Genomic DNA, 139,711 nt, shown 5'->3' with positions numbered 1-139,711 from the left:
AGAGATGTATTAGTCAGTCTTCTGTTGCTTTTAACAGATACCTAAAACTGGGTAATTTCTAAAGAAACAAAATTAATTTCTTACAGCTTTAGAAGCTGGGAAGTCCAAAGTCCAGGAGGTATACCTTTGGTAAGGGCCTTCTTCTTGGTGGGAACTCTGTTGTTGTTGTTTTTAATTGAAACATAATTGATTATACATATTTGTGGGGTGCAGTTGTTGAATATCAAATACCTGTATACAATATGTGGTGTTCAAATCATGATAATTAGTATATTCATCATTATGCAATGTAATAATTCTTTGTGACCCTGATGGAATTTGGATGTATTGTCCTCCCAGAACTTGTGGAAATCTGATCCCCAATGAGAAAGTGTTGGAATCTGTTTGAGTCATGGGGTCAGATCCCTCATGAACAGCTTAATGCTCTACCTAGGGATGGGGGTAATGAGTGAGTTCTCACTCTATTAGTTCCCATGAGAGCTGGTTGTTTAAAAGACCCTGGCATCTGCCCTCTCTCACTTGCTTCTTCTTGCCATGTGATCTGCTTGTACCCAGTGGCTGCCTGTCACTTCCTACCATGAGTAGAAGCAGCCTGAGGCTCTCACCAGGTGCAGCTGTCCCAGAGTCATAAGCCAAATAAACCTCATTCTTTATAAATTACCCAGTCTCGGATATTCTGTTATAGCAACACAAAATTGACTAATATAGAAAATTGTTACCGAGGAGTGGCATCTTGCTATACAGATACCTGAAAATGTGGAAGCAGCTTTGGAACTGGGTAATGGGCAAAGGTTGGAGGAGTTTGGAGGACTTAGAAGAAGACAAAAAGACAAAGGAAAGTTTGGAACATTTTAGAGATTGATTAAATAGTTGTGACCAGAATGTTGATAGTAATGTGGACAGTAAAGGCCATGCTGATGATAAGGTCTCAGATAGAAATGAGGAACTTATTGGGAATTGGACAAAAGATCACTGTTGCTACATCATAGCAAGGAACTTTGCTGCATTGTGTCCATGCCCTTGGACTTTGTGGAAGGTGGGACTTGAGTTGTGAAACAGAATGTTTGGCAGAAGGAATTTCCAAGCAGCAAAGCATTAAGGAAGCTGCATGGCTACTTGCAACAGCCTGTACTGAGTGATGGCAGAAAAGACATGATGTAAAGCCAGAATTTAAAAGGAAAGCAGAGAATAAAGATTTGGAATATCTGCAGCCTGGTTACATGGTAGAGAAGCAAAGAGCAGGAGAAAAATGAAAGGGTGAAGCAGAGAGACCGGGTGCTAAAGACTTTAGCTTGGTGATGAGGCAGCCAGATGCTAATAGCCAAGACAATGGGAGAAAGACCCTGAAGGCCTAGGAGGCCCCAGTTGTTCCAGAGGACAGACCTGGGTTGCCAGTTCCCTCGAGAACCTCCTCCCTGCATCCGAGCTGCTCTGGCTGGAGCAGCCCTGCCTCAAGTGGCCCCTAGTGTGGTTCATGCAGCAGCTCTGGAGAGCACAAGCTGGAAACCTTGGTGGCATCCACGTTGTGTTTAGTCTGCAAGGCGGCAGAATATGAGAGCAGTGGAGGCATGGCAGCCTCCACCCAGATTCCAGAGGATGTATGGGAAAGCCTAGGGACCTAGGCAGAGACCTGCTGCAGGGGTGGAGCCACCACAGAGACCATCAACTAGAGCAATGCAGAGCAGAAAAGTGGGGTCAGACCACCACAGAGAGCCCCCACTCAGGAAATGTCTAGTAGAGCCAAGGCAGTGGAGCCATGTGATCTGCTTGTACCCAGTGGCTGTCTGCCACTTCCCGCCATGAGTAGAAGCAGCCTGAGGCCCATGCCAGATGCAGGTGTCCGAGAATCATAAGCCAAATAAACCTCTTTCTTTATAAATTACCCAGTCTCAGATATTCTGTTATAACAACACAAAAATGGACTAATACAGACCCTTTACCAATTTCTCATTAACCTGCATGGTGGGGCAAGAGCATGCCAACATGCTCACTTGCTTTCCTTATAAAGCCCCCAGTCTACTCCCTTTTTAAAATTTTTATTTATTTACTTATTTATTTTTATTTTAATCATTTTTTCTTTTTTTGTGGTGTCAGCCGGCTGGCGAAGGGGTCTGATCCCTTGACCTTGGTATTATAAGCACCATGCTCTAACCAGCTAACTAATGGGCCAGCCCCAGTCTACTCCCTGGTAACCCATTAAATCATTAATTAAATAATCTATGAATGGATTACTCCATTTATGACGGTCTAATCCTAACAAGTCAATCACCTCTAAAAGGCACTACCTTTCAAATACCATATTGGGGATTAAGTACTAACGTGAGCTTGGGGGAGACACTCAAATCACAGCAAGTGTATTCTGTTTTATTCCTTATAGCAGAAATGACTTATCTTTAATTAAAGGTGCAACAAATATGTATGGTGAATACTGTAGTTGCCGTGAAAATGCATGTCTCAGATCCACTAATAGTGAGCGTAATTATCTGTGGCCCCAAATGCTGGGCCCTGAAATGCATCACCACATTTGTGCTGTGGCAATTCTTCTCACATTCCACTCCCAACCAATGACAAAACATGGCAGGATACTTAGTCGGGCTTATTTCTGGGAGATGTGGGACTCCTCTGGTAGGCAGTTTTGGCTTGAGGACTGTGGCGCTACAGCTAATGTTGGAATCCTGCCGATGTCACCAATTGTCAAGCTCTTTTACCTGCCCATAATCCTGCTGACGTTGCCAATTGTCGAGCTAGGGTGGGGTCTGGAGCTCACAGACCCCTTAAGCCTGTTTACAGACTGGGTCACAAACCCGTCACATGCCAGGCTGGGTCACCAGACCCCTCACATGCAGGTCTGTGAGGTAGGTAACTAGCAAATAGGTCCTTGGAAGCAGTAGGTTTGAAAGCATGGCTGTGCTGAGCGGGTCCGCCTGAGGCAGTCGTCAGCCAAATCACGGTGCCATGCAGGAGCACTAACTACCCACACACAACCTATTCACAGCAAATGCTCAGCAAGAATCTGAACATCTGAGGGGCCCTGACCATTTTCCTACATTTTTCCAACAATCCACCCCTTCAGGGTCCCTCACCATACAATCTACATGTTCAGAATCTTCGTAATGTTCCCTTAGCAAGGATAAATGACCCTTACATTTACACATTACACATTCCATCCCAGTCCCAAAAGTCGTAGCTTGTTGCAGCACCAATTCAAAAGTCCTAAGTCCAAAGTCTCTTCTGAGACCAAAAGCAAAAGTCCTTCCAGCCGTGAACCTCTAAAGAGTTAAAAACAAGTTTATCTACTTCCAAGATACAGTGGGACAGACATTGGGTACACATTCCCATTTCAGAAGGGAGGAATAGGAAGGAAAAACAGTCCCCAAACAAATCTGAAACCAAAACAGGGCAAACATTAAGCACACTGGGGCACCTGAACCCCTAAAGTGTTGGGCAACCTTGCTCCTACAGCTCCACCAGTTGCAGACCATTGAGCTGCCCCAGTGCCTGCAGCCTTTCCAGGCTGGCACTGCACACTGCCAGCAGCCCCGTGGTTCTGGGCTCCTGGTGGCAGTCCCACAATCCTGGCTCCACTAGACATTTCCTCAGTGGGGGTTCCCTGTGAGGGCTGCAACCCCACTTTTCTGCTCCACATTTCTCCGTAGATGACCTCCGCAGTGGCTCCACCTCTGCAGCAGGTTCCCCCTTGAATCCCCTGGCTTTTTCATACATCTTCCAAAATTTAGGTGGAGGTTGCCATGCTTCCACTGCTCTCACATATTGCTGGCCTGCAAACTTAACACAACATGAATGTCACCAAGGTTTTCAGCTTTTGCTCTTTGGAGGTGCTGAGGCAGGATTGCTCCAGCCAGAGTGGCTGGAATGCAGGGAGCAATTTGCCAAGGGCAGCTGTGCCCCAGGTCTGTCCTCCAGGACAACTCAGTCCTTCTAGGATGCAAGGGGCATTCTCCCAAACTTCTCAAATGCCCTCAGGGGCTGTGATGGGTGGGGCACCCATCGAGACTTCTCAAATGCCTTTAGGGCATTTACCCCATTGTCCTGGTTTTTAGCATCTGGCTGCCTCACCGCCTAGATAATTAATGTCTTTAGCGAACAGTTTATCTGCTTCACTCTTGGGTTTTTCTCCTGCTCTCTGCTTTTCTACCTCATGGCCAGGCTGCAAATTCTCCAAATCTTTATGCCCTGCTTCCCTTTTACATTCTGGCTTTTGAATTACTTCAGTCAGCTTAGCTTACACTGGCTATTCACTCAGTTTTGCAGCATTCGCCCACAGTTCAAACAGTTGCATTTTCCCAGTCCATCAAGGAGTGGCTGCCCTGCCCCTGTGCATATCTGCAGCTCTCCTGTAACCACTGCCACCAAGACAGGCGTGTAGTAATGGAGACTAACTTTTCCACCTTTTCATCAGGTGAAAACATAGTTGAAATTCTGTAGGGGCACCTGTCCTCAGGTCATCTGCCCATCTGCATGTGGCACTCTTTTCTTGGGTTTATATGGCACCCAGCCAGCCATCGGGTTTAAGTGGCACCCTCCAAGCCTTTTTAGCCTTCCTTCAGATAAATGCAACATGAGTTTACTATATCATCTCTAGAGCATGTTACACCATCCACCCCTAGATCTCATAGCTGCAGCAGCCAGGGGCTCTCCCTGTTTCTGCTTTTTTACTGTCTCAATTTCTCATGCACAACAGGTCATGCCTGGAGATGCATGGTTTCCCCAACTCACCACTGGGTTGGTCGTCTTCCCTGGTGTGAGAAGCAGGAGTGGCCATTCACTGCACATTTTCCTCCAGGACATTTATCTGTGCTTCCCGCAACTCTGCTTTCTGCCGTAAATCTTGATCAGTTTGCAGCATAGTGATCAGCAGCCAGGCTCTGGTCAGCAGAAGAGTGGCCACTGGGCACCACAAGCTCAAGGACAGCCACATTTCCTCCCCTTCCCAAGAGGTTTTGCATTGCAGTACCTGGTCCATGCTGCCTTGCAATACAGTGAGCAGCAACCAGATCCCGGTCAACAGGAAGGTGGCCATAGGGCATAGCATATTCACCAGTTGCCACATTTCCTCTTTCTTCCAAGGGCTTTTGGCTCCTATACCTGCTCAGAATCCTGTCACAGACTATGCCAATTATAGCGCTATGGCTAATGTCGGAATCCTGCCAATGTCGCCAATTCTTGAGCTCTTTTACCTGCCCATAATTCTGCCAGTGTCACCAATTGTTGAGCTAGGACTGGGTCTGGAGCTCACAGACCCCTCACGCCTGTTCACAGACTGGGTCACAAACCCCTCACATGCCAGGCTGGGTCACCAGACCCCTCACATGCAGGTCTATGAGCTGGGTAACTGGCAAAAAGGTCGTTAGAAGCCGTAGGTTTGAAAGCATGGCTGTGCGGAGTGATGTCCACCTGAGGCAGTTGCTGGCCAAATCATGGTGCGGTGCAGGAGCACTAACCCTACCCACACACAACCTATTCACAGCAAATGCTTGGCAAGAATCTGAACATCTGAGGGACCCTGACCATTTTCCTACATTTTCCCAACAAGGATTCCTAGTTAGTCTTGCATGAAACTTCTTTCCCTCTCTCCACTCCTACAGCAGGGTCAGACCTATATCATTGTCTGAAGGCTCTCTCCGCTTTTTCTGACTCCCTCTCTATTTTCCCTCACAGGCATTTTCCTCTGTAAATCTTGTTATGCACAGAATCTCATTATGGCATCTGCTTTTTGGAGGACACAGACTAGCGTAAAACCTAATCAACATAAATGTGACATTTAATGCAGCTTGTTTTCTCCTAATTGATTTCATTACCTTATACATGTTAGTGACTTTCTGCAGTGAACATTTTATTTTATTTTATTTTTTATTTTTTATTTTTTATTTTGGCAGCTGGCTGGTACTTTGGTATTATCAACACCATGCTCTGACCAACTGAGCTAACCAGCCAGCCTTGCAGTGAACATTTTTTTATTTGGTTTAGTCACTCAGCATTTGAAAGCCCTTCCTCTGCCTGGGGCATCTCCTTTCCCCTTCTGAAGTAGAGCCTACATCCCAGTGTATAAGCTGAAATTATCAGATACCATTTTCCTAGCCCCCCCTCCCCTAGCCCTCATACACATATACATCTACAACTATAAAGATGGGCATATGACTTTGGGTTCCTTCAGCCAAGTCTACCTATCCCATATTAGAATCAGAAACTCATTCATGAAGGTATGGGTGACACTTAGACTCTTCTGGTAACGGTGTGTGCAGAGGGAGCAAATACATCTATTCTCAAGAGGCATTACTGTAAGGTCACCAAGGAAGGAGATGCTAGCTGGGCAAAGGAAGAAAAGAAGATTTTATAAGCAATCGGCAAGCAGATCTGCTGGGCTGAGCTGAAAAATGGCATCAGCAGCCAAGAGGCAGTTGGGTATGTTCATTCATAGGGTTAAGATTGGCATCTGGCCTAGCCTAGGAAGATGGTTACAATGTTTCATTCTGGGTACTGCTTGCTCTTGGGAACAGAGACTTAGGGAGACAGAAACTTCCAGGAACGAAACTTAGAGAAACAAAATGGAAGGGTGGGGGCTTTCTAAAAGTCAGGTTCTCCGTTCCAGGAACCTAAAAATTATAGGTGGCAGTTGAGGCCAGCATCCAATGTGGGGGCATGTGGTATCAGTTGTGGAAGCTGTGGTGGCTTTGCTCTGTAGTGATGGCTGGGGTGTCTTCCCCAGACCAGCTCTGCAGCAGTTTAGGCATTCTTACTGTGTATCTAGCCTTCCATCCTCACAAAAAACGTAATGCCAAACTCTTTTTATAAACTATGCTGTTAAATTAAATATATATGTTTTATACATATATATGTACCATATATATATATATATATATGTATGTTTTGCTAGTAACTAAGAATCATGAATGGTATAGAAATGAGTACAAGAACAGTTGCAGATAATAGACCCTCAGAGAAATAGAAGGAATTTGTTGGATTGGGCCCTACCAGGGCTGAGGGGAGAAAAATTCCAGCTGTTATCAAGGGACATTCTTCTGGTGCTCATGGCACACAGTGTATACAGTATACACACCAATATAAAATGATTGATTGTAGCCATCTAGGATGACGTCCCACTGAAGGCAAAGCTTTGGGCAGAAGTGTTGGGTGGAGTAGTTATTTGTACTAACACCAGATAGCTTAAAGAGAATGACAAGCTCAGGTTTCTAAGTTCTTATCTTAAAGCAGGGATCAAAGACCAGGGACTTTCACTGATAGTTCTGAAAGAATTTCTTATTTGCAGCCATGAGCCAAACATACTCAAAGTTTGAGCCCACAGGTAGCCAAATTACTATGTCAATTGAATTCATGGTCTTGGCAGGACTCTTCTGTCAAGATTAAAACATTACTCAAGAGCAGGACCAAAGAAGTGGAATAGGTGTGTGATAGAACAAATAATTTTGAGTACCCTGAACTAATAACCTCACACTGGGCCTCATTCACCAAACATAGGCAGCCTCTCCTCTCCAGTCTGAAGGGATCGTTTCTGCCTCATTGGGAAATATATGCAGACTTCACCTAAAAGAGTTACCTTGCAAAAGGAGGCCAATTTTCTTCATTCCCCATTTTGAACACCCATTATTTTTTCTATATTTGTACTAGAATCGGATTACAGTGTATCCTGTGGGCCAATTACAATGTCAAACTTCTATAGCAAGGCAATTAAGACTTCCCAAATTTATGGTGACAAAAATATGGAGAATACATGAGTAATTTCTGAGTGCTAGACTGAAGAGGAAATGACCTTATTTATTTATTTATTTTGGTGGTTGGCAAATATAGAGATGGAGCCCTGGACCTTGGTGTTATCAGCCAGGAATGGTTCTACTTGTCTGTTTAATAGGAATGTTGGAGTGAACTCTTCATGGCTTATCTTCAGCTCATCTGAAGTTATATGTCCTGAGTGTCAGGGACATTATTTTCACCAAGAAATTAAGAAATACAGGTGAAAAGAAAGGCAGCATCTTTGAAAAATTACCATAGTGGTTTTCCCTCTGGCTGAGGATGCTGTGGTAGACTCTTCTGTTGATATAGATGCCATGATTTCAGTGGTCATACAAAGATTCTTGGATGGCATGGAACTCAATTATCAGAGGCAAAGAGGGCATGGTTAGAATAGTAAGGAGCAGAGCCTTACAGTCACTGAATGGACTGACCAGCAGGAATATTCAGCAGTATCTAATTGATCATGGGAGCAAATAGGTCGGTAAAATACTAAAGTCTTGGTTGTTTTGTATTTTTCAAAACCCTCTATACTAGTGAAGAGCATTGCAATCTTTCACCTAGTTCCCAGGACCCCTTGAAATAAAAGGAGGCCTAGTTATCTTAAACAAGGACCCTACATAATATAACTGTGAACATTCCTTGTATTATTATGTGAAAGAGCCTTAAGGCTACTTCACATTGGGAAAAAGAAAACATGTTGACTTTTCAAAATTTATTAAACACTGGTACTGAATTAATATCAACTCCTGGGGATGCTTAAAATGCTACTGTGGTTCATCAGATAGAGTGGAATGTGGAATGTCAGATGGAATGTGACAGGTATTGTAGGTTGGCTCAGTCATATCCATTCCCACTACCTGCTCTATTATCTTCCCATATTATTGAGACTGGCAAATCAAATACCCCATTTCCTAGTCTCCTTTGAGCCTAAGGGTGGCCAATGAGATGAAGGTAGAAATACACAGGGAGGGCCTTCTTTCTTAAATAAAAGAACAAAGCCTCACTAGAGAAAACCCTGTGCTCTGTATTCCTTTTATGTTTTTTTGTCTGAAGCATGACCATGATGCTTGAAAAGGAAGCTGCCATCTTATAACCAGCTCTGATGTCATCAAGCCTTTAATGCGATGCTTATCAACGGTATACTTCTGGAATTCTTATAGTATAAGACTGTAGGGAAAGTGAAGGAAAATAGTCAGAGCCCCTCAGGGGTCCAGGATCTTGCTGAGTATTTGATGTAAATTATGCATGTGTGCCTAGGTGTTCCTTGGTTATTGTCTAATGTAGCTGCGCATGTGCACTCTGGTGTCCTGGGTTATGGACTTAAGTATAAAGGACAAATGGCTCTGATCCACAGGACCCCCTGCCCCTGGGATGCCCCCGGGGGTGCCACGGGGAGGCTGCTACTGCTACTGCAGGCTGTTGCTGCAAGCCGTTGCTGCCAGGGCCTCTAGGACCCTATGGGAGGCCACCACCACTGCTGCTTCCACTGCTGCGGCTGCTACTGAGGACTGAGCTCGTGTCATCTGTGAATGGCTCCCAGGGCCTTTCCCAATTACCTTGATTGTGGACCCTCGTATGAGGGGCCTGGTGACCCAGTCTGTACAATGGGTTTGAAGGCTTTGAGCATTAGGCCTGACAATACAAATGGAAACTTAGTATAACTAAAATAATGAAACGTTTTGGCTTTAGCATAGCTATTGCTGTAACCTGACAATTGGCGTGTAGCTTTACAAAGACAAATGCATACCAATTTGTTTAAGCTACTGTTAGTTGGGTTTTCTATAAACTTCAGTCAAAAGCATTCCAACTAATACAGTGGATTTAGTAGCTATAGTGAAACTTATAGGACCTTTCTTATCAAATATTTCCTATCAAAATATGAAGCAAAGGGCAACACAATTCCCTGAACGAATTATAGAGATGAGTGCCTCAAAGCCTTGAAGATGCCGGAGTTCCCTACGCTATCCATTTCTCACTTAAGCCACTTATCTTCTGCTGAAGAAAGGTGGACTCGGAGAATGATAATGGATTAAAACCTTAATAAGTTGGTGATTATAATTTGCAGCTGATATTCCAAATGAGGAATCTTTGTGGGAGAAACCAGATCTCCTGTAGCAACTGATCTAGCAAAGACTATTTATTCCTATCTCAAAATGCAGAAAACAATAGAAAGTTTTTTTTCTTTTCTGTGAAAGTTTAATATAATATTTCGATTAAACTAAAAACTGTTTATAGGCTCTAAGTATACTCAGCTTTAAGTGTATACATTTTAAACAAAACAGGCAAGGCACAGTACATTTTTTTTATTCTGCGTGGTTAATGTACAAAATATCCCCACTTCCCTTGAGAAACAGTATCATATCTAAAATACACTTTTAGGAAAACTGAATATTAAAACATTATATGACACTATATAAACGAATTGAAGTGAACAAAAATACATATTCTCCAAATTTTCAATAGTCTAATAATATAACACAGCATTGGTAATATGAAGAAAAATGTTTGGATTTATTAAATTCAAAATTATTCTTGTTCTCCACTGAGAGACTTTAGAGGTGAAAAGGTAATCAGGTTATCTCACCAAAGGAAATGTGTCTGGCGTGCTCTTGATATCTCCCCTCCACCTGAGTGAATGGATTACTGCAGTTTAGTCCTGGTGAATCAAGAAGGTGGTATTCAGTAGCGAGACTTTTATTATCAAATAGTACCAACTGAGAAGTTTTAGTTTTCTCTTCTTGTGACATGTTATTTTGTGGTGATATATTTTTTTCAGGGCTGCTCATCAAAACATCCAGTGATGTAATTGAAGAATTTAGTTCCATTTCTTTCACAACATCTAAAATTTCTTTTTTGTTAGTAGTAATATCATCTGCTATTTCACTAGCAAGAAGAGACACACTCATTCTTTCACTGGGTAAACAATCCATCTCAAAGTTTATCTTATTTACATCATGGTTTAGGTTCATCTAAATCTTGTAATCCAGGACACTGAGTATCTTTTACTATGCTCTTCCAGCTTTCAGGAATATTTGAAAATAAAGTCTTCTTGTCAACACGTTCACTTTTGGTACTCTGAGGACCAGGATTCTCTGGTGCTGTAGTTTGTCTTAGAAGGCCCATCTCAGTCCTTCTCTGAGACACAGAAAAGCAGTTTCTTTTTATATATTTCAGCGGTACACCAACATTATGGTTCTGGGCCATAGTTAATCTTCAGAGACCATTTTAATCTTACCATCTCATAGGGCGTAACATCTATCTACTTCATTGACTGTGAGGATCTTATGAGTAGGAAGAGCAGGATATTTTAAGTACTTGGAGTAGTTTAGAATTTTTGGTAAGATACATGCATGCCAGAGGGTGGGAGATAGAAACTATACCTCAAACTGCCCTTCAGAGAATTAGAACGTAGGTGGACACAGTTCTGGGACTAGAACATCCTCCCCAAACTGAATTAAAAATTGCTGCACCTTTTACCCCCTGCCACTAAGATAAAAGCACAATGGTTGGTGGGTCTCTTTGGACTTTACAGGCAACATTTACATCTTTTGGTTATGCTACTCCTACTGAATGACTAGGTACCCCCAAATTTGCCAGCTTTGAATGGGGCCTAGCGTAAAAGAACTAGTGAGAGCTTTTCTGCTGCTTGGCTTTTATTACCCAGCTCAAGATAGTAATGCAAGTCTTAATAAGAGAATTTCAGAGAAAACTTTTAAAGTTTGATGGCAAAGCCATGTTTTCTTCAGCAAGGAAGTAACAGCTTGCTACAGCCATGGGAGAAACTGAAGGCATAACCATGGTGACCAAAAGGCTTGAGTGGTCCATTATGAACTGGGTATTATCCAGTTTTAGCATTGTCCAGTTTAGCAAATAAAAATACAGTATGCCCAGTTAAATTTGAATTTCACATAAACTATGAAAAAAAATTTCATGTAAGTATGTCCCAAATATTGCATGGCATTTTAATTATTATCCCAGGACAAATATTACATGGGAGACACTTATATTAAAAATATTATTAGATGTTTATCTGACATTCAAATTTAATTGGATGTCCTATATTTTGTCTGGCAACCCTCTCCGATTCACCAAATCGCTGAACTGGTGCACAGTTGCTTCTATTGAATTAAATTTGCCAAAGTCAGTCATAAGACAAGATACGTGGAGAACTATACCTCCTAGTGGGAGGAGCTCCATCTCCCATTTTAGTGCAGCAACTGCTTCTGACAGCAACCATGATCTCTGGATGCTGTCACAGCCCCAATCCTTGCATCATATCAGGAGGACTCCCAGCCCCATCCTTGAACCTGGCCATCTTTACTTTCTGACAAAATGAACCATGCTCACCTTGACTTCTTTTCTATCTCTACCAGGGTTCTGTTTTCCTTGTCAGTTAATTGTTATCACCATCCACCTAGTTGCTCAAATCAGAAAACTGGGAGTCATTATAGTCTTTTCCTCATTTCCCCAGTCCAAACACCCAATCACTTACCAACTCTGTCAATTCTAATTTAAATATTTCTTGAACCTGTCAAATCTCCATCTCCACATTTACCACTTTAGGTGAGGACACAAGCATTTTTTCTCCTAGATTCTTGTAACAGCCTCAGGTAATTTCTCTATGTTAAATATTGCACCATTCCAATACATTCTCCAGGATGTAGCCAGATTAGTCTTACTTCACCACTTACAACTTGGCCATAACTTCCTATAGCAAGTCTTAGGGATAAAAATTTGAATCTTTAGGTTCTTCATCTTGTACTTGTTACTATCTCTATTCTCATCAGGAATCACTCTACTCCTGCTCACTATGACACATGGAAGCTGGGCTTCTTTCATGTTCTTAGTCCCTGATCTTTGCAGGTGCTTACAGTGTGCTTCCCCTTTCTTTTCTCATTGCTTAACTCGGTCTACAGCCTATTTCAAATGTCTCTGCCTTAAAGATAGCTTCTCTCACCCCACAAGCCTAGGTTACGATACTGTTATTTTGTTTTAAAATCATGATACTTAAACGTCTTCATTGTGGATTGCATCATTAGTAGACATGGAGAGTTAAGCATAGTGTGTTGCAAGATTGAATTAAAGCTGTGTGCTAATTAAGGTATAAGGAAAGATGAGGACTAGAAATGTCTACGTTCCTTTCACAGATGATGCTACAAAAAGAGAATAATGCGAATGCAACAAAGAATGAGGTAGTGTTGTTTTTTCAGGGTCACAGAGTTTTCAAGCTTTAGTGGACTTCAACAGCTAAACCAAGTGGGATACTATGAACACCTTGTGCAGGAGATTGCTGAATATATATTTGCATATATAATTGTATGAGTATATATGTTTAACTACTGTTTCTATACTGCAAATATATTCATACATACTGCTTTTTTAGGTATTTTTGTATTACAGTGTTAAGTATATTTTGGGGGGTGGGGGTCTTTTTTCTTCCTTTTTTTCCTTTACTTATTTTCATTATATTTTTCTGTTTAAAGTTTTTTTTTTTTTTTTCCCAAGTACCAGGTAGCTATGTGCCCAGTTCCAGTGCTGAATCATAATCATAATCATTCCAAACAAATCATGGTACTCCAATTCCTATTTACCAATGACTGATTTAGGGATAGACACACGAACCAGTTCTGACTAATGAGGCATAAAGAGAAATTGGCTGTTTCTGCAGGTAAAGGAGAGAGAAAGAAACTCGTTATAGATGACATTATTTGAACCCTAGATCAAGCCAGGATTGAAGCCAGAGATTTTGACTTCTCTGATATAGGCATCAATACAAAAATTTCCTTTTTTTCTGTTTTCTCTCTTTTAAAAAAAATAAATTTTATTTAAAAAGTAAATTTTATTGTGTATACTTAAGGTATACAACTTGATGTTATGGGAAACATATACATTGTAAAATGGTTACTATGGTGAAGCAAATTAACTTATCTTTCACCTCAGTTACCCATTTTGTTTTTGTGGTAAGAGCAGCTAAAATATACTCACTTAGCAGGATTCCCAAATACAATACAACTGTGTTAACTAAAGTCCTCACCTTGTAGTTTAGATCTCTAGCCTTGTTCATCCTACATATCTGCCACTTTTTGTCTTCTGGCCTACATTTCCCTGGTTCCTTGCTGCCCTGCCCCTGCACCTGTTTTTTTCTCTATCTCTGTATATTTTACTTTTCTTTTTAGATTCCACCTATAAGTGAGATCATGCACTATTTTCCTTTCTGAGTTGGGTTTATTTCACATAGCATGTCCTCCAGGTTCATCCATTTCCCTATGTTTTTGGAAAAATCTTGGCAAAGATTTTTTTGGATATGACCCCCAAAGCATAGGCAACAAAAGCAAAAATAGGTAGACGAGATTACATCAAACTAAAAAGCATTTGCACAAAAATGAAACAATCAACAGAGTCAACAAACAACCAATGAAATGGGAGAAAATATTTTCAAAATATAATTCTGATAAGTGGTTAATAATCCAAAATATATAAGGAACTCAAACAACTAAATAGCAAAAAAACCCAAACCCAATTAAAAAATGGCAAAGGAGGCTGACTGGTTAGCTCAGTTGGTTAGAGCACACACAGCCTTATAAAAAGGTCATGGGTTCAGATCCTCGTACCAGCCAGCTGTCAAAACAAGGAAAAACAAACCAAAAATTATCTTTGTCATAAATACAGTTAATAAATTAATTTGTTAAATAAATTAATAAATACAAAGCTGCGATATTAATCCTGGTACTCCATCTTCAGAGTCGGAGTTCTTGCACTCATCTTGAACTCATTATTTCATCTTTTCCCCATCACCTATTTCTACACTGTTCTCCATTTAAGTTAATGGTATCAACAGCCACCAGTCTTGTGTTAGAAACTTCACTAACCTTTGGCTGGTTTTCTCAGTTGGTTAGAGAGCTGTGTTTTAATACCCAAGCCTAAGGATTCGTATCTCCATACTGGTCAGCTGCCAAAGGAAAAAAAAAAAAAAGAAAGAAAGAAACTTCACTAACTTTTGACTCCTTTATCCTCCACACCTAAGTGTATCATCAAGAATAGCCGACCCTGCCATCAGAATACCTCTCACTTCCTTACTTTCAATTCTCACTGCGTCTATACAGTTTAGACTTTTTAGAGTCTGGCTCTGAGTCTTGGAAAGAAGATCACTACAGTTCTTTTTATGAAACTTGATGTAACCTCAATCTTTTCAACACATTGCACAGTCAGACACTATCAATCCATCAGGCTGGCACATTGGATGAAATCCATTTGTTGCAGGTGGGCTTTGAACCAGCGCTTCCAAATTAATTTCCTCACCTTCACTCTTTTTCTGCTCCATCAATTATCCTTATACTACTGGTTTTTAAAATACACCTCTCCACCCTTGAAAACATTGCTGCCTGTCTCCAGAATAAATTTCAAACTTACATACCATTCAACATTTAAAAAAATCATGACTTTGCTAAACCTGCAACTTAATACTAGCTTTTAAGTCTCTGCTTATCCCATTGTTCTGTCGAGAGAAGCATTCCAGTATGAATTAACTGTTCTTTTACAGTACATGTAGCTCATTAATGATAATACGGTACTTGTTTGATTTTTGCCTTAGCCTGACATATTCAGCCCCCTAACCAGCAAGGAAATAAGCAGCCTTAGCTTATCCCACTAGCACTAAAGATTTCTATAGGGTCATCTTTCTTCTTCATTCTCTGCTGGGAATTGGTTACCTGTGTATAGCATTCGAGGTTAACAAATGCTTTCTCATACACAATCCTATTTTAATTTTGGACGTCACGAAAACTCAGGATGTACATGAATTTTGGCAGGTAATAAAACTGGGTTCCAAATCCATGCTTTCTGAATCAAAGTCTTATGCTCTTTACCTTTATACTATCTTACCTCCCTCTCCTTTTCCTTCTAGTCACATCATTGCCTACCTCCCTTAGCACTTTCTGGTATTCACTCACTCTCTCACCATATTTTTTCTCTTCACATTAGCTTTATTTTCAGATTCTCTTCAGATTACCTTCACTTATTGTAATTTAAATTTTACTGATACATAAGCAATATATGTTCATTTCTGAAAAAATGGAAATGCAGAAAAGCATACTGAAAATTAACTTCCTTACCCACAGATTATTACCATTAACATGTTGATGAATATAATTCCAGTTCTATTTTCTGTGTGCATACATATTTATATAGGCAGCTGGCCAGTACAGGGATCCGAACCCTTAACCTTGGTGTTATTAGGCTGCACTCTAACCAACTGAGCTAACTGGCTAGCCCTGTGTGCATATATATTGACAAATAGAGATACTGTACTTATTTTGCAGTTAAGCTGTTTTCCTTTAACACATTTTGAACACCGCCCTGTGATTAATATTTAACATCATTTTTAATGACTATATGATATAGGTCCCATTGGGTAAATATGCCATTTAAAATGCTTTTTAAATTTTTTAGTTGCAGTGCTGGTGGGTTAGACTTTTATAATTATTACTGCTCCTAAAAAGCATTCCTTTATTCCAATTTATTCAGACCTTCAGCTTTTCTTAACTTTTTTCAATCAGTGATCAGTCTCCAATTCTTTACTGACTTCTGGGTTGGTAACGGTTCTTGATAAGACTGCTAGATTTCTGGGTGTTCAATCTCCAAAAATTACTAAAATATAAAAAAATCTTTACACTGGGGACTCTATTACATTGACAGCTATTTTATTTATAATAAAAAACAGCACACATTATGTGGAGTAAAGTTTCTACATTATTAGTAGTGATTATATTTGTTGTACTTTTTTTCAATGCAAAATTCAAATTGTATTCAAAGTAAGGGATAATTAAACATATATAAAGTAATGGTCTTTTGCTTTTAAAATTTACCTTCAGTATATCCATCAATCAATGCAAATTTAGTGAGCACAAGTACAATGACATAAGGGCAGTGGTCATAATAAAACTTGGAATCTGTACTAATTGTTTCAATAATGCATACCAAAGAGTGTTGAAGCAAAACTTAATGACTATTTCAGAGTAACAACTGAGATCAAGAGACTAAACCAGGCATTGGCAAATATTCCAAAGGCCTGTTTTTGTATTGCCTGAGTGAAGAATGTTTTTTACATGTTTAAAGGGCTGTAAAAAAAGAAAAGAAAAAAAAAAAAATGCCATAATCTCTCTGTAGCTTACAAAGCCAAAAATACCTACTTTTTGGCTCTCTACAGAAAAAGTTTGCCAATTCCAGGTCTAAACTATAGGACTATAAAAAAATACACTCACAGGTATTTTAAAAGTATGTATATAATTATAAAACAGTGCATATATACATAGAAAAAGTAGCCATGTCTTTATTCTCCTTTCAGCTTGGCTTCAAATAACAGTGAAACCTGTTTTTTGTTTTTTCTCAGAAGATGTGGATAAATACAAAGAATGACAATTTAAAAAGCAGCTAAATACGTAAGAGAACTGGTCAGTGACACAGAAATGAAAAAGAATGAATATAGGATCATAGAATTTTAGATCAGGGTGGGACCTTAAAAATCATCTAGTCCAGGCATCACATTTTAGAGATGAGAAAATTGAGTTCTAGGGCCGAGCCCGTGGCGCACTTGGGAGAGTGCGGCGCTGGGAGAGCAGCGATAGACCTGGCAACTGACTTGCCCAAGGTCGGACAACTAATTTCCTATAAAGCTAGAATGATAACCTAAGTCTATTATTAGGTCAACAGTGATAGGTCAATATTATGTCAGCAGATGAAGTGAAAATGATAAGTCAATATTACAATGTATATTTTTTCCATTTAAACATATGGAAGTTGGAAAAATAGGACATCTCTGACACATCTACAGAAATAAATCCTTTTATTTCATAACATTCCTTTTCTTTTTTAAGATGCATACAGTACTTGTAAGCCCAAGAATTCTGAAAAAAGCTAAAGAAGACCTGGTACTATTTTTGGGAATTACACAACTGGGCAGCAAAATAACACCTTTATAAATGTCAGGACATATAGAAATAAAATTTAGTGTTTGCACACAAAAATAGGAAAAGTTACATTCAACACGTTTTCTTAAACGTGCATTTAAAATGTTTAACATTTTCTAAAACTTTGGTCATCATGTTTTATTATAACTTGTAAATTTCACAATTATGTAGATAATTAAACCCAAAAGGTAAGTGAATACATCACATTAACACAGCAGCAAAAGCAAGCTAATACTGCACAATCATATTAGTGAACTGATTCAGAAATACATGTTTTCACAAATAGCACACAAAACCTAGTTTGTGATAACATAGTTCAATGACTTTTCTTCCACTTCATAAAATAAGGCTGAGTAATGAGACATAGCAGAACATGATTACATAATAAAAAGTATATTTTTAATTACAAATCTAATTGTACATATAGGGCAACAAACTGCAGTTTCTACAGATTAGTGCAAATGAGCAGGACTTATCTCAAAAATATTAAAATCAGATTCATTCCACGTGCCTCAGATTTCATAAATATTAGGTTATATTAATTATTTTAGGTTTTTGTGTAATGGGTACAAGTGGTAGGGTTTCTATAGGACAGATGTGCACTCATAGACTGCAAATAAAAATAGCCATTGCTTCAATTTACTGGATGTGAAGTGCAGGCACTGAAAATGTAACTTTAAAAAAGTTTGATTTGTCATCATGTAAACGGTTTTGTTCATCATATCATATTTTATCAAAGACTCATAATTCATTTAAAATTGTCATATCGAGCAATTCCTCTAAACTCTTTTTGATATGTGGTGGTTGAGATGCAGCCTGATTTAACAGATTCTGACCCATCTGTGCAAAAAGTGCTTTTGATAATTTAGCTGTGGCTGTTCGTATATTTCCTCCAGCTCCAGGCAGAGACCCACTATTTGTCATGTTCCCTAAGAGGTGCCATAAAACGACCAACACTTTCTGTTCTGTGGCATGGGGTTTCCTTTGATAAAGTTCCATAACAATATCTGAAACACAAAAATATGGTAAACGGTGAGGGTATTTTATAAAACAAATTGAAGTTCTCCTAATTAAAAAGCACCTAAAATATCCTAAGTTTCTTCCCTATGCCATTTATCCTAAAAAGTTAGGCTTCTTAAAATGACTAAGATCAAAAACCTTCCTCCCAAAGACTGGGATCTTCAAATATAAGAATTCAATTCCATACATGATTAGTTCAGGCAAAAGTGGTAAGGAGAAACACTGAACCCAAAAATTCATCTCAATGTTTTTCAAATGTAGTTAAATAAAAATTTACACATTTTAAACCCAAGGTCCTTCTATCAAACACAATTTTGTAATAGTTTTCTATGAGCACCAATATTTGATTTTAATATCTTTTTATTTTTTCTGTATTATTTCTACTAACAGGAAGACTAAACACTTACTGGAAAAAAAATTCTTTTGAAGAAAATTTTGGGGGTAAAAATCTGAAAAGGTCCTCTTGTGGATTAGTATACAATTTATTTCTACTTCGTGGGTAATATTAAATTAGTAGCTATCCTAAAATTAAATTGAAATACCTATCAGTTTATCTTTAGTTACTAAAATATGTTTTTAGAAATTACAATTAAGAAGTATTTACCAGCAAGCTTTTCCGTCATATCCTGTTTTGCTTTTCCATTTAAAAATTGAGCTTTTGTGCAAAATGGCTGTAGTAGTAAATAATTGTCTAAATGAAAAGAATAATACAGAGACTCGTGGTTAAAGAGTAATAAGGTCTTACATTTTCCATTACATAGCATTGAAAGGAAAAAGAAAATTCATTTCTAGGATGCAAATGTGTTAAGTTTCTTTAACCTACCTAGTAGTTAACCACTAGTTAAAATTCTGTATAAAACCTTAGCACAATAACATTCTTATAGCAAATGAGAAATAAAAATACCTCACAGAGTATTAAAGGAGCTATCATGTGGTATAAAAGAGAAAAGGAATTGCCTGTTTTCTAAGTATCTTATTCCAAATGATAGTACAAGTTTATCAAAAAACGAAAAAAGAATTGCTTTCTTTGGGGTTGTTTTTACCTTTACTGATTTTTTAAAAGTTTTCATTTTGAAATGACTGTAGATTCACGGGAAGTTGCAAAGATAGTACAGAAAGATCCTTTGTACCTTTCACCCAATAGTTATATCTTACAAAATTATAGTACAATATCAAAACTGTATGTATGTATAGTTCTTCTTCATTTTATCACATATGTAGATTTGTGCAACCATCACTGAAATTAAGATACAGAACTATTCCATCACCACAAAGATCTCCCTAGTGCTACCTCTTTACGGTCACACTCACTCTCTCCTCCCCACCATGCTTAAACCCCAGCAACCTTCTCTGTAATTTTGGTATTTTTGAGAATGTTATATAAATGAAATCCTACAGCATAAGATCTTTTCAGATTTTTTTCACTAGTATATGCCCTTGAGATCCTTCCAAATTGTTGCATGTATCCAGTTCATTACTTTTCATTGCTAAGTAGTATTCTATGGTACAGATGTATCATAATTTGTTTTAGCATTCATCCCCTGAATGACATGAGTTGTTTCCAGTATTTAGATATTACAAATAAAGCTGCTATGAACAATTGTGTCCAAGTTTTTGTATGGACTCGTTTTCATTTCTCTGATATAAATGCCTAGGAGTGCAATTGATGGGTTATATGGTAAGTGTATGTTTAGTATTTTAAGAAACTGGCAAACTATTTTCTAGAGTGGCTGTACCATTTTATTTACATTCTCACAAGCAGTGTATAAGAGATCCAGTTTCTTCAACCTTGTCAGCATTTGGTATTGTCACTATTTTTTATTTTAGCTGTTCTGATACTTGTGTAGTGATCAAGATCTTAATCTGCATTTACATTTCCTTAATAGCTAGTATGATGGTTAAATTTAGGTGTCAACTTCACTAGATTAAGGAATACCTAGAAACCTGGTAAAGCACTATTTTGGGGTGTGTCTATACGCGTGTTTCCAGAGAAGACTAGCATGTGAGCCTGAGTGGACTGGGTGGGAAAGATCTGCTCTCAGTATTGGCAGGCACCATCCAATCTGATGTGGGCCTGGAGAAGAACAAAAGTGGAGCACAAGGTGAATCTCTTACTCTATCCGCTTGAGCTGGGATATACTCATCTCTCCTGTATGTAGGCATCAGAACTCGAGACTCTTCAGCCTTCCAGGTTCAAGAAGTTACACCAGCAACATCTCTGGCTCTCAAGCCTTTGTCCTCAGACAGAATCACACCATCGGCTTCCCTGGTTCTGAGGTTTCCAGACTTAAACTGAGCTGCACTACTGGCATCCAGTTTGCAGAAGACCTATCATGGGATTTCTCAGCCTTCATGTGTGAGCCAATTCCCCTAATAAATCTCCTCTCATATATTTATATACATATCCCATTGGTTCTGTCTCTCTGGAGAATCTTGACTAATACAGCTGGTAGTGTTGAACATCTTTTCATGTGCTTATTTGCCGTCCACATGTTCTTGTAGGTGAAATGTTTCATGTCTTTTGCCTGTATCCTAATTGGATTGTTTGATTTTTTAATGGTGAATTTTGAGAGTTCTTTATATATTCTAGATACTGAGTTCTTTGTTAGATATGTGGTTTGCAAATATTTCCTCCCATTCTGTAGCTTCTGTCTTTATCCTCTTAACAGGATCTTTTGAAGAGCAAATTTTAAAAAATTTTAATGAAGTCCAATTTGTGGACTTTCATGGATCATGCTTTCAGTGTCATGTCTAAAACTCTTCACCAAGTCCTAAGGACCTGAAGATTCTTTCAAGTTAACTTCTAAAAGTTTTATAGTTCAAGCTTTACATTTAAATCTATGATTCATTTTAAGTTAATTTGGTATCAGAAATGAGGTTGAGGTAGAAAAAAAAATTTAAAAAATGAAAGAAAAGAAAAAGTAAGAGTTGAAGATAAGGGAAGAGAAAGTTCAACAGGATAGTTTTAATCACTAAAAATAATTAAAAATACTATTGAGAAAATGAAAAATTTTTATGACTGTTAAATTAAAAAATTGAGTAAGTAGGATTTTAGCATTATTAAAAACATGTGGAATCAGAAAGCATGGAAGTAAAGTCAAAATAATTTGAGTGCCAAAGTAAGATTTCTTACCTACATGCTGACTCAGTGCCTGAACAACATTTGTAGCAGCAGCATAGATGCCTGGATTCTTGGAATTCAGATTGTTATCCACTATTGCTGGAATTAGCATGTTGATTATAGGAGATAAGTTATCTCTCAGTAAAGGAATCATTTTGTGCATTGTTTCTAGAGCCACCAGATTTACCTTACTATTGGAATCATGAAGTCGAGATTTAAAAGCATCAAAGATCTGAAAGTAAATTGGTATATTATTTAAAGTGAAATAATGTTTATAACTATTATATTTAAATTCTCCTAGCATTTCCTAGTATTTCTCCTACTTTACTCTTTTTAAACACACACATCCTATTTAACCTGAACTTAGATAATAAGAACTTTATGAAAATTTGGATGATATATCTGTGTGTTGAATCTTACAGCAAAAAGAGAATGCTTAAAAATTCGCCTCAAAAGACATTATAATAAATTAAGGTTGAAAAATGTGGTTCAATAGGCAGATGACTGACTTACTGTAAATATGATAAACATGCTATTTTCTGTAAGGTGCAGGTTAGCTTAGCTAAAAGATCTGACCTAGTCTCAGTTTATGTTAGTTTTGATAATTTTATTTTATTTATTAATTTATTTTTTTGTAACTGGCCAGGAAGGGGATCTAAACCCTTGACCTTAGTGTTATCAGCACCATGCTCTAACCAAGTGAGCTTACCAGCCAGCCCTTGTTTTGAGAATTCTAGATGCACTTTCAGAGTTAAATTTTTATTATTACTTGTTAACCTGGTTAACAATTATTCCTTGCTTTTCAGAATCTGTAACTTTCATAAACTCAAGATATAATAAAGTGAATGCTAAATAAGTCTTTAATCACGTCAGGTAAATGAAAAGCTACCCTATGAGGCTGAGGATTTAACTAATAATTCCCGATATTTACTTATTTATTTATTTACTATTTTTCATGTTAAGAATAGTCTTCCCAAGAGATTTATTTTTATTCAACAGATATGAGAAATGTGACATGATATACTGTATTTTCTTCTGAAAATTAAGAGACAACACTAGAATTAAAGAGTAGCTTAGCTATGGTATGTTTCCCAAGTTAAGGAATATTATACAAATTTTAAATGGAATTTAATTAGTAAATTACTAACAGAATTAACTAAACTAAATTCTAATGAGGCACAAATAATCTATGCTTTGGTACTGTGAACACTTACTATTTCCAATTTGTTTGCTTGATGCCTAAAGAAAGTATATAAATTGGTATGTAGAGATTTCTAACCCACATATGGAAACTTTTAATATCGATTCTAAAGCAATATCAAGTCTCTTAAAATATTTATTGATTCACTTGTCATATATTTACTGAATGCCAGGTTCTGAAAACTCCAAGAATACAGAGCTTTCAAGGAGCTTACCATCTTCTAGGAGGATTCACACAAATAAGAGGTTATTTTCTTGCTTTTTTCCAACTACTTTGTGTTGTTCTAACATGTTTTATCACAGCAAAACACAAACAATCCATTCTTTTCAACAAACATTTTAATACTTTAAGATAATATATGTAAAGTACTAAGATTTAGGGCAATTTTTTATACTAATCAACTTAGTTGGTCCCAGGTTTCAAATGAAAATTAATTTTAACAGGTCCTTACCTTCACAATGTTTCCAACAACAAGCTCTTGATTATTTTCAGTATCTGATAAAAGCTGCTTAATCCCATTTATGCGATCACGAAAGTCTTTTGCATTTAATAAACCTGTTATGACTTTTACGTACTCGGCACTTTCTAAGGAATTACGAGGAATTGATTTTCTGTTGACTTCACGAATTTCAGTTACCTCTCTAAAGTGAAAGAAAGGTAAATTTATTTTTATTTTCCTATAAAAACAAACATAATAAAAAATTCTCATTATAAATTCACTATTCAAAAATTTATAAAATGATGTAACCCACAGTCATAATATCTGTATTGGAGGTCCCCAAAATCTCCTCTAGGTTTTGCTATGAGGACTTGTAGAAGTCAGCATACAGTTTTATTCATGGCTAAGATTTATTACAGCAGAAGGATACTAATCAAAATTAGCAGAGGAAAAATGCTCCTGGGTCAAAGTCCAGAGGAGATCAGATGCAAGCTTCTAAGGGTCTCTTCCTAGTGGAGTCACACAGGACACACTAATTCCTTCTTCAATAAGTTGTGACATAAAATGTTGCCTACAAAGGAAGCTTATTAGAGACTCTGTGCCCAGGGTTTCTGTTGGGAGCTGGTCATGTAGGCACTCTCTGCCCAGGCCATACCAAAATTCCAGACTCCCAAAAGGAAAGCAGGTGGGTTGGCTGGTTAGCTCAGTTGGTTAGAGCACAGCCTTATAACACCAGAAAGAAAGCAGGTCTTCAGCATAAACCATATTGTTTGCCCAAACAAATTAGGTGCAGTAAACTATCTTATGAGTTAGGGAATGGTGAAAATCCTCTTGAAATCTTAAGTTTCCAATGCCAGCCATGGGCTAACCTTTGGCCTTTTTAAGGATAGCAGGCTCAGGACTGCTATGTTAACTCTTTTCTGAACAGGTTCTTGGCCCCTTGAGATCTAGCTACATTTGATTTGAGCCTCTTTCCCCAATTGCATGCTCTCTGGAATATTAAATGAGCTGTTTTTATCAGGAAATAGTTGGAATCCTTCTAAAATCCAAGTTCCCAGATGCCAATGAATGGCCCATCTCTCTAGGCAGGTCTTTCTGAAGCAGTCTCAGGCCTGCTATGTTAACTCTTTTCTGCAAAGTACCCATGTGAACATGCACGGGAAAATGAGACCAGCAGGACTTATTACGGCAATGATTTAGTAGCATCATGTTTTTCATGACTACAAAGAGGTAACTCAAATTGGCAGATGATGATCCCTTTGAAACTAAAGAGTAATGCAAATTGTCAGATCTTGAGGACAATGGTAACAATTGCAAGTTACTGTCATGTCTATGACTAGCATTATTACGGGCAGGGATTAATGAATGACTCAGAATCATCCTGAAAGTGGACACAGGACAGTGACTTAAAATGTGGATCCTAGCTGTATTTATCATTAGTTTTGACTTTTTTAAGTAAATTAATCTGAAGTTAATTAATTCTATATGATGAGCAAAATAGAGAATTAAATTTATATTTAAACTGAGGGCTATATGATACATAAAAGGTGAATAAATGAAAAGAGTAAAACAGAAAAACATCGCAAGGTGCTATCTAATTACTGAAACTGGTCTTGAAAGATGGCTTTTTTGGTTCAAAGCAGGGTTGATTTGACAGCAAAATAACACTCAACACATCTTAGGGGCAAAGGGATAAAGTAACAGCCAAATGGAAGGATTCACTAGGTATATAAACATTAATAAAATTTAGAAAAATTTAAGATATTAAGAATGAACACAGTTCATGGCAGCATTATTTATATAATATAAGAGGTCTTAAAAAGTTCATGGAAAGACTGTATTATCTTTTAATTCTATTTTTTCACAAACTTTCTGAAGTACCCTTTTACATTGACTATTCAAAGCAAATTTAATGATAATGTATTAAAGAGATTATAATATAGAGAGAAGAAAAATGCATGACAAAAAACAGCATAAAAGATGAAAGTGGAGAAATGAAAGTATACTGTTGTAAGGTTTTTACATTATACTTAAAGTGGTCTAATATTTGAAAGTAGACTGTGAAACAGTAAAGATGCATATTATAAAGTATGCATATTCTAAAGCTGAGATCACCTCCTTAAAAAAAAAAAAAAAAAAAAAAAAGAGGGGCTGGCCCGTGGCTCACTCGGGAGAGTGCGGTGCTAATAACACCAAGGCCCCGGGTTCGGATCCCATATACGGATGGCCGGTTCGCTCACTGGGTGAGCGTGGTGCTGACCACACCAAGTCAAGGGTTAAGATCCCCTTACCGGTCATCTTTAAAAAATTATAAAAAAAAAAAAAAAAAAAAAAAAAAAAAAAAAAAAAAGAGGCATAGCTAGTGAAGGAAATAAATGGAAGGCCAAAATAACCCCCCCCCCCCCAACAATCCAAAAGAAGTCAGGAAAAGAAGAAAAAGAAACAAAATATATAGGGAAAATAGAAAAGTAATTCAAGGTGACAGTCTTAAACCCAACCATATAAATAAATTAAATATAAATGGTCAAATACCCCAATTAAAAGGCAGAGATTGTTAGACTGGTAAAAAGGCAAGACTGAAACACATAATGCATACAAAAAACACACTTGAAAGAAAAAATTATTCTTACACTTGTTAAAATGGTAAGCAATACTTTATTCAAGATTACTGCAATAGAGGTCATGACTATTGCAATAAGGAAAAGAAACTGCTCAACTCTGAATACAGGAAAGACAAATTAGGGATTTATAGACAACAAACAGAGTGAGGGGATCAGTAGATAAAAAATTACTAAGCAGGGATATCAAGGTTAGGGAGTTTCTTGCTAAACTGGCCTAATAAGATTCTTGCTAAAGGCAGGACTTATACATCAAATGTGGCGGATAAGGAACATGACCAGATATCAAGATTGATCACATATTGTGGGGTAAGGGGAACGACTTAGGAGGGTACTTTGCTAAGACATGGTTAAGAAGGCCAGGGATAGGGCCCAAAGACAAGGCCTCGTTAAAAAAAAGGCTCGGGTCAAGGACCGTCTTTGTCGAATAAGATAGCTGTTTACCTACTGTAATAATAAGTGTTGGTGAGGATATGGAGAAATTGGAACCCTCTTACACTGCTGGTGGGATGTAAAATAGTGCCAGTTTGGCAGAAAGTGAGGCAGTTCTTCAAAAAGTGAAACAGACTTATCACTTGACCTAGAAATTCCACTCCTATATATTCAAGAGAATTAAAAACATGTCCACATCAAAACCCAAATGTCCATCAACTGATGAATGGATAAACAACATGCAGCATATCCACAGAATAGAATATTACTCAGCCATAAAAAGGAATGAAATATTAATACAGTCTACATGATGAGCCTTGAAAACATAATGCTAAGTCTAAAAAGCCAGTCACATATCATATGATTCCATCCATTTGAAATGTCCAATTAAGCAAATCCACAGAAACAGAAAAAAGATTGCCTAGATTGCCTAAGGTTGGGAATGATGGGAGGGGTAGTGGGGAAATGGGAAGTGAGTGCTAATGAATACGAAATTGCTTTTTGGTGCAATGAAAACGTTCTAAAATTGATTGTGATTATGGTTACACAAGTCATTGAATATAAAAAAAAACATTAAATTACATGCCTTAAATAGGTCGGTTATATGGTACATAAATTACATTACTATAACACTTGATTAAAAACAAAAGACATACCATGCAAATGCTATCAGAAGAAAATGGTTAATAGCAGACAAAACAGACTTCAGGACAAGGAATATTAATTACCAGGGTTAGAAATACTTCACAATGACAAAAGGGTCAATTCATCAAAAAATTGCAACCATCTAAATGTACTTGAACCTAATCACATTGCATCAAAATACATGAAGCAAAAAGTATTTATTTATTTATACCTGGAAGTATAAATAAATAAATCCACAAATGTAGTTGGGGATGTCAATGCCCCCATCTCAGCAAATGATAGAATAAGTAGACAGAAAATCAGTAAGGATATAGGAGACTTTAATAACAATTAATCAACTTAACCTAACTAACATTTTATAGAATACTACACCCAACAAGAGAAGAATATACATTCTTCAAAGTAGTATAAAATAGTCACTAAGATAGAACACATGCTGGACCATAAAACAAGTCTCGATAAATTTAAAAGAAGTGAAATCATATGGAGCACGTTCAATGACACAGCAGAATAAATTAAAAATATTAACAAAAAGATATTTGGAAATCAATCACACTACTAAATAGCTGCTGTATTAAAGAAGAAAACCCAAAGGCATTACCAAGCATTATGTCAATACCAAAACGAAAGATATTCAAAGACAAGAAACTACAGACCTCTTGAATACAGACACAAAAATACCCAAATAATCTTAGCAAATCAAATCCAGTGTCATATTAAAAACATAATACATCATCATGATCAAGTGGGGCTAATCCAGGAAATACAAGTTATCTTTTTTATTGTTATTGTTGTTTTTTGTTTTTGTTTTTTTCACGGCTGGACAGTACAGGGAACAAGTCACCTTTTTTAACATTTGGAAATCAATGACCACAATTCACATATTAACTGAATAAAGGAAAAATATATAATTATCTTAATAGATGCTGAGAAAGCATTTGACAAAATTCAATACCCGTTCATGATAAAAACTCACAAACTACAAATAGAAAGGAGTTTCATCAACCTGATAAAGGGCTTCTATGAAACCTACAGCAAACACAATGTATACTGATGAACTACTGAACGTTTTGCACCTAAGATTGTAAAGATGTCTGTTCTTATCACTTCTATTCAACATTGTATTCAACATTCTAGCTAGTGTAGTAATAGAGTAAGAAAAATAAATTAGAAGCACATAGATTTGAAAGGAGAAAATAAAATACAAGATGATCCTGGAGAATCTTGTGGTGGCAGAAAGAAAGAAAATGCTTGTAAAAAGATGGAACATGTTGAAAAAGCACAGCAGTGAAACTAATGAAACTCCTAAAGTTGGAACAATTTGAAGAAGTGAATAATGATAGTATTGGATTACAGCCCACAGAATAAAATAGAAACGCATTCGTTTGCACTAATATAAATAAATATTTGAATAAATAAATACATAAAAAAGGGGTAATTTTTCTTTACTGAAAAAATTGAACTAATAAATGTAGAAGGAATAAGGGAAATTGAATTATTAGGCCAAGGAAACGTAATAATTGCTGCAGGCAAGATTTATCAATGGTTGCTGAAATTAGAAGGTATATGTACAGTGGGAAATAGGATATTTGTATAGTTTCAAGGTATCCCAAGATATCTACTAATTACAAAGAGAAAAACAGTAATTTTACAATGATGAAACCCAGCAGAAACCACCTTAACCTACTGACCATGGTTAAGATTATGAGTAGAAATAAGACAACATCATGTACCTCTTGCTATAATGCAGTAAAAAGGGTATAACATCATTTCTGTGGTATTCTTGCCAAAATGCATTACCTCAATCTAATAATGAGAGGGAAAAAAAAAACCAGGAAAGAAAAATAATCTAATTGTGAGAAAACATCAGATAAACCCAAATTGAGAGACATCTACGAAATGAGTAACTGACCGGCAAATTATTTAGCAAAGGCCTGGTCAACAGTATGGTGTCAATAAATATTAAAAAAGCATTTTTTAATGGGTGCCAAAAAAGGTTTTTGACCCAACTATCTGATCCAGGGTCTTATGTGATTATATCTTTATGTGGAAAGTGGCAGATTCTGATTCAGTAGGCCTGGAGGGAGTATAAGATTATGCATTTCTAATAATCTTCTAGGTGATGTCAATATGGCTGTTTCATGGACTATACTTTGAATAGCAAGGTCCCAAAGCATTTTCTTCATATAGATTTTTATTTTTTATAAAATTTATTATTTTAGTTTATAAAATGTTTCAAAGACATATATACAGAAAATATGAAAGACACTGATGTATTTTTTTAGTTTTAAAATAATGTTTATAATATATTTAAAAATACACCAGAAAGATATTTTTGAAAGATTTTAAAAGATTATATAATCAATATTAGAAGTTATTAAATAGTTTAAACATGTTACAAAATTACCTATACATTATATTTATGAACATTTTAAGAGTAGTTGTTTTGTTTTGTTTTTGGTGGCTGGCTGGTACAGGGGATCCGAACAGTTGACTGGTGTTGCAACACTGTGCTGTAACAAACTGAGTAACTGGCCAGCCCAAAAACAGTTTTTTTCTGGTTGTTAAACAGTATGGATGATTGGTTGAATTCTTTTAATGTTTGTATTTTTAAAGGTTTTTTTTTTTTTTTTTTTATTACACATAATTATGTATTACTTTTCTAATCAGGGGAAAAAAGTAAAGGCTATAAATTAAAAAAAAATTAATCAGAGTTATCTAACATAGGCATAATACTGACAAGATCAACAACACTAAAGCTTTACTAATGTTTAGTGTGTGTAAAAGCAAGTTGCTATGAATATATAATTGCCTTATTAAATCTAATTACCTCACACTTTCTAGGTCTTTACCTAACTTCTAAAACTTCATTAAATTTTGACAAATACCCCTGGGATAGTCATGAAAACATCCAAATGAGATGACTGTCGCCAGGGAGTAGTTTCTCTAATGATATGGACTATCAAATGACCTTACCTTTCAGCTGAATTGAAAGCATCTCTAGAAACAGAGGATGATCTTGTATTTCCAACACTGCCAGTATGAGATCGTCTTCCTTTTGCTGAAGGAGTCTCTAGTGGTATTTCTCCCAAGCCCTATAAATAAATATTAAAAAACCCAGTATAATAAAAGACTTAAAATTAGTAGTAAAATAACTTACACAATGTAATTTTCAAAACAGCCATTACTGATTTTTTTTAAGATTGAAAAAGTTTTAATAATCTGCTATACTTGTGCTTTAAAGGGTATCAGATACATGAAACACCTTGTAATTAGTGGCCAATTAACAAAATATGTGACTAATAGGAAATTATATATTGGCTTATTAAACAAATTGTTTAAAATTTCAAAAATTAATTGTGCTGTATTTCATAACTACTCTTCTGAAAGCTTAAAATCTATATAGAAAATATAAACACATTCCATAAACAATGAATTCCTATACCACATTAGGAGTGTGAAAGTAAACATTTCAATAAGAACTATTTAAAACAATTTTTTTTTCCTGATACTTGTACTGGAATTGATTCACAAATACAATCTGCCTAATTTTAGTCATACTTATTTGCGTGGTTATTTTATTAAGTTCTATATGAATTAAGCCTAAATCTGAAGGCAGAAAAAAATGTTCTAAAATATTTGTTACCACACATCTTTGTAATAGTATCCCTTTATATTATCAGAGAGAAATGACAAAAATTACAATAAAATTCTACATTAAGTTAAACATTTTTCAAAAAATAATATGTAAATGGATTACTTTTCATATTTTATTTTCCTCACATTTATTTCATTTTATTCCTTTTCACATTTTATTTCCCCCAATCATTCATTACACCGACATTACTGAATCCCTATTATCTACCAAGACAAATAAAACGTGGTGCTCAACCTCAAGGAGCTCCCTATAAAAACTCTGCATTGTGGTAGCAGCTCTAATGATGAAACATGTAAGCTAAATAAAGCAGGAACCAAGCATGTTAAACATTTCTATCCTCATTTTATAAAAATAAAAATTATAGTTAAAGAAGTGAAATAGCAAACCTAAAATTACCTAGTTGCTAATTGTCAGAGTTGTGATTCAAATCCAATTCCTGTAACTCCAATAAGCCAAACTACATTCTACCAAGCATCTAGCTTCTGTTCAAGACATATTTACTTTCAATGCTTGACACTAAGAATGTCTAGTTAATACTGCAGTTGTTCAAATGCTATCGTAGATATATTCCAAATGATTAACAGAGAAATAATTGGAGAAGTAATTATTTCTATCCTTTATCTTCACAGAAAAATAAATTTTGCTTTTAAAGTTGTTTATAAAACAAACTTTTCCCACATACCTTTTGGCGTAAATTTTTAACAGATTCCTTAATATATGGCAAATCTTTAGATGGGACATACTTTTCAAGCATTTTTTCAAAGTTAGGATGACACATCATGAGGAAAAGCATCTTTCGACCATAATACCTATGGATATTAGATAAACATATAAATCATTTTACATATAATGAACAAGCTCGCTTTGCAGCCTTAGATGCAATTTTTTTCAATAGAAAAAACTTATCAACATCAAGATTATCATCCCTATTTTAAGTAAGCCACTGAAATGTAGATACACTAACTGTACTAGAGAGTATAGAATTATCCTACATGCCCCACCAAACTCCAACCCCTTTTTAAATCACTATTGCTTTAAATCTTTCAGTCATATGTCAGATGGAGAGCCAAGAGATTTAATTCTATTTTTTAGATATCCAAGGGTCTATATCAAGGCTGGCATTTAACACAATTGTGCGTTAGGACAAGTTTTTCTTTGTCCTGGGCTCCTTGCCCACTGACCTTTTGCTGCCCACCTGATGGCCAGATGTTCTGGCCTGAGTCAACCTTCTCTTGGTCCTGTATTTCTGACCCTCTCTCTCTTCCTCACTAACTAAAACTTACCTGGATTCCAATTCTTCAAAATCCTATTCTCTGCTACCTAAAATACACCCCAAGTTAGTTCATTAATCATGGTTGATATGTTAATAAATGTAATAATCTCCAATCTAGGTTTTTTATGTTATATAAATTCGAAAATAATCACCTTAGGATAATACCTTAAGCCAAAATATCAATCTGATAGTGGAAATAAGATATCATGGAAGTGCATATTGGAGATATTTTAGGACAGAGGTATCTTACAGAACCTTACAATAATACCACATTATTATTCTTCAAGGAGGCCTGGGCCTAAAAGAAATTACAGTTATACTTTTTCCAAGTTATAACTTGGAATATATGGGACTAGAAGAGCCAGAGGACAGACTTTTGTGTGGGAGGGGTATAGGATGATCTTAGGACCATCTCTATCAACCAGACCCCTTCAAATATAATGAAATTGCAGAAGGAGAGGTGATGTCAGAGAATAGATATTAGCTTTCTTTCCCCATAACCACAATAAAGTCTACATTCAGGTAAGTATCTCCTAATCAGTATAGTTTCAAGAACAATTCTAATTTTTAGCCTGAGATACTAAGAACTGTAAGTTTACTATAGAGTCCAATAATAAGGGAAAGGCTAAAACTACCAAGTAAGCAAATAATAGGAACACAAAATGTAAAAAATATTAAAGCTTTAAAATTAATTATGACTTTCATAATTTTAAAACTTTAAATAAGAATCTAAGAAATGATGAAATGAGTTAGAAGAATTACTATGTCATTAAGGAAAGATTAAGTAAGATGCACACAAAACAACCATTAAGAATCTTTCTTTGCTCCTAGCTAGTATGTCCTGATCTCTCTTAAATTTTTTGAACATTAATGTGGTATGCTGAACTCCTTTAAAATGGTTCCCCAAAGATATCCTGCTTGAATCCCCAGAATTTGTGAATATGATGAGATATCACTACTGGGATTATGTTATATGATACAGTGGGGTTACTAAGGTTAACAGTAATGTATTGAAACATCATACTGTACCCCATACATATGTACAATTAGTACATGTCAATTAAAAATAATTAATTTTAAAAAGATAGAGAGATGACCTGGGTGAACCTAATCTAATCAAACTGGCCCTTAAAAGCAGAGAGATTTCTGTGGCTGGTAGCAGAGGAGGAAGTCAAAGAGATTCTGCGCATGAGGAAGACTTGACAGCTGTTGCTGACCTGAGGGTGAAGGAGGGCTACATGAGAAGGAGTGCAGGTAGCCTTAAGGAACGAAGAGAGAATCCTCATTGACAGCCAGCAAGGTAATGAGAACCTCAGTCCTATAACCACAAGGAACTGAATTTGGCCAGCAACCTGAATGAGTTTAGAAGCAGATTCTTCCATAGAGCCTCTGGATAAGAGCCTAGTACTGCTATAAACTTGATATTGGCTTTATGAGACACTAAGCAGAGAAACCAGTTGAGACATGCCGGATAGCTGACCTAAAGAATTGTAGGCTAAAAAATTTGTGTTGCCTTAAGCTGCTATGTTTGTGGTAATCTGTTCTCCAACAATAGAGAATTAATACATTTACTATTTTTATTAGCTTTTGGTGTAATGAGTTCCACAAGATTAATTCCAGTTACCTAAAGGAATGGACATCTTTGACTTAAAATGTTAAATATTTTATATCCTTCTTTACTTTAGTCTTTATGAACTCAGTATTCTCTTTTTAGTTATCTTCATATATTACTGCCATAAAATTTTAGAAGAGATATATAGGGCTTCCATGTGATAATTTCTTTTTTTTACTTTTCATTTGTCTATTACAAATTAAACATTTTAACAGAGAAAAAAAAATTAGACGTTGTATGGAACATTATTGGTCACCTAGTCCAACTATCCTAATATTATAAACAAGGACACAGAAGAACAGAGGTTAAGTAACTTGCTTAAAGGCAAACAGTGATGGGGACTAGGAATTTAATCTAGGCTTCTGACTATATCCAAAATTTCTGTCACCACCACAGCTATTGTACCATCCATACCTTAATTATTTTGTCATTTTTCTCTGATTGTTCCTAACCTTCATAAAAAGGTTTAAGTATAACCATCATAAATTCATGGAGTTTTTCTAAGTGCGGACATCTCATGTATCAAGGGATAATATATTGTTATACATTATTCCTGTATTTTTCATGTGTACGTATTTCCTTGATTTTGCCTGATTGCTTGGAAGATATATCATTTTCCCCTAAATGCATTACCTTACATTTGCCCACAATGAAGTTCTTCTGCCACATTTCTGCCCACTCATACAGTCTTGTGTCGTTTTCATGAAGTTCATCCCTTTGACTTGGCATCACACTACCCAGAAGTATGTAGTATCTGTAAATTTGGAGAATTCGCTGTGCACTCCCTCAAGATTATTTACAAAATTGGTTAAATAAGATCATCCCCGAGCACCAATCCCTGGGGACCCCACTTTCCACTCAGAAAACTGTTCATTTTCCTTTAACCTTTGTTTCCTACTTTTAAGCCCTTATAATAACAGATTTATCACATATTACTAGAGCTATTTACCTGGTTTCTTGTGAGCTGTCTTGAGCAAACTTAGCAGCAGCTGGTAATATACGTTCGGCCATATCCTTTGTTCCAGATAAAATACGTTCTGGTTCCATAAATTCTACTACATCAGATAAGTGCTGGGCTGTACATCTTCTTACTGCAATGTGTAAATGGCTACAAGGAAACATGATCGATTAAAACAAAGTTGGTGTACGAACTATATTCCAAAGATCTATCTTAAAGTTAAATGATGAAATGGTACCTCAAAACTATTATCCTGGGAAGTTAAAATGACAAATCATTTGCATCAGTTATCCCTCCCCAAGAAGTTAAAAACAAAACAAAACTCATAATCACTGACATTTCTTTAGTTCCACATCTATGAATGGAAGTAATATTATTGGAATAACAATATTATTTTTCTTTTTATACTCAGCACAAAATATGACATTTATCACATAGGAATTATTTAATAAAGTTTTTTTGACCAAAAGAATTCCAAAATTTGTTTTTTGGTTTTTTTTTTTTACACCACTGATTGCAAACAATTCCATTTTTAGTTTAAGAACATTTCAATATTATTCAGAATACTACCTTTGTCCTCCATTGATAAGAGAAATGACTGCACGTGCAGGAGTTACATTATTAACCATAGCTCTCAATGCTTTGTCAACATCTTCTCTTATAAATGTATTGGATTCTCCAGCCTTGTGCAACAAAACTTTTACCGTAGTATCTAATTCTTGATCCATGCTCTTTTTCAAATAAGTGAAAAGATCACTTAAACAGACCACAGCAGCACGAGAAACTCCAGAGCGTAAATTTTTCACCTAAAAATCAGTAATAGTGACTTTAAAATTAATTTTATTATTAAAGTAACATATTTTAATATGTATTATCTTACATCCTAAAAATCAGTATCTAATAAATTTTTTTAAATGTTGCAAATTAAGACATGGGTTACTTTAACCACAAACAAGCCTATGCATATCATACAGTACAGAGTGGTTTAAAAATTTTAAAGGTCAAATAAATATGGCATATTCTTTGTTTTTCGAACAATCCTTAAGTGATCTGAAAAATAAGTTTACCTCTTGAACTACTGCAAAATTTGTTTCATGCAACTTTGTGTTCAATATCTCTGAATGAAAAGCAGCTAAGCATCTAATAAAATTCAGTCCCTCAATTTTCTTCTCCCTATGGGAAAAAGAAACAACAAAATCTTTTATTAAATGGGGCTTACCTGGAACAGGATCTCAGATGTAATCTTCCTCCTTTTTTTTTTTGGTGGCTGGCCAGTACGGGGATCTGAACCCTTGACCTTGATGTTATAACACCACACTCTAACCAACTGAGCTAACCGGCCAGCCCAGATGTCTTTTTTTATGTGTGTATGAAATACTGCCACCGAAGAGACCTTATCTATGTTCCCTTATCATTTAGAAATCTCAAATAAAAAATAATATATTTTTTAATTGAATCATAATTGATTATACATATTTTTGGGATTCAATGTGGACATACATTGATAAAATCAATATTACTAGTATGTATATTGTTACAAATTGTACTTATTCTTTATGCCCCTTGTCCAATCTCTCCCTATCCCCCTCACCCTCCCCCCTCCCATCACTGATAACCCTAGATTTCTTCTCTCCCTCCGAAAGAGTAATGGTTACTCTGTTGATTTGTTGCCTAGATGATCAGTCCAATGCTGAAAGGTGTGTTCAGGTCCCCCAATATTATCGTAGAGCAGATGCTTCTGTCACTCTGCAATGGGCTTTGTAGAGAGAGACATCATATTCTTTTCTTTGGACTCTGCTGGTGACTCTCCTTGTGTCAGTGCATTCCAGTTGCTGGTGGACCATCTTCATGGTGGTTGTGATGTCTAGCCACTTTTGCGGCAGCCGTGTTTACTGTGGTAGCTGTGGTGGGCCAACCACATGGAAGTGATGTTTTTGGCATGCTCCTTGGTGCTGGTGGTGTGCCTGGTTGTGGGAGGGGGTCCAGTCCCTGGCTCCATCCCCAGGCCCTCAGGCAGGGCCCCGAGGCACTGGCAGTGTGCCTTGTTGTGGGTGTGTGTGTGGGGGGTCTGGTTCCTGGCTCAATGCCCCAGCCCTTGGGCCCCCGGGAAGGGCCACGAGGCACTGGCAGTGTGCCTGGTTGTTGGCAGGGGCCCAGTCCCCAGCTTCTGTAAAGGTGTTTTAAGACCCAAAACCACTACTGACAGTCAAACGTAGCTCATTCTTTGTATTAAAAAAAAAAAATTCTCCCCTAGTATGAATACCATATTCTTTCTAGAGAATAGGAGAGACGAGAATGACAAACAAAAGGTAAGGAAAATAGTAAAATAAAAATGGAAGGAGAAAAGTAACTACATGTTACCTTTCTGGTGAGTGTATGATCCAAGCACAGAAAACCACTAGTAATTGTTTCTGTAACTTGTATTACTTTTTCATTATCTAACTTAATGAGCCAGTTGAAGAGTAGGTGGATACTAACAACAAGAGCATGGGATTCTTGTGGGACTTACATATAACATTTCAAACTTGATGGTTTTCATTTTGTAGGTTTGAAGAATATAAGCTGAGTTTCCTTAGTTGATAATATTACTGATGGTCATTTTTAAAGCATTTAAATCCCCTGAACAAGTTATGAAAAATGGAGGAAAAAGACCTACCAATGCAAGGTAGTAAGAGTAAATCTATTTATTAGCTGTCCTGTCCAAGTTTTTCATTTTTTGGTTAAGCATACAACGTTTAAAGTTACAATTTAGGTGGAGAAACAACCCAATTCTATATACACAATCAAAAATAATAGAAAGTGGAGTCAAGAAAGAGGGGAACAGAAAAAGAAATTAATAAATAGTGGCTAAAATTTTTCCAAATTTCATCAAAACAATTAGCTCTAGATACAAGAACTCCAAGGCTAAACCATAGAATACCTCAAAACATCATAATCAAATTGGTATAAAGAGTATTAAAGAGAATATTCTTAAAAGAAACTATAGAAAAAAGGACACATTACTCAGAAATATGCCAGACAGAAACCACTGAACAAAATCTAAGTGCTAAATGGAAAATAAAGCCCTAAACTGTCAATCTAGAATTCTATAACCAGTGAAGATATTTTTAAAAAATGAAGGTACTTAAAGTAGGTAACAAAAGCTGAGGGAGATGTTGCTGGCTACACTACATGAAACTTTAAAGGAAGCACTTCAGGCAATGAAAAATAATAGATGAAACTCAGATCTACAAAAAGGCTTGAAGAACAATGGAAATGGTAAAAATGTGCATTTGTAACAAAAAAAATTTCTGTCGAGAAAAAATAAAAACAATATACTGTGGACTTTGTAACATACAATATACTGTGGACTTTGTAACATATGAAAAGTAAAATGTATGACAAGAACATAATGGACAAGGGGATGAAAGTCTACTATTACAAGTTTCTTACATTATACATAAGATGATAAAATAATAATTGAAGCTAGACCATGAGAAGTTAAACATCCATATTATAAACTCTACAGCAAGAACATAAAGAAAAAGAAAAAATATATATCATTGAGGCCAGAAGAGATACAATGAAATATTAAAGAATATGCAAATAATCCAAAAGAAGGCAGAAAAAGAAAAAAAGGAACAGATAGGACAAATAAAAAAATATGTAGCATGGACTTCATCAAGATTAAAAACTTTTGGGCATCAAAGGGCACTATCAACAGAGTTAAAAGGCAACTCACAGAATGGGAGAAAATATTTGCAAATCACATAAATGATAAGGAATTAATATCCAGAATATATAGACAACCCCTAAAACTCAGCAACAAAAAACCAAACAGCCCAATTCAAAATGGGCAAAAGATGTGAATAGATATTTCTCCAAGGGAGATACACAAATGACCAACAAGCATAAAAGATACTCAACTTCACTAATCACTAGGGAAATGAAAATCAAAACCACAATGAGATACCACCCATAGAATATAAAGATGGCTGTTTTTAAAGTATATATGTACATTTAAAAAAAAAAACCACCCCAGAAAAAAAAACCAAGTGTTGACAAGGATGTGGAGAAATTGGAACCCTTGTGCACTGCTGGTAGAAATGTAAAATGGTACAGCCACGATAGAAAACAGTATGGCAGTTCCTCAAAAAATTAAAAATAGAATTACCATATAATTCAGCAATTCAATCTCTGGGTATACACCCAAAAGAACTGAAAGCAGGAACATGAAGAGATATTTGTACACTCATGTACACATCAGCATTATTCACAATAGCCAAAAGGTGAAAGCAACCCAAATGTCCACTGATAGATGATTAGATAAACAAAATGTGGTATGCACCTATGATGAAATATTATTTAGAATTGAAGAGGAAGGAAATTTTGATACATGCTACAACATGGATATATCTTGATGACATTATGCTGAGTGAAATATGCCAGTCACAAAAGGACAAATAGTATTTGAGTCTACTCATACGAGGTACTTAAGAGTAGTCAAACTGATAGAAACAGAAAGTAGAATGGTGGTTGCCAGGGACTGGGAGTAGGAGAAATGGAGAGTTATTGATTAATGAGCACAGAGTTTTAATTTTGCAAGGTAAAAAAGTTCTGCATATGAATGGTTACACAATGTAAATTCACTTAATGACACTGATGTGTACACATAAAAATAGTTAAAATGGTAAATTCTATTATGTATATTTTATAACAATTAAAAAAATCCAAATACATAAATGGAGAAGGATGACAGACTTAAACCCAATCAAATTGATAATTACATTAAATGTAAATATTCAAAACAGCTCAGTTAAGTCAGATGGTATCAACAGAGATGTTGGAATGGACAAAATAGAAAAATCTAACTATATACTATATATAAGAAACACACTTTATAGGTACATAGAGACACAGATTCTAAGTAAAAGGACAGAAAAAGATATTCCATGTCAACAGTCATCACAAGAAAGAGAAAGAATATTACCAGAGATAAAGAAGGACACTTCATAATGATAAGGGTCAATTCATCAAGAAGATATATTAATCTTAAATGTATATAGAGCTCTGAAATACAAGAAGAAAAAACTTATAGAAATTAAAGGAGGAATACACAATTCTATAATTATAGTTGGAAATTTCAATAGCCCTTCCTCAGTAATTGTAATTGATAGAACAGACAGACAGGAATTCAGTAAGGCTATAGAAGATTCAATATTATCAGCCAATTTGACCTACTTAACATTTATAGAACATTGCAACCCAATAACAGTATGCAAATTCTTTTCAAGTTCATGTGAAACATTCATTCGAAAAAAGATCAAAGTGTCTGCCTCCATGGGTCTTACAATTTAATGAGAAAAAAATACGAGATAAGTGATAGCGATAAAAGACATTAAGAAAAATAAAGCAACATAAAAGGATGGGGGAAAAACACTATTTTAGTTAGGGTCATGAGAGATGGCTTCTCTGAGGAGGTGACATTTGACAGAGATCTGAGTGAACTGAGAGAGAAAGCCATTGGGTGAGTGTTCAAAGATCTTCAGGTAGAAATGAGCACGGGTGTTCAGGAAACAGCTAGAAGGCTAAATAAGGCAGAGCATGGTAGGAGTTGAATCTGCAGAAAGCGGCTGGTCCTTCATTATCTGTCCCTTGATAATAAGGAGTTAAATTTTTTTCCTTAGTGTTTTAAAGAGCCACTGAAGTGTTTTGCATGGGGAAATCCCATGGTCTGATTTATGTTTTAACAACATCACTCGGGCTGTTGTATGAGGTGGGGCAATAATAGAAGCATGAAAACCAGTGATGAAGCTACCATAGCAAAGTGAGATAATTATCGCTTGGACTAGAATATCAGCAGCAGAGATTAAAGTAAATGATTGGCTTCAGGATTCCTTCTGAAAATAGAACTGATGGAATGAAAAAAAAAAGTCAACACTGTTTTGGAATGAACAACTAAATGTGCATGGCAAGGCTATTAACTAAGATGGTAAACAATGAAGTAGAAACAAATTTGGGATTAAGAAGAGGGGAAATAAGTTCTGTGTTAAGAATTTTTTCATCCGTTTCCATGAACTGTACGTATTAGTTATCAGTTTGTAGTTTTCTTGTCTTTGCATGCTTCTAGTATAAGAGTAATGATGGTCTCAAAGAATGAGATGAGAACTACTCCAGCCTCTTGAGTGTTCTGGAAGTTTGTGTAGAATTGGTTTCTTCCTAAAATGTTTGGTATAACTCACTGGTGAAACCGTCTGAGTCTGGAGTTTTCTTCGTGGGAAAATTTTAAACTAAAATTCAATTTCTTTCATAGATATTGAGTTATACAAGCTATCTATTTCTTTTTGAGTCTACTTGGCATCTTTCAAGGAATTTGTCCATTTCTCTGTGGAATGTATGAGAATAAAGCTATTTATCATATTCCTTTGTTATCTGTTTAACAGCTGCATGACCAGTAGTGATGTTCCTTTTCTCACTCCTGATGTTGGTAATTTGTTTCTTCTCTTTTTTTTTTTTCCCTTGATCAGTCTGACTAGAGGATTATCAATTTTCATTATCTTCTCCAAGAACCCACATTTGCTTCACCAATTTCCTCTACTGTTTGCTTTCTATTTCATTGATTTACACACCAATCTTTACTATTTCCTTTCTCTGCTTACTTTGGACTTGCTTTGCTCTTCTGTTTCTAATTCCTTAAGGGAAAGCTAAGGTAATTGGTACAAACTTTTCTTCTTTTCTAATATAAATGTTATGGTGTTATCAATTTCTCTCTAATTTAGCTACATCCCACAAATTTTGATATGTGTCATTCTTTATTTTATTAAATTCAAAATACTTTTTAATTTCCCTTTTGATTTCTTCTTAGATCCATGGGTTACTCGTAAGAGTGTTAGTTTCCAAATATTTGAAGAATTTCCAATACCTGTTACTAATTTTGAATTTAATTCCAGAGAACAAAATTTGTATAATCTAATTCCTTTTAAATCACTTGTTTTATGGCCCATAATAGGATGTTTCTTGGTTAAATGTTCTTTAAGGACTTGAAAGGAATGTGAATTCTGCTATTTTAGGTGGAGTGTTCTGTAAGTGTAAATTGGGTCTAGTTGGTCAATAATGTTGTCCGTGTCTACTATATCTTTACTGGTTTTCTCTCTATTTATTCTATCAATTAATGAGAGAGGTTGTTGGTTGAAACTATAATTGTGGATTTGTTTATTTCTCCTTGCAGTTCTATTAGTTTTTGTTTAATGTATTTTGAAGCTCTTTTATATGGCAAATAAATGTTCAGGATTGCTATGTTCTCTTGATGAATTAACCCATTTGTCATTATAAAATGACCTTCTTTATTCTGGGTGGGAACAGAATACTAAAATGGCAGTCATGATTCCTTCCCCTGAAGTACACACCCTGTATAATACCCTCCTCAAGAGGATGAATTTGATCAAACCTCAAATTCCTGTGATCATGTTAAGTTAGATAACAAAAGGAGTTTGCAGATGTAACTAAGGTCCCTATCAGTTGACTTCAAGTTAATCAAAAGGGAGATTATCCTGTGTAGGCTTTACCTCTGGTGATGTCTTAAAAGAGACAAGCAGCAGCAGCAAAGATTCTTCTACTGACTTTGAAGAATTAAGCTGCCACATTGAGAGAGCTTATGTCTGTGGGTGTGCACATAATAAGGACCTGAGAGTGGGCTCTGGGAGCTGAGAGGGTCTCTGGCTGACAGCTAGCAAGATAACGAGGACCTCAGTCTCATGGCCATAAGAAACTGAATTCTTCCAATCAATGAGTTTGGAAAAGGATTGGGAGATAAGATTGCATTCCTGGCTGACATCTTTATTTCAGCCTAGCAAGGCCCTGAGCAGAAGATTCAGTTACCCCATGAACTTTTTGTTTTTTCTTTTATTTACTTTTTGTTTTTTGGCAGCTGGTTGGCACAGCAATCAAACCCTGGACCTTGGTGTTATCAGCACAATGCTCTAACCAACTGAGCTAACTGGTCACATACTTGAACTTTTGACCAGGGAAACCGAGATAAAAAAATTGTATTGTTTGAAGCCCCTGAAATATACCTATTAATATTCTTTGCTTTAAAACATACTTTGATATTAATATACCATGCAGCCTATCTTTTTGTTAGTATTAGCACGGTATACAAGGGCACTTCAAAAAGTTCACGGAAAGATTCATATTATCATTCAATTCTATTTTTCCATGAACTTTTTGAAATACCCTTGTATATCTTTTTGCATCTCTATACTTAACCAGTTTGTGCTTATAGATGTAAAGAGAATTTCTTATAGGTAGCATATAGTTGGGTCTCATTTTTTTGTCCAATCTCACTAGGCGTGTTTAGTTAATTTACATTTAATGTGATTACTTACATGGTTGGGTTTAAGTCTATCATTTTGTTATTTGTCCCATCTTTTCTTTGTTCCTTTTCCTTTTTTTCCTAACACTTTTGAATTTTGTATTTTTATAATTACATTTTATCTCCTTTGTTGCCTTATCAACTACAACTATTATGTTAGTTTAGTCATTGCTATGGGTATACAGTACATGTCTTTAACTTACCATAGGCTACCATAAACTGATACAGTAGTCTGTCTTACCCAAAAGGGGTATGTTCCAAGACCCTTAGTGCCTAAAACACCAGATAGTACCGAACCCTGTATATACTATGCACACATTTCTTTTTTCTTCTTTATAATTTCATGGATAGATGATTAGTTTTTACAGTAGGTCTCAGCAGCCTTAGCATTTGATTCTTTTTCTTCCCTCACTACATCAAGAACTTTCATTTTTTCACTTGAAGAAAGAACTTTATGGCTTCTCTTTGCCATATCCAAATTGCCAGCATCACTACTCTTGTGTTTTGGAGCCATTATTAAGTAAAATAAGGGTTACTTGAACACAAGCACTGCCATAATGTGACTGTTGATCTCAACAGAGACTACTACTCAGTGACTATGGCAGGTAGCACATACAGCGTGGATATGCTTGACAAAGTGATGATTCATGTTCCGGGTAAGATGGAGTGGGACACTGTGAGATTTCATCATGCTAATCAGACCCGTGCACAATTTAAAACTTATAAATTGTTTATTTCTGGAATTTTCCACTTAATATTTTCTGACCATGGGAAACTGAAACCATAGAAAGCAAAACCACAGATTAAGGGGGGACTACAGTATATCATTTTACATTTCACCATATAACAATACTTCCATTTCTTCCCTCAGGGCCTTTGTATTATTGTCATACATTTTATTTCTATATATGTTATAAACTTTACAATATATTTCTTTAAGTAGTCAACTACCTCTTAAAGAAATTTAAATAATAAGAAAAAACTATTTTATATTTATCTATGTAGTCATCCCTTGGTATCGTTAGGGGATTGGTTCTAGGACAACCCCCCCCCCCGCAGGTACCAAAATACCCAGATGCTCAAGTTCCTTATATAAAATGGCGTGGTATTTGCATATAACCTACACAAATTCTCCCATATACTTTAAACCATCTCTAGATTACTTACAATATCTAATACAATGTAAATGTCATGTAAATAGTAGTTGTATTATTTTTTAATTGTTGTATTGTTATTTATTATTATTATTATTAGAATATTTTCCATCTTAGGTTTGTTGAATCCGCAGATATAGAAACTGTGGATACAGAGAGCCAACTGTAGTTCTCATTTCCAGTACTCTTCGTTCCTTAGCATTGATTCAGATTTTCATCTGCTATTATTTTCCTTCTGTCTGAAGAACTCTCTTCAACCTTTCTTGTGGTGCAGGTCTGCTGCTGGTGAAATCTTTCAGATTTTGTAGGTCTGAAAAAGTCTATTCTGCTACATTTAGTATTATTGTTATTATTATTATTTTTGGTGTCTGAACTATACAGGGAATTGAATCACTATTTTTATTTTTGAAAGATATTTTCACTGGATATAGAAATCCAGGTTGGCAGTTTTTTCTGTAAGTACTTTAAAGATCTTGCTCCGCTGTGTTTTGGCTTGCAGTATTTTTGACAAAAAGTCTGATATCTTTGTTCTTCTGTATATAATGTGTCTTCTCTCTGAGTGCTTTTAAGATATTCTCTATCACTAATAATAGGCAATCTGAATATGATGTATGTCCATTGATGTAGTTTTTTTCATGTTTCTTGTGCTTGGTGTTCACTGAGCTTCTTGGATCTCTGAATTAATAGTTTTCATTAAATTTGGACAAGTTTTGTCCATTTTTTTCTTCAAATATTATTTTCTGTCCCCCTCTGTCCAGCAAGTCCAATGACACATATATTAGGCTGTTTGAAGTTGTCTCACAGTTCAGCGGTATTTTGTTCTTTTTTTCACTCTTTTTTCTTTTTGTTTCATTTTGTATAGTTTCTATGGCTATGTCTTCAGATTCACTAATATTTTCTTCTACAATGTCTAATCTTCTGTTAATCCCATACAGTGTATTTTTGATCTCAGGCACTGTAGCCTTCATCTATAGATACTAGATTTAGGTTTTGTAATTATCTTATGTATCTTTACTTGCTTGGTCTTTCTTCTAAAGCATGGGATAGAGTTATAATTATAATGTCTTTGTCTACTAATTATATAATCTGTGTCATTTTTTGATTGATTCTGATCATTTGCTTTTTTTCCTCCTCACTATGGGTTGTATTTTCCTGCTTCTTTGCATATCAGTTAATTTTTTACTGGATGGCAGACACTGTACATTTTACTTTAGATATTTTTGTATTCCTATAAATATTCTTGAGCTTTGTTGCGGGATATAGTTAGTTATTTGGAAATAATTTGATTCTCATTACTTTTAAGCTTTGTTAAGTGAGATCAAACCAACCTTTAGTCTAGGGTTTATTTTGCCACACTATGAAGCAAAACTCTTCTGAGTACTCTACCTAATGACTTTTGAACTATGAAATTTTCCACTCTCCTGGTTTGAACAGGAAGTACAGTTGATGCTTGGGCAACATAGGTTTGAACTGCTCCGGTCCGCTTATACATGGAACCTGTGTAAAAGGAGGGTAGACTTTTCCTACAGGTTTCACAGGGCCAACTACTTAACTACTTAAGTAATGATGTGGGGAAAGCTATAGGTAGATTTTCAACTGTGCAGGGAGGTTGGTGCCCCTAACCCCATTGTTCAAGAGTCAACTGTATTTTTGACCTTGGATATGCTCCAGGGATTGTTCCTTGTAACTTTTTTGAGTGGTTCCTGTTCTGGCCTCAAGTAATTTACTCACACGCATGCCCTGACCAGTACTCAGCTAAACATTTGAGTAGAGTTCTCTGAAGATCTCTGGAGTTCTCTATGAAGCTCTATCATCTCTGGCATTCTGTCTTGTGAACTCTAGCCACTTTGGCTACCCCAAACTCCCATTTCCATTTCCATCTCTGCTGGTGTCTGTCTGTTTTTGCTCTCCTTAAGCTGTGACCTGGATACTCTTTCCAGAAAGTAAGCCAAGGCAATTGTAGGGTGAACCTTGTTTGTTTCCTGTTTCTCAGGAATCACCATCTTTCATTGCCCTGTGAACAATATCCTGAAAATCGTTGTTTCATATATTTTGTATGATTTGTTTTTAGTTCTTTTAAGTATGAGGGCAAATCCAGTCCCTGTTAATCCATCTTGGCAGGAAGTGGAAGTTCCAAGAGTTCTTTATTGGATATGTTAAATTTAACATGTCTGCTGGCAATCAAGTAGAAGTATCAAGTCGGCAGTCGGATTACTTCTTCTTGAGTCTAGAGCTCAAGAAGATACCAGGGATGCAGATATGCATTTATGAGAAATCAGAGTATGGATGGACTATGAAGCTATGGGACTGAAAGAAATCATTTAAGAAGAGTTCAGCAAACTATAGCTCACAGACCTAATCTGGCCCCATCAGAATTTTTCAATGAGTAAAGTTTTTTTTTTTTTTTAAAAGATGACCGACAAGGGGATCTCAACCCTTGGCTCGGTGTTGTCAGCACCACGCTCAGCCAGTGAGCAAACTGGCCATCCCTATATGGGATCTGAGCCCATGGCCTTGGTGTTATTAGCACCGCACTCTCCCAAGTGAGCCACAGGCCGGCCTTCAATGAGTAAAGTTTTTATAAGTTTTTTGTAAGTAAAGTTTTTCTAAGTAAAGTTTTATTGGACCACACATTCATGAGCATTTGTTTTCATACTGTCTAAAGCTGCTTTTGCATTACAACAGCTGAACTGAGTACTTACAATAGAGACAGCTGACATGCAGAGCTTAAAATATTTACTATCCAACTCTTTACAAAAAAAGATTGCCCCTGATCTACAGAATACATGTACATAGAGAGTGCCAGTGGACTGAATTCTGCACTACTCCTAAATGTTGACATCAAGCAGAAAAGAATTAGAAAGTACTAAAGCAGGAAAAAAGATACAAGACTGAATTTTCCAAGGTAAAATGAGAAAAAGATTAACAAAAAGGGAACGTGAACCGTGTCAAAAGTTGCTCAAAGATGAAGTGAGAACCAGTAAATGATCAGTGTAGATTAGGCACTTTTGCAATTTTAATGAAGTGGTGGTCATGGTGGGGAGGATTGAAAACCAATTAAAGAAAGTTGAAAAGTGAACATGAGTGAAAAAAATGTAGAGACAATGAGTCAGCTCTTTTGAGGATTTTTGGTCAAAAAAAAAAAAAAAAAAGGGAGGGGGAGGAAAGAATTGGAAAGAAGATGTTTAGTTTAGGGAGGTTTTTAAAAAATAGCTATTATAGCAAATTTTTTTTTTTTGACAGGTAAGGGGATCATAACCAGTGGCTCGGTGTCATCTGCACCATGCTCAGCCAGTGAGCGCACCGGCCATCCCCATATAGGATCCGAACCTGCGGCCTTGGCGCTACCAGCGCTGCACTTTCCCGAGTGAGCCATGGGGCCAGCCCTATAGCACATTTTTATGTTAATAAATATGATCTAGTAGAAAGACAAAACTGAGGAGATGTAAGATGAGGACTGGTAAAGATACTGAAGAATAATGGAGAAAATGAGACAAAGGCCACTAGTGGATGCTATAGCCAAAACAAGAGGGATGCACATTGTCATGGTCTGTCTCCTTTAGTTATTGGTTGGGCTGTCTGTGTGGCTGCTGCAGCTGTGGTAAGAGCAGATAAATATATCTAGAATTTTTATAGGTTATATTTCACAGAGAAATACTTTGAAAAATGGTGAGACTTGTATTCTAATACCAAAGGGATTGAATATTCTATAATAAATCTAAAGTATGTCCATATGGTATATAAGTTATAATATAACTGGTAATACAGTACTACTAGGGCTAGAGTTCAGCTACATTAGTAAGTTGAAAAGATTTTGATGCCTAAAAGCTAAAATAATCATTTCTAAGACTATTTTAACAGGAAATGTGTTTCAACGTTTTTGATAAAAAAAAATTACAGAAAACTTTTGGAACTCAGCTTAGTTTTAAGTTAAGGATGGTGAACTTACCAATCTTCATCAGCTAAAAGCCTCAGGGCTTCTGTTAGTGCCATTTCTGGTTTGGAAAATGGCCGTAGTTCTGATAAAGCCATTATTTCTGGACTATGAGTGACAGAAGGCATCCTTTCTTTATACTGTAAAATGGCTCCAGGAGATGCATCACCTAAAAGAAAATATATTAAAGCATGAAAGAAACTTGACACAAAGGATACAAATGGTATTCTGTCTACAGATATTATGAATATTTCTTATAAAAACTAGTACTAAAGGTTTAGTCTTCAAGAAAATTGTAATGCCTAGAAACCAAAGCTATTCAAACTTTGTTTTTTATATGCAAATTATTGATAAATTACATTTAATACAAAAATATAAGTGGTTAATCATTCATAGGTCATACCAAAGTCTAGCTTTATTTTAAGAGCTAAAAGAAGCAGTATGATCCCATTTTGTAAAAACATGTGGATATATACTTGTTTTACCATACAACTGACAACTGAAAATGAAGCTTCATGGCATCTATATATAGAATTGTAGCTGATGTTCTTTATAGGTATAGAATTAATGGTTATTAAAAATCCTAAGATTATGTGTAGTAATAAGAACATTGTTTCTTCCATAACCAGACATATACCAAGCATTTTCCAGATGTAACGCATGGTCCTAGACAATGGGGAAACAATGCAAGGCACGTGCAGTGGGGGTGTTAGAAAGGAAAAGATCAAATAGAATCCTCTTTTGCAAGTGGGTAAAGATTTCTTGGTTCTTTTCCCATGTTTAACAGATGTTTTTAAAAAGGAAATATTAGGCACTAGAAAATGACTATCATAAAAGATTATTTATTAATCATTTTATTTATGGGGAAATATTAAATGAAATCACAATTACAAGAAATTTCACTTGATGCTGCATACTGATTACATATTCAGATGTTTCTATCAGTCATTTAAATTCAAAGGCAACAAGGTATTAACGATATTAGCTAACATTTATTAAACACTTGGTGCCAGACTTTGTGATAAATTCATTGCAGACTTGAGCACACTTAATTATCTCAATAAAGATGAGGAAGACATTCTCATTATCTTTATTTTGAACCTGAGAAAATAATTGAGTTCTACTGAGGCAAAGAAATTTATTTGAGGTCCCAGGGATAATGAGTGGCAGAGGCTATCTACTATCAATTTTATATAAAGAGGTCTAAGACAGAATGCTTGCTTTCATAAAGTTTATCATATATCTGACAAGAAAATATATCTAAAAAGATAAATATGATGTTTTGGATTACTGTAGTGATAAATCAGTATCAGTTTTTGTTAGAGTAAATCATACATGAGGAAGATAATGTGCCAATTAAAGAATATAATAAATAGACCCATTTCATTTTTTTGATGGTTTAGATGTACCACCATTAAGCTTCATATGTAGGACTGATATGTATAAACAAAGTCCTCCAGCTTTGGAATATCACAATCCTGAAAGAAGAGCAAATACAAAATAGCACTATCATTTATTATCTTGCCTGGTATTGTGCTAAGCGTTTCTTTTACATTATCTCATTTAATTCATTCAACGACCTTATGGAATCATGATTATTATTATTCCTACGTTACAGATGAAAAAACTGATGCTGAAGTTTTAAGGATTCCCTCTCTGTATCTACTCCACTCCCATTCTCATGAGAGAATAACTCATTAGGAAGAGATGCAGCTAAATACCAAATTTTCAACCTTGGCATTATATCAATATCAAGTACCATCACCTATCGTTACTTTGTTTTCACCTGAAAAAAGTAAAACAAAACAAATATTCTGTAAAAGGAGGTGTACAGAATATCAATCTAAACAGTGCTGCTCAATTATAACAAAAAGATGCAGTGGACACATGTGGTCTCTTCAGCTTAACAAGCATTTATAACATTACTCTTTATATTTAAATAAGTGACTTACCTGAATCTGAAAACACTAAAGATGGTGACCGTTTTAAACTGGACCCTCCTCCTTTCAGTGGAGGGTTGAAGGCAATATTTTCATAATGGGAACTCTCATTTTTTGATATTCCCACCTCATCTCCAAAAATATGCAAGTCTAGAAGGGAGAAAAACTATCATTTTTCTTGTTATGAGAAAAAAATTAATATTTATTATAATAGTTATAATAGAAGATTCCAGGTCTTGCAAATTTTAGTGTTATAGGTCAATATATTCCACTCTTAGTCATATATCATTCTCAGTTAAACCATATTAAACCAGATTTAGAATATTACTAGAAAAAAAATACCAAAAGTTAAATTCTACTTACTTTCAGATGCCAATTTCTCAGTTCCTGTATGTTTCATTCTTTCCCAGGAATTCTGTTCCTTCCTTTCACAATCTTTAATGTTAAAAAGCTCTTTTTCTTCTTTTCTCTTTTGTCTCATCTTGTCATAAGTAGATTTTGAAATAGAAACTTTACTCTGCATGAAAAAGATGAAATATCTGAAAGTATTCAGCGAGTGTGACATTTAAAATATCACCTTAGATAACTGTATGTATGTACATTAAATGTCTATACAAAATAACCTATAAATTTTTTGTCCTTATTTTAGGAATCCGAAAATTTAGTACAGTAGAATTACATTGTGCTAATATCAAATTAAATTTGTGCCTGAGAATATTAGTCTGTCTCTACTTGAGTGTATCCAAGAAAACTGTTGAATATATATATATATATATACACACACACACACATACATGTATACAGAGTACATGTATAGTATAAAATATACGAGATACTTTATCACCAGAATGAGAATCATTTATTTAGTGGGAAAAGAGAATAATCTATTATTTAAATGATTAAGGATCAGAAATTTCAGTTATACCAACAAGATTTAAAAAGTTTTCATCAAAGTACTTTAACCACCCTACATCTGATATACACAAAATAATGACATATTGTAAGATTAAATTTATCCTAAAATTAGTAAATAACCTTACATCTTTTCCATTCTCAACATCAAGATATGATGGAATACTTTGCTGGACTGCTCTTCCATAAATCCCTGATGGTGGTTCAATATTTTGTTTAATTGAAAATGAATCCCCATTTTCCACAGAAGGCACTACTGATTGGATGCAGGTTGCTGGTGCTGAATTTGGACCTCCAAATACACCTGAAATCAACCGATCATCAAATAGTCATTAAATATTCATTTGATGACTCTGTGGATAAAGTTTAAAACAAGACTCTTACCTTCAAGAAGCAAACAATATAGTTGAGTAAGAGAGACATGTTAAATAATTGTAAAATATAAGAATAAATACCCTAACAGGACAATAATATAAGAGATGCCAGAAGGCAGTTTATGATAATGTCAAGTGAGAACCACATATTTTAAGTACTGAGTTCACAGGAAGGAAAGGGTGGAGTTAGCTAGGTGTTTAAGATGGTTTCAAGGAGATGGGATTTGAGCTGGGATTAAAAGACATGAGAGATTTGGATAGACAAGTAAGGAAGGAGAGGAGGAAATTCTATGAGATGGAGATTTATATGCAGAGTTGAACAAGTATGAGAATGTGTGTAGGGTGAATAAATTAGTTTGGTTAGACACAAAGCAAATACAGGAATAACAGAAAATACATGTGTAAGAATAGATGGAGCCAACCTGAGGAAGTCCTTAAATTTTCCTAATGAGACTATCAAGCAAAGAAGTTAGGAAAGATTTTCAAGAATTTTATTCTATTTCATTATCTTGAACAAAAATAAGATGTATGTCCTTAATGTATATCACTACTTTGTAGTGTTTCAATTAAAAAGAAACTAGTTTTAAAAGATATTTGCAATTACGTCATTGTTCAAAGATCCCCAAGTCCCCCTAAAATATATAACAGGGGTTAATTTGGATTTGCCTAGACTTTGTATGGGAGATAGTAAAATTATATTAATTTATACTGATTATTAAGTTGATAGATAAGGACTAGCATTTGAATTTAAACTAAGCTAAAACTATTTTAGCCATCCTACAACTGTCTTAGAAGTACCTAAACTATAGCTGTCACATAATACATCTCTGAAAATTACTGACATGAATTTACCATAGTTTCATTAGAGGATAGAAATGTGAAGCTAAGTATTCATTTCTAATTCTTTCAGCATAATAATTTTTTAAAAAGAAGTTCTGATCAACCCTTGAATCATACTCTTTTCTATTCTATATTGATATGCTTTGCTTATGTGTAAAGAACCCATACAATTAAAAATGTGAAATAACTTTGAAATACCTTTTCCAACAACTACTACTGAGTCTTCTGATAAGGTATTTGTGGATGTGAAGTCAAAACTGGAAGTTTGGTGTGAATTTGATGATGACCCTGTAAATACTAAAAAGAAACAAACAAATCTGAAAATACTTACATAGTATTTTAGGATATTGCAACACGGTTTTTTAAAACTGAAAATTTACTTCATGCATAGAATTTACGATTCATTTATTCACACATGTTCATTAATTCAATAAATATTTATAATTAGAATATCTAGTATAGACTAGGCACTAGAGAGAAAAGAAACTATCCTTCCCTTTAGGGGTTTACACATGCCACAGTTGACAGTGGTAGAGGCATACAAACAAATAATCACAGCATGATAATTGGGCAACAAAAGGGTAATCATGAAGGAAATCCTTTGACATCTGAAAACAGACCACATCAGTCTCAAAGCAGCCTGTATTTTTCTAGGTTAACTTTTATCTCAGTTTCTGATTATTTAATTATTCTCTCTCCTACTAGACTGTAAGTCCATTAGGATAAGACCTATGTCTGTTTTTGATGATCATTCTTACCCAAACCCTAGCACAGTTCTTGGCACACAATAGGTGTTTAATAAATGTATGTTAGATGAATGTATCAAGGCAGAACAAATAAAAACCAAAATACAATTAATTTAGGGTCTGTGAATAAAAGCAGCTAACTATTGGTAAATTTAATCAAATAACTGATTTTTTTAAAAAATTAAGCACAAAGATTGTTTTGCTAACCAGCTAAGGCTAATAGACTTGTGCTAACTTTGTGTGAACATGATAGAATTTAACAAATGAAACCCACGTAGGTGATCATTTTCATACATATCCTTCTTAAGTATAATCAAAATGTGCACCCTTACAGCATACACCAATAGAAACACTGGGTAGCCCAAAAAGGTATTCTGTGACAAAGGGAAGCAAATCTCAGTAAATGGAACAATTTGCTCAATAGTCTACAAATATAAAATCTATTCATCAACATCAAGAGATGACTGAATAATTAGACAAATCTCCTAAGGGAAAAAATATAAGGGACATGTTATATTTAAGTAGTTTAATTTCATTTATAAGAGAAGCTGAAATTACCTAATCATTTTTAATGTATTATTATTTTTTACACAATATTTTCTTCTAAACAAAGAAATGTGGAAGGAAATATTGATCATTAAGTCTTGATTCTAAAATATACAGAAAAATATGTTTAAGGCTTCTTCATACACAAATATTCTTATATAATCTCTTTGTTACTTCATGTATACTCATGTGATCTAGCGTGCTAATACTCCAAGCATCTATCATTAATCACTTTCTCAAGTCATTAATTTGGCTCCAGGTTATTATGTAGAAAACGGGCAGGTTCAAAGGGACAGTTAGCCAAGGAAATGAATGGGAAGAGGAGGAGATGGTTCTGAGAGCTAATACTAAAAAAGTCTGAGGTTTCTAATGAAATGAATCCATCTAGCCACTCATTGCCAATATTTCTTTTGGAAGTTGTTTTATTCTCTTCAGCACTGAACTGAATATTCACTTTAAGCAGATTATTTGAGGATAGAATTTTTGAGTGATTACATCTAAGATTACACTATTAGTTTTGATTGCCTAATCACCACTCCATTCATTTCACATGTGGTCACTAAACATGATCATATACAAAGCATAATGGAGATATAAAGATGACAGTATCTTTATTCTTAAGAAACTTATAATTTAAGGAAAGTGAGCAAAGTTTTCTAAAGAAGTGGCTTTTAAGCCAGTATTCAAAAAACATACATGATCTGGACACATTAAGATTAGGAAAGGGCATCTAGGCCCTGTGCATGCAAACTAAGAAAACTTCTAGTATTGAGTGCTACAGCATAAGGCATGAAAAGAGAAATAGTAAGAGGTAATGCGAAATGTTAAGCTGAGGCAAGATTAAGGGTTGTAAAAATTATGCTATAGAGTAAGAACTTTATTCTGTGAGACACAGGGAATGACTATTGAGTACAGAAGAGATGACTTTATTTTAGAAAGACAGCTCTTGAAGAGTATGCAGCCTGAATTAAAAAAGGACAAAAACAAGAGATAAGTCTTACCAGAAGGTTATTATAGATTACAACTGTGGGAGCAGATACATTAGGTTAGACTGAGAAGACATGGTAGGATGGACTGCCACCAAAATTGGGAAGGTAAGGGGAAGCAGATAAAGAAGACTCTAAAGTCTTAATCATCCATCACTGGCAAAATGATAATGCTACTAATAAAAACGGATAACGAAGGAAGAGGAGCAGGTCTGGAAAGAGAGCTAAGTCTGGTTACAGACATGCTTGCTCTTGTTGCTGAGATAGATCTAGCAAGTATTTGGTTTAGAGTTAAATTCATGAGTGTGAAGTAATTTTTTAGAGTAGAACTAACCGCTGGTCAAAAGATGTAAATATGTTTATGATACTGCTGTCTAAAAAAGGATGCCACCAGCAGTGAATGAACATATTCAGCAATTATTTCAAAGCAATTTTAAAAAAAGGAAATTAAAAAAATTATAACATTAGGGTATGAATTACTTTTAAGAAGAAAATTATTTTTTGTCCTTGATTTTCTTCACATGTGAAATAAAATATGGAAATAAATATGGAAAAATTCTATCATTCTCTTTTGTAATAACAATGGACAAATTATTGCTGCCATATAGAATAGATATGAAATTACATCATACATTAAATTTTAAGAAATTTACCAAAAAAAATACAAGAAAAAGTTTCTAATTAATTTCTCTCATTCCATTTGGGTTACTTTCACAGAAAATAGCCATGTTCTAAAATGCCTGATTGCCTACACACACATGATTTAAGACAATCAAAAACAGCAAAGTACAAAAGTTGAACTTATCTTTTTTTCTGTTTGTTTGTTTTTTTGACCGGTAAGGTTTTGACCGGTAAGGTAAGGGGATCGCAACCCTCGGCATGGTGTGGTGTGCACCACGCTCAGCCAGTTAAGCGCACCGGCCATCCCTATATAGGATCTGAACCCGTGGCCTCACCGCTACCAGCGCTGCACTCTCCCAAGTGAGCCACGGGGCCAGCCCAAAAGTTGAACTTATCTTGACCACAGTTGCTACACACACAAAAAAGGACAGCTCCTTACTTATTTTAGATTACAAAGTTTAAAAACCAATGACTAATAATTATTCCATTTATTTCAATACTTATACCCTTTCAAAATCTCTTCTTTTTTACCCTAAGGGAAATTATAAAAATGCAGCTACAATTGGATCTCTTAAGAAATGCACAGAACAGTCACAGAGGTGCTACTTGCTACCAAGCTAAAAAAGATAACGTAAATTGTCAACAATGGTTAGTGATAACAAAGAAGTTTACCCAGGTTCTACCACAGGAAAAATATATTCCTGTTGCCACAGCTGTACTCCATAGTTACGCTCTAACTAGACATTTTGGGAGTCATTTACTCACATGATTTCCTCCACCCCATTTTAGTGGTAAAATGTCTTGTAAAAACTCTGTGTGCATGCGTGTGTGCATGTATGTGTGTGTATGTACCTGTTCACGTCTGGAGGGTAAAGGTCAGCAGGGAATCCCTAGTTTTAACCTCATGAGCACTTGCTTCCCTGCATTGGCTCCTCGGGCAAACCCATAAACCAACACACGGAACCTGTGTGTTCTCCTATTCAGCAAAATTATTTAAGCAGCAACACATTAGCAGAAGGGTAAGATGAAAAACCTCAAAACTGAGATTCTCAGTTAATTTTTCTTTATTGGTATTCTTAGGAAGGATTCTGATTAGAGATATTCAATCTTAAAAATTAACTTTCATGAAATTGACTAACCTTTTGTATGTTTATAATGTCTTTGGTGTTCCTTATTTTGTATTTTTAAAGCACTAGGTGAAGTGCCACATGACCTATCATCTTCAAAATCACCACATCCAAACCCATAGTTTATACGTTGACCAATTATGCTTACACTGGATGTTGTAATCCCTATAAAATAAAATAGATATTTATTTGAATGATTTAGGTAATATTATATGATAGATACATATCTCCCCTCTACATCTATCTCACCTTCTAACCTTTTAAAGGTAACATAATATTAGAAATTCTAACATTATAGTAATTTTTAAAAGTTTTATCCTGTTTTAAATCATGTAATACTTTTAAATCTTACTAGCACATAAGAACATTTATTATAAGCTATACTACATTTCATAAGACAAGCTTTAAAATTAGAAAGAAATACAAAATGCAATGTTTAAAAGAAACAATCAAATATGTATGTTTAAAAAATATGACATGCATTTAATGTTTAAATGTCACTTTTAACTTTACACTAAAAAGAAAAAAATTTAAATGCAGAATTTCAAAACTGTGGTCTTAGAGATGCCTATATTCTCCATTTCTCTCTTTTTCTCTCACTCCCATGTAATGAGTCTGTACTGGCATGATTGGTGATGCAGTAAACTACATAGTGATTAAGAGCTTGGTATCTAGAATCATGCTTCCTGCTTTAAATCATACCACTGCCACTTAAACTGCTAAGAAAACCTGAGGAAAACACTGAACCAAATACTGTGAATTTCTAAAAATCATAGTACCTCTTCTAAAACTGTTGTCAGGATTAAACGAAGAAAATACATGTAAAGGGTTTAGCATAGTGCCTAGCATATTGTAAATACAGGCACCCAAATGTTATTATAACCCTAATTAAAACAAAAGCAAAATCCTAATGTAGGCCTACTTTTAATAAATAATAAAAAATTGAATCTACACTTGAATATTTAAAGTGATCACATTATACTGATACTTTGCAGCTATTACAACCACAGAATGTCCATTAAATGAAAAATCCTAGGTAGTATATATTTGAGTCACAGTCCATTTTTACATATAGTTCCTATGTAAACATTAAGCAATAATAAATTATTAGTTTTGATAGTTAATTCATAAAGTAAGACTCAAAAAGATACTGGCTTTGGGTACAAATGCTTTCTATTAATAGGTGACACTGATCTAATGCTACAGGAAAGAAGTTTACTATAATATCATTCAGGGAATTTAGCACAATTTGTGTAAAAGGTAGTGATAAAATATATGGAAACTTTTATTGGAAATACTGTTGTAAAGACAGATTGGTTTTGTGATTTTTACATAATTGTTACTTTTGTTTTTATCTTCAGATGGTCTTTATTCTGAGCATTATCATTTTTATGTTTTACCAATTAAACCATGATAAACTTATAGGAATCACTTGCTTACTGAAAACAAAACACACCCAAATTTATAAAATCCAAAACCATTAGCAACTTAACAGTTTGAAAGAACGTTAAATTTAACTAAGAATATCTTATAGTGAATTCAATAATAGTAGTTTTTCCAAATCTTGATCCTGGAAATACCTGTTATTTGTTAAAAGTAGTTTTCTAACCATGAAGATGAATTCATTACGTATAAGTTGAGGGCCCAGAATCTATATATGTTACATGTACCCCAAGTTTGGGAAACTGAATATTCCATATAGAAGTATGTACTATTACAAGATCAATCACTCTGCTAGAACAAAAATGACTTCCAAGGTCACACAATGTAGGGTCAGAAGGAAACTCAAATCCAGGTTTTCTAAACCTATTCTTTTTCCATTTCCAAAGATATTCTTCTAAAAGAGGATTCCATTTTTACAAAGTAGATATAACCTAGCAACCAGATGTTTCTCCAATCTTACATAAATACTTGTAAAATTATAAAAATAGATTAGGATGATCAGCCTTAAAAAAGGATTAAAGGATAAGTTTATGTATTTCTTTGTGTCTCTCCCTGTAGAAGAACAAATACATACTGAGTGCCCACTATGCACTAGGTGCGTTACATGTGTTATATACTTAAATCTTCTCTGTGCTTCTCAAGGTTCATATTATCAAATCAGGGAACTAAGTTTCAAAGCAGTTAAGTAACTTGCATAGACTATGAATACTATTGTTAGATATAAAATTGGGATTCCACCTGGGTTCTTTCAGACTGCAAAGCACATATACACTCTCTTCGTGTGCCTAATAGAGTAACTACCTCTTTTGCTGAACACTAGCTTTGTGCAAGCTAGTATACCAGGAATGCCTGGTAAGTCAGGCATTCTTGATTATGGCAGGTAATCAGAGAGAAGCAATCTCTGGGAATCAAGAATCTCAGAGTCAAAGGAAAGTAAAGTAATTGCAATAGCATTATAAAAAATTTCAGTGCAAAATGTAATGGTATTACAAAAAAGATGATAATCTCTCTATCTTGGTGAATTAGGAATGCAACTGAGCTGTTTTCACAGCTGAATAGGGTATGGTATGGATTTCAGATTTCATCTAGAAGAAATTGTATATGCAACTGTAAAGAGATAGGAAATAGTACTGAAGGTGGTCTGATTTAATTTAACTGGTGCATAAGATACAAAGAAGGAAGTGAAAAAAGAGGCAGTAGAGGTAGGCAGAAACCAGATCATAGAAGGATGCCCTGAATGAATTTAGGCTGGCCAATATAGTCAGATTTGTATTGTGGGGAATGGACTGTAAGTGAATGAGACTGAAGCTGGGGAGAAAACTTAGGAAACGAAGTAGGAAAGAAATGAGGAAAAGTGTGAACTAAAGCCATGGTAGTAGGAATTAAAAAGAAGGGATGAAATTAAGACATTTAAGAGCAAGAAATTAATAATCTTAGCAAACCCTTATATGCATATCATTCAGCTTTTTAGAAGGATAATTATAATGTAAAAACTAAAGCATCCTTAAAGTTGTTACCACTTTCATGCTGAGATCGTGTGAAAATGAATATCATATCCCAATTTGTTACAATTTATTCACAATTTAATATGATTTTACTAATCCTAAAGAACAACATGCAATCCCCATCCTAAATAGATCATAGTCCAAATATTTTTCTAATTCATTACTAATTACTAAATCTATTTTCTGAGAAGTGATAGAAAATTAGACACTTCCAGGTTAGTTCACAAAATTCTTAACACAAGATACACATGAAATTAACTACTAGTTAAATATTTTTAAAGGAAATTGTCTTTTGTGATGTCCAGTGGTTCCAAACTATGCTGTACATTAGAATCATCTGGGGAGGCTTCGAAACTCTGACCGCCAGGTCATACTCCATACCAATTAAATCAGAATACCTGGGTGTGAGAGCCAGGCATACATATACATATGGATTTAAAAGGAAATCAATGATTTTTCTTCCAAAAATATTACATTTATTCTTGTCAAAATGACCTTTTAAGGAGTTAAAAAATGATTAATCTTCATTGGTAACTACAAAAATTCTAAATCCGAAATGCACCTGCTATAATTTTTGACATCATTTAAAAATTATACTTTTTGTAAGTCATATTTATAAAACAGTCATAGAATACCTGCGCTGGGTATTTGTTCAGCAGTATGAGAGTTTTTATTCTTTGCAGAAGAAAGTCTCGTTGGACAAGGTTTTGATCCAAATGTTGGCAATATGTCTGACCTATAGTGAAACAAAGTAATTTCAATAAATACTTAAGATTTAGAGCTGTTCAACACTCATATCACACATTCTCTATTCTTTTCATTAACTCACTAAACTTTTAGATAATAAGGCAGCAACAAGTATGAAAAACTATGGCTACCAGTATTTTTTTATTATTTTTAGTTCACCCTTTGAACTAAACATATTGCCAATTCTTAATCATTAGAGGATTGCCACAGGAAATGACTCTCTGACTTGTACTGTATAATGCCTGGGCAAGTAAATAAAAAATACTGATCCAAGGGAGCCCATTCCAAAACAAAATAAAATGAATCCTAACTATCTAACATACTATCTACCCTCATATATGATAACACAAAAATAGAGACTTCATTATATCATAGGAGATCAGCAACATGTGAATTTGGCATATGGCACTTTCCTGTCGGACTATTCTTTGCTATACCTTCCTGACATTATAAAGGCCTACATACCTTGTTTCATAAAGAAAGAAAACTGAAGAATGTTATATCTGAATATAAAAGAACTGCTTTATTTATTTATTTTTTTGGTGGCTGGCCAGTACAGGGAACTGAACCTTTGACTTTGGTGTTATAACACCATGCTGAGCTAACCGGCCAGCCCAAGGTAAATGCTTTAAATTAATAAGTGTTGTAATGTCAGTAATTCAGTGAAGAAGATTATGAAGAGATTTTATAAAGAAGTACAATTCTTAGTAATTGGATAAGCGTATTTATTAATGGGCTTAGTGAGAAATCACTGTTAAATATTTTTAAACATTAATTTTGCTAGAGTGGATTACTGTGAATTTACATTTAAACTGAGTGTATATGACTTGGATGAAAGAAAAAAAACCTTCAGTCTTTAGAAGGGTGGTTTTCAACAATTTTCTCTCCCAAACCCACTTAGGGATAAAAGCCTTGCATCAGGTAGTAGTAGCTTTCCTTGGCCATGAATCTTAAAGCAGGATGCAAGCTGGTTAAGAATAATTGTTCTCAAGCTATTAAAAATAAATGTGGAAATCCTAAATTCACTTAAGCTAATTCAGTCCCTAATGAAGTGTGCTGAACTCCTTTCTCACAGAGTTTAATATCTGAAGAGAAAACTCCATGAGACAATATAGAAAGTCAATTCTAAATGTAACAAAATGAACTTTTCTTCCAAACTGCTTAAATTCTTTACATGACCTGCAACTGTAGATTGTAACTGTAAATGTATAAGACAAAATTTTATCTTCATAGAAGATCATGGGAGGACTTTAGGTCTAAAGCTAAATAAATATATTTAAATGTCTGATAACTTTATATAAATAGTTACTTTGCCAGTCCATTCCAAATTCATTTTTTAAATATACTGCATTATATATTAATTACCTACGTAATTACAACAAAAGAATTTCTAGTAAGAAAAATTTCAAAGTGCAAAATAAGCTGCTACATAAGTTAAGAATGTGGAGGAGAAAATTGTGAGATGAGATAAATTTCTAAGAACAAGACACAAAAATTCAGTTTAATGCTATGAATTGCTGATATAAAACACCCTTTTCTATTGAAGTTATTAGAATACACCTCTCCTTTGATAACGCAGTCTATATTTACCCATATTTGTTACAGATATAAAGTTCCAATTGACTAAAGTGAAAATAATTTTAATTTAATTGTAAGTATTTACTTTTGATAGTTGTATATAAACATGGTTCAGGATAAAAATCAAAGGAAAATAAAATTTAAAAGACTGGTAACACCAAATGCTAGCAAGAATGTGAAACAACCATAACTCTCATTCATATACCAACTGTTTAGCAGTTATTTAAAAATTTAAATATATCTACCCTAGGCCCTAGCAATTCTACTCATAGGTTTTTGTCTAAAATAAAAGGGGAAGAGATTCCTCAAAATCAAACAATAAAGTCACAAAGATGCCCAGAAATCAGGATGGGATCACTGCTTAAGATTTTGAAGTTAGAAGGGTAATCTGAAAAAGTTGGAATTGCTATGCTCTAAAATAATTCTCTGTCAGCAAGGGGTGGCCAGGACTCTAATTCCAGCATTACTGCTGTAGGGAGCTCTGGAGAGGGCTATGGCATGGAGTCCTGAGCTTCTACAAGATAACTGAAATAAGATATAAGAAATAGTGGGATATCAGCTAGGTAGAATTTTTATATAAATTAGAGGAAGTTGGTGCTGAGTTTAAAACAAAGGCAGTAATATTAACACTAGATCAACTGGAAAAAGAATCAATGATCCAGAAAAAAAGCTAAAGGTCAAAGCTAAAGGATAAATCTGAGAAAGGAAGAACAACTGCGGCTTTGGGAATAGGGTTTATATTAATGATATTAATGTAGATGCTCTAGGTTACAGTTGGGGTTGTGTTCTCTCTTTCCACCCCCAACCCAAACTAAAGCCAAGCATGGTAATAAAGGGTGAGTGTCCCTAATCTGAAAATCATAAATGCTCCAAAATCTGAAACGTTTTGAGTGCCAGCATAATGCCAGAAGTAGAAAATTCCATACCTGATCTCATATGACAGGTCACAGTTAAAATAGGTGCACAACACAAAGTTTGTTGTTGCTGTCGTTTAACAGCTGATACAAGTAATCTGGTGATGCTAATGTGCAGCTTAGCCACCCTGAACACATTATTTTTTCACTGTATTAATGGTATGTCATATTTTTTACTGTTAAGTACTTATGTGTGAATAAATATTAAAAAATGATTGCCAATTGGTAGCATATAAATTCAGAGTCAGGAATAATGGTAATGTCAAACAACCACAGACTATCCACATGGGTGGCTGAGGTAGTGACACCTTTGCTTGCTGATTCAATGTACACAAACTTTGTCTCATGTACAAAATTATTAAAAACATTTTATAAAATTACCTTTATTCTATGTGTATTAGGTATATATGAAACATAAATGAATTTCATGTTTAGACTTGGGTCCTATTCCCAAGATACATATGCAAATATATCAAAATCTGAAAACATCTATAACCCAAAACCCTTCTGGGGGTTTTGGATAAAGGATACTCAACCTGTATCTGTAAACTTTCCCTTTGTCTTTCAAACATATTTAACATTTTGAAAACTGAAAAATAAATTGTTTTAAGTTTTTTCCAAATATGATATTAGGGCTCTAGATCACAAATTACAGATGAGCATTCATTTAACATGCCAAAAAATAAAATACATTATTCTCTTCCCCTGGGGAGTTGTAGACAGAGAAGAAGTCAATGATTCTTGGCTATAAACTCCACTTTCACTGTAGGAGCTGATGTTTGGAGAAGAAGATCGAGATGGGGAGTCCAAAGTCAAGTCAAGCTTCATTGCAGAATCAGGGCTTTCAAGATCAGAAGTACTTCCATTCAGTTTTGCTCTTTTCTTAGCTGCACTATTACGGAGGGACCTAAGAGAGCTCTGCATCTATGAAAAAATGAAAACAATTAACTTCACAACATAACAAATTTTTAAAAATATATTTATAAATTTTTCTAAGCACTGACCTGTTTTTCTCTTTTTTGTTTCAATACTTTTTTAAAATTTATTTTGGTGGCTGGCCAGTACTGGGATGTGAACCAGTGACACTGGTGTTATAAGGCTGTGCGCTAACCAACTGAGCTAACTGGCCAGCCATAAATTCCTTATATTAGTAAAAGTTACCCATAGATTTTAAACTCCATTAACTATACCTAGCTAATCACTCCATAATCCAGTACTGACAAGATGTATGCTAATATTTATGTAAATGGTATAAATACGAAGATTATATCACTTGGGTATTTAAAAACAACCTATTAGGTTGTAAGCTTCTTAAGAGGAAGAATCTCAGCTATTGTTCACCACGGTATCTCCAGTACCAGGCACAATGACTAAATATATTGTATTAATTCAATTACTCAATAAATGAATCACTGAATCAGATGGTAGATATCAGAGTTGAAGTCACCTTAGATCAACAGTATGCTGATATGGCTACTTATAAGTTCTAGAACGTTAACAAAAGTAATCCATTTTCTAAAGTTTGACATTTACACCATGCTTGCAAGTGTTAGAGTTCACAGAATAATAGATTATTGTATGCAACATCTGAAGCCAAGTATTTTTAGAAGTAGAGAGTAGAAATTGTCATTACAAACTAATATACAAAGGCTGGGAATAGAACTGAACAAATAAAGGGACACAGAAACATACACACACTGCTGTTTACATTTTGACTCATAACATTAAGCATTTAATGAAAGCATCTGTCTTCAATTAATGAAAACGTTCATAAATTTAAGTCTTCACACTTGGAATACAGGTTCAACAAACCCCTTAATGGATTTACAGCAATGTAGCACAATGAAAACCATAATGAGCATGGAGTTGCGTGAAATGGGATTGAATCCTAGCGCTACCAATTACTTTATGACCTTGAGCAAGACATAGAATATCTCTGATCCCCTTCTGTAAAAACAAACACACACACATACACATACACATAAACAAAAAACAATAGATGTTGCCTTGCTTAACTCAGGAAGTTACTATAAAGATTAAATAAGTTAATAAAAACAAAGGTGTTTGGTTCATTATTAAATACTATAAAAACTTAAATATCAATTTCAATATAAAAATGCATATAGAAGTTTGAGTGCTACTTTAATTCATTAAGAACCAATTTTGGTACTTGATAAGTTAGTTTTAAGCATGCTTAACATTAAAGACATACTTTTAAAATGAATATTCATTAAGTTACTCTATTTTGTTGAACCAACTAGCAGCACATGATGCTTACATCTTCAAAACAGGCTAAAATCAGACCATAAAATATCAGGATTGAGTGTTTCCATTTACATGTTTAATGTAAAACACTTTTAAAACCTGACATCAGGCAAACTCAAATGATAAAAAGGAACATCTATGGAAATAGTCCTCTGAATCCAAAGTAATACAGCAACCACATTCCTTCTCCGACATAACTGATATGTACAGAGTTACCATGTTGGCAACACATTTTTATAGCATAAATAAGGTGATCTAGGATTCAAAGATGAGTATTCAATATAATCTCAATTTCATAAAGATAAATAAACTCAAACATATGTACAAAGGACAAGCTCAAGAATGTTCACTGCAGTACTGTTTGCAATAGCAAAAGACTGGTAATAAGACAAAAATCAATTGTATGAATACACCATAAATAAATATATAAATACATTAATAAAAAAAATAGAAAAATACATAAAACATAAATTGATGTTAATAGTGGATCCCTCTGAAGAAGGAAGAGAAATTGAATTGGGAAGAAACTATGTTACATTTCATTTATTTAATTATTTATTACTATTATTTTATTTTGGTGGCTGGCTGGGACAGGGATCCGAACCCTTGATCTTGGTGTTATCAGCACCATGCTCTAACAAAGTGAGCTAACTGGCCCCATTTATTTAAAAAATAGGAAACAAATATGGCAAATTATTTACTGGGAAGGGCCAGTGCATGAGTGTATTGCTGTATTATTATTCATACTTTTAATTTAAAAGGAAATAATGTATGCATTGAAAAAGTACTGATAGGAAACACATTAGAGTGATCACTGTAAATTATTCTGGGTAGTGGGATCTGGTATGATTCCATCCTAATAATTCACTGTATTTTCCACATTTTCTATAACAAACATAAAATATTTTTATAAGTAAGAAAAAAAATGTTGAGGGATAATAAGCACTTCATTTTTCCTTAAATAGCAATTGTAATATTACAGAAAATTACAAGTATTTTTAAACTGTTAAAAATTATATTTGGTTCTAACCTCTTCTTGATCCAAATCTTTATCCCTGAAATTTAACTCTGAAAGATCAATTGTAAGACCATCTTTTTCACTCTTCCAAATCTCATCAGGCTCTTTCTTTTTGTGTCCCACTGTGCTTAAATCAGCTTTATCAGGCAAAAGGCTTATTCCCCTTGGTATGGGAGGGACAGGCTTTGTCCCATTTAGGCCTCGTCGGGAAGACGGTGATCTCACCAAGGCAGGTGTAAGCTGAACTGCAGAAGGTTTTTCTTGAGAATTTTCTCCTGCATGAAAAACATATATTTTACTTTTTCTTTTTTTTTTTCAATTTCAGAGAAGAAGAAAGAGTTATAGTCACAAGTGTTTGCAATACAATGTTTTCTAAATAAAAAAGCACATTATATTTAATTAAAAATAAAGATTACTATTTAAAATGAGATAAAACAAAAGTATCAGTGTTCCCTAACAAATTTAACAGAAATAAGCCATCTGAAATCCTTTTACATTAAATGAAAAATATTATATACCAAGTTAAATTTTTGTATTCTATCTTTCTACACATCATCATCATGACTAATATTTGTTATGGTAAAGTTCATAATAAGCTAGAAAGGCTACTTTTCTGGCTTGATTTAGTTATATAAGCAAAATTTGAATGACTAGTATATGCAAAGCAGTAATACTGGGCACTGGGGAGAATAAGCTGAATAAAGTTTCATTTGATCTTGTAGAAAAGACAAACAGAAAGAAATTAGTAGAAGAAAGTGAAGGCTTGGTGCTAAGAGAAAGTGATAAAATTGACTGAATATGCAATAAATTTACTTTACGGTTATAAACTAGAACATTGGTATTGTGGGATAGTTTAAAAGTTTAGCTAGGTATAGAAAAGCATATGGGATATAGAAGATGCATTTAATAGACTCTTTGAGTGGATTTGTTGCTAATTTCATGATTTTGAAATGGGCCATTGTTAAGAAAATATTTTAGTTTATAACAAACAATAGAAAACCTTCAAAATAATTTTAGCATATAATAAACATGCAATAAATACTGAATAAATGAATACTAGGCATTGATTATAGTAAATATGTGAATGACATTTTATGTTTGAGAAGCTAAAATTTGTTAGTAGGCTCTCAGGCAACATATGGGGTTCATGTCCATTATAAAGCACTATTATTTGCCTAGTTCTGAAAAAGTATTTTGAAGTGACAATATAAGAAAAGCAAGAAATGACAATTTCATTTGAATTTTATATTATACATTTGATCTATTTAACATATTGCTAAATATTTTCCTCAATATTTACAAGTTCAGAGAAATAAAATGTAATTTATCAGCTTTTAAAGATCTAACAACCCTGTGTATTAACTCCAAAGTACTAATTCAAACAAACAAATTTGAACAAAGTATTGATTTTTATTGTCATTTCTACCTGTCGGGTCAGATGATTTTTGGCTGAAAAGCTTTTTCTGTGGGCTTGGCTTTGATAGTCCTTTGAAGCTTTTAAGAGGCCAGGAATTTGAGAAGTTCATGGAATTATCTTGAGACTTCTTTGGAGATATAGTAAGAGGAGATGTGTGCTTTGGACTAGTTCGAGGTGATGAGAGGGGATAGGATGGAAGGATGAAGCTTCCTGGACTTGGATTTGAACCACAGTATGTCGAAGTACGCTCTGTTTGACTACCAAATGTTTGCTGTGTCTTACTGCCAAAATTTAGGCTAGCATACACTGTAATAAAAAAAAAAAGGGGAAATAATTGATTTATGTATAAACATCTTCTAAGAGTTTTAAGGTGCTTTTTTGCTTTCCACATCGAGGTTTCCATTTCATCTGGCCTTCATATTTTTGTATGGTGTGAGGTAAAGATCTAATTTAATTTGTGTTGTTCAAATATTCTGTAACTTCTAATCCAAAACTTCTTTATCCTATTAAAACTTTCTACTAACATTTGTAGATTTACTAATTTTCCCCTTGTAAATTTGTTGAATTATATATAAAAGGTGTCTTCAAAAAAATCAATGGAAAGATTAGTATTATCTTTTAATGTTATTTTTCCATGAACTTTTTGAAGCACCCTTGTACATATATACATATACATGAATATGTATACAGACACACATGTATACATCAGAAAAGTCTTGTCTTCCTACTGAATTCTTCTTTTTCTCATTATAATGACCCTTTTTAGCCCTAAAAATGTTTTTAGCTTTAGTATGCATATTTTCCCTGGCATCAATACATTTATACCTGCTTTTCTTTGAGCATTTGCCTAGTGTGTCTTTTCCATGTTTTAGCTTCTCCCAATCTATTTTGATGTATTTTAGGTGAAGCTCTCAAAAATAGCATTTCAATGAAAAACATAAAATAAAATCTGATCATCTCTGTCACTGAAATGCTAAGTTCTGTTCATTTACATTTATGACAACTATTGATATATTTGGTTTTAATTCTACTCTTATTTTCTGCTTTCTACTTAGTATGTTTTTTCTTTATTACTTTTTTTTTGAGCCTTTCATTGATCTTTTCTTTTTACTCCTAAACTAATACAAAAATCTATTTGTAATCTTTTAGGGCTTCCCTTAAATTTTCCTTTAATATTTTTTAAAGACTTTCCATGACAAAAGACCTTATGTATGTTTAAGAATAAAACATTCTTCTGAAGATTTAAAAATTATGTATAGTATGATTGTGTATATATCATTTATTTTCAATTCATATCTGACATGGTTAGGACCTCTACCTCTAAAATCTTATTTGGTTGGAAAAGGGAACTATAGGAGACTTAGGTAATTACAGATTTACATAAAGAATGAAAACTTTCAGTTTCCTGATTTCAATTACAGTTCTGTATTAATGGCAATGTCTCAGTATATCTTCCTTTTAAGAGATTTAAAAATATTTCTTACAAAGAAATTAAACATCAGATCTTTTTATGCATATCAGTAGAACCAATGCAAATCAATATACACTCAACATTTCCAACACTCAGTGTGGATTACTACAACATTTAAACTGGGATGGGAACATGTGTATGGTTTGGCATCTATACAACAGGTCCTTTAGAGATCCCATGGTAATATTAGTAGAGATGGTGGTGGTCCTGACAGAATTTTTAATATATAGCCAACTATTAAGTTAAATTCTATTAACTTTAGAAGAACATGATATCCCTTTATACTAGCTGCTCTAATAGGTATTCTGAGAGGTTATAGCTAACCAGAGCCACTTTGCAGATCTCATTAAACAGTGAAAGTGGAGTAGTCTTCACAGCAAACCCTCTCTGCTTCTACTAATGATGAGTCCCAAAGGTATTAGAGAGTCAAGATTTAGGAAATACCCATATCATTAAGAAAGACAGACTGTTTTATTGTGGTGTAGATAACAACACAAAGAAAAACTTTAAGAAGTCATGTGGCCCTTTGGATGGGTGGAGAAAAGGGTAGCTAAAATGTAAGTGCTATAATAGCTAAATCTTTACTAATTTCAAATTATCATTACCTTTTCATCAATAAATATATTTTTGTGTATATTTGGCGGCTGGCCAGTATAGAGATTCAAAACCTTGACCTTGGTGTTGGAAGGAGGCACTCTAACCAACTGAGCTAACTGGCTTCAATAAATATAGAAGTTTATCCCTATCACTTAAGAAAATTTTAGTAAAGAATATACAACAAAAATTAAAATACCTCTAGAAATATTTAATTTGATTCTACTTCTACATAATTGTTAAAGCTGGGCTGGCCGGTTAGTTCAGTTGGTTAGAGTGTGATGTTATAACACCAAGGTCAAGAGTTCAGATTCCCATACAGACCAGCCACCAAAAAACAAAACAGGATATATAGCAAACATCTTTTTTTTTCACTTTTTAATTTTTAAAAAAATTTTTAATTTTTTATTTTGGGAGCTGGCCAGTACAGGGATCAACCCCTGGACCTTAGTGTTATCAGACCATGCTCTAAGCAACTGAGCTAACCAGCCAGCCCCTTTTTCTTTTTGTGATGAGTATAATTACACAAAATAATATATACGCTAGTATTGGAAATCCCACATAATATTTATAAATCATTTGTTTCTAAACAAACTTGGAATTTTTACCTTTATCTTGATTACTGTTAGTTGTCCCCAGGAATTCTAAGTCAGAATCCACGCTGCCAGTTTTACCATATATCTGTGAAAATCCAAGTTGTCCACATTTCCCAGAAAGATTTGTCTGATGAGTCCCAGAAGTACCTTTTGAAAGAAAGAGAAAAAACATAAATGTAAAAGTTAACTTTATTTCATGAATACATCTTATTTCACAAATGGTGGTGTAATGTGGGTGGGAATAAATATAGGAGAGTATAAGTACAGTGAGACAGGCAGGCAAGAAAGGGATAGTTTCTGGTACTGGCAAGTCTCATTAAGGACAGAAGACAGACTAGTAAAGGACAGGGAAAGGGAAAGTATATTGAAGAATATACCCAGAGGCAATTTCTTCCTACGTTCATTCCTCTCTCACCAGAATATTTCTCCAGACGTAGCTCTCCTTCTTACCAATATTTGTAGTAGACATACCACCCCAAAAGTTCTAATTTAGAACTCTTCTACTTTCTTTCCTAACATACCATGCAGCATTCATATAGTTTCCAAGCTTATCCAGGCATGTCTCCCAGATCCCTTTCCCTCTCCTGTGGCTGGTTAAGGTTATTCCTGGGCAGGTGAATAAGTCTAGAGAAAAGAAGGTGATGATGATCTCTCTGGCATTCAGTTTACTTTATAAAATGAGCTGGTCCTTTGAGTTCTGAAATTCTATAATTGTTTTTTTCTAATTCTTTCCCTATGATTTCAAGCCTCTTAATCTTTTATGTACCAGACAACTTATAAGTTACTTCTCACTTCCATGCTTCTCACTTCTCCCTGACAGCAACAGTTAGTTCCTCTTGCCTCATTGCCAATTGCAAACCCCTCCCTTCTTTAAGTCCAGCTCAAGCCAATCTCTTTATTGCAGTTTTCCAAAACCACCTCAATACCTATGATCTCTTTCTTTCTTGAATCCTATAGTATAATTCATATCATCCAGTGTAGCATTAGGTTATATATTGTCTTATCCTCCAGTTGTTTAAAATCTGTACAACTATGTAATGAGCTACTCAATGGTATAGAAAATATAACACTTATAAAAATCCAAGATAATGGTTCAAACATAACTCAATATATTCTTGCATTTCTTTTCCTCTATTAAATAAATGAATTAAACTATACAATCATTATAACATTCATTTTTGTATGAAAATACTGTAAAATTTTACTGCATAAAGATCTATAAATTTTCCTAAGGGAACAATGATTTCTGAATACTTTGCCCAAACTCAGCCAATAAATTTCAATAACTATTATCATTTGGATATTAAATAAATGTTAATTTAAGACCTATAACATACTCAATCTTTATCTTCTAAGCCAATTTTTCCTTCCAACTGGTATCATCCTGTCAACACACTACCATTTTTCTAATTACCTGGGTGTTAAGTCTTGAAATCCTTCTCTACTCCTCATCTTCATCTTTTACATCAAGTCCATTTACAAACAATCTTATTATCCTAGCTTCTTTTTTCCTTAATAAAAAATCTCCAATAGTCCTTGTAACTTACAAGTATGAGCTCAAATTTTTCCTAGCACACAAGGGTTCCCTAAATCCCAACCTTTTTTTCAGTACCTAAAATGAATGTTGCCTTGACACAGCTCTCAGAATATCTCAAGCCCATTCCTAATGTAAGCCTTCACTCTCTTTATACCTCCTAACTACTTGTAACGTATGCATTCCAAAAAGATGCAGTTCAAGTACTACCTTTTTCTTAATGCCCTTTTTAACTGATATGGCCCATAGCAATGACTGTGCCCTCTGAACTACTATAATATTCATTTTCTATATCACTTAGGTCATTAAACATCTTTCCAGTTCCTCTGGCCAAAAATCCTTAGAGCATTCTCGGCTCCTCTTTTTCACATTTCATGCCCAATCTACCAGCAAATCATATCAACTCTAACTTTGACATACAATCAGAATCCAATCACTTCTCACTACATTCACTGCTATTCTGAATAAAGCCTCCATCAACTGTAGCCAGGATTAATTACTACAGCAGACTCAATCAGTTTCCCTGTTCTGGCCTTTGCCCTCCTTTCATAAAACATAACATCAAAACTGAGCCTGGAAAACATAAGGCAAGTGATGTCCCTTCTTTCCTCAAAATGTTCCTCATTCAGAGTAAAAGCTAAAATTCGTTCAACAGCCCTCTAGGCTATAGGACCTCTCTTATCTCTTTTATTTTCTACTTTTCTTCTCCTTACTCATTTCGTTTCAGACATACTAGTCTCTCCGATCTTTCTCAACCATGTCTTGTGCACTTCCGTTACCCTGTACTGACTATTCCTTATTCCTGAAATTATTTACTCTTCTTTCCTGATATCTAGTGGTTTGCTTCAAATGTTCCCTTCTGAATATGTCCTTCCTTTACCACATTATTTAAAACAACCCCTCATTAATATTCCTCTTCTCTGGTTTTTCTCCTAGCATTTATCACCATCTAACCTACTACGCCTTACACATATTTAATGTCTGTTCTCCTCCCAAACTAGAATGCAAACTCTACTAGGAAGAAAGTTTTCCCTTTCTTGTTGACTGCTATATCCCCAGTACTTAGAAAAGTACCTGACACATAGGAGATGCTCAGCAAATATGGGTGGTTTAAATATTGCCCTACATTACTACTTAAAGAGTTTCAGTGAAACACTTTTTTAGTGTTTTATGAGACAATTATGTCAAGGTGTCCATTCTTATCAGATCTTCAATAAATGTTGAATCTGAATTGCCTACTAGATTATAAGTTCTATAAGTCCTCGAATGAACTATGAAGTTTAGAGAAGTCTTTTAGTTCAACATGTCCATTACCTGCAAATTTTACTTACCAGCAGCACATACAGGAAGAGAATCTGGGTTAAAATCCCGACTATTTTGAAATAAGTTTCTTGACACTCTTTTTCTGCTAAAACATAAATCATCATTGACTGGCATTCCTTGAGAAGGCTTTAATTTTGGTGATGGGATAAAATCATATGCTGAAAACTGTAAGAACAGAATAAAAAAAATTAGCAAATTTGTTTTAGGTCTACCTAGCCATAAACATAACAAAATAACTTAGACCTAATTATAAAATTCAAATTAGAAAAAAAATTTTATCAATTATACAATTATACAAATAAAAATCTCCATATAGTATGGTATATTAACAGTATTTTTGATTCCAAGATAAAAATGCTAATTTTTTTTCTCTTTCTTACTACTTCACCCCAACTTTTTTGTACCTTACCTTCTATAATATACACTGGACAACTAGGAAAGAGTGAATACAAATGATGAAAAGGGTGAAATGACAACTTGAATGAAGAAAAGATCATCTTACTCAGCAGCAAAACCCTTCAAACTACGCCATCTAAGCATTAGACTATAAATAGCAATTGAAGGTCACTGAACAAGGAAACATTCCACTCTACCATTCCTACTGAGGCAAATCTACTATCTATATTCTGCAGCCCAAATGTAAATGTAAGTGACCTGGCAAACTACTTCATGGTTCCCTTAGGAGATTTTCTTGTAATAGGTCTCGAAGTTAAAACAAAGTATACATATTACTATGTGTGACTAGTTGTCTATGGTTTATATATGTCTAGTACTCTATGGTTTCCAAGTCCTTCTTATAAACCCCATAATGATGTTTAAGGCATAAAAATGCCAGGATATAATTTTGAAGTTCTACCTAATCATAGTTCAAGAACTAAATGAGAGCATAATTCAAATGTTCAGAATTCTTCACCAATGCTGACCTCAGTTGTTCCGGGTTACTTCACATTCAACATGGCTATAAAACATTCAGAAAAACTGAGTTAATCAACAAGAATTATACTTACTGCTTATATATTTATTTAGAGCTTACAGACACACTCAAATCTAGACATGTGGTGAACTATGAGTCTTACCAGTATGCTTCTTTGCAAACTCTGCCAAGTATCAAAGAGCAATAAAGTATAATAAAATTAAAGATATATCTATTTGAAAATTTCTTAGGTACTTGACTATTACAAGTTAAGAATATAAACTATCTAATATATCTTAGGTAACTCATTATTCCTCATCAAGTTTTGTGTAAAATCCATTAAAGCCTTCAAAAATTAACTCAGAAAAGACAAATAAGAAATAAAGAATGACCAGATGAAAAAGTACTGACTACTTTCTCAAAATACAAAATTATAATTTCTATCATTGACTGTATGGTATTTAATATTAAAAGGACACAATGGAATAAAAATGGAACCAATTATAATCAACTTCTGATTAGATACATTAAAAGAAGACATATTAACACAGCTAAAATAGTAAGTAATCCAGTAATAGTGTCTCTGATTCCTTGTTTGACACATTTCTGGAGGTTCCACCAACATATTGTCCTTCTGCGTCCTAACATTAGTGTCAAATACGTGGCATGAAAGTGCATCCTTTCTGAGACTTGGACCCATGGGTTAGGTTAACCTTTCCTCACATAAGTGACTCAGCAATATGTCTTCTGTGCAATGAATTAGATTCTTGGCAAAGCGTGGTTCTGGTTCTGATTGAGCTTGTGGACAACTTGTATCCACACAGATGGCAGCAGTGGTAAAACTGGGTTTTGATTTTATGGTATGACTGTTAAGTGATTTCTGCTTGATAAGAGTATCTCGGGTGGCAGCTGACAAGGAATCTGGAATCTGGTTTCTGTATTGGTCTTTTTTTTTTTAATGTTTATTTTTGGAAGGTACTGATATGGGGTCCTTTGCTCTCTTCCTCCATCCAAAACTTGAGGCTTTTATGTGTTTACTTATTATGGGCCCAATACCTGTCAATATCTACAAAAATAAAATTCCTACACCAGATGAAAGGAAACAAAATTCGTAACATTCAATGGTTAACGTTCTTTGATTTCTCTAAGTAACTGAATAACTACAAATTAACATTACTTCAGAACTCTAAAGCTAAAAAAAGGATGGTAAAGAAACTTATTTAACTATAAATTAGATGAACTCAGAAAAATGGTTTCCAAAAGCCAAATATTTAATAATTTTCCAAGCCCTAAATTTAGCCCTTTAATAACAATGTTGTTATCGTATAGGATACAGATACTGAAAAAAAAAAAAGTGTCTCACCAAATTTCTGAGAATCACAATCTCAAATCTATTAGTTATTTATTGCTGTGTAATGAATTATCCCCAAACATAATAGGTTAAAACAAAAAACATTTATTATCTCTCTTTCTGTGGATCAGTAATTTGGAAGAAGCTTAGCTGGATAATTCTGGCTAAGTGGCTTAGCTAGATGGTTCAGGTCTCCCTGTGACTATAATCAAGATGTTGGCTGAGGTTGCTGTCAAGAGGATCACTGAAGTTTACACATGTAGCTACTAGCAGGAGGCTTCTGTTCCTTGCCATTTGGGTCTCTCCAGAGGGCTGCACAAGACATGGCAGCTGGCTTCCTTCAGAACAAGTGATCTGAGAGAGTGCAACCAAGATGCAAGCTGCAAGTGTCTTTTTATGACCTAGTTTTTGAAGTTACACACCATTACTTCTACTTAATTTGTTAGAAGCGAGCCATTAAATCCAGACACACTCAGAGAGGAACTGAACTCCAGCTTTTGAAGGGAAGAATCTAAAGAATTTGTGGAAATATATTTAAAACCACTATACTCAATAATGATGGTTCTGTGAGGAACCTAATGAACCTGATGGCACTTAGTTACATGTTTTTGTCTCTTTAGCTGATTAACATTCTTAATAGATTAAGAATAGTGCTTCTACCTTAAAATCTGCTGCTTTATCATAATTAGATCTTCTAAGTTAAATGAAAGGTAAAAATTTTCCATTTCATGAATATAAAATATTTTTTGAGGAAACAAATTGATATGCCTCAGGCTGGCTGGGTAGCTCCATTGGTAAGAGTACCGTGTTGATAACACCAAGGACCACACTTGATTCCTGTACCAGCCAGATGCTAAAAATAAATAAATAAATAAAATAAAATTGATATGTTTTGTCTACCTATGGATAGTATTAATAAATCAGGATAAAATCAACTGGAACAAGCTGTTTCAATTGGCTTATAAAAATCATAGTAATATGTTATGTGCTTAAATCATATTAAATAAATAAAACTCAAAGGTTTCTAACGCTTTTTTTTGTTTTTACTTGTTATGATTTAAATGTATTGTCTCTTTAAGGAAAAAAAAGGTCTTACCAAAAGCTGTAAATTCAGGGGAAACACAAGTTAGCTGTGAGTTTAAATAACAATGTTCGTCACTTGGTTAAAGAATAAGCAAAAAAAAAAAAAAGTTCTTAAATGTAAAAGTTTTAATATCTGGTATACAATTGTACAGAAAAAGTTCAATTAGACTCATTTAAAAACAGCCATTTGTCTTTGTCCATATTTTACCACCATGTAAAAATAATATTAATATGATATAGTTGAGCAAATCTTGAATTTATCATCCTATGAAAAAAATAACAAATTTCTTAAATTTCCTCTACTGGTTTCACAGGTTGCATACATTAACATTACTTCTCTTCAGAATATAACATTGTAAAATTATGTGTTCAACTAAGTTTTATAATAGATATCTTTATAAAAGGGATCAATTCTTATAATGCCACAAATCTTGTAATGCTTACTATATCAGTTTATATTGTAATTTTAAGAACCTTTGTTAACGTTAAGATTTAAGATTAATATAAAATTGAATAAAAACTCTAGATTCTGAACAATTTCTAGGTAAGATATAAAAATGCAAATCAATGATCCCAAAACACGTTTTTATAATTTAACCTTATTGCTTATATTTATACATTACAGAATAAGCATCAAATAAAGAGGTTAAAGGATATATAAATGACTTTGGATGATATTAATATATATGCTTATTTTTTCCACTTAAATAATTATTAAAAAGATATGAAATGTATACTCATGGACGGAATGAAAAGGTAGTTTTTTTTTTTTTTGGTGGCCGGCTGGTTCTGGGATCTGAACCCATGACCTTGGTGTTACAGGGCTGTGCTCTAACCTACTCAGCTAACTGGCCATGTCCCAGTTTATTGTTTCTAAAAGACTTTTACATTCTCACTTTCTTACTTTGTTTTAAATACTGTCACTCTTAAAAAAGACTATAATATTTTCTTGTCCAAAGACACTTAATGGCTCATAATCATATGTTAATGTAATCAGTTTTCTCTTACAATTCTGTCTTAAATTCAACTTCTAAATGAAAAATAGAAGAGCCACTAACATGCTTTGTGCTCTCCAAATTTTAATTAGTTTAACATCTTATTTATTCAAGTTGACTAAAACAAATCTCTCAGAAGACCTCTCTCTTGGTATCCACATGCTAAACATGCTTTCTCCTTTCCGAAATAGTTATTACAGCAATCCCTGACTTTGGAGATTCAAAATATGCAAATCTCTTCAATTTTACATAAAAAGGTTATGTTTTAGGGGTACCAACTCAAATTTAGAAACTTACCATAAAGCCATTGCTTACTTTACCATTTCTCTTATCCATAACCAAGGCTTATCTATTTTTGCCTGCTACAAAGGACTACCAAACAATACCCTTCAATTCCTTGGCTAGCCACATTACAGTCTACAAAAATTCATATATTATTGCTTCCTAATTTTGATTATTTAACAGCTCCAATATAAATCCAGCTATCTTATCTCCCCTCCTCATAAAGATGATTCTCATAATGTTAAATAGCTTTCAAACTCTAAATTTACCTCATTCTGATGTTCAACTTTGATATTAATCCTAATGTAACATTACTTAGTCATGACTCGCATCTTAAGAATAATCAAGGTGTATTTTGTACTTACATGACCACAGCTTCTAAATTTTTTGTTATAAAATATTGTTACCAATAGTTCATTCTACTTAGCTCTTACATAAGCAACATCTACAATGAGTGTAGATATGCTTTTGGATTCTTCATGATTTTTACAAGCATGATAAAAAAAGCCTTTTCAAATTCTTTAGGCACCTCAATAAAATTTTAAAAAGAAAATCAATGACTACTTATTGAAAACAATCCAACATTACACTGATAGGAGACATGCTTTCAGGGTTTTTCATGGTTTTGTCATGCTTTAAAATGAAAGGTTTTCTTATTCAGACACTCCAATCATATTCTTAAAAGAAAATTAAAGACTGTATTGGAGACAATCCAACTTCCAAGGAAAATCTCAAGTTTTAGGGTTAAGTCCATACCAAACACATTAGTGCAACTTAATTTTAGTTGTTCTGATTCCCTATTAAATTTATTATATTAAGTATTCTAAATCTTTCCCACATCCTTCAAATCCCTGATGCTCCATTTTCCATTCTTGGCTTGCCTCTAAGTTTAACAGAATCTAGAAGCCTAATGTTAGAACCTTATTATCAAAATGTGGTTCACAGAACAGCAGCGTCAGCAATACCTAGGAGCTTTTTAGACATGTAGTTTCAGGCCCCATTCCAGACAAACTGAATCAAATTCTGTATTTTGACTAGATCCTGAGGCAATTCACATGGACATGGAAGTCTGATAACTAGAGCTCATATCTTCCTTTGACTGAACCCCCCCCAACCCTTTCCTGCTACCTCAATATTTTTATATATTTTAAGTCATCTTTTGTTTTTCCTTCAGTTTCAGAGGAAAGGACTTCCTCTTCTGTTCTAAAGCTAACCTCTCTATAGCTGTGTTCTTGACCCATTAAGTCTTTATTTACGGACACTGTTCCCTTTCCTTTCTCAAGTATGATTACAGGGACTGAATCTTCTGTATCTCACATATCTAACATCTACCAGAGTAAAGACACAAAGTGGGCATGTTGGACTCACAGATGGATCCTTTCTTTGCCTCTTTCAAATCAGATGTGCCCTATTTAAAAATAAAATACGGTAATAACTCATCCTGCTATACCCTTGTGCTACTATCTTCTTTAGTCTTTTCTCACTTAGAAATTTATTGGTACCGATTGTAGGAACACTAGTGGTTTACTGTAGTGCTAGGCATCTATAATTAACAATAACTGATTGTATATTCTCAAATGCTGTAAGAGAGGAACTAAAATGCTCTATCACAAAGAAATGATAATTTTTTATGATGATGAACATGCTAATTACCCTAAATTGGTTATCACATATTGTATACATGTACTGAAATATAACTCTGTACCCCATAAATATGTACAATCAATGTGTCAAAAAATAACTTTAAAATATTGAAAATTTTTAAAAAAGTTCAAGATTTTTTTTTCTGGAAACTTTCCTATTTAATGTCACTAACAAATGCTACATGTAGAAAAGACAGGAACAACAGTGGACTGCAAATGTTAAAACAGAGCCTGGGCAAGAGCCAGCACAAATCGGACTAGCAGCCAGGACTGTGACTGAGGATGGAAGACACCTGAATATGTGCCATACATAAAAGGAAGTACTGAGACATACTATGGGGAGTCTTATATCAAGGCTATAGAGGGAGCCACCTTCAGCTATTAAATAAGGTTATATTTAGTCTACATTTTTATATTCAGTATTATGGTACTAACATGTTGTATTTTGTTCTGAGGTTCAGTGGTTCTTTAGGAGCCAGGGATTCCAGAGCTAACACATGCCAAGCACATTCCTGTATCATGCTTTATGCCTTTCTTGTTGAAGATATCCCTTTTGCCAGGAATGCATTTCACCCTGCTGTCCACTTAAAGTCTTAGCTTCTGTTAAAAAACAGGTCAAATTCATCTTGTTCAGGAACCCTTTGCCAATTTCCCATGGTGCTGTAATGGAAGAATTTTTACAAGGAAAAGAGGTTAGTTATAGCTCCTTATTTAATAGTGGTTAAGAGCACCAACTCTGGAGCCATACTGCCCAAGTTCAAATCAGCTCTGCTACTCACTAGCTAAGAGAACTTTGCAAGTTATTTAATGTTTGTGTCCAGAATAAGACCCAAAATTCTTATGTTGAAACCTAAGACCCAACATTATGATATTAAGAGGTTGGGACTTTGGGGGGTAATTAGGTCATGAGAGCTCCACACTCATGAAGCTTGCTCATCCTTTCCACCATGTGAGGATGAAGTAAGAAGGTGCCATCTATGAAGCAGAGGGCCTTCACCAGGCATTGAATCTGCCCATGCCTTGATCTTGGACTTCCCAGCCTCCAGAACTATGAACAATAAATTTCTATTGTTTATAAATTATCCAGTCTACAGTATTTTGTTATAGCAGCAGAAATGGACTAAGAGAGCTGCCTTTAATATTAATATTAATTATTAATATTGTATTTAATAATATTAATATTATTAACATTATTATATTGGTGATTTATAGATGAGCAAATTAGGGATACAAAGTTTACATCAAGTCCATGATCACAAAGCTAAACTCATACTAGTATCCTGACTTCTTGAATTTTGATATAATAATTAGGAAAGGGCTCTTAGCTAGTATTTCATATCTAGAAGATTGTCTTAGGTTATAACCATAGGTCTACAGGTGCACTTTTGGTAAGACAAAAATGTTTCTGTGGACAAAGTTCATTCTTTATTTCACAACCCTAAGCTTTACAGATGTCCTGAGATGACAATATATGATAAAAAGTAGAGGTAGTGTATTAGCTAACCTGTAAATAGCTTTTTATTTAAATTGATAGAAAAGATGTGTCTTGGGCATGGAATTGTTAAATCACCTGTGAGCAGTGTATATCAGGACTTATTAGGTTGGAAGCAGAGGGGCAGAAGGAAGTATGAAAAGAGGGATGTATGCAGATCTGTTCACATTTTGATGACAGCCATTTGGCTATACTATATGAATACATTAAGTAATTCAATGGAAATGGAATACCTTTTTGCTAATATTTTAATAGTATAGATCTGATGATGGATTCTCTTAGAAACGTGATACTTAGCATACTTGGTTGATTTATGTCTCATTTCAAGTTGAGTGTTAAGGGAATATGATATTTTAGTGAAAACCCTGCCAATACTTTCATCTAGAGGCCTGTTTCCACTTTTGTCTTTGATAGAATTTTTATCACTAAGAAAGGCAGGATTACATTTTTTTCCTAGCAGATTGAGTTGTTGTAATATACTCTTCATTATCAAAATACTAATATAGTTTTAGGATTTTGAATTGATAAATATTCATAATGTGTGAAAAAGCAAGATACATACTGTATGATCTCAGTCACATAAAATTGGATGTTGTATATATATACACACAGGATCTAGAAGGACACAAACTGTAACTGTTTGTTATTGCAGATGACTTTGTCCTTTGTCTCCTGTGTTTTCCAGTTTCCTTTAACGTACATTTTAGCTTTTAAAAAATAAAGATTATTTTAAAAACTAAAAAAAAAAAAAAACCCCCCAAAAACACAAAACTCATCTTACTCTCTCCTGACCTTCTTTTAGTAATTACTGCTTCTATCAATAATTTGACATTAACTCTGCTACTTGCTATATTCTTTTAATCTTAACATCTTATCTCTGTAAGTAAACTATAAACCTTTAAGCACAAAAATCTCATTTTTACATCTATGTCATACATGCATAGTACTCTATACGTAGTATTCATGGAGGAAGGCTGATTTATAACATCAGCTAAAAATCTTTTTTCCTTTTACAGAACAGCCAATTGTCCTTTGGAATATGCTTTCTTTTTCTGTAGGGCAGAATGGGGGATGGGGAGAAAAGAAGAAAACTAAGTTTACCTCAGATTTTGCTGCAATAGGTAACTTAACTCTTCATGATTCTCAAGCTACTTTTATCAGCACCCTTTTTTCTCTTCTTTTAGAAAGGACATGCCCATACACACATCTTTAAATAATTAAATAAGACTTACAATTTAACCTTTTATTTTGAATGTACATACAAAAGCTGAATGATTTGTGGATGATGTCAGTAACATTGCCATTACAGTTAAAACACCTCAATTATCCTCAAATTCTCATGTTAGTAATTATAAAAACAGAAACCATTTATATTCTCTTAAACCAGCTCTGGTGGTGCAGTCCTTTTAAAAAAGTAGCACTAAAGCATACCATATATTTTAACACCTTCAAGAAAACCAACATATTTAAAATTTCCTTCTGTGAGGTCTCAGGCTGATTAAAAACCATAGGAGAATTATGAATTTTTCTACTTAAGTAGTCAGTCTAATTTTCTCCAATATACCCTACAGCTTAAGAAGGCCCAAATTATTTTTGTCTTTCTAATCAATCAATCATACATATAAAGCAAAATATAAAGATTTAGCTGCATTTGATGGCTAAATTGATTACTTCAGCCTTATTTTAATAGTTTTTAAAAATATGTTCAGAAATGAAACCACCTAATTTCATTCAATTACCAGTAAACATAATCGTATTCTTACTGTTTGTTTTTAATCACTTAGCAGTTTTACATAAAATGATTGCTTTCTGGTATTAGAAGGAGAGGACTAGTATACCAATCTAGTTACAAAGGAGAAATACTTTTGGGAGTAACTAATATCAAAACTGATTCTAAAGAAACCTGTAAGAATATAGGACCAAAGAAGCACCTTTATGTTCTTAAATTTATTTTTAAGAACAAAATCTTAACCATTGATTTTCTTTCTTTCTTTTAAAAACCAACTTTATTTATGTCTATTTATTTTCACCTTTAGCAATGTAGGTATTTTAGGATATCCATTTATTTCTCTGATCTTTATTTCCCATAGGTTTTGTTTGTTTGTTTGTTTGTTTAATGGCAGCTGTCAGGTACAGGGATCTGAACTGAACCCTTGACCTTGGTGTTACAAGGCAGCGCTCTAACCAGCTAAGCTAACTGGTCAGCCCCTCACCATTGATTTTCACATAAGATATAGAAACCCCAGTATCCTGTGCTAGTCCTAGTAATTATACACATGATGACTGGTAATTAAAAGCTTAAAATACATAATAACATCACATTACAGGTATTATTTTAAAAGTTGTTTCTTTAAAAAAGTAAAGCTTTATTAAATAAATGATCTACACATGAAAGGACTTTTATTCACCCAACAAACAAGAGCTTCCTATGTGCCAAGCACTGTGCTGAATCCTGGATACTAAGATTAAAAAGATATCATTTCTGTTCTCAATGAGTTCACAGTATAGTGGGGAAACAGAAAACACTCGTGAAGAATCAATTTCAATTCAACCTAATAATAAGCACTATAATGGAGGAAGCTTAGGATGAGATGGGACATGTGGTAAAAGAAGACCTAAGATGAGCCAAAGAAGGAATAGATGTTATCCAGAAAAGGGGAGCAGGGGATAGATATGCAAGGGCAATCCAGGCATTGAGCAACACATGTAAAGGCCAGAAGATTCAACAGGTTAAAAGAAGATGGGCAAGGTATAAGGACAGGACAATTTTTGTGAAAGTAGTGAGGAGATTAGGAGTGGGGGAGAAGGGGCCATTACTGAATTATCTGTATTTTATCTCTAAAGCTGTTGGAGCCACTTGAGGATTTTTTAAAAAATGACTTTAAGGGCCGAGCCCGTGGCGCACTTGGTAGAGTGCGGCGCTAGGAGCGCTGCGACGCTCCCGCCGCGGGTTCGGATCCTATATAGGAATGGCCGGTGCACTCACTGGCTGAGTGCCGGTCACGAAAAAGACAAAAAAAAAAAAAAAAAAAAAAAAAAAAAATGACTTTAAGTGGCGTAAGATGTGTGGAGAAGTTTGAAGGGTGGGGTTACAAGATCAGATTTGCCCTCTAAGATCAATTCTGAAGGCAGGACTTCATTGATCCAGGATTCATTTCACCTTTACCATACCTAACAATGAATTTTTAAAAATGTATAAATAGGGCAACAAAATTACTAAATATAGTCTCAAGTTAACTTCTCTAAGATTTTATAAATCATAACATTCTAATAATACCAAAATATTAAACCCAGTGCTATTAGTATTGTTAACAAGGGACTTATCCTAATACCAAACCTGCTTTGTTCTGGATAACTTTTTGAAGAAAAATGGTTCAAACTCACTGTATTAAAAATAAAAAAGAGAAGAGGGCCTGAAAATAGAGAATACAGTACCTAAGTCACTTAGCAATATGCACACCTCCCTTCAAAGGCTCTAGAACTAATATCTATTAATTACATTAGACAGAGCTATGCCCTGTCACAGAAAATGAAACTTGCTTCAACTTAATATTTATTTATGTACTATGTTTTGCCTTTCACCTGACAGGACATCCACTGAGTCCAGGAATTCCAGTATAATGTAGTAATTGAATGTTTTCAGTTGATTAATGTGGGAGCGACTAATAAAAACATTTTTTCTCCCCAGAATTACATACTTCTTATTTAGACAAAAAGGGTAAAGAAAATCAGCAATTCCTTTGTTGAAATGTTTAAGGAACTGGGAGTACCAATCACAAATTTTAAAAAAGATACAAATGTTTTTCAGTTGCTAAAGAAAAAAAAATGTTTTTAGTAAAGAAATTAACTCAGATATGTGGAAGCTTTGAGATAAATAAATTACAAAAGAACCTGGGCTATGAGGTCAGACTTCTCAAGTTTGAATCTTTCTCCGTTACTTACTACCAAGGTAACCTTATACTTAAACTTTCTCTTCTTCAGTTTTCCCATCTGTAAGATGGGATAATAGTTCTTCCCTTATTAAGTATCTGTGAGGATTGTGGGATAAAACATGTACAGCATTTAAAACAGGGCCTAGTATAAAACGAATTTTTGTTTTTTAGAGTTAGTTATTTTTATCACTACTACAAAAATACCTGTAGATACTATTTAGAACATAGAATAATGCCTGGCACATTAAAAAGAGCTAAATAAATACTTGTCAAATGAATGATCATATTTAACAGACATCTATTAAGTGCAAAGTCAATTTTAATTATAATTAGGGTATATATACAGGTCTAATTTTTATAATGAACAGTTATCAATGCCTTCTAGAAATTTGTTCCAGTTCTTACTTTAACAAGAACTATAAGTGCCTTGAGTTTTACAATTTGAACTAATTGTTATTGAGTTGCAGCAATATTACATCAGTTTAAAATCAGAAATAAATGTATTACACTAGCAAAGAATTTGGAGAGAAATTCCCTTTCTCTCCAAAAAGTCTGAAAAGACACTGAAAATGGTTTCACTGTTATTTCTTATTAGAACTCAGAAATGGCCATGAAACAAGGAAAGGAAAAAATGGGGAGAAACTGCAAACTTAAAAATATACTTAAGGAGCCTTCTGATTTCTGTTCTGGCATGTAAGGAGCTGAGAAGTAGTCATCACTCCATCCTAACAAGTAAAAATCTGAACAAACTGAAAAATTCAATAACTTCTTAGATCTGTCAGAGAAGTAAGATCAAAGGGCAAACTGCTACCCCCAAAATTGGAAAGACAGATAAGTGGATATATAGAATCATAACACCTGAAAAACTCCCCTGCAGAAATCTCTGAGGGGAACCAGTGCTGAAGTAAGAAAACCTGAACTGTAGTCAACTAATTGCTGGAGGCTCAATATGAACAAATCTAAAAGTTAAAAACTGTAGAGGTGGGCAGGTCATGGGGGGGATTCCTACCCTTTTGTGAGTTTTACCTCCAGGAGCTCTATCACAAGCTCAAGGTAAATGTTGGAAAAAAACTCCCTCATGCTTCTGGCACCGGGTGGGGGGGGGGAACGTAACCATTTTGAAATATGTAGAGCATTCAGTTCTTAACAAGGCCTACCCTCAGGATAAACTATTTTACCAGAACCTAATCTGTTGGGGTTTTATCAAAGCCTAACTGACCCGGGGAAGGGAAATACCCAACTTTCCATGTGGGGTAAGGGAAATATCCAATTCTAGCCCATTTTAGCCATCCTGTGCTACCTAAGGGGAGAAAAAACTGAGAAGCACTGGTAAAGTTCACAGTCCACTGGCACAGGCTTATTAAAAGACTGAGAGCTGATGCTTCCTTTTCCCTCACACCTTAACACTACATTACTAAAGGCCTATTTACCACAGTTCCTTTTACCTAGTACATCATATCCACCTTTCAATAAAAAATGATAGGGCATACTAAAAGGCCAAAGAGCACAGTCTGAAGAGACTGAACAAGCATCAGAACTACTGTCAGAGACTTGTATACGTGTATTTATGTATATGCTTATGTATAAGTGAAATGAATAACAGCAGTAACATGGAGCATGATACAAGGGACAGGAGAGAGGAATTAGAAATATTTTGTAATTATAAGGTACTTGGGCTACCAGTGAAGAGAATACTGTTATTTGAAAGTGGACTTGAATTAGCTTTAAATGTATATTGCAAACTCTAGGGAAACTACTAAAAAAGAGAAAAAAAAAAAATATATATATATATACATAAATACATAATTGAAAGAAAGAAGAAAAAATAAAATATAAAATTGACAATTAAAACCACAAAAGGCCAAAAAAACTGTGTAAGACAAAAACAGAAACAAAGAACACGAGAACACACAGAAAACAAATAGGATAGATATTAATCCAACCATATCAATAATTACTTTATTTTCTTATTTTTTCACATCCTCGCCAGCATTTGTTATTCTCTGTCTTTTTGATAGTAGCCAGTCTACCTGGGGTGAGATAATATCTCAATGTGCACTTCCTGATGATCAATAACCACTTTAAATGTTAATGGTCTAAATACACCAATTAAAAGACAAGAGATTTTCAGAGTGGATCAAAAAACAAGACCCAACTATATGCTGTCTACAAGAAACTCACTTTAAATATAAATAGAAATATAGGTTAAAAGTAAAGGGATGGAGAAAGATAAACCATGCTAACACTAATCAAAAGAAAGCAGGAGCTATATTAATTTCAGACAAAGCAGACTTCATGGCAAGAAAGTTATCAGGAATAAAGAGGGGCATCACATAATGATAAACAGAGCAATATTCCAAGAAGACATAACAATCCTTAATGCATAACTAACAACAGAGTGTTAAGTTACATAAGCCAAAAACTGGTAGAACTGTAAGGAGAAACCCACTATTAAAGACTTCACACCCCTTGCTATGGTTTGAATGTTTATCCTCTCTCCAAAGCTCATGTTGAAGCTTAACCTCCAATATAGTATTTGAAAGGTAGGGTCTTAAGAGATGACTGGACCATAATGGATATGCCCTCATGAGTGGATTAGGTCATTCACAGATTAGTGGGTTAATGGATAAATGGCTTATCACTGGAGTGGCACTGGTGACTTTATAAGGGGAAAAAGTGAGCAGGTTAACACACTCAGTCCTCTTGCCATGTGATACCCTGTGCCACCTTGGGACTCTGCAGTGAGTCTCTACCAAGAAGGCAGCCTTCACCAGGTGTGTTCCCTTGACCTTAGACCTCCCAGACTCCAAAACTGTAATAAATAATTAAAAAAATAAATAAATTACTAAGTTTCAGGTATTCTGTTATAAGCAACAGAAAATGAACTAATACACCCCTCTATCAGAAACAGACAGATCCAGCAGGCAGAAAATCAGTAAGGACATAATTAAACTCAACAACACCATCAATCAACTGGATATAATTGTCATCTATAGATGACTTCAACAACAAGAGATTACATATTCTTCTCAAGCTTACATGGAATATGTACCAAGATAGACCACATTATAGCCTATAAAACACACTTTAACAAATTTGAAAGAATAGAAATCATACAATATCTGCTCAGACCACAAAGAAATTAAACTAGAAATCAATAACAGAAAGACAGCTAGAAAATCCCCAAATACTTGGATATTAAACAACATACTTCTAAATTACACATGAACCAAAGATGAAATCTCAAGTAAAATTTAAAAAATTTTTTAATTAAATGAAAATAAAAATACAATTCATTAAAATTTGTGGGATGCAATGAAAGCAGTGCTTAGAGGGAAATTTATAGCATCGAGTACATATATTAGAAAAGAAGACCTAAAATTAATCATCTAACTTTACAGCTTAGGAAACTAGAATAAGAAGAGCAAATTAAATCCAAAGTAAGCAGGAGAAAGATATAATAAAAATCAGCACAGAAATCAATGAAACTGAAAACAGAAAATCGGTAGAGAAAATCAATCAAACCAAAAGCTGGTTCTTTGAAAAGATCAATAAAATGGATAAGGCTTTAGCCAGGTCAACTAAGAAAAAAAGAAAGAGGACACAAATTATTAATAACAGAAACGAAAGAGAATATCACTACAGATCAAATGGACATTAAAAGGATAATTAACAAATACTGTTAACAATTCTATGCTCACAAATTTGATAACTTATGTAAAATGAACCTATTCCTTGAAAAACACAATCTGCCAAAATTCACACAGGAAGAGACAGACTATCTGACTAGGTCTCTATCTCTAAAGAAACTGAATAAATAATAAACTTCCAAAACAGAAAGCGCCAGGCTTGTCGGGCCTTAAAAACTAACGCCACCTTAAGTGACATTACAAGCAGTGCCATTATGGGCCCACAAGGGCGTATTAACGTGGCAGCCTAAGATGGCCCCGGGAGGAAGTAGGGTGGGAGTGTCTATGGGAACCTTGCTTTAGCCCTTATTGGCCAAATATGCGCTTCCGCGCTCATGAACACTGCGTGATTGCAATAGCTAGGCATTGAGACAGGATGCATGCTCTCATAACCTTTAAGCTGATTGGAGGATGTAAAAACCTCCCTTCCCCATTTGCCTTTAAAAGCAAGTGCTTGTGTGATAATAAATGGAACTGCTTGACAGAACCCCCACCGCGTCTGAGTGTCCTTTAACGGGCTGGTTGGGGCCGGCAGCTGTGCTCACCTCCCTTCACGGCTCTCTTCCCCGGTCTCCTTCCAATGGGGACTGGAGGGAAAGAGGAATCCGGGCAATTCGCTTGCCCACCAAAAGGAACCAGGCTAGGGCTGTTTGGGTTGGCCAGCGGCAGACCCGACACAGGCTCAGATGGGTTCACTAGTGAATTCCACAAATATTTAAGGAAGAAACTATACAAATTTTCTACAATCTCTTTCAGAAGACAGAAGCAATGGAATACTTCCTAACTCATTCTACGAGGTTAGCATTACCCCCAATACCAAAACCAACACAGGCATTAAAAGAAATGAAAATTACAGTCTAATATTTGCCATAAACAAAGATGCAAATATCCTCAACAAAATATTAGCAAATAAAAAAAATGTAAAAAGGAATAATACACCATAATCAAGAGAGATTTATCCCAGGTATGCAAGGCTGGTTGAATATCTGAAAATGAATTAATGTAATCTATCATATTGCTAGGCTAAAGAAGAAAAATTACATGATCATATCAAGAGAGATAGTAAATGCACTTTACAAAATCTTGGGGAAAGCATTTGACAAAATCCAACACCCATACACAGTAAAAAATCTCAGCAAACTAGGAATAGAGGGTAACGTGCTCAACTTGATAAAGAACATCTACAAAACAGTCTACAGCTAACATTATACTTAAGTGTGAGAAACTTGAACAAGGCAAGGATGTCCCCTCTTGCCATTGCTTTTCAACATAATTCTGGAATTCCTAACTAATACAGTAACACAAGAAAAGGAAAAAAGGTATACAGATTGGGAAGGAAAAAATAAAATTTACTTTTGTTTGCAGATGACAAGATCATCTATGTAGAAAGTCCAAAAGAAATGAAAGCAAAAACAAAAACAAAAAACTCCTGGAACTAAGTGATTATATAGCAAGGTTACAGGATACAAGGTTAATGTACAAAAGTTAATTGCTTTCCTATATATTAGCAACAAACAAGTGGAATTTGAAATAAAAACACATTACCATTTACATTAGCATACAAAAAATAAAATAGGTATAAATCTAACAAAATATGTACAAGACCTTGAGGAAATGCAAGGAACTCCAATGAAAGATATCAAAGAACTAAATAAATGGAGAGATAATTCATGTTCATGCATAGGAAGACTGAATATTGTTAAGATGTCAGCTCATTCCAACTTGATCTATAAATTCAATGCAATCCCAACCAAAATCCCCACAAGTTATTTTGCAGACATCAACAAACTGATACTAAAGTTTATATAGAAAGGCAAAAGACCCAGAACAGTGAATTAAATACTGAAGAAGAACAAAGTCAGAGGACTGACACTACAGAACTTCAAGACTTACTACAAAGCTATAGTAATCAAGATAGTGCGGTATAGCAAAAATAAACAAATGTACTAATGAGACAGAATAGAGAGCCCAGAAAAAAACCCAGGTGAGTATAGTTAGCCGATCTTTGACAAAGGAGCAAAGGCAATACAATAGAGAAAAGAGTCTTTTCAACAAATGGTGCTGGAATAACTGGACATCCACATATTAAAAAATAAATGAATCTAGACACAGACCTTACACCCTTTACAAAAATTAACTCCAAATGGATGATAGACCTAAATGTAAAATACAAAACTATAAAATGCCTAGAAGGTAACATAGGAGAAAACCTAGATGACCTTGGTATGGTGATGGCTTTTTAGATATGTTATCAAAGGCTTGACAAACTGGACTTCATTTAAATTTAAAAACTTCTGTTCTGAGAAAGTCATTGGCAAGAGAATGAGAAGATAAGACACAGACTGAGAGAAAATATTTTCCAAAGACACAGCTGATAAGGAACCACTATCTAAAATATACAAAGAACACTTAAACCTCAACAATAAGAAAACCATCCATTTATAAAACAGGCAAAAGACCCTAACAGATAACTCACCAAAGAAGATACATGAGTACAGATGGCAAGTAAGCATATGAAAATATGTTCAACATCATATGTCATCAGTGAATTACAAATTAAAACAATAATGAGATACCACTACATACCTATTAGAATGGTCAAAATCCAAAACACTGACAACACCAAACACTGGTGAGGATGTGGAGCAAGAGGAACTCTCATTCATTGCTGGTAGAAACGCAAAATGTTATAGCTACTTTGTAAAACAGTTTCTTGTAAGAAAGGCAGTTTCTTACTAAACATATTGTTACCATAGTCCTTGGTGTTTACCCAAATGAATCGAAAACTTATTTCCACACAAAAACATGCAGACAGATGTTTTATAGCAGTTTTATTCATAACTGCCAAAACTTGGAAGCAACCACAATGTCCCTTCAGTAGGTGAATGGATAAGTAAACTGTGATATATCTAGACAGTGGACTATTATTCAGCACTAAAAAGAAAAGAGCTATTAGGCCATGAAAAGGCATGGAGGAAGAAACTTATGTGCGTATTACTAAGTGAAAGAAGCTAATCTGAAAAGGCTACATACTGTATAATTCCAACTATATGACATTCTGGAAAAGGCAAAACTATGGAGACAGTAAAATGACCAGTAATTGCCAGGGGTTGGAGCTGGTGAAGGGAGAGAGGAACACACAGAGCACAGAGGATTTTTAGGGCAGTGAAACTATTCTGTATGATACTACAATGGTGGATACCAGACCTGGATACATTTGTCAAAACTCCTAGAACGTACAACACAAGAGTGAACCTAATGTAAACTATGGACTTTGGATGATAATAATATTTTAATGTGGGTTCATTGACTATAACAAATGTACCACTGTGGTGCAGGATGTAGTGGCATAGGTTGGTTCATGTGTGTATAGGAGTATATGAGAACTCTATGTACTCTACATTCAATTTTGCTGTGAACCTAAAACTGCTCTAAAAAATAGTTTATTAATTTAAAATATATATTTATATATACTTTATAAAAACTACACACATAAAAATATTTAAATATTTATTCCCTGTCCTTCATTAAGATAATTTCCAATGTAATTCTTCTACAGACCATTTCTGAGTGATTATAACGTGATTTCTGAGATAAGTTTTAATTTCACCACAGCATCTTTCCAAAGCAAAATATGTCTATATATGTTGGCATTTAAGAAATGCACTTATTTTCAGAATTTTTTTTTTTTTTTGTCTTTTTCGTGACCGGTACTCAGACAGTGAGTGCACCGGCCATTCCTATATAGGATCCGAACCCGCGGCGAGAGCGTCGCTGCGCTCCCAGCGCCACACTCACCCAAGTGCGCCACGGGGTCGGCCCTATTTTCAGATTCTTTTTGCTTTGGGCAGCACCAGAATTTTCTTAATAATACACACACTGGCCAAAATACAGACCAACCTAAATGCCCATCAACGGATGACTGGATAAGGAAAATGTGGTATACATACACCATGGAATACTACTCTGCCATAAAAAAGAATGAAATTCTGCCATTTGCAGCAACATGGATGAGCTTGGAGAAAATTATGTTGAGTGAAATAAGCCAGGCATAGAGGGAAAAATACCACACGACTTCATGCATAAGTAGCAGCTAAGAGAGAAAAAAGGAAGGAAAGAAAGACCAGAGCAGTGTGTTGGACTTGCAGAAGGAGACAGCATACCTAGGATTGTGGAGAGCATACCTAGAGAGGAAGGAGGTGGGAGGTCGGGGAATAACTGGGTGGGGGACACGAGAAATAATCACAATTTATGGTAATAGGCATGCTGACAGTATTAATCTGGCCATCACATCTTGGGCACAAGTGATGATGGTTAGCTTTACACTCCATGAATATGCATAACCAATAAAATGAAAAATAATAATAACACATACACTGACATATTAGACTTGACATGTAACAAGCAGTCTTAAGATCAATGCTTATAGAAAATCATCTATTGCCAGGTAATATTTACAATACAGGAGAATAACCATATTACCAGATTACATAAATCTGAAATTTATTTCAAAAACATCTATAAATTTTGTAATTGAAAGGAACCACAGAGAACACTTAGTTCATTTTCTTCCACTTATGGTCTACTGCAAAAAATCCAAACTTATTATTTGCAAAAATGATCTCCATACTGTAGTCCTACCTACATCTCCAGTATCATCACCTGCTACTTCCCACTAGACCCGTGTCAGCTATGCAAAAACTCCCCATTCTCTTATTAATTTGCTAAGTCCTTTCATAAATCAGTGATTCTGAACATGCTATTCCTTCATTCTGAAATTCACCAAGACCCATCCACACTGAGCAAATTCCTATTATCTTTCACCACACTGTTTGAATCATAATTATCCAGAAAAAATAATTTTTAAAAAGTATGAACATAGAACTCTGACTGTGGGATAATTCTAAGTACCCACACCCCCCAAGGAAAAAAAAACAAAACAAAAACTTTAAAGAAATCTTAAACTTTAATAGGTAGGTAGTTGTTGTGTTATTAGTCTAGTAATTTTTTGTGTATTTTAAGATATAGCATATGAATGACTGATACTGGGAACTAGGGGTTTATTGTGGGAGAAGGGAGATTCAAGTATAGAATAAAGGAAAATAAGGAAGAGCCCTGTAGTGTTTGAATTGAAGGTATCAGTATGAACGTGTTTAAAAAAAAAAAAAAAAGGACCAATCTGCAATGGCAAGAAATAGCAATGAGCAAAAATTTACCCAGACTTTGGTTTTTAAATATCACTCTCTACTAAAAAGGCAATAGTACCAGGACTCTTAAAAAAGATAGCTGATTCAAGGTCTTGGGCAAAAAAAGTAAAAAGTAAGCCTGGGCATCATGTCATATTTTAATAAAGTGCTCAAAGACTGAAGAATCATGTCAAAAGGATACAGGAATCAGCCACTTGTCGAATTTGGGACAATTTTAGCATCAAAAAAGTTAAAATTTTTTCAGCATCAAAAAATTAAAATGTACTTAAATTGTTATACTTGGAATAAAAAAGAATTCTAGGTAACAAATACAGAAAAAATGTCAGGATTTTAAAAAAAAGTACTCTTTTTGTAGCCCCCCAATGAAATAAATGATAAATAAGGATCATTAGTGGATGCTAAAAACAGTGAGCAAAAGGTTGCTGGGGTATTTCTAGGGTCTCAAAGTATAATCCTACATATCCTATAGATATTTGCAAATTATAAACAGGAAAATATACCTTTACAACGAAGAGATCTGGCTATCACCACCTTAACCAATGATAACATTAAGCATTGCTAATAGTGGGACAACCTGAAATTATTTGCCTCGTGATGTGATGTACTGTGAAGTTCACATTACATATCTCCTATGTAATACAAACATATCTTATATGCAATATTTTTGCTAAAAATGTTCATCATGAATCTAATCAAGGAAACAATCAGATAAATTTAAAACGTGAGAAATTCTACAAAACAACTACCACAGAGTCTTCAAAAAAAAAGTCAATGTCACGAAAAAACAAAGAAACAAACAGGTGAAATCATTCAAGATGAAAAAGACATATTAACCACCTGAACCTTGACTTGATACTGGATGATAAAAGTAAAAGAAAAAAACATAAAACATATTTTGGGGACAATTGGAGAAATTCAAATACAGGCTATCTATTAGATATTACTGAATTACTATTGCTATTCTGAGGTATAACAACGATAACATGGCTATAAAGGAGAATGTCATTCTCAGGAGATGTATGCTTAGATATCTACTTGGGAGTAGACTGTCAAAATATCTGCAAATTACTTTCAAATGGTACAGAAGATGTAGGGCAAATATGGCAAGATGTTTACAACTGGTAAATATAGATGAAGTATATGGGTATTCAGTGTACTCATAACTGTAAATTTGGAATTTTAAAAATAACTTTGGTGGGAGGATCTCAGTTCAACTGTCACATCTTCTCTGAAAGCTTTTTTAACTTTTCTAATGGAATTTTTTTTTCTATTTTCAGTATTCTCACAGAACTCTGTTTATACTTCTACTTTAGCACTTAACAAATTTGTTAACTGCCGGTTTATAGGTCTGACCGTTTTCCTAAACTGTGAAACTGGTCTCATCTTCATTCCCAGAACTTAGCTCTTTATCCCGCATCTCACGAGGTATTCAGTGTTTGCTGCATGAATGAGAAAACTGACATGCCAAAGCAACAAGCCAAAATTGAAATCCAGATATTGCCTATATCACATCATCCATCACATTAAATCAAATCCATCACACAGAAAGCCTATTAAATGGTCCTATGTGACCTATACCATTATAATGGACATCCACATCAGCGTTCAAATTAATGTATAAAACAAAGCATAACCACTCTCAAGCAGTCTCATCCTTAAGTCATCACAGGTGCATTTTCACTTTAAATTTTTCAGTTTCAACTGAAGGAAGTTAAAGAAGCATACCTGCTCTATATCCTTGGTATTGGCGGTCTGGTTTTCTCCCATGATTCCAGGATGCTCATTTTCCCATGGTAATTTATTTTTTCCTTTTCCTGCACTTAATACCCGTCGAGTACAGATAGTTGGACTATAAGACCCATAAATTTGCATGCTATCCCTCCTGTGGTCACCACAGTGACAGTGTGCACTCTGAGTTCTGTTACCAGCCAAAAGCCAGTCTGTATCTGCTCCATGTGCCAAATGGCTTGACCTGCCCTGGGCAGAAGACGGCACGAGAATAGCATATTCCACAAATCCCTGTTCTGTTAGCCTTGGTAGGGTTTTCCTAGCCAATCTGGCCTGTACAGCATTCATCACTCCATCTCCATTATCTTGCAGTTCCACAGTATCCACAGCTTTAAAAAGGATGCTGGTTTTACCCGAGCCCATTGATGATGCCAACACAGCAAAGGCTTCTAGAGCTGCTTGGCGTACCCTGCGTTTGCTATCTACAAGAGCTGGGGCAAGATCAAAAGACAGTTTGGGTAAGTCAAAATCCTCACTGGGATAGGTCAGAAGGGAGCAGATGCAAATGTTCACTACCTCCTCTCTAACTCTGGAATGCTTATGTTTGAGATGTTCCAGGAGCAAACAAAGCACCTGTTGAGGACCTACTTCTTTCATTAGCTTCAGGAAGATTTTCATGTATTCTTGTTTGATCACCAACTTATTGTCTGCCAACACTTTGACAGAAGCTGCTATAACTGGTCCCAAAAACTGTTGTACCTGCTCTCCAAGGCGAACAACCAGTAAATGCAGGACCTGAAGTGTGCCATGGACCACTTTGAAGTTAGAATCGTCTAACAAATTATACAGCAAGCTAATGAAACCAACAAGACTAGAATGAGGGGTAGAACTAGGATTAAATTTTCCCAGCACCTGCTTTAGTTCTTCAACAGCCTGAGTCCGGTTCTTATAGTCTTCCTGATCCAGCAATCTCGAATGCAACTCCTGAGGAATAATCCCAAATTTCAGATTACTGTTGGAAAGAGTCCCCGCACAGGGAAGGGGATCTTGAAGAAATCCAGAGGTTTCAAGTTCCAAATAATAAGGAACCTGACTTCCTAACTGGGACTCCAGGAGGCGATTGTAGTGTCTCCTCAGGGCAGAAGGTAGGCGAGAAATATAGGATTGAAACCTCTCTTGGCCAAGTCGCTCCCCAATTTGTTGAAGTGCAGAGAAAGCTGTCTCAGATTCTTCTTCTATATCCTGATCTCCAAGCTTTCGGGCTAGGGATATTATCACCTCGGTGAGATCCAGGCCGAGCAACAAATCCTCAGGAGTAAGCAAGATAGGGAGCAATAATGCTGTGGAAGCTCTAAGCCGGGCATCGGTACTTTCCAGTCCCTGTTGTATAAGCGTTCTCAGCACCGGTCCAGAACTACGTTTCAGACATACGTGCAGGATCTGCAGCGCATCTTTCCTCAGAGCTGGATTCTCTTCTCGTAAGGAGACAACTAGTTGAGGCAGAAGTGCTAAATTAAAGGCCTCTTCCAGCTGGCCGGCCTCTCCCTGACCCCGAAGAACGTCCGAGAGAAGTTGCAAGCAGAGTCGCTTCTCATCACTACCTCCCTCCACAAGCACTCTGCCCAGGGCCCGATACAATGCTTCTTTGCGTCGGGGTAAACCAAGTCTACCGCCCCGCCGCGGCAAAGCAGCCTGCAAAGCCTGGAAGGCCTCGGAAGGATCCGGCGCGGTGCGAAAGAGTTGAAGGAGTCGAGTCTCCTCTTCATCTCCCCCTGACAAACCGCCTCCAGAACCAGCCCAGCTACTTGAGACTGCCTCCGCCGGCATCAAGAGGGTCGATGAGAGAGGCGAAGGTGTAGGGGGGCAGGAACCGTGGTCCTCGGCAGCTCCACAGCAGTAGTAGTTTTTCTCTCCTCTCATGGTGCTCCCAACTCGATTATCATCAGTCTCTGGGGCTGAGGGACGACTGCGACTCCGGAGGCGATAGGTACAAAGGGCTGGAGGGGGCGACAGAAGGGACAGCGCGGAAGGCGCAGCCGCCATGGAGGGTCGTCAGGTGGCGGTGGCTGGAGGGAACCATTGCCGTCTCCGAAGAGCTCGATGGCGCCCAGCCTTCCAGTTCTTCTCCAAGTCCCAGGATACAGAGGAAAAGAAACAGCTTTAGCTAGCTGCCAGGCCGCCCCCGACTCCGGGAGGCAGCCTTTGGCAAAATGGCCCCCGCCTGAGCCCCAGACCCCACAGCTCCCACCGGGCGTAACCAGGGCCACCACGTGACCAAACCGATCGCTTCCATGGTGATGTGCCCAGCGCGGACCTCTTGACCCGGAAATCAACCTGCTGTGGTGAATGCTGGGTCATGTAGTTCACGTCAGGTGTTGCGATTAAGCAGAAGTCTCCTGGAAGAGGAAGTCAGAACACTGCAAACGTAGCTAGAGCGGAGAAGGAGAGGAGGGCTGAAGACATTAGGCGGAAATGACGCCCTCCTGGCTCCGGGCGGAAATTCTCCGCCCCGTCCCTAAGAGTTGGGGTTTGACCAGAGTAGGGTCCTGCCGGGCTCTGATTGTCCACGGCTCCTCCTCCTGTCCCTACGGGCGTGATTCCTGGGACTCAGGTATTTTCTTTTTGCTGTTCTACAGCGACTCAGGCTTTGGCAGAGTTTTTCCCGAATGCCGGCTGGTGCTAGACTCAGAGGTAAAGGAATGAACGGGAGCTGGTGGGGAGAGAGGCGACATGTTCTTGTGCAGGGCTCCTTACCGTTGTAAACATGTTACTCTCTACAACCCTAAGTGCGATCCTTTTCTCCTCGGGTCCGCTTATCGGGACAGGAGATCCGGACCAAGGCTCAGCTCGTATATCGGATATTTCAATTCCTTGTCTTTTGGGCCCTTACTCTCTCAGCCCTCCTCCCTCTTTCCCCCTTTTCCTACTTCTCTTAACCCTCCGCTGTGGAGGGTTAATGGTTTTCTGTCAATTTTCCTTAACCCCATCACTTTGAGTCCTCTTTAAAATGTACGTCAATCTAGAGATAAGTATTTTTCCCTACAGATAACCGCCTCTCCTCAGACGTTCTCAAAGTCTCTTTCTAATGCAGTTCCTCTGTGGGACTCAATCCCTCCCCCGCCCCTCCCTCCGCCGCCCCAGCATCCCTGCAGGATCCTCAAGCGTCTCTGCAGCCTTTCAGTCTCCTGGAGACGGAGATCGCAAAGACAATTGCAGTTCGGAGGAAGTTCTTGGCATCACGGTCCTTAAGGGAATTCTGCCTTGTGGATTTAGGGTTGACAGTAGACATTTCTTTATTTTAAGGCGAACTGCCTCAGTTTGGTGGGCATTTTCTCCTCGTAAATGAAATTTAAGCGGACACAGTTGAAGAGCTTCAGTGTCTAGTGTGAGGCTGAATGATTTGGAGTGTGGAAGAGAGGTTTTTTAAAAGAATAATATAATTGCTTTTGAACGACTCAGTGAGAAAAGTCAGAGTTATCATCTGAAGTTCCAAATTTATGCACTTCTAATGCAAGTATTCCTACCCTGCTCTGTACCAGATGGAATATCTCTTAAATACTTTAAAAAATCTTGGAATGATTGAGTCACATATGTCAAATCACTTTATAAGTAATGTTCCTGGCTGATGCAAGTTCAAAAATAATTTCTGAATTCTGCCTTAAAGCGTAACTTGAATATTATGTTTCTTTTTTATTTTGAAACTTGAATATTAATGTACGTAAGGCTGTTTAAATATGCATCCTATGTTTTGGTTTGAATTCTCATTTGTTACTTTGACTTTATTAGTCATTTTGGTGTTTAAATGAATCTGCCTAAATTTGGTTTGGCCTGCATATATCAGTGACGTAAAAGAAAAATCCCCCCTTTTTTTGTTTACTCGTTTTTTATTTTAGGGGCAAACTAAGGGCAGGGGAGTGAAAACCAAGAGATGCTTGTAGCAGTTGTCGGTGAGAAAGAATGTCTGCTTTTTCTATTTCCAACCTAAGAAGCTCAAATGTTTACTTTTACTCATGTATGCTCAGACTTCAGGAACCTAATTCAAACTAACGTAAACAAGATAATGATGTACTCATTAGAATGTACAAATTAGAATGCCATTTTATGTTGGAATAGAAGACAACCCTTTCCAGTGATCAGAATTTTCATGTTGAAAATCCGGAGCACTCTTTCCTGTGTCTAAGAACTTGGGAAGCCAAGTTAATATCTAGAGGTTGTGCGGTAATCATGGAATCAAAGAAAAGGAACTTGGAAAGTCTTGAATGACATTTCATCATCAAAGTTATGGTAAAAGCTTACTCCTTCTCTCTGTAAAGAATATTTTTAAAGATACCTGTATACTTTAATCAGCAGTTATCATGTTCTTTTCCTCGGAACAAAGCAAGATGAGTCTTCATTTTGACCTTTATTTTTCTCAGGTCCCTATAGATCATTATACCTTACAGACTACAGTTTATTTTATATCTGTTACATTTTGTCTTCTTGATGAAGACTTGGAAGACCCATTAGTTTCCATGGTGGATATTTAGGAAGCGGGACTTCATCAGCATCATATATCTTACCAATTATCTTCTAGGGTTACTTCGTGGAACATAAATCTCATCCGTTTAATGTATATTCTGTTTATTTCTATCACAAAATGGATTTTTAAAAAATCTTATTCTTCAATTCTAGGAATCCCTTGTGTATTGACTACAAAAAGCCTTTTCTCTTTAGTCATAGATATATAGAGGGTACAAATTTTTAATCAGATTCCAGAATAGTGGAATACACTATTAGGTGTATTATTAATAGTATACATTACAAAGTTGAAAGGAAGTAGTTAAGGATACACTGAAAATTGCAAATTCAGATAAAATGAATTAAAAATTTCAATTATTTTAAAGAGTTTAGTTAAATTAATATATTATTACAAGAATGTGTGATACATACCTTTATTTTTTGAGCTGAACTTAAGTAGGGTAAACATAATTGTCTTAAAAACATCCTTTATTTCCACAGACATAGATAACATTAATTTGTTGGGTGAATTACTATAATTTTTTCTGTATTCTTACTTAAATTTTACAGACATCCAGGAATATTAGAAATCAGTGTGAAGTCTGTAAACTATTGAAAATTTTGTACAGTTTAAGAAGTTATTGTGAAGAAATTCTATGCAAATGAAAGATGCTATTAATATTAACAAGCAATTGTAATAATAGCATTTATTGTTTGCTATGTGCCATACATTGTGCTAGGTACTTAATGAATATTAACTCATTTAATCCTCACAATCCTTTTTTGAGTTTACATCTTCTGTATTTGTACTATGGCAGATTTTATGAGTGTTTCCACTGGAGAGTAATTGGACTGAGGAAGAAAGTAAAACTCAAGTCAGTTTAGCTACTTGCTTATAGCTTTGGAAAAGTTTTGGTGGAGGAGAGTGTTGAAACTATAGGATAAAATTAGATTTTTTTCACGAGTAATTATTCATATCTCTTATTACATTTTATTTGATTACATATATTTTAATCTATCCTTTTTCAGTATCTATTTTGAATCTTTTTAGTTTCTTGAGTCAAAACTTTAATAAGGTTAAGAAATTATGAGCTTTTTGTTGTTTTTTAATGAGTTTATTTTTATACATATGGGATTAAGTAGGTTTTTTGATGTATATCAGTGATATATTTTCATCCACTTAGGTTTATGTTTCAAAGCCATTAATGCATTTCTGTCCTGAGTCAAAGCTGTAATTTTAAGCAAAAATCCAATTTTCATTGCATTTTAAGCACTAATCTGTGTATGTTAACAGGATTTCACATGTGTTACAACCAGTTTTTCAGTAGACAGAGATTAATTATGTAACTTAGAGATTTTACGTGATGTACTAATGGCTTTGGGAACTTGGTTTTTTCCTGTGTTATTTCTAAATGCATAATATTATAATTCATGTTATGACAGACTTCTAATTTTACTTTTGTTTCTCCAGATGTAATAAAAGCCAATCTCAGAGAAAAGGAAAATATGCTAATTTGTTCCATAGGCTCACTGATAAAATTTCATATAATCATTGGTTAAATTCTACTGTGAGGAAGGTTGAACTGTGGAAAAGAAGTTTAAGAGAACAGATGTGATAAAATATCCTCCTAATTTCATAAATCACACTCTTTACAGAAAAGTGTCTATTTGGATTTTTTAAAAAAACTATCCTCATTTCTCTTCATCGTTTATTTTCTCTGGTTGGGATCTATATTTATGTGGTATCAGATAATTGCCTCCCAACTGATTTCAGCACTACTGTTTTGTAGCTTAGGTGTCAGTTAAGCAGATAGATACTAAACTCACAGCTTTGCCTTTATTATCTAGGTTTCAGAACCTAAAATTGTGACGTTACTGTAGACCATAGAAAGTTTGATTTTATTTTAATTTCATCTAACACTATATTTTGAATATTTATACAATAAGCGTATGATTAATAGTGAAGTACAATACTATTACTTTGTTAAAGCTTTTCAAAACGATACTGTTTATACAATCTTTACCGACTCGGTTACCTAGATTTAGAGTACTCTTAAGTATTCGTTTTATGGTACCAAATTAAGAATTAAAAAATATGCAGGGATGTGGAGGAACCTGCTATATCAAATCTGGTATTAAACAAATAACAGAAGGGAATGATTGTTCTATGGATACCTCTTTATTTTATTTTAAAGCTCTGATGTATTTTTGTACCCGATCTGTGTATATATTTTATATATGTATGATCTATCCTTTTTGGGTTTCTGTTCTTCACGTTTTTAGTTTCTTGTTTGAGTTAAAATTTTAATAAGATTAAGAAATTATGAGTTTATTTAATAAATGAGGCAGTATAATATAGTACTTAAGAATTCTGGAGAGTGCCAAAGTTTAAATCTTACCCTGGGCTTAATTTCACTGTTCCTTAAATTTCTTCATCTGTAAAATTGGAATAGTAATGATAATAATGGTGCCTACCTCATGTTGTTGCTCTGAGGATGAAGGGAATTAATACATGTAAAAAGTTTAGAATAGTACCTGGTAACAGAAAAATACCTCATGTCCTCTCTCATAAGTGGGAGCTGAAAGAAAAAGAAAAGAAAAAAGAAAGAAAGAAAGAATGATACCTGATACATATGATAGTCAAACAGAAGTATCCTGGGTCCTCTTTTATAGAATAATTTATGGATTGTTTTTAAGATTTAATTTTGCTTTATAATTATGTAAAATACTATCCTGGTTCCATAGTCAAATCTATAAAACAGGGTATATATATATATATATATATATATATATATATTTTTTTTTTTTTTAAATTTTTAAAAAGATGACCGGTAAGGGGATCTCAACCCTTGGCTTGGTGTTGTCAGCACCACGCTCAGCCAGTGAGCAAACCGGCCATCCCTATACAGGATCCGAACCCATGGCCTTGGTGTTATCAGCACCGCACTCTACCGAGTGAGCCATGGGCTGGCCTAAAACAGGGTATATTTAAAGATGTCTAGCTTCTATCTCTATCTCCTCCAGTTTGTTCATTCCCTCCTTTTATAGGTAACTTTAAGGAAATGTATTGTTTAATATTTCCTTTTTTAAAAAAATATATATAAGTGGTCATGTATATTTATAACCTCCCCTTAGGTAAATGGTGACATACTTTACACTCTTTTCTCTTCCATGCTTGGATCAGGGAGATCACTGCAGAGTAGTATATACAGATTCCTCATTCTTTTTCAGAACTGCACCATTGCGTGAATGTGCCATAGTTTTTAACTACCATTCTTTTGTTGGTGGACATTGGGGTTGTTTTAAAGTCATTAGTCAGTTGCCTTTTGGTCTCAAATATGAAAAATAGAAAACATAACATGTATTCTTTGCTTTTATAAATAGACCTGTAGTTATTATCTTTATGCATTTGTCTTTATGTATTTTTGGCAGTGTATTTTTTGAATAGATTCTCAGAAGTAGAGTTGATGGGTCAAAGGGTAAATGCAAATGTAATTCTGTTAGATTTTGCCAGATTTTTCCTCCACACGTCTTGTATCATTTTACATTCCCACAGCGTGTTGCCCACAACCTCGCCAACAGAGTATATTGTCAAGAGAGAATTGTTAACTCCATGTAGTTTTAATTTATTTTATTTTAACTGAAGTTGAGCACTTTTTATATGGTTAAAAACCGTCTGCATTTTTAACCCTCTGTACATTTCTTTAGCCAGTTTTTTCTGCAGGGCTATAGAATTTTAGAAATATTTTGCATATTACTGATACATATTTTATTTATCTGTTCACTTATTGCTTCCGGATTTTGTATCATAGTTAGGAAGCTGTTCCCTAATCCCAGGTTATAGAGGAATTTACCCCCATTTTATTCATACTTGTTTGATTTCATTTTTTACATTTATACTTCCGATCCATTTGGAATTTATTCTGGTATAGGTAAAGGGATCTAATTTCACCTATTTCCGTATGGCTATTCAATTACCCCAACACATTTATTTAGAAGTCCCTCTTTTCCTCACTGATTTTGGGATGCTGCTGTTATCATATACTAAATCTGCTATGCAAATAATCCATTTCTATATATTCTATTCTTGTCCTTTGGCCTGTATTTCCATACATACGTTCTTACTTAATTTTATCTAATCCACAACAAATTTTACAAATGAAAAAGTTCAAGTGTAGAATAAGTAATTTACCCAGTGTCATACAGCTGTTAAGTAGCCAAATGTAGACTTGGACCCAAACTCTCTGTCTCTAAAATTCATACGTTTACTCATTGTTCTTTCCTGTTTTCCATTGTACTTGCCTGCCCTTCTGCACAAGGTTGTTATTGAGATAAATGAAACTGTCGGTGTAAAACGGTTTAGTAAAGGTGGGGTTTTGAAGGTTAGAAATTATTGCTTCTTTGAGTTATTTCTATGGGTAAGTAGCTAAGAAATAAATATAGCCACATTTGTAATTTTTTTTTTTTTTTTAAAGATGACCAGTAAGGGGATCTTAACTCTTGACCTGGTGTTGTCAGCACCACGCTCTCCAAAATGAGCAAACTGGCCATCCCTATGTGGGATCCAAACCCATATCCTTGGTGTTATCAGCATCACATTCACCCAAGTGAGCCACGGACGGGCCCTGTAGCTTATAATTTTGAAGGAGTTACAATTATAATTTGCAATAGTTTCTAAGCAGTTACACTTGTGCTGGAAATACTGTAACTGGTTCTCAAACTTTAGCAAAGGTAAGAATCACCTGTACGGCTTAAAACAGATTTTTTCCCATCCCTCTGACACCCATGTACTTTCTGATTCCTTACATCTGTGGTGGGGCTCAAGAATTTGCATTTCTAGCAGGTCCCCAAGGACTATATTTTGAGAACCACTGTTTTAAAGCTCTGTATTTGAGAAAGTTAAAGTTTTGTGAATTTCTCTTAAGTCATGTTTCTTGAGAGAGGAAAGGCATCAAATTTAAAATTTTAACAATTATATTATGACAAACTTTTAGTGTAATTTATATTAAGTTCTCTATTTATACATTCCCCTTTGAAAGTTTTTAGTTGGAATTGTTTTGGTTGAGCATTAAAAGTATAACTTTTTAACTTAAACTTTATTCTCAATGGTTCTTAAAAGGAATGAACATTGTGTCATTTGCATGTAGTACAGTGATAAAAGTATGTATGGGAGTTCTTTTACAAAATTGTCTTTACCAGTGCCCTTTCATAGACCTATTTTGAAAACTTTGATAATTTTATTATTTTGGAGGAAAATGAACCATGGTGGTTCAAATTAATAGAATGTTTTACTTGCTAGTTGGGGTGGTCAGAAAATATTTAAAAGGTTTTAATAACATAAACCTGGGAAAGTGAGATAAAGAAGTACTACAGAGGTATATGTGTAGGGGAACGGCTTTGTCATGGCTCCCTGGTGACCTTGCATGTCAGCATATAGGCAAAGGATTGCACCTTATCTGCCTCTTGACACACCTTGTGATTCTCCTGGAATGTGGGAGGCTGGGAGGCCTCTGAGGTACTACTATGAGGTCATCTCCCACTCACCTATCTCTCTGGAATTCTGTCATGAGGCAGTTTCTCTTCACCTCCCTGGTTGTGATGGGGTATGGGACTTTTAGCCTCCCCACCCCCTTAAGAATAGAGCTGCAGAATGTAAAACTGCTTAGCCAAAGTCTAGATTGGGCTCCTCAACAACTTAGAGGTAGTCAGCTAGCCCCTTTTGTTTGGTGTTGTCATTTTTGGTGTGTGGGACAAGATCCAGGCAGCTTACTCTTTGGTTACTTTTCACTGACTAAATAATAACTGTCTAAATCTAATAAGCTGTCTGAATCTGAAAGTGGCTTGTTGTATCTTTTCTCGTTAATTGGGCTTTGGTCTTGCCTTGGCTGTATTTGTTTGCTTGACAGCAAGCAAGCTTCCTTCCTTTTTGGGTAAGCATGGAAGTTACATGGGTTTAGTTGACACAAACCAAGCCTTTAAAAGGATAATCATGATAATAATAAATAACATCTAATAATTATTGAGTGTTATGTCCCAGCACATAGAAAGGCGAATTTATTACTGTTTTTTAATACTGTTTTGTCTATGTTTTACAGATGGGAAAACAGTCTTATCAGATGACTTTCCCAAGTGACATAGTTATTAAATAGTACAGATGTACAGATGGGATTGTAACCTGAGCAGCCTTATTCCAGAACCCAGTCTCTTAAAATTATACTGTCCTGCGTACCCAGACGTGTGTGTGTGTGTTTATATGTTGTGTGTGTACATGTGTGTGTATATAAACAGGTATTTACAAATCTGTGTTGTGTCATGCTCTCATATTGTGTTAATGTTAACGTACCAGTCTAGAATTGGATAAACAAAAATTAGTTTAATATAGGATCTATCACCATATGATTCTTATTTATACTAAAAATGAATATAGCCGATAATTCATTAACTTGATTTGAGAATCAGCAATTCTGCACTACTTGGTGTTGCCTAGGATGTCAGTTGTTCAGAGTGGATTTCTTATCTAGTAGTGAGAGATAATGGAATATAGAAAGCTGAATACCTCTCAAGCAAACAACTCAAAGAATTCATTAGTAATAAGATAACATATTTATCAAGCATTTATTAAGTGATAGGTACTAGTCTAAGAACTTCATGTGCATAAACTCATTAAATCCTCAAAACAACCCTGTGTTATTATTATTATTAATATTATTATTATTGATCAGCTTTCATCTCTTGGTTTTGCCCAAGATGTCCCTTAGATCTCCTTTTTTCTAGACTCAGTACTCTTAGTTCCATTACCCATAAGACAGGATTTGAATTTCTTCTCTTCATCAGATGCTATAAATTTTTTTTTAGATCCCTTTTAAAGGATTTATCCAAAATCTGTACTCCAGATGTAGTCTGACATTTGCAGAGCAAAGCGAGAATGTCTTCTCTCTAGTTCAGTATATTATAGTTCTCATAATCAGCTTAAACCCACAGAAGCTTAGTGTGTTAAAGTAGTTCTAAAATTAAAATCCCTAAACCCGTTAAACCTGTTCTACAGATGAGTCTTTTCACTGTTTTTCTATTCTTGTGTAACTGTTTTGGAATCTACTGTAGAATTTTTACATTTATCCTTCTTAAATTTCGTTTTGTTAGATGTCAGGTCTTTTTGGAACCCTACATTGTCTAGTATTTTTGCTGTTCTTTATAGCTTCATGCCATCTGCAAAAACCAGGAGCATACCTTGAGTATCTTCATCTAGGCCTTGTAGCATATCACTAGACACATCCTTTCAAACCTCATTCCATTAAGTAGTATGGGCATGTTTGTTCAAATAGTTGGTAATTTAGCTAACTGAACTAGCTTATATTTTTTAGTTTTGTTGTCAAGAAAATCATGAAAAGCATTATAAAGTTATTTACTAACATCTACTTAAATATCATGTGTACTTTTCTGATCTACAAGCCTTCTAAATGTGTCAAAAAATAAACTAGATTAGTCTGTAATACGCCTTATTAATATTAGCTCATCTATCCTCGTCTTACAGATCTTTACATCCTCTTAGGTATTTGCAAATCAAATGTTTAATAATTTGTTTTAAAATGTTATCTGAAATTAACATGAATCTTACCAGATTGTAGAATTTACTGTCTTATTTTTGAAAACAATCTTCAGTCCTATGTCACTGGCAATGATTAGGGATCTCATTTGCAGGTTCTTTTAAATGTCTTGGAACATAATTGTTTAGTCTGAGAAAAATATGAATTTACAAAGTAGCTAGTTCTCCTTTTTCAATCCCTTCTCTTATTTTCCATATCCATTCATCTTTCCTCTTGTTCAATCTTCACTTTTCAGTCTAAAATCATTCTCTTTGTTAAATCAGGCAAATGAAAGTCAAGGGGATATGTTTTATAGCACAACACATGCAATTATATTAATTAGCTGTAGAGGAATAGTGTACACAAATGCTTATAGACTTACAGGTAAAGTTAATTTTGACTTGGATTTTTGAGAATTTTAATTGGAGGAAATGAAGATGAGAGAGGAGAAAGGTTATAGGCAAAATCTGGCATGTGGTTAGAAAATATATGGTAAGAAAATATTTGGAGATAGCAAGTTTTGTATAGAGCTGTATTAATTACATGAGTATTATTAGAGTGAAAAGTCATTGTGGGAAAGAATGGGAATTAGTGAAAGTGGAGATCATGGGAGGAGGCAATTTAGTAAAATAAAACTTAACTGCTATATTATCTCTGTTGTATGGAATTTTATGCTTTAAAAAAATCACTTTCATGTAAACTTTTGAGATAGGTGAGAACATTCTTATTTTATGAATGAAAAAATTAATACTTAAATTAAGAATTGTGCCAATTCTACATAATAATACTTGACCCAGTTGGGACTAAAACTCATTTATCTTATATCTCCAAGGTATGTGTTCTTCAGTGATACTCTTATACCTCTATTGCCTTACCATAGCACCCTACATTTATAACTCTTATCGCTAATATTTTCATGTACTTTATCTGATTTGATCCTCAAAAACCTTGTGAGGTATACGAGAGTACAAGGGAACTTTTTTTTTTTTTTTTTTTTGCATCTGGCCAGTAAAGGTATCCTAACCCTTGACTTTGGTGTTACAACCCTGTGCTCTAACCAACTGAGCTAACAGGCCAGCCCTGAGCGTACTCTTTAAAGTTGGTGGAAAAATAGAATTGAAAGATCCTTCCATGAATTTTTTGAAGACCCCTTGTATAGTTCAGGTATTATTATAATCTCATTTTTCAGATAAGGAAAATGAAGATGGGAAAAGGTAAAGTTAACTAGACATAAAGTAGCTGGGACTGCTTTCTTAACCACACTGCCTATTTTCTATATCTGCTTGCCTTTCCTACTGTTTATTCTTCACTTTTCAATCTAGATATGAACTGTTCAGTAAAACTGAGGATAAAAGAAGTTAAATAGATTGAAAAGGTCAACACTGTAGTAAGTTACAGAACATATCTAGATCTAAACTTATGCCTTCTGATTGCTATCTTCGTATTAGTACATATTCTCTTCTGGGAGAAAGTTCCTACTGGAAGATCTAGAAGTTTCTTGAGACATATTCACACCATGATTGAAATAATATTTGAGAATTATTATGGTAGATGTGTGTGGGATTATTTGGAGAGATCAGAAGTGGAGGTTGATATCAGCTGTAAGGTAGATATATTAACAATTTTTAACTGACTTCAGTGTGAAACAAGTGTGACATGATGAGGTTCTTGACGAAGGTAAAAGTTTTAATATTTGGATTTTGCCACTTAAAAATGCACAGGAATGAAAAAATGCTATACTCTTCCAATCCTACCAGTATTGATATTAACAGTGATGAAAATATTTGAATTAATTTGATAATGCTTTTAATATATGAACAAAATCTTCTAATTTTGTTATCCCCTTAACTTGTGTTTGAGGTGTGAGTTAAGGAGGAAACAACTTGTATTGTATGGATGCCTTATGTTCCTTTTGTCTATTCTAAGCAACTGCTGCAATCCATTCTGAAATATCCATGTATTAATTTCTTAAAGCTCCTGTAACAAATTACCACAAACTCAGTTGTTTAAAATGACAGAAATTTATTCTGTCATAATTCTGGAGGCCAGAAGTCTGAAATTAGTGTCAGTGGGCTGAAATTAAGGTGTCAGGGCCATGCTCCTTCTGGAGGCTCCAGATGAAAGTCTGTTCTTGCCTCTTCCAGCTTCTGGTCTGCCAGCATTCCTTGGTTTGTGGCTGTAGCACTCCAGTCTCTGCCTTTGTAGTCACTATTACCTTCTCCTCTTCTGTCTGTGTCAAATCTCCCTCTGCCTTCTTATGAGGCCCATGGTGATGACATTTAGGGACCACCTAGATAATCCAGGATAATCTCCCCATCTCACAATCCTTAATCACATCTGTAAAGTCCTTTTTTACCATCTAAAATAACATTCACAGCTTCCAGGGATTAGGATTAGTTTGGGCGAGCCATTATTCATTTTACCACAGTCCTTGTTTGTCCACTTTTTCTTCTTTTCTTTCTCATCCCTTTTCTTCATTCCTGTTTTTATTCTATTTCATCTTCCAAAAGCACAAAGCAGCAAGTAGATTGAGTGGGCATTCTCTGAGTTAATGATCAAGAGCTGAGTGTCTATGGTGTAAGTATAGTAAGTCAGCCTTACTGCCCTCACTAAGGAACATTGAATTCTATTCACAATAATTTTGTTGGTTTTATTGAATTAATTGACAGTAATGGTAACTTTGTTGAATTCAGCACCCTGTATCAGAGCAACTATTGAATTTTGAGTAAAATATTTGACTTAAAATGAAATTTCTTTATAATTAAAGCATCTGTTGATTGGCAGGCATTGATACTATTATTGAGAAAATAGACAAATACTAGTATTGTTTCAAAACTAATTTTACTTTAAGCAAGTTTTTTTTTTTTCTATATTTGGATTTTGATTCAGTGATAACTTAGACTTGAAATTAATGAAGGGAAACAGAATGAAAGAGTTAGCAGAGTTTTGATCCAAAAATTCATTGTCCAGAGACCTTTGTAGTTTAGTGCATATCATGTAACCTTTTGGGCCTCCATTTCCTAATATCTATAATAAAGGAGTTGAATTATATGATTGTTAAATCCCTTATAACTCTTGAAGACTTTATTAAAGTATTTTAAAAACCAACAAACAAACAACTAATCTGATTGGTTTTATACTATTTGAAAAAACAGAATTATATTGGCAAGATTATTTTAAATAACTGTCCGTGCTTTTTGTTTTTCTGTAGATGGACCACACATCCCCGACCTACATGTTTGCTAACTTAACCCACTTACATTCTGAACAACTTCTGCAGGGCTTGAATCTTCTTCGTCAGCATCACGAACTCTGTGACATCATTCTTCGAGTAGGGGATGTTAAAATTCATGCTCACAAAGTGGTACTTGCCAGCATCAGCCCATATTTTAAAGCTATGTTCACTGGAAACCTTTCTGAAAAGGAGAACAGTGAGGTTGAGTTTCAGTGTATTGATGAAACTGCTCTCCAGGCCATTGTGGAATATGCCTATACAGGGACTGTTTTCATTTCTCAGGACACAGTTGAATCTCTTCTTCCAGCAGCAAACCTACTCCAAATAAAACTTGTTCTGAAAGAATGTTGTGCATTTCTTGAAAGCCAACTTGATCCTGGTAACTGTATTGGAATTTCTCGTTTTGCAGAGACGTATGGTTGTCATGACCTTTATTTGGCAGCCACTAAGTATATTTGCCAGAATTTTGAAGCTGTTTGCCAGACTGAAGAGTTTTTTGAGCTTACACATGCTGATTTGGATGAAATTGTTTCCAATGACTGTTTGAATGTAGCTACTGAAGAGACTGTTTTTTATGCATTAGAGTCTTGGATCAAGTACGATGTACAAGAACGCCAGAAATACTTAGCACAGCTATTAAACAGTGTACGATTGCCATTGCTGAGTGTTAAATTTCTCACAAGACTGTATGAAGCAAATCATCTCATTCGTGATGATCGCACTTGTAAACATCTTTTGAATGAAGCCCTAAAGTACCACTTTATGCCTGAACATAGACTCTCTCATCAGACAGTCTTGATGACACGACCTCGCTGTGCTCCCAAAGTACTTTGTGCAGTAGGAGGAAAATCTGGACTCTTTGCCTGTTTGGATAGGTAAATAGAAGGCTTTCTTAAAAGAGTGATGCTTATAGATTTTATGCTTTTTAAATGTGCTAATTTTCTGTATTTTTAAAACAGTTTGATATTCTTTTGTACTTCTCATTATTTGCTTCTTTTTGTTTTTCCTCTTCTTCTTAAAAAAATTATGTAGTTGTGTAATCACATTATCATTCATTCTCTACAATACTCTCAGTTTTTAACCACCCTCCCACAAGTGAACCATTCGAGTTCCTTACTACTACTTCTTTTTCATTTTATGTCGTCATCTTTTTTTTTTTTCTTTCTTTCTGGAAACATTAACATCTTTACTTGAGTCAGACTAGGTTGGAGGGGATTTATTATTGTCAACTGTATCAGAAATGGTAAAGAAGAAAGCTAGAAATGTGATGAAGGCAGACTGGTGACTGCAATGGGCTTGAATGAAAATAGCTAATTAGAAGAACAACCAAAGAAAGGAGAAACGATAGGGTACTGATATAAATCATGGACTTTATGTGCAATTGATTTTTTTCAGTGTAAATATTTTTTAAAGACAATAGTAAAAAGTGCTTTCTTGTCTAATAACTTAGAGGAGAAGATGTCAGACTTTTTAAATAAAGGGTCTAATAGTAAATATTTTAGACGTAGTGGGTCATATGGTATGGTCTATGGTGCATCTACTCAACTCTCATTGTAGTGAGAGCAGCCATAGACAATGCATAAGTGAATGATCATGGATATGTTCCAATAAAACTTGTTTATAAAAATAACCGGTAGGCTGAATTTGGCCCATCTCCATAGTTGAGTAACCCTTGATTTAGAGCATTACATGTGTAACTTTTATATACACCGACAGTGTAGCTTGATTTTCTTTGCTTTTTCCTTGGATAGTATTGCTTTATGAAAACTTTTATGGTTGGTATATTTCTTTAATACTATGGATTTCTTTTCGGCGATTTCCAAAATTTGGTAAATTGCTTTTTCCTCTCCAGCGGTAGGAAACTATTGATGTTTTATCAATGGCAACTGGTATATTTTGCATCTTTTAAAAAGTCTCATTATATATTTTAATTGTAGTCTAAAACTACTGTTGTTGAGATTGGGCTACGTGTGGAATGTAGTTATGGTAGCTACACTAATTGATTATTCAACTCTTATTCTTAAAGACATTGATTATTGGCATGAAGTAAATCACGTTAGTCAAATGTCATGACAAAAAAATTCCAAACATGAATTTATATTGTAAAAATTCTTGAGTAGTAAATTTCTTGGTTTCTCAAATATTAAAAAAAAACAAATTTAAATTATTGAAGAGTCCTAAGAATATTTATGTCTTTAGGCCCAGTAATCTTTCATCTGAGAATCTGTCATAATAAAATTAAATTAAAAATTGAAAATATTTACACAAAGCTGTTTATTGCAACATTATTTATAACTGGGGAAAAATTGGAACCAATCCAAATGATCATTCAATTTAATTCTACAAAAAATATTAATCGCCTGTGCATCAGACATACTGCTAGATAATGGGCCTTCAGCAAGTTTCTAATTCAGGAAAGGAGACAAATATCTATAATAGATAGTGTTAATGCAGTGATAAAGATAATTCTATGGAAGTATTAAGGCTTAGAGGCATTTATCCCGTCTGGGGGATTTAGGAAGGAAATTATAGAGAAGTTAATCTCCAAGCTGACTGTTGAAGGCTAAGCAAGAGCCAAGTGAAAAAGGGGGAATGTCACAATAAATACACAAGGACACAATGACATAATATGGTATGGAATATGTAGGAAACGAAAACTGGTATTCAGAAGTATAAAGTTCTAACCAGCAAGTGTCAAGAGTAATTAGATAAGAGGTTATTATAGAAGTACAGATAAAAACTGTGAGGTCCTGAATTAGGGTAGGAGTAGTAAACAGAGAGAATGGGGAATTAATTTTTTAAGACATGTTTTAAGAGACTAAATTAATAGGATTTTGTGTTTGGATATGGGGAAGGGATGGTGAGCAAGAGGGAGGAACTCAAGATGAGTGAGATCTCTTGGTTAGATGATGGAGTGCATGATTAATATACTGAGAGAGAATATGGGAGGAGGAGCCACTTTAACAGGGAAAATAATGTGTTTAATTTAGGGCATATTGAGTTTGAAGTGCCTATTAAATATCTAAGTAAAGGATGTTCTACTGCTAGGTGTATGTAAGTGCATAGCTCAAAGAAGAAATCAGGGCTGGAAATTAGGATGTCATCAGCATATAGTATGATTTAGAGGTATAAATTAAAGCCATGAAGTCTTTGATGGACTTCTCAACTGATTTAAATGTTCCTCTGTTCTTGTGGTGCTGATAACATGGAGGTCAAGGGTTCGGATCCCCATACCAGCCAGATGCCAGAAAAAAAAAGTTTTTCCTTTCTGCTCAGTGAGAACATATATAAAGGAAAAAGGATTGATTAATGAATGAAAATCTGGGGAACATTAATATTCAAGATGAGGGCAACAGAAACAATTTAGAGGTAGGATAACCAAGACAGAATGATGTCATGAAAGCAAGGAATTTAAATGTGTCAGGAAGGAAGAAATGTGATCAGCAATGTACAATGTAATGAAAGATCCAGAAAAATCTTTCCAGGATAGAAAGGTGGCTATTAGACTTGGCAGTATGGAGATTATTAATGACATTTGGTGGAGTAATTTCAACAGAGTTGTAGGAATGCTGTAGGTACATTACAGTGGGTTGAGAAGTGAAAAAAAGTAAGGAAATAGGCTGTGAATGAAGATTATTCTTTTAAGAATTTTGGTAGAGGTAAGAAGGAGAGAGTTAAGGCAGTGCCTGATAGAGTCAGTGGAAGTTTTTGTTCAGTTTTATTTTGTGTTTAAAGAGAGAGATATGAGTATGTTTATAATCAGATGACAGTAAAGAGGGATAGGGTGAAGATATAAGATAACAGAATGAACATCGATGGAGCAAGATCTTAAAGGAAATAGAAAGGTATGGTATCAAAGGGAAGGATAGAAGGTTTTGGATAGGAGAAGAGGGATTCTTCATACCTGAAGACTAGAATGTAAAATATAGGTTTACTGGTGGGGTTAGGGGTGAGAGCAGGGGTTTAAAACAGATTCTGTCCAGTGGTTTCAGTTTTCTTCTTTAACTAGGAGGAGGTCTGCTAGATGAGAAAGTGGGGATTGGGTAGGTAGCTTAAAGACTTTGGGGAAGCTCTGACAACAGTATTGTTTCTACTTACATATGAAGAATCATGAGTATGGGAATATACTGAAAGCATTTTTGAATAGTTGTATGAATACATTACATGTATTAAATGGAAATTTAGCCACACCAGTCACATCACTCATCTCAGCACTATAAACTACATGTCTAATTCCAAGGAAGAAACTCTCATTAGAACTAATTATCATTTGCTTTCTACTATGGTTTAGGTATGTTCCCCAGATGTTTATGTGTTGGAAACTTATTTGCTTGCCATTGTAACAGTGTTAAGAGGTGGGCCTTTAAGAGGTGCTTAGTCCATAAAGTCTCCACTCTCATGAAGGAATTAATGATGTTATCACAGGAATGGGTTCCAGATAAAAATGAAAAGTTCACCCCCCATTTTCTCTCTGTCTTGTGTTCTCCTTGCCATGTGTTGCTTTCTGCCATGGATGATCCATGCCCAGTGCCAGTGCCATACCCTTATACTTCCCAGCTTCCAGAACCATCAGCCAAATAAACTTCTGTTCTTTATAATTACCCAGTTTGTGGCATTCTGCTATAGCAGCAGACAACAGACTAAGACAGAAAATTGGTTCTAATAAATGGGATTGTCGATATAACAAATACCCGAAAATGTGAAAGTGGCTTTGCAACTGGGTAATAAGCAGAGGTGGAAGAATTTGGATGAGCAGACTAGAAAAAGCCTAGATTGCTATGAATGGAGTTTTATGAGCAATTCTGGTGAGGGCTCAGAAGAAGAGGAGATCTGTAGGGAAAGTCTGGAACTTCTTAGAGATTACTTAAGTGACTGTGGTTAGAATGTTGGTAGAAATATGGATGGTAATATCCATCTGAGACCTCATCAGAATGGCTATGAGGAACAAAATATTGGAAAATGAAGTAAAGGCTATCCTTGTTAAACAGTAACAAAGACTTTGGCCGAATTGTGTTTATGTTCTAGGACTTTATGGAATGCAAAACTTAAAAGCAATAAACTAGGATATCTGGCTGAAGAATCTTCTAAGCAGCAAAGCATTCAAGCTGCTGCATGGCTACCTTAAACGCATACACTGAGATGTGAGGGGAAAGGAATGACATAAAGATGGAATTTATAGAGAAAAAGAAGCAGGACAGAAAGACTTAGAAAATTCATGGACTGGCCAGGTACAGAGTGGAAAAGCATCTTTAGGAGAGCAAACCAAGGGTATGCTAAACAGTTTGATGAGATTACCATGGATAGAGCCAGATGCTATTCAGCAAGACAAGAGGAGAAAGACCCTGATACAGGTTGAAAGTTCCCTCCAAAGCTCATGTGGAAGATTGAACCCCAATGTAGCAGTGTTGAAAGGTGGGGACTTTAGGAGGTGATTGGATCATGAGAGCCATCCCTTAATGAATGGATTGATCCATTAATGGGTTAGTGGATTAATGGGTTATCATGGGTGTGTAATGGTGACTTTATCAGGAGAGCACATGAAAATGTTCTTGCCATTCTTGCTGTGTGATTGCCCGTGTTGCCTAGGGACTCTGTAGCGAGCTCCCACTGAGAGGAAGATGTGGTCCATGGACCTGGAACTTTTCAGCCTCTAAAACTGTAAGAAATAAATTTTATTTCTTCATAAATTACCCAGTTTCAGGTATTCTGAGTGACAGAAAACAGGCTAATACAGACCCCTAAGGTATTTTAGGGATCTTTGAGACAACTCTCCCATCACAGGCCCAGAGCTCTAGGAGGGCAGAATGGTTTTGAAGGACAGGTCTTGGGTTCTCTCCACAGGCTTACTGCCCAGGGCCGCCTTGGGACTCTTTTCCCTGCATTCCAGTGCAGTGCCCCATAGCTGCCACAGCTGTGGCTCAAGCAGACCCAGGTGTTGCTCAGACCACCACTCCTGAGGGAGCCAGCAGTAAGCCTTGGCAGCGTCCACATGGTGTTAAGTCTATAGGCTCTCAGAATGCAAGAGCTGTAGGGGCATGACTACCTCCACCTAGATTTCAAAGGATGTTGGTAGCCTGTGGGCCCAAGCATAAGTTTGTTATGGTGTGGAGCCATCCTAGAGAGCCCCCACTAGGGCAATACTTAGTAGAACTGTGGGAGTGGGGCCACCCCCAAGATCACAGAACTGTAGAGCTACTGTTGTGCAACATCAGCCTGGGAGAGCTGCAGGCATGGGACTCCAACCTGTGGAGAGCTGTGTGCACCCAGTCCAGCAAAGACACGGGTGCAGGGTGCTCAAGGCCTTAGGGGCCCAACAGCCACCCCAGTGTATACAGGAAGTGGGACATGGAGTTACAGGAGATTATTCTTCAGCTTTAAGACAATGTTTTTCTTGTTGGGTTTTGGACTTACTTGGGGCCTGTTACTCCTTTCTTCACACCTATTTCTCCATTTTGGAATGGGAATGTCTATCTTATGCCTGTCTCACCATTTTTCTTTGGAAGTAGATAACTTGTTTTGATTTCACAGGCTCACAGCTGGAGGAAATTTGCCTCAGTATGAATTGTGCCTTGAGTCTCACCCATGTGTGATTTAGATGAGACCCTGGACTTTAGACCTTTGGGTTGTGCTGGAATAAGTTAAGACTTTTGGAACTGTCGGGATAAAATGAATGTATTTTCGTTTGAGAAGAACATTAATTTGGTGCCAGAGGCGGAATGCTTTAGTTTGAATGTGTTGCCTTAAGTTCATGTGTTGGAAACTTAGTTGTCACTGACCAGTATTAAGAAGTAGGGTCTTTAAGAAGTGATTAGGCCACGAGGGCTCTACCCTCATGAAGGGATTAAATGCTGTTAATCCAGAAGTAGGCTCCTGATAAAAGGATAAGTTTGGCCCCCATTTTCTCTCTGTCTCACACTTGCTCACCATGTGATCCCTTTTTTCATGGGACGACCCGTGCCAGATGTTGGTGCCATGCTCTTGGACTTCCCAGCTTCCAGAACTGTGAGCCAAATAAACTTCTGTTCTTTGTAAATTACCCAGTCTGTGATATTCTGTTATAGCATCAGGAAACAGACTAAGACAGCCTCAAAAGACCATAAGTACAAATGCCTTTATCTGTTTACCTAAAAATAAATCATCTCCAGAAAGCCATGATTTTTAGGTAATCCATCATCATAAACTCCAGTCTTATTATCACTGAGAGGTTTTTTCTCACACCAACCATTTTCCCAATTCTCCAGCACCACTGGGTGTCTAACGATCCAATTCAATTCTGACAATAATTCTCCAGAATTAGCCCAGACCCCATAGGTTAAAATCTTCGTCTTACAAGACTGTCCCTACTTCAGGTGCCAGCCTTTGTCATTACCAATGACTTCAACACATTCAAAATTTTGGTTTTAGACTTTCCACTCTCTGACCACCACCTCCTTTCTTGGCAGCTTATTTATTTCAGTACACACACTCCAATGATTCTTTGTCCCCTTCAGGATTTTTGATCCATTGGCCCTATAATCAGTTAGCAGAACTGACTACTCATCAACCACATGTCCTCAGCTTCACTGCTTACCCAGCTCAGATTTCAGAACATCACTGTCATTCTATTAGAATACATCCCTTTCTCCCTTGCGCTTCTAACCCTTCATCATATTTATCTAAACTCTGTTCAGGCCCTCAGCACTCCCCAGCAACCTATATTTCCCTAATTAATTTACTTTTTCACTTCCTGGGAGGACTGTCTCACACCTGCTCTCTCCTTAAAAACATCTAAAACTAGGGCTGGCCAGTTGGCTCAGTTGGTTACAGCATGGTGCTGATAATACCAAAGTACAAGGTTCAATTCCTGTGCTGCCCAGCCACCAAAAATGTATACATATACACAAAATCCATTCCCTTCACCTTTTAACTCTAAGCTGATTACCTTATCTCTTATTCTGCTGAGAAGATAGAAGCAACCAGAAGAGTACTATCTCATCTTCCCATCACCAAATCTACCAAGTTATTTCTAAGATCAACCCCTGCACTTCTCTGCTTCTTTACTAGATTTCATTCCCTCTCCTTCACACAAGGTCTTTGCTTTTGCAGTTACAAACACTGAATCAATATACTGTAAGTGAAAATCCAGTATATATCCAGCCATGGAATAATTATTACCTAATTAAGTCATGTCTAATTAAAGTGCTGTTTACAAAGGAAAAAAAGGTTAAGAAGTAGAACTGGATGTTAACTTGACATGTGACATTTTATAATTTCTTAACTTTCAGACTACAGAGGTTTTAGAGGTTATCACAAGTTTATTGAACTTCAAGCAGTAAGTTTATTGTAGAATCTGATTTTCCTGGGGCCCAGCCCATGGCTCACTCGGGAGAGTGTGGTGCTAACACCAAGGCCATGGGTTTGGACCCCGTATAGGGATGGCTGGTTAGCTCACTGGGTGAGCATGGTGCTTACAACACCAAGTTAAGGGTTAAGATCCCCTTAACAGTCATCTTTAAAAAAAGAATCTGATTTTCCTGAATATGAGCACTTAGGTGACAAAACGAGGAATCCAACACCAAAACTGAAAAAAAACACAGCACTATATGTACATACTATTTCCCTCAATGTTAGCCAGAGCCTTAATATTATAAGAAACAGTTGGGTTTTTAGAAAATTTCTATAATTTTGTTTTTCTACTAGAAGATACATTATCCAATTCCAGCAAACGTAACAAACAGTATACCAAAACTGACTATAAATAGGCATTCTGTAACTTTCAATGAATGAATGTACTTTGATCATACTTGATAGAGAATGCATATTTTTATACTAATGCATTTTTGAGGTTGGGGACATTGGCTACTTTTTCCCAACTTTTTTGGGATAATGAAAGATATATGTGTAAAAGGGTATATAATATACATGCATGCAGGGTATAAAAAATACCCAAATACCTATTAGCCATCTTAATAGACTATTAACAATACTCTTAAAGTCCTTATGTGTCCCTCCTTGTTGCCATCTCCCTCCCCCAGAAGTAACCACTATCCTGAATTTTCTTATATTATTTGTGTTTTATTATAGCTTTGCCATACATTATACGTGCCCAGTATACTGTTACGTTTTACACATTTTTTTATAAGTGCGCTAATACTATATGAAGAGTCTTCAAAAAGTTCATGGTAAGATTTGTATTATCTTTTTATTCTATTTTGTTATGAACTTTTTGAAGTTCCCTTGCATATATTCTTCAGAAATGTGTTTTCTCACTAAACGGTAAGTTTGTGAAATTCGTCTGTGAGATTGCATGAGGAAATATTCATTAATTTTCATTTGTATGTGGTATTATAGTATATGGACATAATATGATTTTTTCTTTCTACAATGAAAAATTTAATTCTAAATAAATATTAGAATGTTACACACATATAGAAAAGTATGCAAATCCCAAGTGTATAGCTCAGTAAACTATCATAAAGTGAACATTACAAAGCAGTTAATGAAATAGAACATAACCAGCACCCAGAAGCCACCCTTTAACTCCCTCTCTGTCCTCTCCAAAGGTAACTACTACCCTCATTTCTAATCCAGAGGTTAGTTTTATTGATTTTTGAACTTGATATAGATGAAATTGTGAGGAATGTGTTCTTTTGAATACATGCACATTATATGTATAAGATTCACCCCAGTGGGATGTAGCTGTAATTTGTTAAATTTCATTGCTTTATGGTATTCTCTCATATGACATGCCACAATTTTATCTATTTTACAGTTGGAGAACATTTGATTGTTTTCATTTTTTGGCTAGTACAAATAAACTGCTGTAAACATCCTTGCACATAGACACATGCATGCATTTCTCTTGGGTACATATCTAAGAGTGGAATTGCTCAGTCAGATATACCACACCTTATTTAACCATTCTCCTTTTGATGGATGACTGTATTGTGCTGCTGTGAACATTTCTGTTTATATGTCCTGGTGCAAAACAGACTGTAGTAGGCATTTGATAGCCCAAATACATAGGAATGAAATTGGTGAGTCAGGGCATGTGTTTATCTTCAACTTTATTAGATAATATAAAGTTGTTTTCTAGAGTAGTTTGTACCAATTTACACTCTCACCTATAGAATATGCATTCCTTGCTCCACATTTTTGCCAACAGTTATTATCTGATTTTACATTTTTGCCAATCTGGAAGGTATGGCATGGTTTATTGTGGCTTTAATTTGTGTGTCCCTGATTACTAATGAGATTAAACACATTTTTGTTTATGGGCCATTTTGGTTTTTAAAATTTTATTTTTCTGCTTATTTTTTAGTGTGGAGATGTACTTTCCTCAAAATGACTCTTGGATTGGCTTGGCACCATTAAACATTCCTCGCTATGAATTTGGAATATGTGTTTTAGACCAAAAGGTATATGTTATAGGTGGTATTGAAACTAATGTGCGTCCTGGTGTCACTATCAGAAAACATGAAAATTCGGTAGAGTGCTGGAATCCTGATACAAATACCTGGACTTCTCTAGAGAGAATGAACGAGAGCCGAAGTACCCTTGGAGTAGTAGTACTTGCAGGAGAACTTTATGCTTTAGGTGGTTATGATGGACAATCTTATTTACAATCTGTAGAGAAGTATATTCCCAAAATAAGAAAATGGCAACCTGTGGCACCAATGACTACAACAAGAAGTTGTTTTGCTGCAGCTGTATTGGATGGAATGATATATGCCATTGGTGGGTATGGTCCTGCCCACATGAACAGGTATCTAACTTAATCAAATTTTATATGTTTGTAGATTTTTAAAAGTACCATTAACAGTGATTTCTGAGTTTTGAACAATTTTTGTGTATGATGAACTTCCTTTTTAAATGTTTTTAGTAATATTGATAGACATTTGGGAAATTTAATCTGCTCCAATTATAATTGTTTTACATGGAAATTTAATACAAACCTAAGAATTAAATTACTCTTATTTTATTTTACATTCATTCAATATAAACGGGCTAGATTTTTAAAACTCAGAAATCTGACAGGTGAAGTTTGACAACTTTAGATTTTGTGTATGTATGTGTGTACAGTATGTATATGATTTTCTATTGCATTGTTAAATAGAATAAAGTAGAAATGTGATTTCTATATGCCTGTGCAATATTATAATGCATCATAAACATAAAGCCTTTTAAAAATATTTCTTTCTGGATTCTTATTCTATAATCATAAATGTATCATTGTGCATTTGAGTTGTGCTGAAGTCTGAATTTGAGATTTCTGTATTTTATGAATAAAGTAGAAATACACATGAGAAAATACAAGTATAAAGTTATTGTTATATGGAAAGTTAATCATAATTCTGAATCTTTGTTGAAAATTGGTGTTCCGAAGATTTTTATCTCTAGTAGTAATTAGAATGGTATGTGCTTTATTGATTGTGAGAATTTTAATGAAAAGTGTAGTGTGGTTTGTTAAGTGACTGAGAAAGTGATGGCAAAACAGCATTTCATCTATAACTTTTAATTTCTGTTTAAGCTAAAATATTTCCCCTTTTATTGCTCCCTTAGTTGAAGGAAAAAGTATTTGGGGCCCAGACATGCCTTTCTTCTTCTTCTTTTTTTTTTTGAAACATAATTGATTATACATATTTGTGGGGTACAGAATTCACTACAGACATGCATTTCTATTCTTTGAAAAGCTAAAAGCTGCTGGCAAAAATGTGTAAGACAAAATGTTAAATATTTTAATTTTGAGATAATGCTCTTGAATTTTAAGGTCTTACTATAGTTTATCAACTCTCCTTATCCAGTGATTTTGGTCTTAATCATGCTGTCCTTCTGGAAACACTTATCTAGTTTCTGTTATGAACTCCAGAATGATGTCACAGCCTCTCAAATGCTTAAAGATTTTCCAAAAGTTAGGTCAGGATCAGAACAAGCTCAATAAACTTACCTTTGCGGCTTTGTGCCCCTTCAGGGCAAACCATAGGTTTAAAGGGATTCTGGAATTTTCTAGGGAAGGTTTTTGGAAATTCCAATTTGATTTGGGTTTCTATAATGCAGCTTGGAAATACCAACGGTTCTCTGGAAAGCAGACTTGGCTTAAATCCCTGAATTCTCCTAAACCACTCTGAGATTATTATGATTAGCCAGTTTGTGTTATGGAACCTGCAGTGACTGCTTTGCAGTAAAACACATGAATTCTCCTGTGAGGGAAAAAAATAATAAGTTGCTCTTTCTTCCTTCTCTTCCTCTTCCCTTTTCCCTCACTGTGTAGAAGATCCTTAATATCTTAAAAATATCTATATTCAATTTGTGATTTTCAAAGTACTTTCACATGTATACTCATTTGACTTTATTCTTACATGAATTCTTTGAGGTTGTACTATCATTTTTGGAGGTGAGAGGAAATGACTTATTCAGGACTACACAAATTCAAAGTGCTAGGGCTAGTGTTCATTTAGGTGTAGGTACGCAATATTAGTACTTGAACTACAGTCTTCTGACTCCAAGTTCTATGCCTTTGATATACCTTGCTTCTTGTACAATATAATGGAATAGCATATGGCTGTTACTGCACCTGGTCCACAAGCTTTTATTTCTGCATTCATATCAACAAAACCTGAACATTAAGGACAAACTTCTCTTGTTTTATATCTGTCTGTTTAAACTTTTAAAAGCATGGTGGGCTTTAGCTTTGCTTTGGCAGGAAGAGTGACACAAAAGATCTGTGAATTAATTATTTCTTTTGTGAATATTTGCAGTGTGGAGCGTTATGATCCAAGTAAGGACTCCTGGGAGATGGTTGCCTCCATGGCAGATAAAAGGATTCACTTTGGCGTGGGTGTCATGCTAGGCTTTATTTTTGTGGTGGGTGGACATAATGGTGTCTCACATTTGTCAAGCATTGAAAGATATGACCCTCATCAGAATCAGTGGACAGTGTGTAGACCAATGAAAGAACCCAGAACAGGTAATAATAATTTATTAATTTCTAAACATATTGGGCAGTATTTTCTGTAGTGATGTTTTTGGATTAGTAGTAGTTTCTTGGAATGTAACAGTAAGGGTATTACTTGTCCAGAAAAAAAGTTTTTTTGGTAAACTTGAAAGACAACTAGCTAGACAAAACTATATAGACTTTTTTTTTTTTACTGTGATTTTAATATGCCAATGTGCATATTATTGTTTCTCAAACTTGGAGTACACATTTTGGAGATGCTGATAAAAGAGCGTATCTTTATAGAAGTTTTTTTTGTCCATATAACAGATGTCATCTTTTTATATATCACACACATACACACATACACACACACAATCCTTGGATTGTTGTTTTGTTTTTTTATTGTACATCAGCAATCTATTTGTTCACTTTCAAATGTTTTGTCCTCCTTAAGAAGTATAATTAATTGAGCAAAATAGGGTTGGATTTCAGGGTTCCTGGAGAAGAAACAAATACACCATTGAGGATAAGGAGAAATTATCATCTTTGAACCCAGGCTCAAGTCACATTATTTTAAGGGGAAGGTTTTAAGTTACTGATAGAAATGCTTTAGGAGTATTCCTTATGTTTACAATTAAAGAAACTATTGAAACAAACATGCAAGGGGAACTGAAATGACAAAATGGAATGAACTATTTCAGTGTTTACTGTAATTAGATTCTTTGGTATCCTTGAAAGGAAAAGCCATAAAAACAATGAGAACTTAAAAAGTTTGTGTAGATGACTTTTTTAAGAACTATGTGGTAATATCTGAAGTAGAATTTGTTAAAAGCATAAATTATACAATTCAATATATTTGAAAACCTGATAAAATGAATGATTTCTAGTAAAATATATATAAATTGATAAGAAAGCATGTGGAAAGATATATACTACATTCTTTTTTTTTTTTTTTTAATTTCTTTTTGGCAGCTGGCTGGTATGGGGATCTAAACCTGTACTGCATTATTAATAGTACTTTCCTGAAGTGGGGAGAGAGGGAGAATAGGATTGCAGAGGAGAGGTGAAGGAAGACTTCAACTCTTACTTTTACATTAAGGTGTTTTTTTTCCCAGCAAGCACATATTGCTATATTGCTTGCATAATTAATAAGATTGTTGAAATCTATTTTAAGAAAGCATTAGAATACAAATTCTTTTATTTTTAGTGAGAAATAGTCTACTTCACAGTTAACATGTTTCTTTTTACCCACTTTTCCTAGGAGTTGGTGCTGCAGTAATCGATAACTACCTTTATGTAGTTGGTGGTCACTCAGGGTCTTCCTATCTGAATGCAGTGCAGAAATATGACCCTATCTCAGATACATGGCTGGATTCAGCTGGCATGATATATTGTCGCTGTAACTTTGGATTAACTGCACTTTGACAAGTGTGAACTCTTGGAAATAGTATGGTGGTGAAACTTGTGCTGCATGAAAGGATGCCCAGTTTTCTGAAACCCAAAAGCTGCATTGCTTTCTTTTTAACTTGAAGTGGCATGAAGACTCAAAGTTTTGTTGGGTACTTTGAATTACAAGTAGTTTTGGTTGCTCTTGATTACACAATAAATCAATAATCACAAAGAAAAAAAAAGGAATGACCTTGCCAGTTGAATTGTGCACTTTTTTCCCTAAGACTGGGATAGACTGATTTTATGTTCATAGGTATACATGTACAGAAAACCTTGCTTTTTTTTTTTTTTTTTTTTTTTTTTTAAATTTAGCTCTCTGATATATATACCATGATTTACTAGGATAAGAGATGCTTTAGATGCTGGAGTGTATTGAATGAATGGACAGTGGGCTGATACAGCTTGTTGGATTTAAATTCATATGCTTCACATGTTTTATTTGTTTTAAAACAAATAAAGGGCTGCTTTTTCTTTTGGTACTTTTAAGGGTTGTAAATAACATGCCATAGTGAGTCATCTGAATACTCTTCCTGCTAAATGGTTTTAGGGCTGGAGATGTAATAAGTTTGCAAGACAATTGTTTTTACTATTGTGATGTTTGGGGCTCTATTTTAAGAAGTCAGATATTTACTGTTTATGCCTTTTATATATGGGCAGGTTAATGCTGGACAAATTTAGTTACCCATCTATGCTATACACATGGATAGAAAGAGTTAATCATATCAAAAGTTTTCATTTTTCTTTAGTAGTATAGCAGGCTTCCTAATGTTGATGTATATATTTGGGAAGTGTTTATAGAACCACCCTTAGTGCATATTGATTTTTTTCATATATTCTTTTTTTTTTTTTTTTTTTGTCTTTTTTGTGACCGGCTGCACCGCGCTCAGCCAGTGAGCGCACAGGCCAGCCCTATATAGGATCTGGACCCGCGGTGGGAGTGCTCCCAGCGCCGCACTCTCCCGAGTGCACCACGGGGTCGGCCCCATATATTCTTTTAATAATTTTAGTTTTTTAAGATCTTCATTTGCTTTTCAAAGTGCTCATATATAAAAATGGTGCTAACTGTAAGATTTATAACAGATGTTCTTTTGGATGTTTGGTGTGAGATATGCATGACATGTTTCAATAGTCTTTTCATTTTACTGGCTTGATTCGTTTGTGCTTATTAAAAATGTTAGCGATTTTGTTAATGTTAACATACAAAAATCATCTAAATGGCCTGTGTTATGCTTTTTATGGTTCTTGAATAGTGATTTAAGGATATATAAATTTTTTATCTTTTTTTCTTGTGCTAGATATTACACATCCTTCTTAGAAATATATGCATTAACTTTAAAGCACTAGGCAGTTATCCATTACTTTGTACATTTCTTAGGTAACTGAATATTTTAAAGTTATTGAGGAAAACTGGAACTCAATGTTTACTTGAGTAATGGTTCTAAATTCAGTTCTACTTTGATTAAAGAAACAATCTTTTAAAGCAAAATTATTTGCTGCAGCCAGTGACAGCTTATTTAAAAGAGGTTAACTTATTTTATTTTAGCATGTTTTAGTAAATGTGTGTTAGTCTTAAACACATTAACTTGCATTTTACTATGATGTTGGTACTTGTATTTTTGGTATTGTAGTCATTTTGTTTTCTTTTCCTTGATTTTTTTTTTAACCTGCCCACTATCTCTTCATAAAGTCTCTGCTAGATCATTGTCCATTTTTTTCCTAAGAAAAAAATTCATACTGCATTCTTAAGTGCCATAGTGTTCTAAACTATTGTTAAGAAGCCATTTGTAATTATAAAACATAGGTTCATTTATTAGCATATATGTTATGTCTTGAAAACTATAGCCAGGCAATTTGCAGTTTCTATAATTCTTCCATAAACTGCCAATTGTAAATTTGAACATATACTATAAAGCTATGTAAAACTCACATTAATCATAAAAGTAGTATCATTCTTTATGAATATTTGCACAGATTGTAAAACCTTGCAAGTAATTTTTAGTCTCTTCTAATTTAGAGCTCAGCAGTATACTACTATACTGCTAATACTACTAATAAAATTGACAGTCTGAGTATTTTCTATGTTGCTTGTTTGAATAACATAATGATATATAGCAATAACTTTTTCATTGATTTGAATAAATCTATTGAATAGAAATAAGGTGCACTATTGTGGTTGGCCTAGACTTTACTTAAAGAAAAGCAATTTAAAAGATTTTATCACATACTTTGTTTTAAATCTCCAACTCAGTTTTCTTTGTTTATATCAATCAAATTATTGAATACCTCGTATTACACTATTTTTAATCTTCTCCTAGAAGATAAGGGAATTTGAAAGACTGTAGAATATTATTTTAATTGTAAACATATCTATACATTTTAACAATGTTTACTCATATATCATCTCCACTATCAAATTAGTACTATAAAATTTATAATCATTTCATAAATTAAATAAAAAGGATAATACTGAGCTTTGTTTTTGAAAAATCTAAATTTCATATTGGTGAAGGCTAAATGTGAAACATCTCGAGCAATAGTAGGAACCATATGCCAGTGAACAACTTATGAAAACCTGTGAAGGGAAGAGAAAAACATTCAAAATTTAGAAATATATTTATTTTAGGATTGTTAAACCTACTGTACTATTCATAACAACCACAGCTACTAATATGACCTAACAACTGGTAAGTTTACAGTAGAGCCTACTCTTACAAATTTGTGAGAAGATTTATTATGAATACTCTGCTGACAAATTGTGAATTTAAAGCCACATGTTTCCTATGTTAAAAAAGACCAAAATGTTTAGTTATAACTCCCAGGGTTAAAGGTATTAGAAATAATTATACATATTCAGGCAAGGATGGGGAATCTATTTCAGATTTCCCAGGAATATTTTAGAAAACAGTAGCAGTGGGAAATAGAAATTAATCTAATCAGCTGCAAGATAATTATGTTATAAAGACTTAATCTTTTAGGAGTGTTTGGCTTTTAATATTTGTTGGATGTAGTAATAGAACTTAAATGATTTTTAATGTAGCCCAAAGGATATTTATAAGTTCCATATGTTATTGCTAATATTGTTTTAAATATGAGTGAACATTAAATTATAGGAAGTGGTATCAAGCTATAGGAAAATGGCATTAGGTTTTGAAAGTTTATCTTGATAGTTTGACACATATGGTCTAGTATATGGAGGACATTGTGTTAGATGCTGTGGGGGCTAGACATATAAATAAGATATACTCTTTTCACTCAAAGAGAGTATAATATAGTGAGGGAGACCTGTACCCAAATAACTATTAAGGTAAGGTGTGAATCTAATTCCTTATCTCCAACATCATAAGAAGTGATAGAGACCTAGTTTATGTATAAACAGTTCTTTAGCATACAACTTATTGGCATGAAAAAGAATTATTAAAAGCCTAATGTTTATAGAACTCCAAATTTCCTGGAATTAGATAATGTATTTTCTAGTAGAAAACCAAAAGTACAGAAATTTTTTTAAAACCCAACTATTTCTTATAGTATTAAGGCTTTGGCTAACATTGAGGGAAATATTATGTACATATAATGTTGTGTTTATTTTCAGTTTTGGTGTTGAATTCCTGGTATTGTCACCTAAGTGCTCATTTTCAGGAAAATCAGATTCTACAATAAACTTACTGCTTAAAGTTCAGTAAACTTCTGATAACCTCTAAAACCTCTGTAGTCTGAAAGTTAAGAAATTATAAGATGTCACATGTCAAGTTAACATCCAGTTCTACTTCTTAACCTTTTTTCCCTTTGTAAACAGCACTTTAATGAGACACGACTTAATTAGGTAACAATTATTCCGTGGCTGGATATATACTGGATTTTCACTTACAGTATATTGATTCAGTGTTTATACACATTTGAAAAGAGTGAGGAATACAATACATTTTAAATACCATAGGTTTACAAATTTTCTTACTGGTGTGAATATGGAGTCAAATAAAAATCCAGTTTACATCTCTGCAGAGAGAAAAATTGTTATCCATATGTCTTTTATATTACACATATTTAACTAGAGATAATTTATTGTTAATTTTGTCAAGTTATCATGTGTAAGTCCCATTTATTTTAAAATACTAAGCAAAAAGTTCCAAGTTTGCCTTAAAATACAAGTGAAATTAAAGAACTGGATGATAATGCCTATATTTTTGCCTTATGAATTGTTCTGTATAATAAACCAGAGATGGTTTTGATTTTAATAGGATTCAGAAATTTTGTAGATGTTGAGTACTAATATTTGTACTCTCTTGCAAAGAATGTGATCTAGTTGTGGATTATGTTAATGTTTAAATGTTTTTGTATATGTATTTTACCTCTGAATATGTACTTTTTAGCATCAGGGTTTTGTTTTTGTTTACATAGTAAAGTGGCATTTAACTTGTTGAAGTTGTCTTTTATTTTAAAAGTTCCTTATGTATATTATTGTGGTAATGCTCCATAATGATTATGGTTAAATTTCATTTAATGTGAAGTGTTTAAAATAAAACTGAAAAACATGACTTTGTATGTGTCATATGATAATTGTTATGAACTGAACCAAGCTAACTTTGTCATGTTCAACCCTTAGGTTCTTTTTGGTAGATAGGAAGTGGCCTCAAAAGTTGAGATGGGTATGGGGTAGCCACTCCTTTATATTCTCATTACCAGATTATACAAATGGTCCCAGACTTATGATGGTTCAATTTAGGACTTTTTGAATTTATGATGTGTTTATCAGTGTATTAAATGCATTTTCAACTTAAGATATTTTTCACGTATGATGGGTTTATCGGGACATAACCCCATTATATGTTGAGGAGCATCTGTAATGAAAAACATGTCTTAGGCCAAGTTCTGCCAGACATTTAGACATTTACTAAAGAAACATTCATGAGCAAAGCAGGCACGAAAAAGTTCAGTCAGTAAGCTCAATGCAATCCCAGCTTTATGCTTTTTAAAATTCTCTAACCAGCCTTACAAGAAGGGTTTACTTGAGGCAGACAGTGTAATATACAGTATCTGGTTACTTTATTGTTCATCATCAGGTAACCAGCAATGCTAAAGAAAGGGCTGTACACAGGCGATGGAGACTTAGGTGCCATCTTTAAGGAAGTTGTAAGGTACAGGCATGAATGGATTCAATCTTTAATTTCACTAGTAAGAGCAACTTTCTTATAGCATGTTAGTTGATGAGCCACTTCCCCAATAAATGTTCCTGACATTTAATATGCTAATTAGCAAAACGTTGAATATCCATCAGATTATGGATAACAGAAGTACTTGTAGTACTTGTAGTTCACACTTGAGTGTGGGTTTCCTAGTTAGAAAGCCAGCTAACCATTTTCTCAACTGCATTCTTGATGAGGGCAACTCCTTGAGGTACAAGGGTACTTCAAAAAGTTCATAGCAAACTAGAATTAAAAGATAATAGTAATGTTTCCATGAACTCTTTGAAGTACTCTCGTATATCCTGAAGTATTTAAAGTATGTTATAGATGACATGAAATAAATATGCAATTTTTTTATTTTTGTGGTTTTTAAAAAACATTTTACATATGTTTTTGGCAGCTGACCAGTATGGGGATGTGTACCCTTGACCTTGGTGTTATAACACAGCTCTAACCAACTGAGCTAACTGGTCATCCTCTAAATATACATTTTAAAAGGAGAACATAAAATACTGAAACTAAGGTTATTTGGCTAAGTGGATGCTTTCTAAGTTGTGCCTTTTTATTCTAAGGCATGCACATTGCCCAGAAGTCATTGTGAAATCTGTGAGCAGTTATCGAGGGCTTAATATGTGCAAGACATGGTGGAAGGTGTAAAGGAGTAATATAAGCCATATCCTACAATCCAGTTAAATGTAAAAAAACACCTCAGATTTTTCTTCCCCCAGGGAGGAAGAATAAAAGAAAGTGCTACTCTAGTAGAGCGCTAGCTATGCCTCTTGGGTTCTTTGATAAAGTTACTAGATGTTTCTCTTGTTTGGGACAATAATAGGGGTGGAAATTTCAACTCTAATTTGAAGATAGTGTTGTGATGGATGGATTGCAGGAGTCAGCAATAGATTCATAATGGAACACGAAAAGCACTTCCATCCAGTACAGAGCCAGAACTCAAGGCTCTGAGTAATGGAGTGCTGTGGAGAGATACTATTACACAGCTCACGTGAGTTTTTAATATGTCTTCCAAACTTCTTCTTTTTAATAGAAATGGAACATCCACTTACCTATCACCCAGTTTCAGCTGCTAACCAGTTTTGCTATCCTACTTCATCTTCACCCCACTTTTCTTGTTTTTGCTAGGATATTTTAAGGAAAATCTTGGACATCATAGTGATATGGCCAGTGAATAATTGAGGCTGCATTTGTAACTGATGGGATGCTTAAATTTATTCTATAAGTCACAATGATACAATCACACATCAAAATTCATTGCTTTTTAATATTTAGTATCCAGTATATGTTGCAACTTCCCTGATCACCTCTGTGAGAGGCTGGTTAACAGATACAGAAAAGTACAGCTAGATAGGAGTAATATTATCTAGTGTTCTATAGCACTATAAGGTGACAATCAACAATTTATTGTATAGTTTCAATCAGCTAGTAGAGAGGATTTTGAATGTTTCCAACATGATAAATGTTTGGGGTAATAAAAAAAAATCAATAGTTGGCAGGATTTCAGGGGGTGAGGGAGGGAGGGAAGGAGGGAGGAATGAACAGGTGAAGTACAAAGGATTTTTAGTGCAACAAAACTGTATGATACTGTAATGGTGAATACATAACATTATGCATTAGACAAAACCTGTAGAACTGTACAATACAAGAGGGAACCCTAATATAAAATTAATGATAACATATCAATATTGATTCATAATTGTAACAAATGTACCACGCTAATGTTAACACGTCAATAACTGGAGAAACTATATGTTGCTGGGGTGGGGGGAATATGGGAACTATCTGTACTTTCTGCTTAATTTCTCTGTAAAGCTAAAACTGCTATAAAAAATTGTTATTATTAGTCGTTTTGAGTCAGGATATAAACAAAGTTTATAGATTGCATTTGGCTGTTATGTCTCTCTACCAGTCAGTGCCACCCACCCCTATTTTTTTGTTTTCAATTTGTTGAATAAACAATGTCATTTGTCTAGTATATCGTTCCACATTCTGGATTTGGCTGATTGCTTTCTTGTGGTATTATTTAACTTATTGTCCTATTATTCAAATTTCCTATCAACTGATAGTTAGATGTAGAGCCTTGATCAGATTAGGTTCTTATTTATTTATTTGGCAAGCACTGTTGATGACGTATATACTTCCTATTGTATTGCATCATAAAGTTCATTACGTCTGGTTATCCCATGTTTAGTGATGCTAAGATTAATTACTAGGTTTGAATTCAGTTGCCAACCTAATCCCTTCATTATCAAGTTCCCAGCCAAACACTCACCTGATGGTTTTAGCAGCTATTGATGCCCATGGTTGGATATGATATTATGTTAGGGGTTGCAAAATGGTGATTTTCCAGTTCTGTCATTTATTCTGCATTTATTAGCTAGAATTCTATAAAGGAAAGCATTTCCTCATCACTTATTTGGTTACCCTGAGAAACAGTATGTACAAGAGAGGGAAAAAATGTTTAATTTATTCCTCTCTCAGTCTTTAGAGTTATGAATTGGTGCCCTAGTAACCTGCAAAGGTGATCAAGTACCATGAACTCATGAATTTTTGTATATTTGTTTCAATATATGTATTTCGATTGATTGTCCCATCTTAGGCCTGCATACCCCATCAAGTTCCACTGAAATTTTCCTTGCTTTTAAAAAAATTTAAAAATTATTAAATTATTTGAAATAATTTAAAATATTTTCAAATTTATGGAAAAGCTGTAAGAAAAATAGAACTCTTGTATACCTTTTCCAAGATTCACCAATTTTTTTAACATTTTGCTTCATCTGTTTTTATTCTTATTTTTTTGAGCCATTTGAAAGTAGGTTGCATACATTATGTCCTTTTATCCTTTAATACTGTAGTATATATGTCCTAAGAATAAGGATATTGTCTCATGTAACCACTGTTCAGGTATCAAATTTAAGCATCCTCATGTTTTGGCTTTTCTTTTATGTTTAAAAAAAAAACTTTTTATTGTCATAAAATATATATAAGATTTGGCCATTTTACCCATTTTTAAACACACAATTCTGTGTACTTACTTACATTTACAGGGCTGTGTGACCATTACTTCTATCTATTTCCAAAACTTTTATCCTAAACATAAACTCTCCATCCATCATGCAATAATCTTCCATGATTCCTTCCGCCTAGTTTCTGGTAACCTCTAATCTACTTTGGTCTCTGAATTTTTTTCTTCTTTTAAATTTACTTTTTCTTAATTGACCCATAATAATTGTATATATTTATGGAGTACATTATGATGTACTTTGGGCACATTTATACAGTATGCAATGATCATATCAGAGTAATTAGCATATCCATCACCTCAGACTTTTGTCATGTCTTTATGTTGAGAACATTCAAAATCCTCTCTACTAGCTATTTGAAGTTACACCATGATTTGTTGTTGATTGTGTTCTCCATGCAGTGCTATAAAACACTAGATCTTATGGTTCCTATTCATCTATAATTTTGTATCTGTTGATGACCCTCTTCATATCCCTCCTCTCCCTTCCCCTTACCTGTTTCTAGAAACTACCATTCTACTCTCTACTTCTATGAGATCAACTTTTTTAGCTCCCACATATGAGTGAGAATATGTGGTATTTCTCTTTATATGCCTGGCTTATTTCACTTATTCTTTTACATGTTCTTCCCTAGATCTAGAATCACCCATTTCCTCCAAAGGGACCCTGGCACTTTTTGCTGGGGAATGGTATTTATAGATCCCAATATGGTTGCTAGTGCTGCTTTCTGCTACTGATTCCTTGCTTATAGGCTATTCAGTAGGCAGAGTCAGGAGCTACCTTCTCTTAAGAGAGAGAAAATGGGCTTTTACTTAAATTCTTTGATTTTAACATATCTTTTCTTAGTCTGAAAATCCTGGTCTGCCAACATTAACATAATTTACCGATCTGTTCTATCTTACAACATACCTGTAATAGTTTCAAAATAACAATACTGATATAACTATAAATAATAAGACCAATGAATGCAGTTAAGGTTGCTTCATGATTCTTTTGTCCTTAGATTATATTTCACAAGGATGTACAATAAGAACACTGGCTTTAGAATCAAATAAAAGTAATGTTTCTCTTTGGTTAACAGAATAATTGATGTATAGTTAGATTATTCTAATTCAAATTTTAAGTTTTAAGGATGTACTTTTTGAATTAATTTTTAGTTATAGAAAATATTTATTTGACTTCAGAGTAGAAACCATATGACAAAATGCATACACAGAAATTTTTTTCTGCATTTCTCTCTCTTCCATCCTGCCCAATTTATTCCTTTATAGGTAATCATTTTTATCAGATGTTGGTTCTATTTTATTTTTAAAATGTAAGTATACCTCTTTCCCCATTTCCTTACTGAAAAGATAGCATACTACAAAATACTGTTTTTTGACTTTTTTCCACTTAATATAATCTGGACATTATTTCATTTCAATATATACAGATCATTTTAATCCTTTTTAATGGTTGCATAGTACTTTACTGTGTGGATATATGCCATAGGACTTTTAACTAGTCTGCTGATGGACATTTGGGTTGTTTCCAGACTTTCACTTTTACAAATAATGTGATGAATAGCCTTTTGCATTTGTCATTTTGTGTTTCAGGGATAGATTTTTATATGTGGAATTGCTGGGCCAGGGTAGATGATATACAATTTTGCTAGATCTTGCCCAGTTCTCCCAAGAGGTTATACTGTTTTGCATACCCATCAGCAATAGACAAGAATGCCTTATAGGCTGTTTTTATTATTCCACTGAAGGGCTTATTAACATGGGACACTTGGCCTCAGATTCTTTTTGGCTCAAACTATGTCTAACATTAAAATATAACTAAAGAAATGAAAATTCCTGAAGTTTTAGTGTCTATTAAAAGTTCATTTAATTCTCTTATCGAGTAAGGCAGAATGTAAATAAGCATGAACCAATCGCTATTGTCTTCACGAGCAGGAAGGAAATCTTGTAAAATATATTCTGTGTGTGCCCTGAGGAGAGTTAAGAGTTTAAATAGGAAGGGATCCTAGAATTTAACAGAGTAGGTGCTACCCACTGAACAGAAAAATATGTCTCAGAAAGTTTCAGAGCCAGATTTTTAAAAACTTTGAAATAATATATACCTATGTCGATCAATATCTTTGTCTGTTGATCTATCTATATCTATTGATCTACATCTATATGTGGTCTGTTTGGGCTGCTATGACAAAATACCATAAACTGGGTAGCTTATTGTATTAGTTTGTTCTGTTGCTTATTACAGAATACCTGAAACTGGGTAGTTTATAAAAAAATAAAATTTATTTGTTACAGTTTGGAGGCTGGGAAGTCCAAGGTCCAGGGAACACGTCTGGTGAGGTCTTTCTTTTTGGTGGTGACTCTCTACAGTGACGCAGGATGTCATATGGCAAGAATGGGCTGAGCAAGAGTGAGCTAGATTTCTTACTCATTGTCTAATAAAGCCATCAGAACCACATTGTTTACTGCTTTAATATTGTAATTTGTTCCATGAGCTTAATTGCCACAGAAATACCAGAAATAGTTTTTAGCCAACAAACTTAAAATATTTGCGCTGAATTTAGTTCATTTTCTGCAGCAGCACTACTTACCTACTAATATAAGTACTTGATAAAGTATAGAGGAAGGAATAATTAATGGTAGCTAACACTTTCATAGTGCTTACTATGTGGCAGGCACTAAGTGCTATACATAATAATTTAATCCTCACCACAATCTTATGAGATGTATTCTATTATTTATTCATTTTAAAGTGAGAAAACTGAGGAACAAAGAGGTTAAGTAATGGGCCCAAAGCCACACAGCCAGTGACTGAGCCTGGCAATCTGTCTTCAGAGTCCAGGCTTTTAACCACCATTCTCTGGCTGTACTTTGTCAGCATGAAAACCAGTAATCAATAACTGATGATAACAGAGATAATCCAGTGTTAAGGTGATTGCCTATCATGATTCACTTAGGAAGTCTGCAATTACAGTCTTTTTCCTGGGTGAAAAAGGGCAGTCCTGCTCAGGTCTTCTGGCATTTCCGTAAGCTCGCTAAGGATAGCAATTCCTAACGCTTCTCAAAAGAAGAGGTGAATGAAGAGAGGACGCCAGAAACCATGAGGTTTGGGAGGAAGTAGGTGAAGAAACCCCAGGAGTCAGTTTACAATTTTTTTAGCTGGGGTGGTGTTGGCAAAGAGAGAGCACAGACAACCTTATTGAAGGTGTCACAACTGTATGTCTTCCCCAAGCTGAGATTGCATGTAGCGTCATGGAACAGAAGGAAAATTGGACTTGCCTCACCCAAATTATGAAGCAGATTAATGCTTACAGCCAGAAAATTCAGGATTGGTTTTCCTCTCCTGGTCCTTTACATTCCATGTCGAGGAGCTACTGCCACCTAGTGTTCACGAAGAATACTGCAAGAGTTTTGAATCAACAGTCCTGTCCTTCCAGAAGTCCTGCTAACTCATTCATCAAATATTTAGAGGGCCCATCCCAAGTGACCCTCTTACTTTCCTCTCATCTCTTCCCTCCTGTCAGAAATTGAACATTTTTGAGATTATTAATGCTTGTAGATTACTTTAGCTACAATAAATTTATTTTTAAATTTGAAGGTGTTTGAAAATCTTTGATCTTTAATTGTAAGATTTATATTGTTCTAATGGAAATTAAAGGTAATTAGGCTTTGAGGGTAGAAGTAGAGGCAATAGGACCTTACAATTGCCCTTGAAATCACAAACTGAACAGCCTGTAATCTCTTTCCTCCACAAATCTCCTCCAGGGGTACTAGGCAGCAACTGTTAAAGGTCTGTTTCAAAGACATCACAGCAGCTGTCTGCATAGCTAGCCCACCTGTGTACTCTCAAAGCCTCAGGTGCCTACCCTGCCATAGTACTGCACTATGTACAGTCATCATTGATTCACTTCTTTATCCCCCTCTCCAGATACATACACACCTCCAGGGCAGAAATCGTATCTTATTCAAAGAGCAAACAGTGGATACTCAATAAGTATTCATTAAGCGAATGCTTCAGAGAAAAAATATCTGATATTACCTTCTTTTAGCTTGTAGTTCCCAAATCAAGCTTGGCCTGCTTGGGTAAAGATTTCCCTAGTCAGCCAGCCATTTCTTCTGGGCCTTAACTTGTCACAGGGAAACAGAAAACCTATTTGGTCATATCTATTTTGGGACGATTTACACCATCAGTGTCTTGCTTCTCAATTCTGGCACATGGGATACTATGATTGAGATGTAGATAGAAAAGTGTAAAAGAATGACATCCTTCAAAAAATAAAAGTATGAGTGCTTGAAGGATGAAGATGAATGTCTCTGAAGGTAAGTGTCCAGGTGGAAGGAAATGTCTGGACAAGTAACCACAGCTGTTTTCCTTAGTCTCACTTTCCTCTTGGAGTTTTCTCATGTGGATTACCTCTATCACCACTATGCCGGCCTCCAGGAGCGTATACTTCTTCCTTCTAAGTACTAACTCTTGGGTTCTTGGTTTTCTTCAGCACTACAGAGCCATGCTGAACTTTTCAAAAAGGCTTTACCAGCATGATCTAATAATTACTACTGGGTGGAGAAATTATGGATGATCTTTATTTTACTCTTTATATATTTTTTGTTTTTACTGATTTACATATTATTTTTATAGTCATATTAAAAAATGAGACTAAAAATTCAAAGAGAAAACAAACAAGTAATGAAAATACAGCCAAGCATACAAACAGCAGGTTTCTAATTCTACCAGGCTAACTTGTCTACACAGCTAACTTGCTCCCAAAGCTCCTGTTCCATTCCACATCCTTTTTGAGGGCTCTACCAAAGCAATTCACCTTTTCCTTTTTAAGTGATATTCCTTTTGATACCTTGCAGAAGACCTTATTGAGAAAGCAATAGATGGACTATGGAACTGATTGCTCATTTTAGTATAAACAATCTAGTATACATCCTTAGGCAAATATCAGCATATAAAGAAATCATCTAGCTACAAAGTTCTCTGCTCTTCCCTACTAACTTCTTCCTCCTCAACTTTCCGGATATAGAGTAAAAGCTTATGTTTTCTTTGGGATCAAATTAAATTTGAGGTTAAAGGAATGTCTTAGTCCATTTGTGGTGCTATAATAAAACACCTGAGACTGTAATTTCTAAAGAACAAGAATTTATTTCTTACAGTTCTGGAGGCTGAGAAGTCCAAGATCAAGGTGCCAGCATCTGGTGAAGGCCTTCTTGCTGTGTCCTCCCATTGCGGAAGGCAGAAGGGCAAAAGGCTGAACTCACTTCCTTAAGCCCTTTTGTAAGGGCACCTAATCCTATTCACGAGGGCAGAGCCCTCATGCCTTAATTACCTCCCTAAACACCCCACCTTTCAATATCACCACCATGGGGATTAAGCTCAACATGAATATTTTTTCTTTTTTATTTTTTGGCAGCTAGCCAGTATAGGGATCTGAATCCTTGACCTCAGTGTTATCAACACTGTGCTCTAACTAACTGTGCTAACCATCCAGCTCAATAAACATAAATTTTGGAAAAAAAAACATTATTCAAACCAAGCAAGGAGTCTGTCCAGGTGACCAGAGAGTGAGCCCTGGGCTCGTGAACCCTGGGACTTCTGATAGTAAGGCATCTGATTTAAGACCTTTGTAGAAATGTCTTAATAAGATGAACTTTAAAAGCTATACAATTTTAGGTCAGAAGAATGTGATGCTGATTTTAAATGCTAGAGCATTCACAAAGGAAGATGAGAAGAATATAAATGTTTGCTTTGGCTGTAGTTTAGTAGTCCTAATGACAGTCACTTTACATGAACTGCTTACCCTTTCTACCTACTTATGGTGTATTACAGTTATTTTCAAATAAAGGTCATTAAATCATTTAATTATAAAACTATAAACAGTTCATATACTCAACATGTACAGTTGTTCACGTGTTATTGCATGTTTATATAGTTTAATTGTTTGCTCATATTCTAAGACATAAACATGGGATTCACCCTAATAAGCATGCCTGTGATATAGCTATACTTAGTTTCCCTTCCTCTTTCATTGGATCAGATGTAGCAAAAGTGCCTCAGATATTAAACCAACTCTAATAATTTATTAAAGGGAAAGCTACTTTTAAGGAATATTCTGAGATTATTTGCAGAAGTTGGGGAGGAAAATTTCCTTTGCTGAAAGAAGCAAGTTGGAGGTTCCTCCTTGAATTTCCTTTATTTGTTTTTTATCCCCCTCTGATTGTGATCGTTTTAAAATTTCTGCTGTCCCCATAAGTATAGAAGTGGCTTGTGATATTTTGACTAAAAATAATATTCTGCTTATTCCCTCATATCTTTTGCCCCCTACTTCCGAGTAGATTATTCTGATTTCTCTAAGTGTTTATAATTCAAATAATTTTCTATACCCTCACCTTCACATTCTGTAGATAATCTAGTTTAGTTCATTCTTTTTTGGCAGCTGGCCTGTATTGGGACCCGAACCCTTGAGCTTAGTATTATCGGCAGAATGCTCTAAGGAAGTGAGCTAACTGGCCAGCCATAGTTCATTCTTTTTGACCCTTTTTCTATTCACTGTTTGGTCTGCAGGAGTTAATTTCTTCTTTCTACCAACCAACCACCGCTGTAACAATATACTATCTATTCTCCCTAAACCCTAACCATCTAGGGTAAAGCAGGCATACTTAATTTCCATTACACATTAAATACACTAGTGATATGAGCTACTGCCTAAATAAATAATTTTACAAAAAGATCTGAAAAGTTCATTAGTAAGAGAGAATCTGGGAGCCTTGCCTGTACATGAAAGAGATAGAAAAATATGTTTTTTATTAGCATATTCAAGGTAGTCAAGATTTTAACAAACATCTTAATCC

General features: G+C 34.9%; 2 protein-coding genes across 2 annotated transcripts; one reads left to right on the top strand and one right to left on the bottom strand.

Annotated features, from left to right (window-relative positions):
• Positions 1–18,205: 18,205 nt before the first annotated feature.
• TOGARAM1 (TOG array regulator of axonemal microtubules 1) lies at positions 18,206–97,166 on the bottom strand. Its single transcript, XM_063089698.1, has 21 exons — positions 94,960–97,166; positions 72,656–72,812; positions 69,803–69,937; positions 67,139–67,435; positions 65,725–65,987; positions 63,121–63,353; positions 59,826–59,926; positions 56,255–56,407; positions 52,415–52,513; positions 51,131–51,306; positions 50,454–50,607; positions 48,166–48,319; positions 35,780–35,885; positions 35,283–35,518; positions 34,704–34,862; positions 31,552–31,678; positions 30,188–30,306; positions 23,529–23,718; positions 21,889–22,108; positions 19,360–19,446; positions 18,206–18,742 (listed from the first exon to the last, which is right to left on the bottom strand). The coding sequence occupies exons 1-21, from the start codon at positions 97,003–97,005 to the stop codon at positions 18,477–18,479; spliced, it is 5,478 nt and encodes a 1,825-aa protein (XP_062945768.1). The 5' UTR covers positions 97,006–97,166; the 3' UTR covers positions 18,206–18,476.
• Positions 97,167–97,500: 334 nt separating this feature from the next.
• Positions 97,501–124,618, top strand: KLHL28 (kelch like family member 28). The gene is made up of 5 exons (XM_063091723.1): positions 97,501–97,653; positions 110,254–111,152; positions 120,578–121,021; positions 123,015–123,223; positions 124,455–124,618. The coding sequence occupies exons 2-5, from the start codon at positions 110,254–110,256 to the stop codon at positions 124,616–124,618; spliced, it is 1,716 nt and encodes a 571-aa protein (XP_062947793.1). The 5' UTR covers positions 97,501–97,653.
• Positions 124,619–139,711: the final 15,093 nt, after the last annotated feature.

Source organism: Cynocephalus volans, chromosome 3 (genome assembly GCF_027409185.1).
Source record: "Cynocephalus volans isolate mCynVol1 chromosome 3, mCynVol1.pri, whole genome shotgun sequence".
NCBI classification, from domain to species: Eukaryota; Metazoa; Chordata; class Mammalia; order Dermoptera; family Cynocephalidae; genus Cynocephalus; species Cynocephalus volans.
Note: the sequence above shows the minus strand (reverse complement) of the source record. Positions and strands in the feature narration are given on the sequence as shown.

What these genes read in the sequence shown, in the direction of transcription:
- TOGARAM1 (XM_063089698.1), bottom strand. Translation starts at nt 97,005, where the DNA reads ATGGCGGCTGCGCCTTCCGCGCTGTCCCTTCTGTCGCCCCCTCCAGCC. An exon ending in TAACAGTAATCAAGATAAAG is followed by an intron (nt 67,436 to 69,802) that starts GTAAAAATTCCA and finishes TTTTTATTACAG; the next exon opens with TGTATGCTAGCCTAAATTTT. An exon ending in CCCCAGGGGAAGAGAATAAT is followed by an intron (nt 59,927 to 63,120) that starts GTATTTTATTTT and finishes GTTTCACTATAG; the next exon opens with GTCAGACATATTGCCAACAT.
- KLHL28 (XM_063091723.1), top strand. Translation starts at nt 110,254, where the DNA reads ATGGACCACACATCCCCGACCTACATGTTTGCTAACTTAACCCACTTA. An exon ending in CTCTTTGCCTGTTTGGATAG is followed by an intron (nt 111,153 to 120,577) that starts GTAAATAGAAGG and finishes CTTATTTTTTAG; the next exon opens with TGTGGAGATGTACTTTCCTC. An exon ending in GGTCCTGCCCACATGAACAG is followed by an intron (nt 121,022 to 123,014) that starts GTATCTAACTTA and finishes GAATATTTGCAG; the next exon opens with TGTGGAGCGTTATGATCCAA.